Raw genomic sequence first — 144179 nt, 5'->3', positions numbered from 1 at the left:
ATGACTTGGATAACTACACTTTCAAGTAGGCTGGCAAGCAGACAAGGGGCCATAAATCAAGGTTAATGATCATGGCAATGTACCAATTTGGAAGGGAAGATGAACATAAGGAGTATTGCAAGAATTGGTGCTAGGCCCAGCTTTACTAAAAGCCATTATTTATTATGTTGATGGAAACTAAAGACACTGAAGTCAAAGCAGCTGCCAAAATCTACGGAAGATGGAGAAGACATCTTGCCTAGCTTCAGCTATCTGAGCATTACTTGCTTAGAACATTTTAGTTTTCTAAATTCTCCTGGAAAAAAAATGAAGAGAAAAAGGTACCTCAAAAAGAAGTGACAAGGCTAAGAGGAAGGATGTACTGTCTAGAAGCACCTTTCTACAGATTTAGAAAAAGCCCAGATGAGTGTAGTAGTTAGATGACTGAAGTACTTTCAGGATGAATAAATACGATTAAATCTGGAAAAAGGTTAAATTATGTTCCCCATTGGATTAGCTTTGGACTGAGATATACAGCTGGAGAAAGTTGTTTTGAAATCTTAGTGTCAATAAAGAAGTTTTAACAGAGATCAAGGAGTAAAAATCAGCTTTTAACATTAAATAGTTCCAGAGTCAAGTGTTTTAGTGCTTCGTATGTAAAGCTCAGATAGGTATTAAATAATTTAATTGCAACAATAATAAAGAAATGTATGTTGAATTTGAAGAGTAACAGTATTGAATGAGAAGTCAAAGGCTTAGTTCAACAAATCATATATCGAAAGTTCAAAAAAGAGAATCAAGTTTGGCCAAATAGTGACTAAGAGGGAAAAGAAAACCTGCTAAAAGTACTTATTTAAAGATGAAAACAGCAAGGGGAGCGATAGCCAAAGGGGCATGAGTAAGGAGGATGAACTCAGTGTAACTATAAGCTGAATATTAAAATTATTGCTTAATAGTAAATTTCTTCAGACTCTGAAATATTTTGCAATAAAGAAGATGGAAGCCCAACAACATCAGAGCTGTGCTTTTTTTGTTGTTGGTTTGATTATTTTTAACTAGTTTTATAAAACAATGAGAGCACACTGTGCAGGGTGTTCCTATGCCGATTATGGCCTGGGCCAGTTAGAAGTGAAGTGAAATGTGAATGTGGCCCTCTAAAGACAGAAGAAAAGAATGTCTATCAATGGTACTGTAGTAAGTTTTGATCATACTTTTAAGGCTTGCCCAAGGAAAAATGAATGAGACAGAAGAAGTAATAAAATCAACACTCTAATCTAGTGGCTGGGTCCTTTCCCTGAAAGATGGGAACACGCTCTTCCAGTTTTACTGTGCATCCTATTTCTACAGTATCCATAGTAATTGGACAAGATATTTAAACAGGTCTTACAGCAAGGACTGGAACCCAAGTCCACTCTCGCAATGGAATTCTTTAAACTGAAAAAAGAAGGATTATCTCTTGGCCTAGTGAATCTTTTATAACTCCAGGGAAAGTTGGCTGTCTAGAAGGGTGTATGAAGTCATCCTCCAACAGTTCAATGTTTAGATCCCATTCCTGGGACACATGTATTTGATATTCCTTAGGCTAAGAAAACAATTGGAAATAGGTGTTTCACAGGCTGCGTGAGTGCTCTGCCCACTGCATTAATGGATGACAAACCAACACTGCAACCACCAAAACCTTTGCTGGCATTTCCATGAAGAACCTTGCTCAGCAGACATGCTGCAAAATCTTGAATATATAAGAGAGATAGAAGGATATTCGTTGTCTTCTGATGTAACTGATGTGGTGGACTTTTCTGCATTGTCAGTGCTAGAGCATACATGGCTGGTGTTGAATGGGTACATAAGTTACTGGTGAAAATGGAGACATCAAAGGGTCACCATTTTGCAGTTAAGCAGCCTGAGTCACACATCTGACTTTATATTGCTGATTCTGAAAAATATAGTGTGCTGACAGCAGCATCCACCTGGAAATTCACCGGAAAGAATAGTCACACAGTCAATAAAAGCTCCAGAGCTGACTTTCAGGAAGCAGGAGTGGAGGATTGGTATCTCTGAAGGCTACCTACTTGCACTACATCACCTGTTTTATTAATCCTGAAAACCTTATCATTGTCTGGAAACAATTTGCTTTGAATATATTCGGGTGTTCTGGACCCTGTTTCCACCCGCCCCAAAGCAATTCCCTGCACTGCAGGTAGTCCATTAAACAACACAGAATTCCTGTTTAGGGTTTTAAAAAAAAGGCTTTTGCTTTTTGCAGCTCCGTTTGGATTTTTATTGACTAAATGTAGTAGACTATTATGTCACTTGCCCTGTAAAAATACACAAGCTGTGAATAACATCAGTGTCAGAGATAAAAAGGAAAGGCCAAGGTCTGCAAAGGAGCTTAAGGTACTGAAATCCAAAACATAGATCCCTGGAACTTTTTCATAGCTTTCGAAGAAACTGAATTCCCATCAGTGCAGATTTCTAGATGTCTACATTTCTGGTGTTGGAAATATGGATTTCTTTCAAAATCCTGATAGCAGAGCAGTATCTAAGTCCTTTCAGGGTTCCTAGGCTCCACATGTTTTGTCAGTCTTCCTCGTGATGTCCCTGTCCTCTGGGGCATGCTCTCAGGACACGTTCCAGTTCTGCCTGGAGGAAAGCTTGGAGGAGGAGGTGAAATCTCTCTTTAATCTTTGACAGACCAGTGATTAAGACACTCCATGGATGAAAATTCTTCCAGTGTCTGGTCTGGCCCAGATGTTTTTGCTGAGATCTGTATATTCTCTCGTAGGTCAACGAAGCCTCTCCTGTCTGTAGCTCCCCTCTGTCTTTGGTGAACGCCTTCTATAGAAGAGCAAGTGCATGTCTCAGTGTCCGCCAGTCTGTCAGGAGAGGATTCAAACCATTGGGCTCTTGGTGGACAGACTGACTTGGGTGCTCTTGAGGTTTCTTGATGGATTGTTTCACTGTGCATAAGCTGTTGAATAATCACTGGGTTGTGGAGGAAAGTGGTGAAAAGTCTCTCCGTTATCATTGGTAAGGCACTATTCCCAGTGTGCAGGCAACACAGACCTAGCTCCCCTGCCTAGATGAGTGCCCTGATCGTGTGGATATTTGGCAGTGAGAGGGATCTGCATCTTCGTTTAAGGTGCTTTGTGAGAAAAGTGCTGGGCTAAGCTGGGGCCTAATTCTAGGCAAAAGTTATCCTGGATCCTAAGAAAGGGGATCAAAACCCTACATTTTCAGGAACGTGGCAAGCAATCCATAGGCCAATGATGGAGTAGAAAGCAGAAGATGTGATCTATGTTCTCTAAAGTTGGGGAAGTTTTAGATCCATGGGACTGAGCAGGAGTTCCTAACCACCAGTCTAGGGGCTATGCTAGACTGAGTTAAAGCACTCACGCAATAGGTTGTAATGCAGAAAAAAATTGAGTCTCTGAGCAGGCACAAGCAGGCCATGGCTTTTAATGATCAGGGAAAATGGATGCCTGGGTGGCAATTGCAGGAAAACCATCGGGAGCATCACAGAAACAGTTTTCTTGTTTCTTAACTAGGTACACCATTGCCCGTATCATAGGTCAACCCAGGATGGATGTTTAGAAAGCTCTTACGCAGGCTTGGATAGCACTTCATAGCTTCAAAATGCTGCAAGCAGCCCTTCCAGCGTCTGCAGAGCGTGTTGAAAGGGAGGCTGAAGAAGTGGGAATTGAAACAGCATTCTTTGGGTGGGTGGATCTACTTGTCACCAGCTATTGGCAAGGTAGGTGCTGTGTCAGGGCTGTGCCTGCCTTCAAGTTTGCATTTTTAGACAGTGTGTTCTTGTCTCAGATCTTCAGATATCCCTAATGTTTCATGTCATTACTAATGATAAAAATGTCTCTGTCTTTTTTTTCTATTAAAGACCTGCTGTCTAGCTCAAACCAGATCTTTGCTTTTCTGAACACTCACTAATATCTACCTGGACTACCGTTAAAGTAAAAATCCATTTGCTTCTCTTTAAGTAATGCCGTTCAAATATGGTCTCTGCAAAATGTAATTTCCATCTAATGCTTGAACTAGACCTCATGAAATAAGATGCTGAGAAAGATTTACGAGTCACCAAGGCTCGAACTAATGTGCTGATAGTTGTGGAATTTCAGATGTTCAAATAGTACTCACAGCTGCAGCAGGAATTTCCTAATTTGCCATAAGCCCTTAGAAAATAACCCTCCAAACAATGGTAACTAAAGGTTTAAACTATATGTGCTCAATTTTTTTACAATTTTAAATAGTTCTTACAACCAGTAAAAAATAATTTTGGAACATCTTCATACGTAAAGATACTTCTGAGGATGGAGCAACAAAGGAAGAGTGAGACAGACCTTTCTGACTGCTCTGCCCCTGGGAAGTCTCCTCGGTGCATACACCTGATGGCACCTGCCCTGCAGAATAGCTGCCAACGCATCCAAAGCCCTCTGGGAAATCTCATACTGACTTACATTTGATTGAGACTTTCCTCAGCTTCTAAGCACAACATATATAGCGTAACAGACCAGCTCCTGCCTTGAATACTCATTTGAAATATTCAGTGATATTAATTGAATGTTTTACTTAGGTAAAGGCTGCAACATCAATTTCATTATTAAAAATAATGGAGGATTTCATGCAACGGAAAGCTGATTTACGAATATGTCACAAGCCAAACCCAACTTTCAGGTTTTTTTGTTCACTTAATGTTATTTCAAGACATTAAATGGACCTTAGCCTATGTTGTTTTCTGCAGGAAAGATAGAGTGCAATCCACTTTTATATGTTTCATCCTTAAAGTAAATGTTCAGAAGAGGGATAAAAAGCTGTTTGAGGAGACAGGCGGTGCTTATAGTCATGTAGCTGGGATTGCTTAAGAGTGTTATTATTTTTCCAGTGTATATATGCTGGCATAATGCTGGTTTGGACACAGTTATGACTGTATAGTAATAAAAAGGTTTTTACCAGTATAATTCCTTCCCTGGCCAAAATCAGCTTTACAAGTGTAAGCATATGTATGTAAGCGCAACTATGTTTATACCATTACTAGGCGCAGTTGAAGCAGGATAGCCTTTTGTCTAGGCGAACCCAAGCCCTTCATCTCTTCAGAATACACTAAAATGGCACCAGCTTTAATGTTTAGAGCACTGACCATTTTTTGTGAACAAATTAGAAATCACTTTACTCTCCTCTGCATGTGGGGAATAGTCCTTAGCGAACATGTTTAAAGAGATCTCTTGCTTCCAATAGAGGCATTGGAAACATTAGATTTTTTTGCGGTGTCTTTCAAAAGCTCATTGTGTCAAGCATGCCAAGTGTTTGATGTTGGTAGTCTGACACGAGCACTTAGAAATGTGTTGTTTGTAATCTGATTTTTGGATAACACAAGCATCGCTGTGCTTTGATGAATCCTTGATGGTTTAGTTCTTTAGGGGAAAGACGACAACAACATCAAACTTCAGCCAAGAAACCTCTATTCTATTTCAGTTGCAGCCAGATATCCAGCTTCAGGGTAGTGAAAGCCTAGGACATTCAGATAAAAAAAAAAGCCAACCTGGATATGGACATGTGGACCGGCTAGCTCACACTTGGACTGTTGGTGAGCACCGTCCTATGAAAGCATTATAAACTCGGTAGTACTTCTGTACTAATACATGGAGTTAATTTAGGACCAGAAGCAACAGTTTCATGTCCAAACTAGTAAAGATGCACAGTGGAGAGATGCGGCACAGAGACATCTCAGAAGTATCTGTGTTGATCGACCTGGTTGCCTGTCCCTCCATGGCATTATTTGCAACTCAGATGATCCACTAATGGTTAAGGGAAGTTGACTACGAATGCATTTATTGGTGAAGAAATACATCTTCTAAAGCAGTGGGAATTTTACTCTTAATATAGCAAATGATCTTACTTCTGTGCTCAGAAGTGAACATAAGTTAGATGTAAACCCAACTAACTTCTTTTTAATTTGTGGGTCGTTGGAGAAGAAAAAAGGCAGTACTTTTCAAGGTCTGACCCAAAGTTCATTGAAGCCTGTGGATGCTTCAATGTTGTTTTTCATGGTCTTTTCTCCAGCCTCTTAGTAAGTCTGTATATGCAATGCCTGGGCTTCCATGATTCATTATATTGCTCAGATTTCACACTGAGATGGAATGAATGCGTGATACCAGTTTCAGGGGAATAAAAATCATTAGAGAATTGTTCCAAAGCCATTTGGGACAACCTATCATAAAATGAGGTTATATATTTTCAGTCCTTCTTAATATAGCCGGTCAGTACGTGTCATTCCAAGAAGAAGCAGTTGAGTTAGGATGATTTCCAGTTCACTGTATGTTTTCAGGAATTTGCTGCAACAAATGAAAAATCAGTCTGTCTTAGGAGGAGAAGGAGCCTACTAGACGTCACTGGGTGTGTGGACTTGGACGAGCTCTACAAAACAAGTATCTGCCAAGGGATCAGCAACATCAGATGCTATTTGAACACTGATAAAACAAATGTGCTAGGCACAGGCAGTTCGGAACAGGCTAGAGTAAATTTTATACTTTGCAAAACAAATGTCTTCGCAAGTGCAAATTCAGCATTTAGTCAAAGCTTGTGGTCACAAGGAAGTCATCAGTTTTGTTTTCCCTCATTGCTTTTTTTTTCTTGTTAGTTGCTTTTATTAAAAAGGTCTTTCATATTTCCTAGAAGATTCTTCTCATTTTCTTGCTAGTTTTAAGAGGTATGTCGCTGCAAAACTACTGCTGTGCAAAATGATCTCCTACAGTATCAAACGTCTCTTCATTTTCAATTTGTTTTAAAAATAGTTCTATATTTAAATATTGTGTAGTATAGAAGCACTGAACCATTTTAGTTATCATGGCCTGTATGTGACATAGTGGTATAGAGGGCTTTATATTTTAATCATTAATTTTTTTTGAGATAGTAACTGTTTGATGTGTACCTATTTCAAGCCAATTCTACTTTCTAAAATCCTTCTAATCAAATTGGATAACCTTCTGATATAAATTTTTTTTTTAAAGAATGTTCAAACTTGTGATCATTTTTACTGTGTATTGTAAGTTTCAAACTATCCTTACATGCATGAAGAAACTGCTGTTACTCTCATATAAACACTAAGACATTAACATTTATCTTCTACCTCCTAGACAGCTTGTGTATACATGCTCTGGTACAGTTAAGTAGTTTAACGTTTAGGACTGAGTTTGGATATATGACAACGCCATGTCTGCTCCTGTCTGTAGCTCTCATAGGAGATTTAAGCCCATATTTAATAGAGTAGCTAAATTAAGGCTGAAATTGCAGACTTCCTAATGAATTTATCAAACTTTGGCCATAGCAAAGAGAGAAATGTGGCATTGCCTGTCCCTTAGGAGCTGGTGCCCAGCCTCTGGGCATCCCACCTGCGCAGGCATCACCGTGTTAGTTAAACGCCTTTGCGTCCAGGACAGGGCTGGAGATGGCGAGCGTTGGGCTGGCACCGCAGAGTGGGGCTCGCAGTGGGTGAAATGTGCCCGGTGCCACAGCCAGGCACTGGGAACCGCTGAGCACTGGAGCCCTCACACGTGGCCTTGGGACCCGCACTGGGGCCACCGAGATGTGCCGTCATCCTGTTAGCATGCATCATCTGGACTTCTGTCCTGAGCACAGACACTCACCCTTTCAAAAACTCAACTCGGAGATGGCTTTTAAAGAATAGTTGGAGGTAGAGAAGGTTGAGCCAACACTAACCTTTTAGGTCATATTCTAATGACTACAAATTGGGCTAGGAAATGAGAAAAGTGGGCTGATTTGCTCTTTTTTTATTTGTTTGAGGTTTTCCAACTATTCCCGCAGCCTCAGAGGGCTCCTGGCTGGGCTTTGCCTCTGGGCTGTTGTGGTGAGGCAAGCATGGATGTGCATGTGGGAGACTACAGAGAAAAGTGAGCTACCAGTAAAATTTAGCTGTTTCCAGGATTAACAGCAGCTGAATGAGAGTTTTCCACATCACACTTATGAATTTAGATTATTAGTCAATTATAGCTGACACTTTTGGAGCTAGCCTTTAACCTCTCTGCCTGCCTTTTTCTCTGTACTGGGGATATATACCTCCCTCCTTGTACCTCAAAGAGGGGTTTGATATCTATCTTCTATTACCTCATCCCTTTTCGTCTTCCCACCAGTGGATGATTGCTCCTGGGAGAAGTACTTAGGACTTTGTGTGGTCCAGCTTTGAAAGACTTTGGACACAAGAATCAGCCCCTTTCCTTATGGGACTGCTTCACATCCCACTTTTTTTTAGTGGTAGAAATTGTATTCCAGTTTAAATTTTCCTTTTTCCTAACTTCATCCTATAAAAGCCCATCTAATTATGCCAGGCAACTAAGCCAAATCTGGTTCAGCCAAATTGACGCTGGCTGAGTTCAAGTTTGATGAGTCTAACTTCCTTTGAGCTTGGAAAAGCACCATGCACGTGACAGAGTGGTAAAGCAAAGACATTCCCCTAATAGTGTTGAATGGGGTTTCTGAGACCTGAACACCTTCACACCTTGGCATGAGCCTGAGTGGAAGCTGACAGCCTGGGCCCACATCTCCACTGTCCATCCAGATTTCCCATCAATTTGATTTCTCTTTGTACAAACTGCTAAAAAATTGATTTTTCTACTTACAGAGATAAAATAAAATAAAAAACCTGTTTTTCAGCCCACTGCTATTTACCACAACCGGGACTGAATCTTATTTCTGTGTTTCCCCTCCCTGTTTCACTTCCTGAGTCCAGGCTACAGGTAAATTTGAAATCCTCTGTGGCAGACGGCAGGCCACATGCAACATATGCCGAGCATTTTGAAGGGATTCTGGAGAGAAGTGCAGAGTTTATTAGAAGATGGAAACACTTTTGTTCCTAATGTGCAATTAGGGAATTGCAAATCTTTCATGAAAATCCAAATAGTTGGGATAAAAAATTCCAACAGCCTAATACCCCTTGTAACATCTGGGCCTGGCATTTAAATTAAACATCTCTCTCTTTCAAGGTGTGACCCTCTTCACTCTCCCCTTCACGGCCACAAAGCAGCATTTAATGTCAGGTGCCTACTAAGAAAATCTGCTGCTTCTGCTCTACCGCGGATTCGTGCACCCTTTTCTCCTACCCTTCCCAAAAGCAAGGAAAGGGTTGCTTAAGATCTGACACCTACCTTTGTAAGAGAAATTGTTTGACCGGAGTTGGGCCAGGTTTGGATTGCTTCCAGAGCAATTCCTAGAGCAGCAACTGCGAAGGTCCTGTAAAAATACCAGCCTGAATCATTTACTTGCTGTCCTTTGCCATTCCCTTATCTGTGAGCAAACTAAAAATAGAGATGAATTGTGGGGCTCCAAGCAACTATGTCGACTGGAGCATTTGAGATGATGGTGTGTATTTAACAAGGAATGTTTTATAATTGAAACAGAAATAGTAGGAGGTAAATATAGACTTTTTAATTCATTTGGAATCTGGAGTTGGCGGTTTTGTCTTTATGGTATTTGTACTGATTTCCTTATTTGAACCAATATGAAGTGCTTTTTTTTTTTCCCCAGACTCCAAGCATTTCAGTGATCCAACATTTTTGGTACACATCAGCATGGAATATCTGATAATTACAAGTCAAAATTTAAAATCAAGTTTTTTCCCCCTAGACAAAGTTCCTGTGAAGAAAAGGTCAAACTAGGCATTAGCGAACCCTCAAAGGGTGACAGAGGGTCACCTCAACAAATCTATTGGTTTTGTTTAACTTTGATAAACAAGCCCAGGGTGGTGTTACTTTCACTCTGGTTGTAGAGATAAACAAGTTGCTTCCTCCCACGCTCATCCCGAGCCAGAAGTGCTCAGAGACACCTGAGTCTGGTGTGCACTGTTTATTGCTGCCAAGCCAAGCTAGAAAGTCCTCCTGTGTGATTTCCCTCTTGAAAAGCTCCTGCAGAAATCTCTGCACCACACTTCCCCGCACGTTGTAGATGTTCTCTAGGTTTTCCTGGGAACATGGGAAGCAGTCTCCTTTTCTGCAGGACAGATGTTGCATAGCCAACAAAAAGCAAAAGCACGTTGGGTGAGGCATTGCCCATGGATAGCTGGCTATTACTGGGCAATACAATGTGTGGCAGAAAAGCAACCAGTGGAATACAAAGCGAAATACCAAGGTTTCTTAGTCCTTAAATTGCCCAGTAAATGGGCAGTAAGCCACCATGAGTAGTTCTCTCACCTAACTGTAGCTGTCTAAAAGTTAGGAGTCTGGTCTCAGCTACTTGTCTACCTCTATGACTGGGGAGAAAGAGGATTAATCCCATCTTAACACATGATCAGCGCTGCCCCTTGTAAGTGTGCCACTCTACTGACTACTGACAAAGCCCGGATGCCAGTTCAGAGTCAAAGAATCCTATCCTAATAACAGAATTACCCACAAAAACTCAAAGATCAATGTGGGCCAATAATTAACTTGAAGGCATCCCTTTAGGAGAGATTTTATACAACTTTTTTCTCCCCAAAACAAATCACTTGGCTAAAAATACCAGCGCTGCTTCAGTTCAATCTCAACAGAAATACACAAGCAAACAAAAAAAGTTTCTCGTTAAGGATTGCAATTATTGAATAACAGGATATGACTTTCTACCACATCCTATTTCTAGCTGCAGGCTTTCTGAAAACGCACCAGCAGCCCAGTTGCAGAAGTTGCATTGTTGACTGAGCTCGCTGGTGACGGAGCTTCTCAATGACAGCAAGTTTCGTCTTCACCTCTCCATCAGGTCTGCCAGTGGGTGAGTTCAGAATTAAGTCAGGAGTGGCAAAGACATCACCACATCATCTTTCAGCCCTTTGAAAAAAACAAAGAGCACATACTTGGCAGCACTTTAATTTCTATGGTTACTGATGAATAACAGCACAGCTGGGGAACTGTTGCTACAACCCACTAGCAGAGATAATTTAAGAGGTCACACTTAAGCAGATCCATTACAAAAGCGCTGTTTTTTTCAGGGATAAAAAACCTGAGGACCATAGCTTGTACTCTTTGGATTAGTATCAAGTGGACTACCCTGCTAGTCATAAATTTGCCCTCATTACTGTCATTGTTTAGAAAGCAGTAAGAGAAAGGATGGCTCTTTATTTAAGACACCAAACCAGGGCTGGTGGTTTCGGGACAAAATCTTGACCAGGAACACAATCTGCTTGGATTTTGTCACAGTCTCAGATGTTGATGTCTCCTGTGCTAATGCAGGCAAATGCTCCATGCAGCTTGGGGAGCCTTTTTGGCCAGGGAGACCTGTATAAAGGCTTCGCTTGCTACCACGGGGACAGTGACACAATTTTCCAGCAATGTCTGGAAAAAATAATTGAGTAACCCTGAATCAGAATGGTTTGGGAGCTCTGACACAGACTTCTTGCATGACCTGGATGAAATGGCTGGTTTGTGCTTTCAGTTTCAATCTCTGTTCCCTTTCTTATCTATTAGGGTACCAGTCATGGAGCCCTGGTAACTTCACTGCAATACAATATATCTTTAAATTATTTACGGAAGGGATGTTAATGGTCTTTTGGGCAGGAAAAGCCTATTGCTTTATTTTACACGGTGCCCCATTCAGGAGGGATGTGAAGGCAAAATTCACCCTTCTTTTTGCCTGCCACGCAGTAGCTGTGGGCTCCTCTGAAGCAAATCCATTCCTAAAAGAGCCACGGATAACAAAGACTTTCAGAATTTTTTTTACTTTTGCAAATTCAAAAATTGAAGGAATGGAACAACTATTATTTTATATGCCTGTGGGTAGAATTGTAAAGGACACTGTTAAAAATATAAAATAATTATTAATGGGCTGAACCTGTGAGTCGGTCCACAGAAATGCACTGTTGCGGTCAATGCAAACGTTGCAATTTTACATTTTATTCAGTGTAATGCAGGATTATTATCAGAGAAGACACATGAAATCCATGTAAGTCCTTTTGCAAGACTCTTCTTTCTACATATTGTCTCTACACACACTGGAACAAACACATCATCGAGAATAAAACCATTGACATCAGTAGAGTTTCACCTGGGACGGATTTGGCCTACTTTTGCTAATTGCATCATTACCCTCAAGCTACGCTGAACAATTCATTAGTGGCAGAGAGTTGAATTTCTAAAAGTGTGTGTAACCTAACTCTAACCACCAGCACAGTAGAAACTACTCTCAGTAGCTCCTCTGGGCAACCAAGGACACCATGAGATTGAATAAATAAATATAAACAAAGAATGTTTTTCAATTTGCTCTCCATCTGGAGTACTGGATATTTTTCCAGCTCTGAAATTGAGGCACGTTTGCACACTATTGAAGACAGTCCTCTTTATCTTCTGCCATCTCTGATGATCCCAGTGAATTTAAGAGCGTTTCTATAGATTAGAGATTTTCCTTACTTTTCACCGCTTTCAAAGAATATGCCAATATGCCATGGGTTGCTTAATTTTTGAAAATTCCTGCTTAAATCTTTTTTTTTGTAGTCTAAGGCAAAGGTGAAAGTGTGATTTTTATTTTTATTTCTTTCTTCCTAAATGCCTATTTTCACCTACCGGTTACATTCCTACAAATAACTAGGCAATGCCAGGCACTGCTCCCGGCCGCCGGAGCCGAGGTGGCTGTTTGTGGCGTTGAGCTGCCGGGGCATTGGCGGGGCTGGGGTGGCCGGGGACAGCCAGCTCTCCCCAGCAGTTCCCGGGGCCATTCCCCACGGTTGGTGGCCGCATGCAGCTGCCCTGTCTCGGAGGAGAGGCGAGCTCGCTAGCAGACAGGGCTTGCTCTGTGCCAGCTGGCTTGCGTGCCTGACAGCCTTTCTGAACTTGCTTAATTAACCAGCAGAGGTTTAACCCCGGGGTCTGCAGAGGTACCTTTCACTGGCAGGTACAGTTTGGGTTCCTGGGCTTTTTTACTTTTGTCTATAACACCGCTTAAAGAGGGATGGTATTGATTCATCCCCCTTGTGTTAGACACTGGATAAACAGGTTGTTTCCTACAAAACTTGCAGTTTAACTGACGCATCTAATATCCAGTGTAGGACTTAAGTAAATAAATACCCCCACCCAAACAATCTTAGCTGTCGCCTAAAGTTTCTTTTCTTGAGACACAAAAAACTGAACTAATCTGAAATGTTGTTATTGCTCTCATCTTCTTTCTCTCTCTCCGGCTCCTGTTCATATTTTTGCTCAGTAGCAGCTCTTCAGGAGCGAAGGGACCATCGCTCCATCAGTGGGATATGCTCCTCCTTCCCCCCATGACAGCTGAAAAGGGCAGAGGCTGTAGGTGGATATTCACAGGCTTGTTTCTGGATCTCACTGGAGCTGGTTGGGTGCAAGTACAGCAGATGTGGGGACATGCAGATGTAGACTTACAGGTATCTCCCCTAACAGTCCAATTATCTCCCCATTCCAGTCTGGAACTAATATTTGTTAGTGTCTTGGATCTCCTCATGCACAACATAGAATGCTGCTCATCTCACCCCACCATAGACCTCTGAAACAGCTGTTACGAACCATACCCTGTAACTGCCTGTTTCTATTCAGTGATTATAAAGGGATTCGAGATGATCATCTCAGCTGCACCATTCGGTCGATATCTAAGGCCAGGAGAGGCTGGTGCAGACATCAAACCTCTGTGCTAAATGTAGGTCTAGATGGAGGATTGCTGAGCTCGTAGCTTGATGAAGCATCACAAACTGTAAGTGATTTCCTCATTCGGGCACTATCCACAGAGTAAAAATCTGAGAGTAAACCTCCCATGTTTCTCCTACATGTCCCTCCACACCCCAGTGTGTTCAGGGCCCTTTGGCCAATGTCCAGCTTGCAGACAGAGTCCAAGTTTTCCTCCCACCCTGCCTGACTTGTATTTGAGGAAGACCTGCTTTTTTGTTTCACAGAATTGGTGGTTTCGACATTTTTTGGGAGCTGGGGTTGTGCCCAGTGAAGCACACTGGGGCTTGCATTCGTGAATATTCCTGGTAGATGCTGACTAACGTGCACCTGCTGCTCAAACAGGTCCCAGTCAACACACTGGTTATGGTCTAGGTTTGCTGTTTTCTCAGATGTGCTGATTCATCAGAGCCTCTCCCCTTGCATGCTGGTGTTGTCTTCCCCTTTCTCCTGGAACTGAGTCCAGGCCCTATCATCTCTAATAGCACAGGGTTCCGAGGAAAACAAATCACCCTTCATGAATCACCTCATAAGGCAGGCATTTAATAGTCCTCCACCTCTGGTGATCTACAGAGGTTCTGTGTAAATAAAGGAGCTGAATCATCATCTTCACAAATGTTTAACTCTACCTAGTCTGTAAAAAAGAATAAGAATAAAGAATAAAAAAAGATTTTTATAATTATACTGTCCATGGCCATTTTTTGTCCTCACCTTCACCATGCTGTCCTAAACCTCCCTCCTGTCCATTTGAACCGGCTGCTGCAAGTCCATCTATTTTAATGCTTCTCTGCATTTAATACTCCTTTGTTAATTTTTAAGCTCTCAAGCAACTTTACAGGTGATGAATGAAATGCACAAACCAATATCAGACTGAGACTGTTCTAAATTTTCTTGTAAACACAACAAATACCCAGCCTGGTGACTATAAACTGATAGCTCTTTGAATTGCAGTAGCTGGTGGAGACCCTGGTCAGAAGCGTTGCCTCATTGAAGGTGTGATGCAATTATGCAGTTGACCACATGCCTCCTGCTCAGCTTCAGACAAGCAAATCAAGAAAGGTTGTGTGCTGGGGGCTTTGCTGAGCACAGAAGGAGCTGGGACCCATGGACCAAGTCTAACTTTCTACTGTTGAGCTGTAGCTCTGCTTCTGACACCTTGGGATGCACATGGGCCTAGTAGCAACAGGAGGGACTCCAAAACCATTCAGAAGCAAATAGTAAAGACACTTCTCTGGGAAGTGCATTTCAGACATCTCAACCGAAGGAGGGAGCTGGACGTGGTCCTTCCCTTCCCTGAGTTGGTACTTAAAAGGAGAGTGCCACCTCCTTGCTGGCAGCATTGTTTTAAAGACTCAACCTTACCCACAGAGGAGGGCTCTGAGCTCTGCAGCCTCCTGGATGTCATGTGCTGTCCTGAAACAGGCTCTGTAGCTGCAGAGGAGAGCACGGGTTTGGATGCATCTGTCTGCAGGGTGCCTCCTATTAGCAAGTCCTGCACCTCTCCTGTTCATAATATATACAACTTCGTATGCTTGTGTTCTTGCATGTGATACCTTTATCACCCATAGTTGTGCCATGCAGTTTTGAGTAATGTTATTACAGTGAGTTAGTTTAGCACTTCAAAAATAAAGTCAGGATGAATATTGGCATATTTAAAAAGTGTATTGGACAGTATAGATTGAGACAGCAAACAGTTGTCCCATTTAAAGCAGATTTCTTGCTATAACTATTTCAAGGAAATATGTTTGTCTTATTCTGTGAAATGGCTAAAAGATTTTAGGGACCATTTAATAATTATATGCAGTCCAAGGAGATAAATAGGACAACAGAAAATGAGCTTTTCAAAATTCAAGGAAATGTAGCATGCAGCAATGGCAATTTGGCACAGAGCTTACACAATAGATTTCATTTTTTTCTTAACAGAACAATAATTGAAAACCGACTTAGCCTCTTAAATAAACCAGTGACAGCTGGGAAAATCAGCAGATTGGCCCTTTGTGCCTGTTTATAGTAGATTTTGGCAGCGAGATAGTTGATGTAGTCTCTATAGGATGCAGCTATTATGTCTTCCAGATGTGCTTGACCTTTATCTTGGATAAAAAAATGTCTTGCCATAGAAACTATCGATTTATACCCTCTTAGCCCAAGTCATCAACTTCTTTAAGATGCTGAAAAAACCCTCTTGTGATGGTTATGCTTCCACTGCCATTCAGTATAGATGTCTAACTTGCGAGTGCTTAGATTTTCAAACATGAGTACATAATTTCAGCTCAGTGTGCCTGTAGAGCTCCTATATGAGGAAGATCTGTAATATGATAAGGGTTGCTCAGTACTTGCAGAGGGACATTTAGAATGTCCATCCTTGGTTAGCTACTCACGGTGGGTGGAAGTAGAAAGAAATGGCAATAGCTTTTTCATGTGTTGCCTTTTATTATTTACTTGTGTGTACAGGATGATGCTACTGTTCTCTCTGTCTCTTTGGGGGAACTATATCAAACACAGTTCCCAGCAAAGAGTTAAGCTACAGACAGCTTAAAGCTAACATGCCAAGTAGTTGAGAAGAGCATGGGCCACCTCGTACCCACTGACTCTAGGGGACATGAGCAGGAGGCCTAGCAATGCTAAGCCTGCGTCAATATAAATTGTCCCACTGGCAAAACCCCAGAGCCAGGAAAGAAGGAAAAGGAGCCTCTGGCTATAAACGCACTTGAGTCAAAGGAGAATTTCCAGTATGTTAACTTGACTGTGTCAAAAACCATAGTGACACTCAGATAAAGTGGCACAAGAATAGAGTGAATTACATACATCAATATTTATGGGGAGGAGAATTAGGACGTAGTGGAGTAGAGGAGAATGGGGGAAATGGCTAGAGCAATGTGGGATGAGAGGGGAGCTGTGGGAATCCTGGGCTTGGCTTGGCAGCAGAGTGGGAGAGGTTGAGAGAGTCACATCAGGCTGAATAGAGGACTTGTTTTGATGGGAAATGGAAAAAGCAAGGCAAGATGTTGAGTGGTTCATGCTTGCTGTCACATGCTCACGTCTCTGGGCTGGTAGCTGGAGAACTGTGGCTCCCTGCTCCCAATAGTTTTGTGGCATCTGTGTAGCTCGGTTAATCCTATCGTGACTGAATTTATTGCTTTTCCTTTTCATATAGGCCAGATGTGAGGTCTCCTGAGACAGAATACAAGTGCAAGTACAGGAAACCAGGGTGACACACTAGCTCAGAGAGCCACGCATCCTGGTGAGTGCATCTCAGACACCCTCAGTGCAGCACTGCAAATCTACCACCCCCATGCACTCCTTCCACTATCACATGAGCCCGTATGTCTTGGACTCCTGTGACCAGACAGGCTCATAGATGTGTATCTGTCACCTGATCTGAGGCATAAGGTTCCCACAGGGCTACCTCATTACGTGACTTTGTATACAGATGCCTTGTATTGGGAATTTAAAGGGTTGGAGGCGGATGTGACAGCGTGGACTAAGGTTATGGCAGTAGAAACCTGGCTGAAAGAAAGACTAAAGCCAAGCTGTGTGAGCTGGTGGCCCACCAGCATGGTCCACTGACAACAACGAGGGATGCAACTCTGCCCTCCACATTGCTGTGGGACAGGAAGGTAAGCTTATAGAAAGGTGGGGGTACACAGATGATGAAGGGAAGAGACAAGAGAGGGGCTGAACAATGTTCTCTCGTGTCTACATTTTAGCCAGAGGTAAAGCTTTTGAGATCTTGTGACAAAACAGTAGGCCAGTTTCAAAGGAGTAGGAGGATTCTGGAACATAGTTTCTGGAAGACCACGTAGCAGCATTTCTGCAACTGATTTTCTGAGGAGTTGTTTGTGGAAAATTAAAAAAGAAACAAACCCATGGTAACTGTTCAAATTAGACCAAAATTGCACACAAATCAGAAATCTTGCTTTTGAGCCTTCGTGGCTGTCTTCTGGCTTTTCTACTGAGACACAAATGCCAGCTGGCAGCAGATGGACGGTGGTTTCTGAGATCTTGTTTCCTGGAGATAGGAATATTTTTAGGAGAGGTGATAAGCAAGGCAGAACTTTGCTTCATCATACTGAGCCGCTGGTGTAATGTCACTGGGGGGCATTGCTTAGCTTTGCAAAGTGACATCTCTAAACAGAGCTGTCTTCCTGTGTTTAGCAGAGCCCCCTGAAAGGGATGAATTCTGTCTAGAAATCCCTGTTTCTTTCACTGTTGAGGAAGATGTAATGGTATACACTCCCAATTTGTCCATATTTGGGACTTTAACCATTTCACAGTATCTTTAAATCATGAGGCAAATCAGAGAAGGCAGTAAAGCAATATGGTAAAATGTATTTCATCAAAATAACCAAAATGTCAAAATAGCTGAAAATAAAATGGAATTTGACAAGTGGGAGGAGAAAACAGCTGTGTCAGCTGTTACATTGCTGCATAAACAATTTATAAATTTATAAATTGCAGCTGTTACATTGCTGCAATTATAAATTTGCTTCTGATCACACGGTAGCATAGTTATAAAGATTTTTCACATATACTCTTCCTCTGCTTTCATCGGAAGTCCTCCTCTTGAATCACAGGCTGCTTCAGTAATTTGCTAACATATGGTAAGCTGTGTTTATGGAGTGACGTGCAGATGTTTCAGCCCAAACCTCCGCAGATGCTCTTCTTGTCTGGACCACTGGGGATGGGCAGGTGGCATCAAACCACATGGCCCGAGGCACTGGGTTCAGGCCGTGCCTTATGCTTTACGCTTGCTGCGACGAGGAAAACAACAGCTTGTCTTCTTAGTACCCCCCTTGTGACTCTTCCAAAACACACACCGTTGCTGCTCAGATTTGACCCATACCTGTGATCTTTGCCAGACTTAACCAGTTTTACACCCCATCACTCACATGCTTCATGAAGTTTGAGGACAAAGAAAGACGACATTCCCCAAACTGCTAGACCAGCCGTATTAGACAGCAGGTGATATGTGAATGCGGCCTGTCCGTATGCTCTGGCTCAGCTAGAGGATAACAAAGTACTGCTTTTAGGGAGCTGTTGTCCTGGGTCTTCTGCCCCCAGGTTCCCGTGCGCGCAGGGTCGGCCAGTGCACACCCCTGGTGCTGAGGAGGCAGCTTCCTACGTGCCAGGGGGCTGCTCGCTTCTTCTTAAGGTCCCTGGACCCTTCATAAGCTGAAAACCTTTGGCTCAGGGGCCACTGCTTGCTATTGACTGTTCAGTGGTGGGGTTTCTTTGTGTGGTTTAAACGTTGACTTGCTTGCTTTGCCACACACCCGCACTGTAACCTGCATGAGACATGGCAGAGTTTGTATAGGTGCACTGCGTAGGGAAATTCGTAAGGAAGGGCTTTAGACAGAGTCTGCCTTTGAAGTGTGGAAATAATACAATGTAATCCTTTAAAACACATTGCTTAAGTAATTAGAGAGGGTGTATGCATCAAAATGCAGTTTGCATTAAACCTTCAAGCTTTTCAAAGCATTTATAAGTTTACATAGCTATATGTTAATCCACAGACAATCTATAGTTCTGAATATTCTCATAGCAACCACAGATCAACAAATGATTTCCCTGGGCTATTTAGGCATACCACTGCTATTAGGTCCTCTGATTTTTAATTAAAAGGAAATAGCTCTAAACATCTTGAGGTAATTAAAACGATAATATCTTCTGTACGATGCATTTGTTAGAGTAACAGTAATTCCCCTACGTGACTTTATTACTCAAAAATATAACTGCAACTTCATTAGACAAATGAGATTATCCAATTTTTTTCATAAACTTAAAATGTAAAATATACTCGCAGTTCTGCTGCAATTCTTGAATGTAACAAGAGAATTCCCTCTCCCACGTTTTACAGTGCAACTCTTGAGATAATGATCTTATTAACCTTCATTATAATTCTAATTAATATACCATATCACAAATAGTTCCTTATTATCTCTTTGCCATTCAGAATGCTTTCATAAGGAATTGATTACTGTGGTAATGTTATGACTCCGTGTTAAAAAAATACACACCCCCTCCCCTAGCTTTACCCATTGATTTCTGACTGAATTCTGACAAAAAGAAGTAACGACCAGAGGGAAAACTATTTGACTAAGCCTGCTTAAAATTGTTTATTTTTGCACCTGAACACACATGCATGGATTGAGTTTTGTAAATAAGTGTGTGTCTGTGTGTCTGTGTGTGTGTATGAAATCTGTATCTTTAAAATGGAAAAGTTGCAACATTTTGCAATGGACCACTGGATTTTGGAAGTTTTTAGAGAATAATATTATTCCAGGTGTTGCCTAGATACATATGGAAGCAAAAAATAACTGAACAAAAGTTACAACAGATGTAATTACTTAAAGTAGCGGTTTAAGGAGAGACTTCCACTGTGGATGAAAACTTACTGTCAGTCAGTCTGGTCCTTATGTCCAAGCTATCTCTAAAATTTAAAACTCCTTTGAGTTTTCTGCAAAAGCTATTGACTTCCCTCTCTCTCATACAGTAAAACTTACTCATAAAAGTATGTACCCATGATTTCCTTTTCTCTGTCCTTGGCAAATGTACCTCTGTCCTTATCATTTCCGTGCCAAATACAAGAGATGATTATTTGCACTTTCTCTTAGCACAAGACCTTGGCACTGTCCCTTGCTTTCTGTGTCTTTCCACTGTCTTCTATGTTAGACTAAGTATAAGCTCTTGGTCTTTACTCTCAAGACTCATCATAGCCCAACACCAATTTTGAAATCTTTCATTCACTGATAGGATATTTACTCCAGCCTCCATGATGCCATCCTCGATGCCAAGTGCTGGCTACCTGTTTTCTCATAAGCTCCCTTTCCAAATTAGGAAGCTCTCAGAAAATTTCCAGATAGGTTTCCCATTAGCTTCTTTTACATCTCACAGTAAAACTCCCCTGACACCATGTTTATAAAAAATTTGGCTAAAAATGGCAACTGGAACTTTGAGATTGCTGCACATAGTGCTATCCAGTACTGATATTAATTTGTTCATAGTGCATTATTTCTTGTCTTCTATTTAAATTGCAAGGTTTTGGAGATATATTTGCAAGAGCTTTGTACAGCACTTAAGATGGTGGGACCCTGGGCTGTGATTTCATCTCTTGTGCATTACAGTAAGCTCTCCTCCTCTCTCCACCAAGAATCTACAAAAACATGTGATGAAAAAATACTCAATTTCTAGAATAACAGCCATGCCTGCCTGTTCCAGTATGTTAATTACAATTTAACATTGAATCTGTATTCAAGAAAATGTCAGATTTAAGGACTAACACAGATATAGTTAATCTTGAAGAACAGCGTTTGACCAGATGACATCTTGAGTCACCTCAACTCTTATGATGTAGGAACGCCTAAGAGTGAGTCTGTGTGGGACCTTTTAATTGTTTTTCTTGAACTACTGTTGCATCCTTGAATGGGAATTTGAATACATATGAGAGAATCATTCTGGTAATTCAGAGGTAACATGATGGCTCTGTGTCATGGTTTAGCCCCAGTCAGCAACCAAGCACCACACAGCCACTTGCTCACCCTCCCCCCGCCCTGTCGCATGGGGGAGAGAATCAGAAGACCGAAAGTAAGAAAACTCGTGGGTTGAGATAAGAACAGTTTAATAATTGAAATAAAATATAATAATAGTAATAATAATAATAAATTGTAATGAAAAGGAAAACAACAAAAGAGAGAGAGAGGAACAAAACTCAGGAAAAACAAGTGATGCAACTGCTCACCCCACGCCAGTTGCTGCCCCCCCAGCCAACTCCCCCCAGCTTCTATACTGAGCATGACGTCACACGGTATGGAATATCCCTTTGGCCAGTTTGGGTCAGCTGTCCTGGCTGTGCCCCCTCCCAGCTTCTCGTGCACCTCCTCGCTGGCAGAGTATGGGAAGCTGAAAAGTCCTTGACTTAGTATAAACACTGCTTAGCCACAACTAAAACATCGGTGTGTTATCACATTATTCTCATGCTAAATCCAAAACACTGCACAATGCCAGCTACTAGGAAGGAAATTAACTCTATCCCAGCTGAAACCAGGGCATTCTGAGAAGTGGCAAGACACACCTCACTACTAATTGATGATGCTACCATGTTCCTCCCAAATAAAACAAACCATAATCGATCATGTTGCAAATTGAACATTTAAGGGATGTACCTTTCTGTAGAAGTTTTTGCTCTCTAACCTCAGTTGAAGCAAAGTACAGCATGACTCTTTCAACTCTGAGCTTTCTTAGGTCAAAATGAAAAAAACAAGAAAAGATTTTTTTTTTTTCTTTAAACATCTAAAATCTTGCCTTGTGAGATTAGCTGGTGAATCAAGCTTTGGATAATATTATTATGGGAGAAGTCAAGCAAACAGAAAGATGACTCAAACAGTTTAGTGCCAGGACTATTTCTTAACACAGAGGAAAATCATCCTCTGGTTGCATATGGAATCCTCCCAGAATGAACAGGGAGCCTGGCAACAGAAATAAAACTGCAAATGCTCCAACTTTTTCTGTGGAACTGGCCTCACAGCTGAAGTATTATGAGGAGACACGAGAAAAACGGACACTGAGGAGGAGAAACCATAACATGGCTAAGTAATGCTGTGCCTACTTCCTTGCTTGTTAGAACAGACAACCTGGTAGATAGAAAGGTAAAATTTTCTTTAATCCTCCCTCCCCGTCAAAAAAACCCAAATGAAACCCAAAACAAAAAATGAGCCAAAAACATAGAGGGAAATCCCCTGAACACGTGCTCTCACTATAAGCACAATGGACTACGCAGGCTAAGAGTGGGTTTCTCCAGCTCAAGTAGAGTACAGAGTGACAGCACTACACCACCTCCAAAGTATCATCTGGTGACGGTCGTGGGGCCACCCTGGAACAGAGCCCACCAGTAAGACCAAAGAGTGGCTCTGACTGGCTCTGTGCCCATGGGTTGTGCCTTGGATGAACAACGCTCGGTGCAACTGGCTGCTGTGAAAAAAATACATGGTTTTCATCTGCCATAGAGCATAGCTCAACCATGCAAATATTCGTGTGTTGAGCGAGGAACTGGGCTGCCGCTTGCTCAGTGTCTTAGGCACTTGTGTGTTTCTTCCTTTTTATGATCTTGTCAAAGATCGGATGGTGGTACCCTTCCTCCGGTGGCAAAGGTAGTTTTTCTACAGAAATACTTTGTGAAAATTGTGCTCCCACTGCCCTGCGCTTCTGGCTGTGGGTTTTATCCACAGCTTTGGACTGGAACAGGATATGCAGTTTCTGTGGAGCTGGAAGACATTCTTTTAATAAGAATTTGTAGAGAGATCAAAGCAAGCACAGAAACCCAATTCCACACTATATGTGTCAAAAATAAATTTACAACTGGGAATACTTCCCAGGAGATATGTTTTTCCTGGCTCCTCCATCACACTAGTGAAATACAGCCAGTGCTCAGTTCTGGACTTTGCAAACACTCGTCATTGATAAACCAGATAGAAAAAGCCAAGTGTTTGTGTGGGCTTAAAAAAAAAATCATTATTTAATGACACTCAGAGAAGTACTTTTATGGAGGGCAGTTCAAATAGCACCAGCCGTTCTGAAAAGGAGATTTAAAGGATCTTGGTAGAGCATATAACAAAACCATAGACCGTTGTTTGGGCGTCCCAAATAATGTGTGTATATGCACACACTTTCCTTCAAAGTACACCATTTCCTTAAATCTCTCCCGAGTGATTGGACACAAATTAGATTTGTTTTGACATTCAACATTTTGTTCCACTTTCGGACAAGCCGATAATACTGTAATCGCATCATATTTTAAGCTCCTCTTTGACATGCTAAACATTGAGTTTGTCCAGTTTCCTGTTGTACCACACTTTTCTCCAGCTTTGAAGTCAAGACTGTTGCTCTTTTTTGTAGCTTTTGCTGGTTTGTGCTGTGAGGAAGCAGCAGCCTGGCACCCGGTTTCTGTGAGCAGAGACAGAATTACTCGTAGAAATTTTCACTTTCCACAACACAGTTTCCATCTTCCAGGCAGGCTGGCATTTTTATGGGTCTAACTTCGGATGTGGCTTTTTTAAAACTGGGGCTGGACAACAAACAATTCTCTGATCATGTCAAGGTTGTAAGGATCACACGTTTTTGTACTCTTCCTGTGACACTCGTGTAACCTTTGAAAGAAATTGTAAAACACATCCTTCTCTCCCAAATACATCAATGCAGGTCAGTTGTCGATGAGAGCAATCAGCCAGTGCAGAGAGGAAAGCATTCACCTCATCTCGGCTCTGTCTGACCCAGAATGACAAAATCTCTCTTTATCCCTATATTTTTGAAGAAGCTGTTGCATACTTGGATCAGCAAAAACAGGCTGGTTTAAACTTATTAAGCATTTCAGACTATGCTGTATGTCAAGTCTGTTTTCACCTTTATTTACCAGTCCACCAATTCTGCACATTTTAGTAAAAGAGATTTTAGAATTACTTCCAGCTCGCTGAGGAAAATAATAAGCAGTGGCAGGTCTAGGATTATCCTTAATAACACCCCTAAAGCACACGCAATGATTTCTTCACTGATGGCTTTCTGAGATCTTGTCAGTCAGGAAGTTCCTAATCCAATTAAAGTGTGTATTACTGATAGATAGAATGCTGATTTTTTAATCACAGTGTCATGTGACACTAACTATGGCATCTTAGAGGTAAATATGTACATTGCATGTCACATATATTCAAAAAACAGAGTTTAAGAATACCTGGGAACTCCTTCAAGAATGAAATCAGGTTTGTCTGACAAAGTCTATTTTCTATAAACTTTCTGATTGATATTTATTGTATTACTATATGCTAATTATTTTATTAGTTGAATCCTCCTTCAGATTTTCCATTATTTTGCTTGTGATAGAATCATGTTCACCACTTCTTTGTCCTTTTAAAATTTTGGTATAATATCCAGCAAACTCTAACCTGGTGGAAGTTCTTTGGTACTCTTAAATATAACAGAAATGAGTATGAGCAGGCCGATGACCTTCCTAATCAAGTCTTCACAATCTTCTGTTGCCAGTTATATGGGTCTGCTGATTTTAAAGTGTTTACCATAGTATGTGATGCTTAACATCCTCTGGGGTTACTGAGGGACTGGAAAGCATTTCATCACATCCCAGTGACAAAAGCACGTAAATAGAGTGCAGAACTACTTGTTGGGTACTTTTTTTGCTTCATTATAAACAATTTTATCATCACAGCTTGTATTTTTGCTATAGGGAATGATGTCTGTCTGTAGAGTCTTGATTTGATTCTTACATTTTACAAAAATAACCTATTGCACTGTTAGAAGAGGTTTCATTCTCAGGCAGTGGTTTTCCATCGCTAATGTACAGGCTGCCCCAAAAGACCTCGTGGAGGTGGTAGGGCCAGTGTGCGGTGTGTGCTCTACGGCATATTGGCAATAGAGTTGCTTTTCTCCGGATGCTTTAGAAGGTGTCCTGGCCCACGGATCACTCGTTGAAATCACAAGGCACATCTCTATCACAGTCACAGATCTGACCAAACTAGAGCCCCATGTTGGTCCTCCCACGGGCTGTTTTCCAGTTCCTGGTTGTCTCTCCGTGGCACGTACACTGCAAGCAATTGCCCTTCTAAACGAAATTATCATTATGAATTGAGGCGTTTTCTCTATCAAAGAACTTACAACTTAAAAATATTCTTTGCATAAAAGGAGGAATAACAATGGATATTTTATGATTTGGCAAAAATGAGTTTTTAGCAAAGCTATGAGTACAGAGAAGATGACAAGTAAGTGAAATGAGTTGGGGAGGGCGCTCTGCAGGAGGATGGAAGAACATGGGCAGGTGAAGGGGGCTATTGCCCACTGACACTGGGTACTTGGAGTCTTCTGCAAATCTCAGCAGATGCCGGATGCTGAAGCTGACCATAGTTCCCAAACAAAAATGTAAAAAAATGTGTAAATTTGCTTCAGGAAATCCACTGGGAATTGTTCTAGCCACACACTTGCCGATCTATTCTTTGACAAACACAGTGAAGAAAATCCTGATGGAAACTGCATTTATTCAAGAGAGGTTCATGCTGTGGGAATGCTGAACAAATGCAACCAGACTGCAAAAATTTGGGAAAGAAAAAGGCAAGGTAGCCAGCAGAACTGTTGCTCTTAGCAAAAACTGCATTCATCTCTCTTTCTGCTTCTGAAAAGAAATGATGTGAAATGCTCTGCTTGTATTTGATAAACCTGTGACTTGACTTGCTTGGAGAAGAGTGAAGCTTTATGCTTCTGTTCCCACTGGCAGTGTTGTGGGCAGCCTGCTGTGATCACAGCTGACCTTCCCGTGGCTGGATCTGTCTGTCTCAGATTATACTATCACATGGATGTCTCATGCAGCGAGCTCCCCTTTGCTTATGGTGCTCCTTAGGCCAGTGAACCGAGCCAAAATGATCTGGAGCCCTACTCTGATCTCAGGCTAATGAGAATTGGGAATAACAAAACATTGCTAAGGCCCGTGGAGGTACAGTGCTACAAGAGGAAACAGGCCTCCGTGATGTCCGTGTGGGTGCATCTGAGAGAGAGACCGGTCATGCTGATAGCATGTGCTAGTGTTAAATCACCACTCAGGTTTGAAAACACATTAAGTCAGTAAAGAAAATACATGAATAAAGGCAAACAGAAGAGAAACTTGCCACCCTGCAGAACGCATGATAAATCATTTATTACAGTGGGAAAGAGGCTTTCAGACAGAAATGGCAGCATCTGAGTCTACTTATCTTTGCAGAAAACAAGCACCTCTGGGAAACCTGTATCCACAGAACTGCAGCTGTAAAGATGGTAGGGCTTCCTTCCATCTGGCTCCCTAAGCCTTTCTCCCGACACCATCGCTCCTACGAAAGATGATGTTAAATGTTCACGTATTTATCTAGCCACATCAGCAAGAAAGATGTGTGCATTCAGCGCACATGAACAATTTGGTTTTTTTCTGGTAGAAAACACAGAGGAAACCAGTTTGGAATACCCTTGGCAGGTAGGTGGCTTGACAAAGTCACAAAGAAGAAGAATGCCACTATCTGGAAGAGAAGCCATCATGGGCACAGGGGAAGCAGTAGGCTAGGGCTCTTTCAGGCCTACTTGGATTCAACTTTCTGGTGACAGATTTAGGTGCCTTCATGTGGCAGCTTGAAAGGACAGATTCCCATGGCCAGATTGTTTTGGACTGAAGCTATTAGACAGCCTTTGACTCAGCTCCCCAACCAAGCTAAAATGACACATCCAAATCTATTTGGCGTTTGAACTGGGAGGGAAATGACTTTTCTGTTCTGCCAGAGGCCTCTTTTATTTGATGTCCCGTGAAGAGGAACAAACTGCATATAATAATGACATCTTGTGGTAGCTGTTGAATTATTGCCCTATGATTTAGTAGAGAATTGGATGCCAAATTTCATGACATCTTTCTCCCTCCATGCTGCAACTCTGCAAGTTCACACTTACAATTTCTGCTGCTCTGAGAAGCTGGATGTCGAAGACCTCTAGAACCTCTGGCTTCTTGTTGACTTCAGAGGAAATGGATGCTTTGCTCATTTGATTATGCAGGTCTGGCTTAACATACAGGTTATGTTAATTCATAGTGATAACTGATTAAAGAATGGTTACCCACCTGTTCATACAGAAAATATTAGAGTTTTGATAATTACTGAGTGCAGAGTGGCTCTGGCCCATAGAATGAGCTTGCCTTTGTTGCGCCATGGCTTTGTGCTGGTTGTGAGAGTAAATGGAGATAGCCTTTGCGGGCAGCATATAAAGGCCAACAGCTGCTGAACACCTGGCACTGAGCTTGCAAACAGTCTTGGTGAGCAGCCACCATCACCCCACGGCTGGGGTACAGAGATGTGGGGTGTTACAAAGAGTAAATCCCCAAGGCCTCATGGTACCCCTGCTTTGATTTTACTTATTTCAGCTTTAGTGCTTGGGTGTCTAACTCCTGCCATTAACTGTGTGGGTATCCAAGGATCCCGTGAAGCTCTAAGCTTAGTGCAAGCTGTGTGACCGTGCGTATTAGTGTCCGTAACTGTGACATTTTACCGAGTATCCCATTTTGCCTGCCCACAATCACGTTCTTGATGATGCACTCTCTGCAGTGCTTTCTCTAGTCGAAGTTAGAAGCTTTTCAGAACAAACAGCACACTTTCCTGCCAGTTTGTACAGTCCTTATCAGCACAGAGGGACTCAGCTTTTATCAGGGAGTTTGGATGTTGACTAAATAGTCATAATAAATAAGATTAGCAGGAACAGCTTAGGGATATATTTCTACAGAGGTGTCTGGTTTTCTTGTCATGTGTTTGGCGGGTATCTTTGGGGCTCATTGGGTCTTCAGGTCTGTTCTACTGTGACACAGCTGATTTCTCAGGGGTTTTTTTGGATGAAGGTGGCTTAAGCTACATGCCAAACACCTTTGGTTTTTCTTCTGGGCTACAAAGGCCTCATAAATAGACATAGTCTATATGAAGATTTATATACAGCTCTGCTTCCCAGCTGTGAGGAAGGAGGCAGGAAAAGACTGTATCACTTATGAAGAGCTCAGAGGTGATGGTGAAATCGCATGAGTGTAAGACAGTGAAATAATGCTACTGATCAATTGATAGCACAGAATGTAGAGTGACAGATCAATGCTACTGGTCTCTGCATTTTATGGAGCAGGGCGTCTCTTCCCCGTGTGCCCCTTTCACTGTCAGCGATCGTGGTGTTCACACTGGATATTGGGCATAACGTGCTCTGCCTACTTCCTTCAGGTCTGCACAAATGAAAGCAACACAGACTTGCTGGATTTGCTAGAGGTACAGAAAACAGATGAAGATAATCATGAGACTCCATGACTCCATAATATCTAATGATAGGAATTTAGCTGTATTGATCTATTTTTTTTCCATGGGATGATGCCACCTATTGGACATTATTAGAAGAGGCAAAAGAGTTCAAAGAAAATAAATACTTTATACTGGGTTTTTTTTCAGCAAAGAAGGCTAAATTTTTGATCGTTCCCTACAGTTCAACAGCTAGACAAAGAGCTTCTATTGGGACATCCTGAATTATGGTACCTCATTAGAAAAGCAGAAAGAATAGAGGCAGAAAAAACACAGGCAACACTGACTATCTCTGGCAAAGAAAATGAAGTGCAGAAAAAAATATACAGGTAAGGTTTAACAAGATAGGTTTTATCCATTTTTCCAGCAGGACTATACACAACAGTTTTGGCATTTTGGGGTTTTTGTTTGTTTGCTTGTTGTTTGTTTTTTTTTACTGAAGTGTGTTGACGGTGATCATCTTTAATTGACCTTGACCTTGACCTTGTGGTGGTAAAATTATTAATATGTAAGACTGAGAGGTCTGGCTAAGAAGTTATCTTTACTAAAAGGACATTCCTTTCGACTAAAAGCTAACAGTCTGTGACTGTTTCCAACTTCCCACTTCTGAGCTAAGGTAACACAGGTTGTGCCACTACTACAGGTTCCACCAAGAGCCATCTCTTCATATAGTCATATTATTTACTGCTTGATTGCTTAGAATTGTGGCAGTTAGCAAGCTACCTAAGGAGTCCATGCCTCCAGGGCTGGATACCTGGCTTTGTTAACGTTGGAATGATTGCTTTTCCTCACCTCTTTCTTTCTTTTTTCTGAAATGGTATATAGGTTGGGTCTCTGCAATCAGTTGGCCGAGAACAGGGGAGCCGAGGGGGAGATGCTTTCCGAATGTTCTCTCACTATGATCATAGTTAATAAAGCTTCCGTCTGGCCTGTCCTAAATTGTACTTGTGTTATTACGCACTTGGAGTCCCTAGATTCTTTGACAAACTGCTCTCAAAAATACAAACTAAAACTTAAAAAAAAAAAGTCTGTTTAGTAAATAAATGTACCTTGAGGTACTCTGAGAAATCTTTTTAACACCGGCCTTTCAATGCATTCTCCAGCCATGAAAAGTTTCCTGAGCTGTGTCAGATTTAGATGGAATCAAAGAAGCCTCTACAGAACTACTTGGTCACATTGTGGCAGTCTGCAAAGACTTACAAACTTTCATATATTGACACTGCAACAACAGATGAAATTATAAAACCCCACAAGGACAAGGGTCTGATTCTGCTCAAGTAGAATTCAACACTTAAGTATTGAAATCACATTTATTTAATAGCCCAAACCATAATTCACCCCTGATCAGCCATAAATAATACTCAATTTTTTAACTCATAAAATAATCTCTTTGGCTTGATAGGATTGCTCACAACAGTAAGGGCAACAGGAGTTAGGTTTTAACAGTACTTCAGCTCATAGATACAATGAAGGAAAAAATGAATTTGTTTTTCACAGCATATCTAAACCATAAAATATTCTGCAAAGCCTTGTTAGTCTCTTCCATTTGTGAATAAAAGTATTTGATAGTTAATATAGCTGAAAGAAAAATATCCTAATATGTTCAATAATGCCTATCACTGTTGTATGTTCTTATAAGACCATATTTATAATAGTTCATTTGAATATATTCTGTCCTAAAACACAGATGCAGTTTCTACGTGTCAGTGTATCCCAGCCTTGATACTTATTTTGCAGTACTGAAAACCTTATAACCAACCAAGAACGTATATGAGACTTACAAGTTTGCATTACCATACATTTTTTTAAAAAGATGTATAAATGAGTCGTTTTCAATTAATTTCATCTAGAGTTATACACAACTCAGAGACAGATTATCTAAAATCCCAATCCCCTCCTGCATTGAAAGAGCAATAAAACAGTTTAACACAGAGACATATGAAGTAAATCAGAATAGCTTCACAGACTTCAAAGAGGCTGTCAGAAATGATTCCCATCCCTTAATACAGGTTTATCACTGTTGGTGTTCTTGATGTCTTTTTTCTTTTTTCTTCAAATTCTCTTTTATTTTGCTTTTGTTCAGCTTATTCATAATCCCTGGTGGGAAATGTTTTTTCATTATTTAACTTCTGTAATACAACAGTAAAGTCAAGAGACTGATCGGAACATTTCTTTTATAGAAACTTTGCAAAGCAGTAATCACAATGAATCTTCATTTTTTTGTATTTAATTGTGTAAATATGAATAGTGTGCAGACATGTTGCTCTTGCTCCTGTCATTATTATGTTAACAGTCCCTGAGACCAAGTTGGACTTGATTTCAAAGTTATTTTAAAACTTGGCACTTCTCTATGAAAATCTCTTTCATTTTCAGTGTTTGACATATGGTCTCATTTCCTCCTGATGTTTGAAATACGGTATCCATCTCAGGCCCATCCAACCTCTCACAAGTTGTTTGGTTTACAAATTTGACCTCAGCCTGCCTGTAACAGGTTTATTAATGCAAAATTCTGCCCACCATGAAGGTCTGTTCAGTGCTTTGCTGCCTTGAAGGATCTCCACCCACATATTTTTATATAACTGCAAAATAATAAAAAAGGGTTAATTCACACAGAAAACAAAGAAAACTTCTGCAAGATAAATTATCTAACTTATTGGTTGAAATGAGATTGTGGTTGAATTTCTAGATAACAAATGCGAATAATTATGTGCAGGCAAGAATAAATACAAAGATAAAGCACAAAATTTCAAAGTACTGTAAACATCAGATATCTGTGCAAATCATTTAGACCATCTTTGGCATAAGAGCAGGAAACCAGTAACCTTTATAATTTCTTGTTTTCAACTTGACATGAGTTGTGTTATCAAAGGTAGAAATTTGGAAACAAGGTTATATTAAGCTAATCTTTGTGCTGTCTAAACCTGAAGACTGTGTCTGAAAGCACGCGTGCATGTCTGTTTTTACCTTTATTTCAACACATTTCTGGAAAGTAACATAACTTCTCTCCCAGATGTGAACTGTTCGATCTAAGCATAAGAAGTTCCTCTCTCATAAGCAGAATGTTAATTCATCATCTTCATCAATTTGCAATTTATGTGGAACGGTTAAAAAAAAGTACATGGGAAGTAAATTCTGCAGAAGTATAATTTTAGCAATATTCGGCAGTTCATAATTAACTGAAGCTTGAAACTTTAAATAATATTATAGAAAAATGAGGAAAGGAAGGCCATACTTTCAGCAGTAAGTAGGAGTACAGTACAATACAATATTAACATAGTCAGTGATGTAAAGTGAAAAGCCTTTCTTCTCAATCAGAAGATGGCTTGGCCCTATATATTTGTGATGATTTAAATAAATACCGAAATATAATATATTTAATATTACATACATTTTTACCTTGATTACGTGGGCTAGTCTTAACTATTTCTTCAATTCCAAGTTTGATTTAATATTGTCTAACAATTTTTAATTAATCTTGAAATAAATGTAGCGAAAACTTCGCATACCTAAGCTGAGATTGTCAAAGCTTCTATGGGCAAATGACATCCACACCATTGAAGTTTCTTTTAAAGAGAATCTAAATTCTTATTCAGTGCTTAAAGCTGCCCGTAACAAATTTGGAAACTTTTCTTCTGCTCTGATTATGATCTGTGGCTCATGGTGCAAGGCACTCCACTGCAGTACAACACAGGCTATCCTGAATTAAATTCATTTTCCTGCTATGCTTGGATAATCTATTCTTTACCATACTGTAATTTTTACTGAAATATTTGCATTGGTTTTTAGAAGTTGCAAAGATAGGAATGAATAGCGAATTAGACAGCCAGGAGACAAGGAGCTTTATTAAGTGTTTTTTTTGAGTGAGGGATTTGCAACCGTTTTCAAATTTCAGTTGAAAATACTTACACAAGTTGAAAACCACAGACTTAAGAGGCAGTTCAGAAAAGCTTCCTGAATTCTACAGGGTTGGATATCACTGCTTGAAATTATTTTCTCAATACAACTCAATGAATTTACAAAAACCTTACCAAATATTTAGTACACGAGGAAGTCAGTAGTGTTTAGAGTCCTATCTGCATGTCTCACATATTATATTCCTAATATTAAGCTCTAATATTAATAAGCCTCTGTGGCTTCTATATTTGTGTGAGCTAAGTGCTAGAGGAGCTAGCCAAATCCATCACATGACAGCTTTATCAGCTGCTGATAAGAAATTTCCAGCTGACTGCTAGAAAGGGGGTAGTATTGTGGCACTGTGTACTTGCACCATATTTTACATTCCTGCCTATGGCATCTGCTCACAGCTTCTGTTAGAGACAGAATAATGGGTGAAAATGGGCTTTTGGCCAATACAGATATTCTTAGCATTCTTACAGATGATGTTCCTTCTCTTAGAGTTACCTTTGGAGCTTTCCTCCCATAACCTCTTTCATTAATGTAATCCTCAAAATGTACAGAAATGGAAACAAAGTTTCCACTGATGATTATAGTCCTCTTGTTGAGATGGCTGGATATGTAGAGCTAGCCTTTCCTCCTTTATTTGTAGAGACTGTTACCAAAGTCATCATTCTGTTAGGTCAGTGTCTCGTTAGAAACATCTGGGCTGCCTTCTGTATTGCTTGATCACCATGGGAACGATGGACAACTTTAGACATGAAGACACAGAGAATACTGAAAAGCATCTAGTACACTTGACTCAGCAATCCTGTCAAACTTCCTGGCAGCCTCCCCAGGCTCTAGTGATTCTCTACAGGGTCTATCCACACTAAACCAAACTACCGTACTGTGACACGAGTCTCTACATAATAGTTATCCCACAGCTTGGCCCTGCTGCGTAGGGTTGGCCAGTAAGCAAGAATTTTGGTTTGCTGAGACTTTGGAACGAAATACAGCTCTTTAAGTGTGTCAAGGAAAAAAAAGCAGAGGGGGACCGTGACCTAGTATAGCCAAATCCATGCTGCACCCACATCCTGAATCCTGCTTGTAGGTCTGGTTATGACACCTCAGAAAGGATATGGCAGAACCAGGAAAGATACAGAGAAGGAAAACAAGGCCTGTCAGAGGAACGAAAAGGCCCCCACAGATAGTAAATGTATATGGACTGCGACTAGGAAGTATCTTTTCACAATACTCATAATTAAATTATAGAAATTAAGGTGTCATGGAAGCCAAAGGACAGCTGAATTTGAAAATGGATGGGAAAAATGAATGGAGGGTAAATACAACTCTGGCTATTAAACAGAATGATACAAATACAACCTATGGCATGAGATATCTCTTAAACCACCGACTGCCAACAGTTGAGACACCAGGGAAAGAACACCTTGATATTTCATCTGTTTCATACAGTGTTCTCCTTGGCAACTGTCAGTTACGGAGTATTCTGTGAACTGGATCCAGTATGGCCATCCTTATGCTCTTGATTCAGCTCTTGCTTTGTGTAATTTAGACTATACAAAAAAATATCTCTCAGCCTTAACAAGGATAGATTATATATTCATAAAGCAAGGAGAGGTGCTAACAAAACTGCATCCTTCAAGTCTGTATTAAGATTACTGAGATCCCTTGGGTAATGCTGTACCTTGCACTGGTTAGTACAAGATACTCTGTCATATCCTAGAATTCCCACTGGATAAACAGAATTCTCAAAGAATTGTGCAATTTCTGATATAATTTTAAACTGGAACAAGTTTTAAGTTTTCCTTTCTCCTATTAAAATAAAAATTTTATGAAGAATTAAAAGAAAGGTATAATTTCTACACCACTTCTATGAACGTCGCACAAATTGGGTGCAATATGAATAGCAATAAAGGCAGCAAAAGTCCTAGGCAGAGAAGAAATACACCTTACTACCTCTCCAAGGTATTAAGCTATATACTAAAGACATGTTACTCCTTAAGGAATCTTAGAGGATGGTATAATTTTTTTTTTTTTGTTCAGCAGCACAGATGCCCACAAGAGCAAACTAGAGCAATACTGTATGAGTTTCTCATTGAAGGCTAACTCCAGCATATGCAAAATGTCATTTTCTGCTGACATCAACTTAACTCTGGTACTTTCCACTGAAAAAGTGTCTTCCTTTTCCTTTGTAGCTGTGAAGTGTCTTGAATATGTTATGGCTATTTACAGGCAATATCCTTCTTAATGATTAAATTTACAAATTTTAAAATGGGTTTTCTTACCTCTCCACTAGCTTTACCAATGGGAGAGTTGAGAATGAAGTCAGGAGGAGCAAAGACATCAACCAGGGCAACTGCATCATCTTTCAACTGTTTAAAAACAAAAGACATGCATTTGGCAACTTCTGTAGTTGTCTATGGCTACCTGTGAACTACAGAGCAGCGTAAGGATTATTTTCATATGGTACCAGCTATTGGTAACTTAAGATAAATCCACAATAAGGAGTCTAGATTCATTTTGCTTTTTTTCCTCCCAGGGTAATTGCCAAAAGAGATTGTATTTTAAATGTTTTCCTCCTTTGCTTATGGGTTTTAAAACAAATTTTAACCAAGGTGGTACTGTTTACACACATAAAACCATGTATTTTTGAACTTTAAAAACATAACATCCAGATTCTTCTTTGAAATTTTGCTTACCTGCGAAGAATATAATCCAGTTTGAAAAGCTTTTGTGTTGAGAAAAAAAATTCACGAGCTAACACAATAATTAAATAAATAAAACTGGACTGCAGTATTTCACTGGCTTTCCAATGAAGATTGCAAGGCCACAAATCACAGAGTATTATTTTGTAAGATATATTGTTTTTCATTTTTTGGTAAATAAACTAGGACTAGATTCAGGGTCAATGAGTTACTAAACCTTACAGAAAGTTATTCAGAAACTATTAATGTAATATCCTGCTAATTTACACCTTGAAATACAGAATAACTGATGTATCTCTTTTTTAGTATTTGTATACTATATTTTTATTTAATCACAACAAACAATATTGAAGGCTTACCCTGTAGCATAGCTCCAGAATAGCATTCTGAATAAATCTACCAGCTTCTTCACCAGAAGCATAGCCACCTGCAAATACATTCACAAAGAAGATTATACCAGTTAAGATTACACTGATACAATCTTTTTTTCAAAGGAGTTTATCAGTTCAGTATTCAAGAGACTAAATAGATGCTCCTGTGTAATTGGATTGACTGTCTTTCATTAATGAGTTGACTGCAAAACCATTAATCTAAGACATTTGGAGCCTTTTGCATTAACAAGCTACACTACAGCATCTTGCTGCCTATCCCCCATCCTCTCCCCCAAGCACTGGACCACAGCAAAACTTGTGAGCCTTCCATCATCTCTGAGCTAAGAGAGTCTTTCAGGTTTATTTGTCGGTCCAGATTCCTGCTCCTGAAAATTTTGTCCAGAATGATTATTTTATATTACATAGGCAATAAGATCCTAATCCTAATTAGGATTCCCTCCCCCTGCCAAGTTAGGACTTTTATAAAGTGACATGCACAGTGTATTCAGGGAGCTGATCTCACCTTGGTAGAGCACAGCCAGATGTTTACTCAAAGACCAGAGTCCATACAGAGCACTGAGATTCTTAAGCACTGGCTGCAGAGTAGATGGTATGTGGGGATCATGAATGTAGTCATGATATCTTTGTAAGACTGTTTGTTCAATAAAAGCAATGGCTAATGATCGACAGTAGTACACCTTAGGAAACAGAAAAGAAGGACACTGAGTAACAAAATACAGGGAACCAATCCTCAGCTGGTACTAAATGGCATTGCTCTGGTGAAGTTAGTGGAGATTTGTTGATTTAGATCTGCTGATCTAGCTTGAGATTAAAGAAAGTCTAAGAAGAAACTCTAGAAGAAAACTCTTTCTACAATGTCTTTGCAAAGGTTAGTCATGAAATGCCTCATGAAATGCCTCTTAGAAATAAGATCCTAATTTTCCACTGTGTTCCAGTTTGGGTACTCTCTTATACCAATGCAAAGGGAGCGCAGATTGTATGTCTGTTACCAGTGTAATTTGGCAGTTGCACCCAGACTGTATGGGATCAAGTAGCTACATCAGAGAGAAGACCATGCAAAATCAGGTTTGCTGACTTTAGGATCATTAATAAATCCATATAACTCCAAGAAGATAAAGGTAGGTTTACATTTATTTAATATTATGCAGAGTTTTATAAAGAGGATAAAATCTTCAAAGTGGTTCAGTAGCCTATTGAAAACTTACTACAGTCCCTTCAAATAATAAGTAAAAAATCTGATCATGTTAGCATGAGTGGATTCTGTTTATGGATTGCAAAAGATTGCAGTATGTTTTGAAAGAACTATCCAACTAATGCTTGCCAACTATCTGATCAGAAAGGCAAGTCACCAGTTACTGTTAATACGGAGTATAAAACCTTAAGTGGTTGTACTCACATAGGAACACTTGTCTACTTTTATATACTTCACCTTTGCTGTATCGTGGCATATGTCCTACCATGAAATAGACTACTGACTGAAAACATACTAGTTGGTGAACAGAAGGGGAATATGAAACCACTGCTCTTGTGGCTGATTTGTTGCAATGCTGTAAACTGGTCTTTGTTTTTAGCCCATTTGTTCAGGTTTTTTTTTCCATTTAGAATTAGTTGATTAGTTTTTCTTTTTTCTTTTAAATACTTACATCGTCCTTGCATTTAAATCCACTGTGGCATTTAAAAAAGGCATATTCCAAAGATTACTGTCTCTCTCTTGATAGCTGTTCAGTGGCATACTTACGTCCAAGCTCAGATATAAGTACTAACTGCAAAATACACATCTATTCTCTGCAGGTTTAGGGAGGACTTCCCCCTTACTAGATGGACTTTTTTAGATATGAATATCAATTCCCTAGTCAGAATGAAATAAGTCTTAATATTGCAAATGAAGCATTAAGAATTAATTCCGTATTCTTCTCCCCTATAATTCTATTTCCTCCTTTACCTTTGCTTGCACTTCTGTATTGTTTCTATCAAGCTATCTCCAAACCAAAATAACCTAGGGATAGGCTAGGAATCTCTTCCAGATCTCCCATAGCAAGAACAAATATTATATATTAGTCAGCCACTGGGCTGACAGAAAAGTGTTTCTTCATGCCCAGAAAGTTTTAAATCAAATATGTACATGTCTTTAAAGCACAGCTTGTAAATAATTTTCAGATGTTTTTCAGGCATGCCATTTAAAATAAAAAATCCCGCTGTCCTGAAGATGAATTGTAGGGAGAAAAGAAAACCTAATGACCTAAGGTGTATCAATGCCTCTCTCAAAAGCAATTGTGTGCCTAGTTATCTTTAAATTTTAGCACATTTGAACGTAAAAGAGAAGAGAACCTTCATACTTCTGAGCAAACCATTCTCTCTAACACACTGGCCCCAGAACCAGCCTCCCAAGAGCTGGCCAACTGACAGGCAATCAGATTTGAATTTCTGGCAATTCCCGTTCTGAATTTGACCCTGAAGAGTTCCTCTAATAAGTTGCTTCTAGGGTAAAAACAGGAAAGATTTCCTCCACTCTATCAGTGGTTTCACACAGACCATCCCCTGTTGAAGCTAGGCTGGCTCTTTCTAGGTGCAGAGTTGAATATTCCTTTCTGATGTTTTTTAATGAGCTTTGCAGATAAGGTGAATGACACTGGCCATCTTCAGGGAACAGATCTCTCTCCTCAGTGACAAATGACAAGTGTTCTTTCCTTGGATGCGAGCCAGTTTTTCTCATGGAGGTAACGGAAGAATTTGGGGAGCTTGGGGATATACACTGAAATTTGGAGTTAAGCCATTCCTAGCTGTTAAAACTCTCTGGTGAGAGAGTGGATCTGCTATATGTAGATTGTCAATGTTTCCTTTTCAGGTTCCAATGCTGTCAGTCTGGTATCTTTCATGAGTACTTTGCACTATAGAAATTAGAGATGGAAAAGACCTATTAGGTCATCTAGTTTACCTACATGCCAGAGCCAGATTCTTTCCTACAGTATGTATTTGGCCACAAGAGCAGATGGAGATGTAATAATCAGATGCTGCAGTAGATTTAATAGTAGTAGATTTAGTCTTCAGAAGTTGTGCTGTCAAAATTACAGACAACACCCAGCACTTTTCTGCAACTTTTCTGAAGTGAAATATATCCTGGAAGACTTCTGCTGATGGTAACTGTCCTCCTGCTATCATGTTCAATACAATGCACATGGACAGGTATTATATTTTACTAGTTATTTGACTTGCTGCTTTATGCTTGAGGAAATTGTACTTCATGACACAAGAAGATAAAACTAACAGGATCCGACAAACTTGGATGAAAATAAGTAAATAAAACAAGAAAGCTAAGTATTACCTGACAGTTGTTTTTTGCCTCAAAATCACTTCGCCCAGACTGCTTCTCCTTGCTCAGCTTTAGGTCACTTTCTCGGAGCAGGTAGCAAACTAGCCATTTATATGCTGCTAAAGGAACTGTGAAAAAGAGAAAACCAAAATTCCTAACATTCACATTTACAATGCAAGAAGTCACATGCAGATTCTACTGCAGTCTCAGTTTTTGTTACCCAAGATGAAAAGTGAAAGTGTTAATTAATCAATCCATTAACATGACACTTTGCCCATTACTGTAGATGCAATAAATAACATCTGGGTAAGATAGATTGTAACTGTACAGTGAAGACATACCATGCCTGACCGTACACTAGTTCAAACTGACCCCAAGCTAAAAGACAAGGTATATCCACAGCTCAATTTAGACTTCTGACTCGATCACATTGTTTTAGCTTGTTATTTTCTTCCCATATTAAGACTTAGGTCTGCAAGGTACTCAGTCTCTTCTGAGAATACAAGAACAGAAGACAGTCCACATTTTGTGGAAGCACATGACTTCTAACATGTAATCGCATTTGAATGACCTGGTTTGTACCTAAGTGTGTTATATTTTTAGAGCGGCCTGGAACTATTAACTAAAAAAGTACTTCAGCATAAAGTCCTTGTATGAATCCTGCTTGCTTGTGTCTTAGCTTAAGACTGAATGTAGAATATTATTTGGGCAATTGTGAGTGTTCACATGGTGCCTAAATTTAGGCACCTAAATTAACAGTCCAGTTTCTAACAGAATGGGACAAGAAACATATTCAGGTATTTTTAAAACTATAGTCTGGTTCAGTAGGTATTACAAGAGAGGAAAGAACACGTGCTTAGGTATTAGTTTGTGCTCTGCTGGATTTCACAAGTTGGAGACATACTACAAAGAAAGCACACAGTTGATTTGAACTAGTTTTTTCTTATAAGCCTTTGTATTTTGAAGTTATTCAGATTTTACCCCATAGCTATTATGATACTATCTCACTTGGTACTATGCATCACTATCCAAAGTTCAGCTTTTCTGCAATTATTTGAGCACTGATAGTGGTTACTGAATTCTAGGAATCAACTCGATTGCCCCTTATATATTGACTGGAGTCTCTTCCCCCAGTATGTTCTCAGTTTCACAGATCCACTTCTGCTCAATGCCCTGTCACCATCTCATTATCTCCTCATTTCTTTGTTACTTTTTGCCTCCAAGGGCCAATCTGGACTCTCAGTGATACAAAAGTGGGAATGGCATCTAATGTCATATTTGATTTGATTATAGCAGAGTAAGCCAGGAAAACTGCAGGGAATTTTCTTTCACCATTACTCATTTTTCTCTATGTGACCAAAAGCAACTGTCAAAAGCAGACACAATTAAAGCCTTTTCAATGTATTTCTAAATCACTTGTATGGTTTTCTAAAATAAGGTATTTTAGTGATATAAGGTAGTGGCAAACAAAGCCCCTTACAAGAGTTTCACTTGAAAACAACAATACAGTGGCAAAAAAACTGGATCACAAATGCTATCTTAGAGGAACAAAAATGGAAGAAAAATATCTGATGCTATCCTCCATTCCAGAATTGAGGCGGGGAATAACAGGACGTATTTTGAAATGCAAACTATGTTCTTAGTAAATTGAAATGCATATAATACAAAGAAAGTCAGCAAATAGTAATATGACAAATACCTAATAAGTAGCAGAGGTTGAATCTCAAATCTCTGGATCCTTTCCTCTGGAAAGGAATTTAGAGATTCTAGAATCAGTTTAACAACAGCAGAAGGCTACCTGAGGAGTCCATGCATTCTTCAACACTAACGGCTGTGAATTTCCAGCCAAGGATATGATGGTAGTCTTGCAAAACGTTTATTGTTCCAAAAGGGGATTCCAAAGGAGCTTTATCTGAAACACCAAAGAAAATAAAAATGATTTATGAGAAAAGAAATCAGGCTCTTGGGAACTAAAAGCCTATTACAAAGCCATGCATACACTTGATAGGCCAGATGCAATTAGGCCATAATATTTATTTTATTATGGCCTAGTCCAGCCAAATGAGGACTGGTGGACAAGTTCTGAAAAACCTGACATCACTGCCTATAAGCCCCATAAGATTCAACTCCTATTGCTGAGTTTTCCAGTTCTGTGAGATGCTGGTGAAACTCACTGCTAGAAAATTGAAACAAAATCTAGAGAACTACAAAACGTACTGATGGATATTGCTACCAAGTTAGGCGATATGAACTATTTTAAGTACAATGAGCAGAGGGTACCCAGACTTACGACGACTTTAGGAGTAGTTCCATTGAACTAAACTGCACTTCTCAGGGAGTAAGATACTACTTAACCTGGTTAGGGATGGCAAAACATCTAGCTAGCTTCTGCAAGACTTAGGAGAAAGAATATTTCTTGCAGCAAATTTCTGTCTATTGTGAATGTATGATATGATGGAGTCTGTAGCACATTATTTATGCTCTACTAAATGATTAAATGATTGTCAATTGCTTTCAGTATGAAATTACCTCCTAATTCCATTAGCTATGCACTGTTGGGTCCAGCATAGGATTCCACAATGAAAACTTACCTCTTATGCAATTCATCCAGCTCATTAAGTAGTTGCTGGTTTGCTGAAGCAGGACATTGTTATCTCCCTCATATGTGCAGTTTGGATCATTGTCATTTCGGATTTCACCCAGACGATTCACTAAATAAGAAAAAGTGCACAATTTAATATATTGCAATGTATTAATGGAAGCTAAGAGGGATTAAATAATTATTCTGTGCAAAATGCAAGAGTTGTCTGTTCCTGTATGTATAACTATTTTACCAACAGATGAGCTTGAAAGTTCACTGTTTAGCTTGTGAAAATGAATATACTGGAAAGATTTTAGAAAAGTGTAGCATTCATTTTACAAGGGGAATTTTCATCTATAAAGTCTGCATCTTTATTTTTGGAATTGAGACTGAATCACATGTACAGTCTGTCCAAATGCTGGTGCAGATGCTGCACGGGTTTAGGTTTTTTTTGTGGTATCAGTGTCCTGGTTTCAGCTGGGATAGAGTTAATTTTCTTCCTAGTAGCTGGTATAGTGCTGTGTTTTGGATTTAGTATGAGAACAATGTTGATAACACACTGATGTTTTAGTTAGTTTAGTTTTAAGTAGTGCTTATAATAGTCAAGGACTTTTCAGCTTCTCATGCCCTGCCAGCGAGAAGCTGGGGGGGGGCACAGTCAGGACAGCTGACCCAAACTGGCCAAAGGGATATTCCATACCATGTGACATCATGCTCAGTATATAAACTGGGGGGAGTTGGCCGGGGGGCGTCGACCACTGCTTGGGACCTGGCTGGGCATCAGTCGGCAGGTGCATTTGTGCAATTGCATTGTGCATCACTTGCTTTGTATATTCTTTTATTATTATATTATCATTATCATCATTATTATTATTATTAATTATTTTCCCTTCCTTTTCTGTCCTATTAAACTGTCTTTATCTCAACCCATGAATTTTATGTTTTTTTCCCGATTCTCTCCCCCATCCCACTGCGGGGGGAGTGAGCGAACGGCTGTGTGGTGCTTAGCTGCCTGCCAGGTTAAACCACAACAATCTGGTATGAAATGAACTTTAAAAATATGGATATGAGGAAAAAAACATTTCTAAACATATTGCTAAAATTCAGACACCATTGACACAACAACAGTCAAAGAACACATCAACATAACCATTCTCTTTCTGATCAGTGTATGCAGTAGTCTGTAACTTACTGGCAAGATAACCATGTCCTCCACAAGCCTCTCGGCACTCCTGGGCTGCCTGCTGAGCAGTCCAAGAAGACAGTGGTTTGCTGGCAGCACATACGGCATGAATCTCACGTCCCATATCAGCCTTTGTGAAAAACAAGTTACAAGTGAGTAATAACTTTTAGACAAAGTAAGTTTGTGACCAGTTAAAGCCATAGCTACATGTACTGCTTTATAATCAAGGAAAGAGTAACTGGCATACATACATAAAATTTTCTGAGATCTATGTAAGGGCAGAGCATATTTTTGCTGCCACAGAAAAACCCTGCCACAACTGAAAAACCTTCAGCACTAACTTTCTTATATGGGACAGCAATAATTTGGGCCAGGTAATGGACACATGGGTACATCTTAGCTCAGATGTGCCAGCTGCCATGGCATTGCATGGGATAGTTCACTGCTTGCAACCTTTTCCTCCCAAAGATGGAGACGCAGGTGGTTGAAGGTGGCATGTCCAGAGAAAGCTGCTATCCCCTCTGTGACATAAGCAATCCCTCTCTCCCCAGTCAGCAAGGGGATACTTATAATCTTTACTGCCTTACATGGTTTTCACTGATCTTTCAAGCATCAATTTTGCAAAGAGTAGGAAAACTTAAAGGGGTGGCTTCCAATGGTCTGATTGTGCATGAGAAATTCAGTATTAAGACTCAAAAGTCTTTAACTTTTTTCTCCAAAAATATTTATCCTAAGGCATGAATATGAATGGCAAACTCAAGCCAGACTCACAGAGTCTGTGCAGGAATTAAGAATAGTCTCATTTCAGAAAGTCTTTGATATATGCCTCCTGTAGTATCATTTACAACAGTTATAAGCTGAATATGCATTATCATCATATATTTATGATAAACAATTCTGCAAGGAAACATAACGTTAAATCCCACAGAAATCAATAAAACTTTAACCACGCCATCAAAACTAATTTGGATGCTTTTCTGAATGCAACTTTAATCATTACTTTGTATGTCCCGTATTTCTGAGACATTGCTCTAGCATTCTTCATCGTAAGATGGCCTAAGACTTCTAAGTAGGTCCTTCAGTTAACAATTTCCAGATTATTATAGTAAGAACTCAGTGAAGAAGAAATGTGTAAATATCTCACCTGTCTCTGACTCCTTTGCTTTGTCAATAAGCCTGCATAAAATTCTATGAAGTTCTCAAACAGGGATTTGGAGAAATAATCTAAGGCATATGCAGCAGCCAGATAAGGAAGAAGACGCCATTGCTAGAATAAAAATTAAATAGATTTGATCTCAAATTGATTTTTTTTATAGTTATATATATGTAATTATCTTATAGTATTGAACTAACCCATTCGTTTTTACTTTGTTCAAATTGGAAAACTGTTTTATGGAGAACTTAACAATAACCCTCTCTAAACATAATTAAGTGTAACTACTCTATACACAAATTACAGTTATGTTATTCTAGTTCATGCACTTTATGACTTTGTCATAAACATTCTTTTAAACCAGTGCAAAAGTTCACTGAAGCTTTGGGGACCGACGACATATTTTTTGCCCTGTGTTTATACAATGTCTGGCATGCTGGGGCCAGTCATGATTCATGTGTTTCTTCAGTACCAACATGACAGAGGTTGTAACTGTTTCACTTGCTTGTTCATTGCTGAATGTATGTTAGCGCTGGTTGCATTCTGTGAATAAAAAACAGGGCTGGGAAGCAGAGAAAAAGGCATCTTTGCTGCTCCATGCAACTCAGAGCCCATAAAGAAAAAAAGAAACTACTTGAGGAAGCTTTTGTGGTAGAGCAAGAAGGGAATGAGAGGTTCAGCAAGCAGAGCCCACAGAACAAGCCAAAACTGAGAAAAACTGAGAGACTCGAAGAATAGTGGGAAGCAGACCCCGTCTTATTCAGAAGAGGTGGAAAGAAGGCATCTTTTGCCAGTTTGTAGAAACCCATGAAATCTTTCAAAGTTGCAAGACTAAGTGCAAACCTGGAAAAAAGCACCCACTTTGCAAGGACAAACTAGGTAGGTTTGTTTTCAGCACTTCTTATATATTAACCTTTCTCATTCAGCAGATCTGAATTTTCTCTATTTCCCAGCTACCTTACATACTCTTGCTCTATTTTTTCAGAGCAAAAGGTGTTTTTCATCTGCATAATCTGCAGAAAAACATTGGTTATATTCCTCTCAAAATTAGTGCTAGCTTGAGACTTCAACACAATGAATGTCATTGATTTCTATACTTTTAAAGCATAAAGGCTAAAAAAGAGAAAATTAGCATAGCAGCAAAAGAGGCACTGACATTTTTAAACAAATACTAGTTTCTACATCTGCAGTACTTTCACGTGTGCATAGAAGACAGTCTTTCTCTGAAAAGGTTACTATTTTAGAAGAAAAATGTTTCTAGGTACTTCAGAGAAACATGAATATTTTGGGTTTTGCTATTCCAAGAACTTATGTCAAAAGCCTGATCATGCCAGGAGAAGGTCTTGAGTTGGAATGAACCCCCACAGCTGCACTAGAATGACACTTCAGATGACATAGACAACTTCAATTTCACTAACTTCAGTGTCGCTATTTTGATCTGCAGTAGCTCTGAATCTGAGTTTCATTATATAGAAGTCTGTAGATGTGAATTCCAAAGTATCTACCTGTGTTTGGTATTCAAGAACCGGTATTTCTTCATCATCAGTTGGTCCAAACTGACGGCGAGCTGCTGAGAAGCGAATGGCTATTGATAAGGCAAGCTTTAAATTGGTCGTGGAAACTGCCGTGATCAGAATTCTGCCAGTGGACAAGGGTCCCAGAGCTGCACTAAAACTCTCTTTAACATCCTGTATGAATAAAAGGCAAAGACTGAATGGTGAGGCTAACATTTCATCTACATTCTCCCTAAAGATACAACTCTGGTAGCATGATCAGAAGCCCAGAGGATTGGCCAATTTTGTTTCTTGGCACATTCAGATAAGGCATTCAGGTAAGACTCAAAGTAGTTTCTCTAAACTACTTTGGGATCAGTGGGATTGCGCAAAGAGCAAGAAGTCAGTAAAATCAGTAAGGTGAGTTGAGACATCTCTGAAAGGCAATTAAAAAAGCAGCATTCTGACTATCTCATGTGAAATTGTCAACAGCCTTATGTAAGTCCAGGTATCTAGTACTTCCCAACATGAGAGGCCCATGCTCTGTCTCTTAATCTACTTATACCTTTGTATATTTAATGAACTGTACTAATGAAACAAAACCTTGATTCATACCTTGACTGAACTTGAGTACTTCCCCTCAGCTGTGACATCTCCAGCTATATTCAGTATGTTTTCTTTAGGTATCCTGACATTGTGGAACATGGCAAATCTGTTTAAACAAATACACAAGCAATGTAAAATCTACCTCGACACAGTCTGAGGTATCTACATTACAGAAAAAAGGTCACAACAGACACGATTGCACAATGATCTCAGGCATATCAGTGAGCTGAAAACAGTGTCCATCAAGCCAGGTAGGTAATTTTAGGAGAATATGCCTGGGAGAATAAATGCATTCAGACTCAGGGCAGAAGAGGAGATTCAAGATGGGAAATTATTTGTTATAACTCTTCAGTTCATTTTTTTTAAAAAAAGATGATGCTTACAAAAACAAAAAAAACCCCACCTTACTGACTCTAGGAGACCATTTCAGCAGCTTCGTAAGTAAAGAAGTAAACAACTAATGGAAGGATGAGCAACGTATTCTGTTTGAGGGGAGGGACAGGTAAAGTTACTTATTAGAGACCTTATACAGAGGCAGTTTGACAGACACTTTCACCAACAGCCCAGAAGCCTGAACTGAATTCTCAGACTGCATGAGTTTAGGTAAGTTACTTGGCTTGATATCTCAGCTATTGAAAAGCTTGCGAAGATGAACTTCCTTCTCCTGCTTAGAACCTGACTGGGCCATTCTGACTCCTAACAATTCCCTGCCACAAACAATTCTGCTGAACCATGTGCTTTGTGTTGTTCAGTCCAGTCAGGAGACTGCTTTGAAAGAGAGACACTATATATTTTTATGAGTCTAAAATATAGAACTGTGAGGATCATTCATATTATTGCAATACAAATGAGGACATAGCTGAAATAGTGCCCTGAGAAGGAACTGAATGGAGAATTTTCCTTTGTTTAAACTCAAACTAGGATTTCTGTTCCCTGGAATGTGGCATCTTAAAAAGGAAGATAACCTTTTCTAAATGGTGGCACCCTAGCAGCAATAAAGAAGGAAGTTGTTAGAATAGGTAGAATGTCCTGAGTATTCATATTCTTCAGGAAGAAAGTGTATGAACTGTTTCACCCATACGGGCAATACAACTTGGCACAATATCAGTAACATCAGCTCCACTCACGAATATCTCAGTATCTAATAGCATTTGAAAAGCTGTATTTGTAATCAAAGCAAATTCCTTTTTCCTGCCAATACAGGCTGATCTATTTAATAAGGCTCACGAAAACCAGGTCTTTCACATTAATAAATTACATAAGGGCTGCATGCTGCATGTGCTTTAAAATTACGAGTTGTTTCCACGGAAATGTATCTGCATACTGAATTTATTTAGCCTTAGAGATACACAGTATTTTCGGACTTAGTCACAGAGAAAAGCATGCTATCCTAACTAAGAACCAGCTGCTTACTGGCCTTAATGATGCTAAAAAGTGCTTTGTTAAGTGTCAGTTTCAGTGAGACAACACTACTTTGTAACAGAAGCAAATTCAGAATTTCCAAAAATCTGATTTCCATCTTTGTTAATATTTTTTTTCATATCACTGAAAATAAAAAATCTCATTCAGAAAAGATCTTTTGGTTAAATTCACATTCTCTGCTCCCTATATCCCAAATAAAATCCACCACAACTAAAACTGTATAGCAACTCCAATGTTTTTAAGCAATAGCATGCATGTTAGACAGAACTTGAGCTTTTTAATTATGATTACTCATTACTTTAATTACAGGAGAGGGTGTGTGGCAAGGTTTAGGTCCTTAGTATAGCACTCTCTTTTCCTAGTTACCGTATATCCATAGAACTACAAGAAGGTGCTTCCTCCTAGGAGCTTACAATCCAAGCATAAGGCAAGAAGCTAGAAATGTGTTCAAACAAACAGTGAGGCAGACACTAACTACTGAAGAATACTTTCTTGATATGATACCTGCCAGTCACAGCACGCTGGCAGCTAAGCATTGGCATTTTTTTATAAGCCATTAGAGCAAATGAGAATTTTAAGGAGGAATCGGAGCGATGAAAGTAAGGGAGCTTCATGGATCTTTATAAAGGATCCCTCCCAAGTAGGAAAAAATGCATGGAAGAAAGCAATGAAATATTATTTTTAAAAGCTATTGAATGGGTGATAAAAACTGGAATCATAAGCCAGACTAAAGGAAGAGCTGACCTAACAGAGAGATGATACAATCTTCGGGGCACAGATTAGGAAGAAATTTTGAAGGGCTCCATCTCTCGGGCCCTCTCTTTGCAAATACATACTTGGAGCGTGTTTAGTCCTGTGTGTGACGAACCGTAAGATTCATGGTAGTAATGACAATGAACAAGATGGCAAATTGTCCTTTTGTGTTTTACACTGTAGTGATTAGTTTAATTCATTCAGCAAAGCTGTGCAGTTGTAAAAAATTATTTACATTGACAAGTGCTTGAAACTCTAGACTTCTTAAAAAGCAAATTCAAAGCTACTAATATATAAATCTATATACTAATAACGTACTTTTAGGAAATTCAAGCCTACTAATATTGAACATGTGGCAGATGTGTGCCAAACAAAACAGCTCCCAAAGTGACCTAAACAGTTTTACCCACTTTCACCTGTTGTGATACAATCCCAAATAGTTTAATCTAGAGGAAGTCTTTTGTTGGAAAGAGAGAAAAATCTTGTAGAAAGTTTTATTATAATCTGTCCAACATAAATATAATGTAGCTAATTCTGTACCACATAAAAGATTATCTAGAATTATTTTGATTAAAACCCATATGTATACCCTTCTTATAATAACTTTTTTCACAGCTAGTGAACCAGAATACATTTCCAATCATTATATAACAATCTATTTTCTTAAAATCAAAATTAGCTCAAATAACAATTTTTGAAAGTTTAGATTTTTCCCTTGATATTGTCCATTACAGAGACATTATTTCCTTCTTTTTCTGTAAGCTGCTATGAAAATAAACGCATATAAGATGGCAAAAACTTTGAGAAGCAAAAGAGAGAGACAGAACTAGCAATTAAAAATCACACAGAAAATTCCCATGCGTAAAGAAATAAGATATATTGCCTATGAGCACCAGCGTTGAAAATAAAAGCAGTACCTTACAGGACCTGGGAGTTAGGCAACCTTGTGAGATCACTGCCAACTTCTGTTATGCTCCTTCTCCAAGAACTTTGCTATTTGAAATTGTTAGACATACTGGCCAATTTGAACTTGATATCGGAACATATTAAAAATAAGTAGTAAGATTTAATGAAGTCAACGATCACATTTCTAATGGTTATTAGCCTAGAAAGCACAGTGAATAGAAAGCATAGTGAATAGACATGGACCACATCTGTCAACGCATTTAGGGGGAAAAATCTCTTTAAAGAATTGAAGAAATATCTTACAATAATGGAACTGTATACACAGTCATGGGGATATCATGTACCAGCAAGTTTGGAAAATGGCTAAATTTCACATGGTGATGACAAGACCATAGGTTTGAAAGCTACCCTACTTAGGGCCTCTTCTGCATAGCAAATAGTGTGACTGAGATTAAGACTTCTCAGCAAGAAAGACAGATAGCTGTCACTTTAAATATATGTCATGGGGCTCTACAGCAATGTGCAATTTTGCATCATGTAGCCCACAGGTAAAAAAAACTGTATCGTATAGATTTCTACCTAGATTAGCTGAGCAGAGTGAAGCGCTATTCCAATAGTAGCATTCTTGTTTGGGTTCTTTGGCCAGTAGTTTAGGGAACATTTCAAGCAAAGTTAATCTTACTGACTTTAAATCATGCAATAGTAATGCATCTGGTGTGCAGTAATGCTGATAAAAAAGGAGCAGCTGGAAAAGCTAGGAGCTCGTTTTGCCAGTACTAAATTAATAAGCTGTTGCCTATAGAACAAATAGCTCAAGCACGCTTTGGTGAATTTCAGACTCACTAAAATGCCTTTCCTGCCAGCTTTTGTTATTGACTACGTTAGAGATGGCGCAGTGACAGTTCCCTCAATCCTTCCAGCCAGAAACAGAAAGCAGGTGAATGGTATTGGAAGGCTGTGATTCAAGTGATCTCACGGCTCTTTATGGGATACAGTAAACCTTGGGAAGAATAACACTTCAGAGGTTTGGTGAAAAACTTGCAGAAGGAAAGAAAACAGCCACATATTCCAGACTGAAACTCACAGAAAGGTTAGAGTTGAGAAGAATTACAGAGAAGCTGGGGAAAACTGCAAGGCAATATTTTAGCTCTAGTTTCTACAATCAAGGCTCTAATCTAAGAATGCAGCTCTGTAACAGTAATGCTCAATAGCAATGATAAAACAATATAGCACTTTATAGGCCTCCTAATCCTATCTTAATGGACTTCATGGATGCACAATGACCCACGCACCCTAAAGTTCTCAAAGTCTAAGTGCCAGTCTTGCAAGGAGTTCTGGATGTGCAGACTCTGCAACTGTCGAGAGCTGACAGAGCTCTGCTAACGAAGAAAAAAGACTTTTGAAGTTCACTGCAGATGCGAGGCTCTATTTCTGTGGGTGATAAAACAAATGTTTGACCGGATCTGAACCTATCTTTCCCCATTAGCACCATCAAACGCCTGTCAGTGTGACAGGCATTGCAACGAACTGGCTATGGCTACACAGTTTTGAGGTACTTGTGAATGACAAAAATGAGGGGATAAGGCAGCACTCCTTAGCAATGTGACTACATCTTCTCAATGTGCACAGCACTGTAGGTACCCATATAGTGTCTAACCTTGACTGTAGAAGCTAAGCGGAGAGGGCAAAACAGGGAAATATCAATGATTCCACTGCAAAATCACTGTTTTGACTTAAATTGCAAATATGCAAGATGTGTCTTGCAAAATATTTGGTTTAAATGTGAAAGTGGCACTGTTCACAGGGATTGAAGGATTGATGGTACTGTATTCAGATAATTTAAGTACAGGTACAGGCATTTTTAACATTTATTTTTAATTTATAGCTGCTTCATTACTATCGCAATTGTTTGTGACTCTGTCCAGAGGCTGCTGGACAATAAAAACATTAACCAAGCATAAGCTTGTTTATTTGAGAAGCAGGACTGATTTCTACACTTGCTTTCTTATTCACATCCCTGTACTGTCCCTTTCCCTGTACTGGAACAGCCTCTTCTGTGGCCTTGCAGTGAACCAGACCTGACAAATGATCTGGTTGAAGACAGCCAAATTTTGGGGTTTTTTTTGTCAGATTAGTTTTCAGACAGTTCCACTTCCCTAGCTGAATCCCCTACACAGCTACACGAATGTTTGTCTCAGCATGAAGAAAAAGGCAGTGTGGGAGTAGAAGCAAACAACCAAAGAAGCCGAGGATGGAAATTATCTTCATGGAACTACTGCTTCAGATTGTAAGATGAAGCTCTGAAGGCTATTTAGGCTTCAACCATGTACTTCAGCTCCTATCTTCCTAGTGAAACAACTGCAACCATTGCAAAGCACAGCAAGCTCACTAGCCTGGAGTTCAGGAGAGCAGACTTTGGCCTCTTCAGGGATCTGCTTAAGCGGTAGAGTGCCATGGGACAAAGCCCTGGAGGGAAGAGGGGCCCAAGAAAGATGGGTAATATTCAAGGATCACCTCCTCCAAGCTCAGGAGCAATGCATCCCAACAAAGAGGAAGTCAGGCAAGAACGCCAGGAGGCCTGCATGGATGAACAAGGAGCTCCTGGACAAACTCAAACACAAGAAGGAAGCCTACAGAGGGTGGAAGCAAGGACAGGCAGCCTGAGAGGAATACAGAGAAATTGTCCGAGCAGCCAAGGATCAGGTTAGGAAAGCTAAAGCCCTGAGAGAATTAAATCTGGCCAGGGACATCAAGGGCAACAAGAAAAGATTCTATAGGTATTTCAGGGATAAAAGGAAGACGAGGGAAAATGTGGGCCCTCTCTGGAACGAAACGAGAGACCTGGCTACCTGGGACATGGAGAAGGCGGAGGTACTCAATGACTTTTTTGCCTCGGTCTTCACCGGCAAGTGCTCGAGCCTCACCGCCCAAGGCGCAGAAGGCAAAGGCGGGGACTGGGAGAACGAAGAGCTGCCCACTGTGGGAGAACATCAGGTTCAAGACCATCTAAGGCACCTGAAGGTGCACAAGTCCATGGGACCCGATGAGATCCATCCACAGGTCCTGAAGGAACTGGCAGATGAAGTTGCTAAGCTGCTATCCATTGTATTTGAGAAGTTGTGGCAGTCCGGTGAAGTTCCCACTGACTGGAAAAGGGGAAACACAACCCCCATTTTTAAAAAGGAAAAAAAGGAAGACCCGGGGAACTACAGGCCAGTCAGTCTCACCTCTGTGCCTGGGAATATCATGGAACAGATCCTCCTGGAAGCCATGCTAAGGCACATGGAGGACAGGGAGGTGATTCGAGACAGCCAGCATGGCTTCACCAAGGGCAAGTCCTGCCTGACTAACCTAGTGGCCTTCTATGATGGAGTGACTACATCAGTGGACACGGGAAGGGCTACAGATGTTGTCTCTCTGGACCCCTGTAAGGCCTTTGACACGGTCCCCCACAACATCCTTCTCTCTAAACGGGAGAGGTATGGATTTGATGTGTGGACTGTCCGGGGGGTGAGGAATTGGTGAGATGGTCGCACCCAGAGGGTAGTGGTCAATGGCTCAATGTCCAGATGGAGACTGGTGACAAGTGGCATCCCGCAGGGGTCCGTATTGGGACCCGTACTGTTTAATATCTTCATCAATGACCTAGACAGTGGGATCCAGTGCACCCTCAGCAAGTTTGCAGATGACACTAAGCTGAGTGGTTGGTTGACACACCTGAGGGACGAGATGCCATCCAGAGGGACCCGGACAAGCTCGAGAAGTGGGCCCGTGAGAACCTCATGAGGTTTAACAAGGCCAAGTGCAAGGTCCTGCACCTGGGTCAGGGCAACCCCCGGTGTCAATCCAGGCTGGGGGATGAAGGGATTGAGAGCAGCCCTGCCAAGAAGGACTTGGGGGGACTGGTGGATGAAAAGCTGGACATGAGCCAGCAATGCGCGCTCGCAGCCCAGAAGGCCAATCGTATCCTGGGCTGCATCAAAAGCAGCGTGGCCAGCAGGTCGAGGGAGGTGATTCTGCCCTTCTACTCTGCTCTGGTGAGACCCCACCTGCAGTACTGCGTCCAGCTCTGGAGCCCTCAGCATAAGAAAGACACGGACCTGTTGGAGCGGGTCCAGAAGAGGGCCACGAAAATGATCAGGGGGGTGGAACACCTCTCCTGTGAAGAAAGGCTGAGAGAGTTGGGGTTGTTCAGCCTGGAGAAGAGAAGGCTTTGGGGAGACCTGATTGCAGCCTATCAGTACTTAAAGGGGGCTTATAAGAAAGATGGCGGCAAACTTTTTAGCAGGGCCTGTTGTGACAGGACAAGGGGGAATGGCTTGAAACTAAAGGGGGGTAGATTTAGACTAGATATAAAGAAGACATTTTTTGCACTGAGGGTGGTGAAACACTGGAAGAGGTTGCCCAGAGAGGTGGTGGATGCCGCATCCCTGGAAACATTCCAGGTCAGGTTGGACGGGGCTCTGAGCGACCTGGTCTAGTGGAAGATGTCCCTGCCCATGGCAGGGGGGTTGGACTAGATGACCTTTAGAGGTCCCTTCCAACTCAAACTATTTTATGATTCTATGAAAATCTAAATAAGAGTTAAGAGGATAAATACCAGGAGACAATATCCCTTTGAAGGACTAGACTTTCATTTTTTCTACCCTTAAACTAGCAGTAGCAGAATCTTAATGTATTATTGGCACTGATACTGAAATACGAACAAAGAAAAAAAATACAAATTAACCATTTAAAAGTCATCTCTAAATGCTTGGAGGTTGTGTGATGTATGCCATCTTCGCCAATACACAAGGAATTGTAGCTTTCAGAACCTGCAATCTCTTTCCAGGAGGGATTCTTTTACACCATTTATTGCTTTTCTGCCCCAAAAATCCCCATTTCCTCTTGGGTGTTTTGTTTTGTTTTCAGTATCAAGAAAACTGAATCTGGCCTCAGTGATTGCTAAAAAACATGCTGATTGTCTTAGCATGTTGTATGTGTGGAGAGATTGATAACATTTTAATTGTACATGAAAGTTTGTTAAACAGGTAATAAAAAACTTCAGTTTTCCAAAGTCCATCATTATAATTAGATACAGCTAACAATTCTTCCCCTAGAAAGATCCTTTACTGCCCTACAAACAATTCAGTTAAAAGAGCTTTCTGTCTGGCAGTGGTTTGCTGTATCTTTGATAGCTGCTTTTCACTAGTTCTTCCCTTACAGGTTTTGTCTGCTCAACAAACTGCTTACACGTTATCAGTGGATATAGCTGAACGAGCTCAGAGCATGTTTTACAAAGACGGGCATGTTAAGCACCACTCCAGAAACATAATTATAACTGATTTTCAAACTCTTCCCCATGCAGATTCAGTTGGGTATCATTTCTATTTTTGGAGTGGGGAAAGCAGCAGTTTGCTGCTAGTTACAACTGGACATGAAATTGGTTCACCACTGATTCAATGGCAATCATTTACTGATGTGCACTGCAGTAATGGGTAATTTTGGAAACGTTACATTAGCCAGGGTAGACAAAAAAAACCCCCACAAAACGGTAGAAACAGAAATGCACATCAGCACTTACCCCAAGCTCTTGCTTTATGTCCCTCCTCTAATGCCTGCCACGCATTTTATCGAAAAGCCCCCGGATCCCAAATACACAGAGTTTTTTTCAGTGGTTGTTATTTTTATCTTAGCTACTTCCATTTTGGGACCTCAGTGAACAGCACATTTCAAAGACTGCCAGAGCACTAGCAACAGGTGGACATTCTTATATTATAAAAATAAAGACTGAAGCACTTGCATCCCCTGGTGGCAGTCTGATTTATTTTTCGGTAACAAAACACAAAACCAGTCTAAAGTCTCCATAAGAAAAATTGGAGTTCTATTTTTAACCATTTATGTATTGTTTACACAAATTGTTGTAAATGACAGAGAGAAAAAAAAATATTTTAAAATATTTTAAAGTGATTTTGTCTTTTTTGTCAGGGTAGCTGAAGCTATAAAGCCTTGCAAAACCCATGTGATTTTTGGACATTCCAATTATGAAGCTGTGAGAATTATTTGGAAAGACAGACTTAGAAGGAGCAGGCTAGTCAACTGGATTTACACTGCAAAAATTCCCACATTACTTCTGAAATTCTTTCTCTTACTGAAAACATTACACTCTGTGTTAGCAGGAAACCAGCCTTCAGCCAAACGACCCAAGAGATTAATTGTTTTCCAAAGCCAGAAGGGACAACTACAATCACCTATTCTGTTCTCTTACATAGCATAAATCAGTGGCATTTTCCAAGGAAGCTCTGAAATTTCTTCCCCATGTCCTACATAAGTGTTCAGGAGCTTAACTCTCTGTACCCATATTGAAAATGCGTAGCATAAACTTCTTGAAGTGCAGGAACAAAATCTGATATCTCTGCCAGAGATGTCAGACTCTGATCTTCGCTCTGACCATTTATCCTAAGTGTAACTACATGGAAATATATCTGATTTACTAAGTGTCTATGGGAGTTGAACCAGACTTCACACATACATTCAAAAAACTGGCAAAGCATGCAGTAGAGACTAACACTTGTAGTCACAGCGTAATGGAATCTTTTCTCATCACCACATACAACAGGCTTCTATAGTGCACAAGAACTGCAGGCTGTGCTTTCTCTGGGATAAGCTAGGATATAAGATTACTAAACTGCTTAGGAGAACACCTTGACAAGGCAGTGACTGGTGGACCAGGATGAAATATCTCCCTGTGAATCTTGGCATTTTGCAGATCATACAACCAACGGTCCATCTTCTAGAGTGGCACAGCTTGTCCTCTCTGCAAATAAATGCAGAGCTATGAAGCTACTACCTCTCCAGTCCCCATCCAGGCCTTCATGCACCTGTGAGAAGCAATGTGTACAAGTCCTGACATTTTTGACAGCTCAGTGTGAGCAGGAAGGTTGCAAAGCAAAAACTAGTTCTCTAGTTCTTGTGAACAACGTTGGCATCTAGCCTCAGACCCCTCCAAAGAAAATAGCTGAGATAGATCAGGAACACAGGCTCCTACAGTTTTCAGCTGAATGAAGGATATCTGTTGGTAACCTTGGGCTCCCTTGTCCCTCTCTCTTAATCTGCAGGTGCTGTCTTAGACTTAAGCTCTCTAGTGCAGGGACTGTCTTAATCCATACTTAAGAGATCTAGATCAATGACTGGGGCTCCTCAGGCACTGCTGTTAGCAGAAAATAATAATTTTTTTTAAAGAAGCATATGCAAAGTAAACAGAAAGATTAGAATGCCCTATGACTGCTTTAAATGACGTGATGTCATAACTAAGATAAGGGATTCCATCTGACATTAAGATAGGAAGTTATTGGTATCTTATTTACAGTGTATTATGTGGATTATCATTTCAGATTATTCAGTTATTACTGATATTTTAAGAAATGTTCTATTTTTTCCCAGTAGATCAAAGCATAAATGGATTTTAAAATTATGTGTATTTGATGTTATGTGACAAACACACTCTTCTTCCTCGTGTTGCACATAAAACTATGCTGCAAATTAAGAATGAACTGCAGAATTTGACCATTTCTACAGAAATATGAAGCTGAATTACATTTCGATTACTCAGGCCCACGTTGCTGTGCCATCTGGTGGCTACTAGTTTGTAACGCAGATGCAGGCAAAAATACCCACCAAAACCCAAACCCCCTTCTTTTCCAGGCCTTTTCTCACTTTTTTACTCTATAAAACTTAATTTTCTATACGTTTTTTTTTCCTTTATTTCATCTGTGTCTTCAGGCAACAGAGCATCAATGAGAATGATCTTCATAAATATAAAAGTCAGTGCTATTTTTGCCACTACAGGCTATCTGGGACATCAGGAGGAGGCTGGTACAGACAACAAACTACAGAAGACCTATGACCTTCTGGAAAGCCAGTCAAAGCCATTACATTTGAAAGCAGGATGTCTATACTTTGTTTACTGCAATGGCATGTTACGAAGGACAATACATATATCTGTAATGAACTGAATCAACAGAACGAGGTAAATTTGAGGCATAAAGAAGTGACGCCCCTCCTGCCCCCTTACTATTTTAGGTCTCTGTCTTTACACAGAGCTATGTAACTAATACAGGGGTTTAAATCATAATTTTTACATAATGGCTGTTTTAATGCAGAAATCTACTTCAATTTCCTTACTGTTTCTCCTCCCCATCAGACGCTTCTGGTTAGCAGAGACACAGTAAGGCCACTGAAGTCCTTGACTCAGAAATGGAGCCCAGGTGCTTTTTTATTTCAACTGTACACAGAGAATACAGAAAAAAATAACTAAAATTCTCCTTCTCTTCTGCAGTGAACGGGATTAGTCCAGAAATCCCATGGTTTAAACAAGATACCTAGTTTCTCTACTGAGTCTCATTAATCTTACATCTTTACTAACAATAAACCTTGTCTGTGGACCTCCATTAGCCTTCCTGTGGGCTGGAAATCAAGAGACAAAATAATTATGGGCTTACACCCAGATGGGTGAAGAGGCTGATTAAATTCTTTACGCAGAACTTAATGGATTTTGGGGTTTTTTCATTATTATTGTTGCAGAGTCTATGACTGCAAGAATGCTTGGGGATATTCACAGAGTATCAGTGGCACTTCATATTCTAAAAAGTGAGAGAAGCAGAAAGACTACGGTTATTCAGATAGAAAATACTGAAATTCAAGATTTTTCAATCTGGGTTTTTTTAGAAATACCAACAACTTAAAACCACTAGTGAATACCTCAGAAGTAAAGACAGAACTGACACAGGAGGATATTTGCACCACTACAGTGTGATATAATCTAGAATGTGTCCTCCTTCAAATGGATTGACTTACCCATTATCCAACCCGTTCTGCCCAATTTTCTTTCCTACATCACCTACCATCACACCTGGCATTGGTAGGAGAGTTTTTGTGTCTCGAATCTGCATAGAAGTGGGACAAAACATCAGTTCAGTTGAGGAACAATGAAAGTTATTGGTTGAACTTTTCAAACAGTGAAAATATTCCCAACTTGTATTCTGTTATTAACGCTAACGAAAGCTCTGTTTTTTTCAAGCACATAATCCTGGATATAACTTGTACTTATGTATCCTTTTATTCAGGACATAGATCCCTTAATGAAAATTACTTGGGCAATATGACACTAATTACATCACTGTGTTAAATATGCCTTAACACTGATGACTGCTCTCATCAGACTAGCATTGAAACGTTCTTCAGGTGTACATAGACATAGTAGGAATCAATGGAACTTTTATGTAACAATCAGCTTTGAGATATTCCCTGATTTTTTAATAAATTCTGCTGAGTCTGCAACTAGTTCATTTTGCTACGTACAACTTCTCTACTGCATTGCCATATTTTCTGATGCCTTTAATCTTATAAACTGATCTCTGTGGTAGAAGCTTGCAGATTTCATGCAGATCAACCTGCAGCGCTGGCAGACATAAATCATCTTAAGTCTCATCCAAGACTTTCAGGGCTTCATATAGCATAGGTTTGTTCTAACTATACAGGTAGTGTGATAATCTGGAAGCTTTTCAGCTCTTTTGTATTTTTCAGAATTTATTGCAGAAAACTGACAGTATAAAACTGGCTGTAAAACCATCACAAAATCAGCGAACATTTAAAAACAGTACACTTGTTACAATTCCAATAAACGTTGAATGCATTAATTAAAGAAATCTGCTGGTCAGATATAAATAACAGCATAACAGAAAGCCTTTAATTTGAACCTACTCCCCCAAAAAAGAAAAAAAGATTAGCAATATTTCTACCCTACCTGTACAATAAAGGAATGTAATCCTTGGCGCTGTCCATCAGGAGTATAGAGCTGGGCATACACAACTGCATGAGTGGCATGTTTCCCCATATTACCAACCCAGAACTTTGCAGCTTCAAAGTCAGGAGTATTGATAATAAATTCCTGTAGCCAGGAAAGAAAGGAGCAAATGATATAAATCATAAAAATCAACACATGGCTTTTTTTTTTTTTCCCATGACCATGGTAATGTTTTGAAAACATCCATTAACTGCCAGAGTTTCATTCTGTACTCCACTCCAACAGCTGAGATCTCTCTTACTGTGTTCAACTTGGGAGACAATACACATAGCTAGGAAAAATTTAGAGCTGAAAAAGTTCATCACTTCATTGTAAAGCCTGAAATTCAGCCTTTCAATTGCTCATTTAAGCAGTTAAAAAAAGTAAAGCAAAGTGATGGACTCAGAAGCATTTCCTAGATCTTAGGTTAAGCTGAGCTATGAGTCCACGTGAGGGACTTTGAGGGCTGTTTCAGCTGTGAGGGCTGAAACCTATGCAGGGACCACCTCCTTCTTACGCGGTTTTGTATGGAAAGGAAGCCTGGTTGACAGTGTGAAAGGCAGCACACTTCCCAGTTTGGACAACTGGGGGACCATGAGTAGTGGGAATTCTGAAGAATACATGAATCCTGAAATTTAGACATAGCTTCAGCATTCAGATTTTTAGATTCCAAATAGTGTGCTTTCTGGATGTAAAGAAATCTGAACTCAGAACTTTGTGATCTTAACAAAGATTTAGTCATTTCAGTCACTTTTACTGCAGTGCACTCATCACTAGCCTAAAACTCAATTTATTTAAATGGAACTTTTCATGCTGCCAATCTCACAAGTTTTGGTTGTTTTCGTTCTGAAAAGGGATCTGATCGTCCATGTTGCATAAATGCTCACTGAATTGCTTGTATATGAAAAAATGCAGACTGGAATGTTGTCCTACTGAAGAATATAAAATCTTCTGTTTCAAATCTATGATTCTCATTTCTCATTCTTTTGAAGCCACTTCATAATGTGACATTGTTTGTTGACAGTAATAGCACCCAGTTCTGTATATTACAGTGCAATAAAATGCCAGTCTCTGGGGGAGATGATGACCCTTCTTGGGACTAAATTCAACTTGGCATAAACCAAGCATGTAGATGACAAAGAGAGAGAGAAAGTTCTATCAGCCTCCCTTCTTAACTTCTATTTTCTTCTCCCTTAATGTAAACCTATGATGAGTTCTATTAATTTACTGAAAAAATGTTAGTACAATGAATTTATTTCTGCAGTAGTGCTGATTTCAGAAAACAAATTATTAATAGTAAGCACTATCCTAATGGAAATAGCAGTTTATTGTTTTCTTCTTTGGGTCTCTTTGATAGTCTTGTTATCTTTTTTTTTAATTTCTTTTTCTCAGGAAATAATCCTGATCTTTGTACATAAAGCCTTCATATTTAAAGACAAAAGACAATTTAATCTGCACGTCCAACTACTCCTTAAAAGACACAACAAAGGAGAAGGATGCTATCCTTATTTTATATCACAAGCAGAAGAGAAAGCAAGAAAACAGGAATTGCTGGGTTTATTGTAAATGTTTATAATAATGTAAATATTTGACTTTTTTTTTTACATTTGGAATTGAACTTGACTCTTTCTTGTTAACCAAAGACATGCCTGAATCATTCTGTCCTGTTAGTGAATAACAGAGCTTAACAGTGTCAAACATTATTCCCGTGCATTAAGGACTAACCTGAGTGCTACGATCAAATGTGGCAGTAGTCCGTATGCCTTTGGTATTAGTTCCATGACTGAGTTCAGTCAGAGCAAAACATCCAAAAATCTAAATAAGGAGATATAAGGCACAGTTCAAGACCACTTTATTGCAGCAATGAGAACTGTAAGATTTTCAATTGATTGCAAATTCAGCTGTTGGAAAGTAACTTGCAATTGCAAGAAACCAATCAAATGTAACCCTAAGGCTAGGACATCATGCCTGCAGTAGAGTAACAGGCATATTTTTCCTTTGCTGATGGCTGACTCATTCAGGCAGGTACAGATTATTACATCCACTGACTAAGTTTTCAGCCATCTGGGTTGAAAGCACTGTTGTGTGGTGAAAACTGGCAAGTCTGCTTGCATTACAAGCAGTTCTGAGAACTCCCAAAGTTAGAGGAAAAACAGAATGAGAATTATTTTTAAAATTGCAAATAGCCTACATTATTGAAGGGGATAAATTTATATCAGATCAATGTATGGATACACTTGGTTCTCAGCAGCGTTTAGGAACACTGCCTGCTTGAAGCCACACTGAAATGTGCATGCTGCAACCCCTCCCCCCAGACTGGTTTGGCCTGTAGTACATACTCTTCAGTAACAAACCTTTGAAAAGCAAGTAAGAATAAAACAAAAACAAACAAAAAAACCCCAAAACCTGAAGCCTCGCGCAAAATTATTCTGACAAATACATATCCTAAGGCTGTTGCTTAGACAGAGAGTCACTAAAAGAATTCATCCTGATCTTCAGCATGGGGTATCCAATCCGATAAACACACAATTTCAGAAAATTAAATAAGCGAGGAAGGTGAATGGTTGGCAAAAAAAAAAAAAGATAAGAAGTGATAAAGTATAACAAAAGAAGCATGAAGCTTAGTTTGGGTGCGCTCAGCATATATATCTTGCAAAATCAAAGAGGGTCAGGCCAGACAGCGAATGCTGCCCACATGGCCAAATGGCATAGACAGGAGAAACTGTTTAGGATTGGTTCCTTCTATACCAGATAGGCTGCACTTATTCTGCGGCGTACTTGATCCTGAGTCTCCATTGGACTCCATGTGGTGTTTCTGTGGCATTAAGACATTATTATTTTCCATTTTATAGCATCATGGCAAGGGTATGTGCTGCACAGTGTATGATGTAGATGTGGGAGACGGGAGTGTTTGAGTGTGCAAAACTTGCTAGGGTACTCTTAAATGACTGTGGATGGAGACTAAACTGGTGTAGTGTCATCTATATTGCTTTTTGGGAGAAGTCCCCAAACTTTGCCTGCATGTTAGCTTGGACAGTCTAAAACAGAACCAGGAAGTGGCATAATAGCTAGCAGTGAGGATAGTCAGGGCTCAGTGCTTGAATCTGCTCCTTGGTCTTTTCTTTGCTATTCAGAAGTACCTAGGTATGTAAAGAGATCAGAAATAACACAAAGGTGCAGGTGGTGCCACAGTTCTGACAGTGCCCATTTCTCACAAGTTATAATAAAAAAAAAAAATTACCTCCATGCTATAAACTTGTTTCACAAAGTCTGCAAACCTCTTAGAAGCACTCAAAATTGTACCTGCAAATACCTGTAAAAAGAGAGAATTATGAATTAAATCAGTGACCTCGTGATGGGAAGCACAAATTGCACATGTGTAATAATCTGTAATAGTGATTTCCATTAAAGAGACCAGGGAAAGGAGGCTGCACAGTAAAGTACTACTTAGACTATAGCTGGAGGAGGTAAGTCAGGATTTGGAGGAGGTAAGCCGCAATTCGATCTTGTCAAGGCCCCTTTACAGAGGACTGAACTTTTCACAGCTCTAACCTGTTCAAGCCTTCGTTGCAAACTCTTAAAAATGCTTAATGAGCTCACTTTCCACTTGTCCTTGATGTCCCCTTGAGTAAAGTCAAACTTTAAGACTATTCTAGTTCGTGTTACTGCAAATGGATTGGGAACTGAAGGTAGCTGCTTCAAGATCAGACAAGAACACTGTTTTTAAAGCTACCTTCAGTTTTGCTAGATGGATATTCACATAACAAAACTATAATTCCCAGACCCTCCAAGCCACGTGAACAGTAATAATTAATTAATTCAACTAATATTATTTGACCAGCTATGTCAAGTATTCCTTCTGAGAGACTCATCTAGGGAGTCACCGATGAACAGAATCCCAGCCACTGATGTCAGTGAGAAACTTTACACTGGTTTCCATTCCTTCTGGATTCTGCCCTGAATCAAGACGCTGGGGGTTAGGCAAGGAAGTTTCTGATACCTGTTATCTGTAGCAAAGACATAGTCACCAAATAGGGCCCAACAACCAAGTTCTTTGGCTGCTACTGCCCTAGAGAGGAGGCAGAGGAGGGGACAAAAGAAGGTGGAACTGTAGGCATCAAAATATCTTTCTGTAGCTCTGTCTATACTGCTCCACCTTTACCTTCCAGGTGGGATTCCAGTGGAGACAGGGCTTAATGACAAAGATCTACTAACTTCATCCCACAGCTCTCTGATTCTGCTAAATAGTTAAACTGAATTCCATTTTTGAAAACAAAGGACTGGGAAAAGATATAACTTTAATAAAATAGGCAGAAAGCAATGGAATTATGGTATTACAAGATACTTAAATTGAAATATACACCACTATACCCTTTGAACTGTACTTACACCACAATGTAGGGAATACTGGAGACATGGAGACCAATCGTACATTCCTATACAGACGATCATATTCAGTATCTTTAATGGGTTCTCTATGATCTCTTGCTGAGTAAGAAAATCATACTCAAAGAGCCTTTTACAGCGCAGGAATGTCAGCTCCTGATATTTCTCACGGCACAAATCTTCTCCAGGATGATGTGCAAAGAGAGGATCACTTTCCAGAGCAGAGAAGATTCTGTTCTTGAGGAGGAAAAAAAATGACATGAGAATGTTACTCTAAAAGCATTAACAAAACAAGTCAATGTTCTTTTAGGATAATACTAGGCCTCAAACTACAACTGTTTGATAGAAGATGTAAATTTATAAAGCCAAAACTCCAGAGAATTAAAAAATATATTTAAATGGTCTGTCATTATATACACTGTTCATGCAGTTAAATTTTATGAAAGCTCCTTTGTCATGAAATAGTAAGCGTGGGACTGATTCACTCTGAATGTAAGAGAACAGTATGGTAAAACTTACTTGCTTTTTATAGCAGCTTCATTATTTCACTATATGAAGCTGCTGGCAGGATGTAAAGGGCAATGGCCCTCAATCTGAGGATAAAGGTAAAACTCCAGGGGTTACATTCAGTTAGAAATATGCCATAATGGTAAAGTCATTAAGCTATCACAACTGCTCTGTTCCCAGATGAAAGCAGAAATGTACTCCATTTAATGGAACCATCATATGCAGCCATTCAATATGGGGATGTGCATCTTTTAATGTTTTAATTTGGATTTTTTTTGGGTTAGATGATATACTATGGCATTTTTTACCTCAGATCTCTGTGTCTTCAAGATACCAACATCTTCTTAATTGTCTTTCACATAATTTAGAAAAAAAATGCAGTGCCTTAGGCAAAATCTTTTTTAAAAGGTTTTTAAAGCCCTTTCCTCCTCTCTGAAGATTATGACACAGTAAGAAGGAAGAAAATCAGATTTCCTGTGCTTTTCTTTGAAAGGTAGGGTCATTCCCTCTCTCTGGGTGAACAACACTATTTGCCCATACAGCTTTGAAACTCCCTCAGACACAGAGCACTTGTGTTTTTTCTATGCTCTTAAGCATATCAGTCAGATGCAGAACAAGGCATTTTTGATTTCTCTGATCCACCTTCTAAGATTTTAATAATTATGGTGAATGTTCAAGATGAGCTTAAATCCATGTAAATCTATACCACCTTCAAAAAAGCCAGTTCTTTCTCCTCCTACATCTCCAAGTCACGCATTCCCACACCATCTCTTGGGCTGCAATTAATCTCTTTTTTGGTAGGGTTAGCTTTCAGCTAGGTAGGCATGCTAATCTGTCCAACTGCAATGCCATATAAGCGTTAATGCAAGCACAGAAGATTGTAGGAAATTATGTCAGGTCAAAGGAAGACAGAAATACTATGTTTGACAGTGGCATGAACTTAGCTCAGCTCAAGTGCATCGTAAAACCATGGGATATATGATTTAATGCAAACAGTACAGTAAAGAAATATGGTAGAATATAGTTCTTTCTCAGTTTGAAATGAACACTGAAGTTCTGTAATGTAGCACCTGCTGGTCCCCCTGTACTGATGTTCAGTAATGAAATAAGCCTTATGAGACAGCAAAGTAGGTTGCTTAAAAGTTCAGTTCTGTTCTGAAAATTGGATGTGCAAAATCAATTTCTTCATGCTCCATATCTACAGAGTATTATTAAAGTAAATAGTCTCCCTTTGAAAATCGCATACTTGCTTCTACTGATATCTCCAAAATTAAAACATGCTTACAATTCTTGCAAAGTTTACCTTAAGCTGGATGGTATCTTCGCCATCTAGAAACACTGCCATTTCCTTCCAGTTGAAGGAAGCTTTCTTACGGTATTTGCAAAGCGGTCCTTTAGGGAAATCTGGTAGCAAAGTATCCCAGGAACTTTGGTTGCCAGTGGCTTCTTTCCGATTCAGTGTGGATGTCATTGTTAACTAAACTGCACCAAACAAGAAAAGATACATCACGAACTGAAGCACCGCAGATGTCTAATTTTTAATAATAAAAAGAAATCAAAAGGGTTAATTAAATCCATAGACTTGTTCAAATGTATGAGTACAGCAGTGCAGAGCCAACTGAAAGCTTGCCCTTCCATTTTTCTAATTAAATTGGTTTTATATGTTTTTTTCTAATTGCTTTTATATAAGTACAAGCTAAGAAAAAAAAATGCCTTTGATCAAATGTAAATGAATTACATGGTCTTTGTTATTAAAATATGAGATACACCTTTTAAAATAAGCAAAATATGAAACAGGGACACTATTGGTTAATATTGCATAATAAAAAAGGGGGGATGAGATAAAAGATCCAGGCAAGAAAATAACATCTTAAATAACATAATGTGAATAATTGTTACCTCGCTTCTAACTTAAATGCAAAATAATAAAATATTAAAGCACCCAAATATGCATACAAAGTCCTGTTCAAATGCAGGAGATGCCTGTATTATTTCCACATTGCTAGTTAACATTTAAACAACTTTTAACTAAATGGCATGTTGGTTATATGATAAGGTTTGCTTTTATATAACTGAAGTGATAAGCCATTGTTTGTGCATAAACATGAGACAGAAGACAACAGGGAAACAGCAGGAACTCTGCCCTTATCTTCCACTGGCTGAATATATGAAAGAGTTAAGTGGGTAATAAAACCTTTATTTCACGTACACCAAGTGCAAGAAACAAATTTCTGTAAAATTCTGCACATTTGCATCTCCTTCACCTAATTTAATCTTGTCCAGAACTGGGTTAGCTCCCACAGAACCACTTGGCTCTGTGGGCACTATGCTACATGGGTGTATCTGCCCAGGCCATCAGGAGTATGGCGCAGAAACAAAAAGGTGGCTTTACATGGGGGAAACATAAACACTTCCAGCCCTGTATACTATTCCATTGCTTTGATATGGTGAACATTTCGAATTGTGAAACTAGAACAGTATCAACATGTTGTCCATCACTAACATTGGCTTGACTAGAACAGGCGAATGGGACAAGCAGGAGGCCCTGTTTGCAATGGGTCTGTAAAAGGTACAGATTAAACCTGCATAAATGAAATCAAATAAAACTATGACAGTTGTGACTTCTACAAAACACATAAAACCATAGGGCTTTTCTTCTACATGGATGATGCAGTTCTGGAAAATTGTAAGCATGCAGGTATGCACTTCACTTAAGTGTCATATTGCCATACTCAAGAATAAATTTAAAATAATACAAAGTATCAACTTTGCAACCACATTTAAACTTCACTTTTCCTTCTTTCTTCCCTAAAGTTTAAATTTTCCTTTCTGTTATGTGGTGGCTTATAACATTTTTTGTCTGTCTTCCCACTAAACATTTCTTTCTGAATACATTTTTTCTGTGCTGAGTAGACCTCAGACTCTTGTGTATGTGATCAAAAGCAATAAGGCCCCATGAAGTCTGATGACATTTTCCTCTGTATATCTATGGGTTGTACAAGCGCATTACAAAACTTCACAGAACCAGCAGGATTTCATTATCAGTAGGTACAAACGCACTGGTTTGGGAGAGAAGGGGAATCATAGAATCGTAGAACAGTTTGGGTTGGAAGGGACCTCTAAAGGTCATCTAGTCCAACCCCCCTGCCATGGGCAGGGACATCTTCAACTAGATCAGGTTGCTCAGAGCCCCGTCCAGCCTGACCCTGAATGTTTCCAGGGATGCGGCATCCACCACCTCTTGGGGCAACCTCTTCCAGTGCTTCACCACCCTCAGCGCAAAAAATGTCTTCCTTCTATCTGGTCTAAATCTACCCCCCTTTAGTTTCAAGCCATTCCCCCTTGTCCTGTCACAACAGGCCCTGCTAAAAAGTTTGCCGCCATCTTTCTTATAAGCACCCTTTAAGTACTGATAGGCTGCAATCAGGTCTCCCCAAAGCCTTCTCTTCTCCAGGCTGAACAACCCCAACTCTCTCAGCCTTTCTTCACAGGAGAGGTGTTCCACCCCCCTGATCATTTTCGTGGCCCTCTTCTGGACCCGCTCCAACAGGTCCGTGTCTTTCTTATGCTGAGGGCTCCAGAGCTGGACGCAGTACTGCAGGTGGGGTCTCACCAGAGCAGAGTAGAGGGGCAGAATCACCTCCCTCGACCTGCTGGCCACGCTGCTTTTGATGCAGCCCAGGATACGATTGGCCTTCTGGGCTGCGAGCGCGCATTGCTGGCTCATGTCCAGCTTTTCATCCACCAGTACCCCCAAGTCCTTCTCGGCAGGGCTGCTCTCAATCCCTTCATCCCCCAGCCTGGATTGATACTGGGGGTTGCCCTGACCCAGGTGCAGGACCTTGCACTTGGCCTTGTTAAACCTCATGAGGTTCACACAGGCCCACTTCTCGAGCTTGTCCAGGTCCCTCTGAATGGCATCCCGTTCCTCTGGCATGTCAACCACACCACACAGCTTGGTGCCATCTGCAAACTTGCTGAGGGTGCACTGGATCCCACTGTCTAGGTCATTGATGAAGATATTAAACAGTACGGGTCCCAATACGGACCCCTGCGGGATGCCACTTGTCACCAGTCTCCATCTGGACATTGAGCCGTTGACCACTACCCTCTGGATGCGACCATCTAACCAATTCCTCACCCACCGGACAGTCCACCCATCAAATCCATACCTCTCCCGTTTAGAGAGAAGGATGTTGTGGGGGACCGTGTCAAAGGCCTTACAGGGGTCCAGAGAGACAACATCTGTAGCCCTTCCTGTGTCCACTGATGTAGTCACTCCATCACAGAAGGCCACTAGGTTAGTCAGGCAGGACTTGCCCTTGGTGAAGCCATGCTGGCTGTCTCGAATCACCTCCCTGTCCTCCATGTGCCTTAGCATGGCTTCCAGGAGGATCTGTTCCATGATATTCCCAGGCACAGAGGTGAGACTGACTGGCCTGTAGTTCCCCAGGTCTTCCTTTTTTTCCTTTTTAAAAATGGGGGTTGTGTTTCCCCTTTTCCAGTCAGTGGGAACTTCACTGGACTGCCACGACTTCTCAAATACGATGGATAGTGGCTTAGCAACTTCATCCACCAGTTCCTTCAGGACCTGTGGATGGATCTCATCGGGTCCCATGGACTTGTGCACCTTCAGGTGCCTTAGATGGTCTTGAACCTGATGTTCTCCCACGGTGGGCAGCTCTTCGTTCTCCCAGTCCCCACCTTTGCCTTCTGCGCCTTGGGCGGTGAGGCTCGAGCACTTGCCGGTGAAAACCGAGGCAAAAAAGTCATTGAGTACCTCCACCTTCTCCATGTCCCAGGTAGCCAGGTCTCCCGTTTCGTTCCAGAGAGGGCCCACATTTTCCCTCGTCTTCCTTTTATCCCTGAAATACCTATAGAATCTTTTCTTGTTGCCCTTGATGTCCCTGGCCAGATTTAATTCTCTCAGGGCTTTAGCTTTCCTAACCTGATCCTTGGCTGCTCGGACAATTTCTCTGTATTCCTCTCAGGCTGCCTGTCCTTGCTTCCACCCTCTGTAGGCTTCCTTCTTGTGTTTGAGTTTGTCCAGGAGCTCCTTGTTCATCCATGCAGGCCTCCTGGCGTTCTTGCCTGACTTCCTCTTTGTTGGGATGCATTGCTCCTGAGCTTGGAGGAGGTGATCCTTGAATATTACCCATCTTTCTTGGGCCCCTCTTCCCTCCAGGGCTTTGTCCCATGGCACTCTACCGCTTAAGCAGATCCCTGAAGAGGCCAAAGTCTGCTCTCCTGAACTCCAGGCTAGTGAGCTTGCTGTGCGCCCTCCTCGGTGCCCTCAGGATCTTGAACTCCACCATTTCGTGGTCACTGCAGCCCAGGCTGCCCTTGAGCTTCACGTTCCCCACCAGCCCCTCCTTCTTGGTGAGAACAAGGTCCAGCGTAGCACCTGTTCTGGTTGGCTCCCCTACCACTTGGAGAAGGAGGTTATCATCGACGCATTCCAGGAACCTCCTGGATTGCTTATGCCCTGTCATGTTGTCCCTCCAACAGATGTCGGGGTGGTTGGACCAGGGCTTGTGAGTGTGAGGCTGCTCCGACCTGTCTGTAGAGGGCCTCATCCGCTCAGTCTTCCTGGTCAGGTGGCCTGTAGCAGACCTCCACCGTAATGTCACCTGTCCCTGCCTTCCCTTTAATTCTGACCCATACACTCTTGGTCAGCTCCTCATCCATCCCCAGGCAGAGCTCCATGCACTCCTGCTGGTCATTGACATAGAGGGCGATACCCCCTCCTCGTCTCCCCTGCCTGTCCTTCCTAAAGAGCCTGTATCCCTCCATCCCAACACTCCAATCATAGGAGCCATCCCACCACGTCTCCGTGATGCCAATAAGGTCATAGCCCTGAAGGCGTGCGCATGTCTCTAACTCCTCTTGTTTATTCCCCATGCTACGTGCGTTGCACCACCAGCTTGGCAAGCCTATGACTGAAGATGCTCTTCCCCTTCTCTGACAGATGGACCCCATCAGTCCCCAGTAGACCAGGTTTCTCAAAGCGAGTCCCATGGTCTAAGCAGCCAAACCCCTGGCTGTGGCACCAGTCCCGTAACCATTTGTTGACTCGCCAGATTTGACTGGCCCTTTCAAACCCCTTCCCTTTGACTGGCAGGATTGATGAAAAAACTACCTGCGCTCCTGAGTCCCTTACCGCTGCTCCCAGGGCGCTGTAGTCCTTCTTGATAGTCCTCAGACTGCTCTTGGCTGTGTCACTGGTGCCCACGTGAAACAGCAGCAACGGATAATAGTCAGTGGACTGCACGAGGCTTGGTAGCCTCTCGGTGACATCCCTGATATGAGCCCCTGGTAAGCAGCACACCTCTCTAGAGAGTGCGTCCGGTTGGCAAATGGGTGCCTCCACACCTCTCAGAAGAGAGTTGCCTACTACTATCACCCGTCACCTGTTCTTAGTGGCGCTGGTTGTCAAACGGGGGGCAGATGGGGCTGCATTACTCAGCTCCAGCGTCCCTCCTGATGTGACGGGTCTTTCCTCTTCAATCTGCCGAGTGGTGAAGCGGTTCTGCAAGGGCACCTCAGGCTTCGGGGGAAGTCTCTTCCTCCTGCTGGTCCTTGCCGTTGCAACCGTCCATTCTTCTGCATTACTGGCCCCGCTCCCTTCTGTCTGTTCCGGTGGGGGAGTTTTGGGCTGTTCGGTTGTGGGCTGTGGGTCCACTGCAGACTGCACTTGGAACCAGCTACCTCACTCCTTCTCCACCTCCCTGATGTTACTCAGTCTTCTCACCGCTTCCTGCAGCTCAGCCACCTGCTGCAGGAGGTCCTTGACCTGGGCACACCTTCTGCAGGCAGGTCTGCTGTCTGTCCCTGGCCCAGGAGAGAGGTCCAGGCACTCCCTGCAGCCTGAGGTCTGCACTGCAGCCTCTCCCTTCAGCAGTTCCGTCTGCGTGGAGGCATCGGCTGCCGCTGGGGTAGATGGTGCAGACCCCCCGGCTGGAGCTGCGGCCTTTACCCTCAGACGAGTTCCCGCCATTCTGCCTTGAGGGTCGGGTAGGATGAGTGCCCTTAGCCTGTGCCCAGTTGCTGGGTATGCGCACGCCGAGTCCCCCACTCGGCCCGTGGAACACCTCTCCTTTGAAGAGGCGCCCTCCCTCGCAAACTGCCGCACCACGCCCTGTTTGCCCGTCCTGTTGGCAGAGCTTCTGGTGGCAGCGCTCCCTGGGGCTGCCTTGAGTGGCAGTGGGGGGTGGCAGCCGTTGCCCCTGGCCCCACCCACGCCTCGTCAGCCGCCCTGGTGAGAGCTGCCGGCTCCCGGCGGGTCTCTGCGCCCCCCTGTGAGTTCCCCGGCTCAGGAAACCTCCCGTACGCCGCGATCCGCCGCTTCGCTGCGGGGCACGCCTGCACCGGAGCTGATCGCCTCTGCGAGTCCAATCTCGCTTTGTGTTAGAACCTGCCGCCAAGAGTAAAGGCTTACGTCTCTGCTGCTCCCAGAAGCAGATGTCGGAGCGCCCTCTTGCTGCTACCTGCTCGCATGACAACCAGCAATTTCACTTCACGCAGATGGCAGAGATCCGTGTTACGCTTGTAAGATGCAAAGATGATCGAGCAGGGGAACAGAAGCTGGCCGCATTATAACATGGGGACTGGCTGGAAGAAGCAATTCTCAAAGGTACTGGGAGGACATCCAGGCCCAGGGCTGGCCAAGGGCTCAGTATGGACTATGAGCATAATAAAGTACAGAAACTACTAGTTTGGCATTCTACTTTTTCTGTCACTTTTTTTCCCCCTCATCATCTCGATGTATCTCCTTGCTGCCTTTCTTTTCTTTCAACCTAATCCTCTTATGGCAGTCATTTTCTAGTTCTGGACAGTACAGACATAGTAGAAGAGGACTGCAGGATAGTATTTCTGCATGTGACTTCCAAATCAGTTCTAGGAAGCTGCAGTTCCACTATCGAGCAGCAGGTTTGGAAAGAAAAAGGTGGGGGGGGGGGGGGGGGGGGAAGGCATTGAGAAAGAGCATTTCAACCTGAAGCCAAATAAACAGACATTACTCTTCTAACTGGAAAACTGGTCAATCACCTAGAAGTTCAAGGCTTCTGGCTCAGAACAGAGAAAAATTTACATCAAAATACTGCAGTTATTGCATCTAACTTTATTTACATTGCAAATCAATGAGATTGCTCAAATGAGAAAACCTAAGCGTTCATAAAAAAGGATCCTATACTTCAAAAAAATTACAATTTCTCTCTCTGTCTTCACCTAACGTTTTAATATAATTTGGTTCCAAGCAAACAGTTTCAAAACTAATTAGGAAACCAAAACAGGCAGTTACAGTAGGAAAGTAACAAAGGACTGCCCTAAGGAGTAACCTCAGTGTTAATTTCAGCCTTGTGCTGACATTTTGAAATCTGCGTGTGGATGTGGCAGTAAAAAATAACGCATGTTATTTTCAACTTGCTGAGAACTGCTACAGTTTCACTGAGAAATGCTGAGTTGAAAGCCTTTTTATGTGGAAGGTGCTCCTGCTAGTAATTCAAATTCATGACTGGACAACAACGGTATGCAAATCACGAGGGAATATTTCAGTTTGCAGTGTATTACCGTCAATTATCTTGCATAACGATGATACAGCTCAGACACTTGGTAGCCGTCAAGAATAACGATATTGTACCCTTATCCTGTCAGAAACACCATTACTCGCAAATGCAGAGCCGCTAGAAAATAAAATAAAAAACTGGTGATGACAGTTGCCCAGAGAAAGACAACACCGGAGGTTAAAGGCAGGGAAGTAAACCACTTCTTTAAGAGTCCTTTAAGGTTTCGTTGCACAACCGCTATTTGAACTGCTTAAATTCAGTGCGGGGTCTCGTTTTCTGCTCAGAGAAAAAAAAAAAACAAACCAAAAAACTACGTAATGTACTGGGGTTTACTACAAAAAACGTACTGAGTTTTTTTCCTTGAAGAGTCGGGCTGCTGGGGGCCTGTCAAGTTGCCAGTCAGCGTTCCCAGTTTTGAGTCCGCTTTCAGAAAGGCGTTTCTACGCTGAGGTAGCGTAGCCGCTGTCACAACAATACACACCTTCCTCAAACAAAAGCTATAAATACGTTAAAAATCCTCCAGCCTACATTTGCTTCTGGGAGCAGACGGTACCCCGGATTTTTCAGCTGCAGTACAGCATCGCAGCAGTTTCTCACCGCGCCCCACACGGCGGCGGATGCGGCTCCCCGGGGAGGGCTGACAGGAGGCGCTTCCCGCCCGCCCTGGCCGCGGCCGTTGCGCCGCGAGGCGAACAGCCCGCGGCCGCCTCGCTTAGGGCTTCAAAGCCCCGACCTGGGATGAAGGGACGCGGTCCCTACCTGCGGCCGTTGCCGTCCCCGCCTCAGGAACTGACGGAAGCAGCCTGCGACGCGCCCCGCCTCCTCCCCCTGCGCGGCGGTAGCTGTGGCGGGGCGGCTATGGGGCTGGTGGGGACGGCGGCTGTGCGGGATGGCGGCGCCGCGCTGCCCCACGGCTTCTGGGCGGCGGTGCGCGTCTGGCTGGAGAAGCCTCAGGTGGCCAACAGGCGGCTGTGCGGCGCCGCCATCGAGGCGGAGGGGACGGTGTCGCTCGGGGAGGACGGGGAGGCATCTCACCCCCTCGCCGCCGTGTGGGGAGGCGGGAGCGGCGGGGGGCAGGAGGGGCGGGCGGCGTCTGCCGGGGCTGCGGAGCTGGGCTGGCTCTGGAGGGAGGTGCGCGGCCAGCTGTCGGCGGGGCACGGGCACCTGCCGCCGCCCCTCACGCCATGGGGCGGGCCAGGCCGCCGCTCCGAGCTCCGCGCCGTGCTGAGGACGCTGCTGCCTCGGGGGCGGCCCGTCGGCCCGCCCGCCCCGCCGACGAAGGAGCTGGCGGTCGAAGGTGAGCGGGAGCCCGGCCCCGAGGCGGTGAGAGAGGGCGGGATGCCGGGCGCCGCGCCCCAGCGGGGGGTGGCGGGAGCGCCCGCCGGTGCCGGAGCGCAGCGTTTGAGGGGAGCTGCGTCTGTTGCAGACCTGTCCCATCCGAGACTGCCCCGCAAACCACTATAATGGTGCCACTTTTTTCCTGCTTGTGGGAGTGCTGATGGATTTTTGTCTTTATCGTGTGCTTAGATTTTTATCTTTTTTTGTTGTTCTTGTGCTAGGAAGTGTCGGCAGTTAAAATATATATTACAGAGGTCAAACACCTGTAGGACTATGGTTTAAGTGACCCCGGCTTCAGCCTTAGGAAAGCATAGTAGGGGAAGAGCTCGTGTGTTAGGTGTGAGGTGCTGCTGAGATGGGAAAGCACTTAGGGAAGCCAGGCACACCGCTCCTGAGGAAGAGGTATAGAAAATGTCTCATCTTTTTGTCTTCCTTAAAAAGAAGAGGCAAAAAGTCAATCGTGCAAGCTCCTGTCATGAGTAAGCTGCCCACACAAAAACGCTGCTTCTAGTGCAAACCTAATTACAGGCTTTTAAGGGATGACGGTAGCCTTTGAAAATGCAGTTAATGAAGAAAAGTTGGCAGCTGTGGCACTTGCCTGGCCAAGTTGAACTGTATGTGTCGACTTTCTTATTGTTTAGTGTTGCTTAAAAATGAAGCTCAATTTGTTTGGGTTTATTTACACTGTATGATGGTAATATGCTGCAGTAAATCCTACTAATACAAAGAAACTTATATAGGGTATAGGTTGACACCTTTTTAAGATAAATTTTGGAAAAAATTTAAAAAGCCTAGGAGAATAATTTTATTAATTAATATGTTTAAAATAAAAAAAATGTTAGAGAGGGGATTGGCTAAAGATGGGCCGAGATAGCAACAGAGCAAACATCAATTCTTGCTAATTATTCTTTTCTGTCTCATTCAGAAAATTTTGGAGTCAATTGAAATTTGATTACTTGGCCAGCATAGCATTCTTAGTTTGAAGATTTGCAGTTGTCAGAATGTTTGTTTTGATGGTAATTGAAAAACCATTTTAAAAAATGAGAAGTTATTCTGAAGAAATCACCCTGGATAAACAATGGCTAAAAAGATTTTTGTAACTGTTTTATAAAGTAATAATGCATACATATCATATGCCATAAGGAATATAGTAAATGCTTTTAGAGTCACTTTATAGGAAGGATATAGGGAATAAATTAAGATATTAAGATTTAGAAAAAAATTCAGTAGCATGTGAGTACTAGGCTTTATCGTGCCATTCCCTTTTTGCTGCAGTCGCCTTTCTTTTTGTTTGTAAGTTATTTTGAAAGGACGCACTCCTTCTCTCTGTTTTCACTTATGTAGGAGTTAATTATGGTACATGCATGATTGATATTAGAGAATGACATGTGACAAAAGTTGCAGAGTATCTTCTTGAAATATGGTAGAGGCACTCGAGTGCGTTGCCAGCTGTTTGTCAGCCCTGGACATAAATGTTTTATTCCACAGGTGATAGATACTGTTAAGATCAGTAGTGTGGTTGCTGAACATAATATAATACACGCGCCTTCACCTAAAAACAGGTATTCTCAGGTAGTTTCCCTTCAGAGTTATGAGATACTAATTTAGGGGTAGATAATGTGTTTTTTCACAGTGCTTAGTCCAGGAACTCTAATTGGGAAAGCTGCATGATGCTAAAACGGAAGCGTAGCTATAATTAATTATAATCACACAATAAATCCTGTGTTTGAACATGGAAAATTTGATAGATACTAATAATATTGAATATTTTTTAATATTGCACTGATTGTTTATCTAATACTGGGGTGATATGTAAGTCTCTGTTAACTTGGAATGTGCTTCCCAGGACTGGATTTATTGTGGGCTAGGGGAAAGCGGCAGTTTTGTGCTAGAAAAATCTCATTGTCTAGCTTTTACTTTATTAAAATAGTTAGGTTTAAAGAAAATGAATAGTCTTACTGGTCAGCCTTAGATATTTTGGAAACATCATGCAGCAGAATGCTGTATTTTGAGAATTCAAACAGTTCAGTAGTTTCAGCTGTCAGGCACGCCGAGAAACGGGTCTATTCTTAGCATTGTGGTTCTTCCTGTGTTGTCGTAGATCTTGCCTCAGTAGTTTGCACTTAACATAGTAAGGAGACAAAAGTTTATTTTGGTGCTAACCAGGATAGTTTGCACTGTGGAATAATACATCACTATTTACATATCTTTTCAGATGTTGACACTGGGACTGTGACCTTTCTGCCTTTGGAGGAAAACAGTGAAGGAAAATACCAGATTAAAAAGTGCAATATTTATCAAATTCAGCTTACACACATAAAAGATGAGGAATGGTAAGTGCCAGGAGTGAGAGATGAAGCAAACCCTGCCTGAGTTATTGCAAGGATCACAGCATGTTTTAGTATTGGTATCTAGGCGATTTGATTTGTGTAACTTCCTGCTTGATTAGTAAATGACAGTAGTGATGTGATCTTAGTGCGTAGTGTTCAGTTAAAAATGAATAATGTACAATACCCAAATCAACACAAATCTGACATTTGTATACATTTGAATGTATACATTGACTGTACATGTGTGTGGTCTAGAAAAGTATGTGTATTCTGATCGCGAGGAACTAGCCATGCCTGTGAGAGAGGTCAGGTTCTGTGGGTGTTAGTGAGGTTGAGGGTCAAATTGGAATTGCTGTTTGGAACCTACTGAGCTTCAGTCATTGAAACGTAGACCATTGCAGCTTGGTCCTGAGCATCTGAGGGCATAGCTCTAATGAAATCTAAATAAAGTTAGAGACGATGAAATAATGAAATGTGCCAACTGGTATATTTTCCTCCTAAATTTTTCTGTTGTTTTCATGAATTTCATGAATTCACTTTTACTAGTTAGTCTCTGGATGTATTGCTAAATCAGGTTGCTCATCATATGCGAGTCCTCAGTCATTGTGTTAAATGTAGCGTGGACTCTCATATACAGTGTTTGAATTGGCAGATAATGAGCTGTCTAACAAAATTCAGGGGAGACTGTTCCATTATTCAGTAACTTCACTTTTATTTTCCTTTTGTTTTTGTGTATTACGTATTTCCTTATTCTCCAGTCTATTTTTACACCTCTGATCTGCTGATTTTTTTCCACTTAATCATTCTTTTCTCTTTTTGAGGTAGCTGAGATAATGAAATACACTGTATTTATACAAAATTTTTATTTTATTTTTAAAGGTCTGTGTCTATTGTAGCTCCATTTCCAGAAGATTGGTTTTCAGATGGAATTGCATACCCCAAACTAGCATGGCTTGGAAATGAACTCTTGTCCAGACTGGCTAAATGGTCTGTAGAGCAAAAGCCCAGTGAGTTTAAAAGTACACTCTCGCTCATTTCTGTAGCAAAATACAGCAAAGTTTATCAAGACCTTAAAGAAAAATACAGAGAGATGGTAAAGGTAAGTTTGGCAATAAATGCAGTAATGATATGTTTTCCTATAATTGTTTCTGTTGTTTGTTTAGTGAGACTGCTGCTTTCGCTAAATTTTTTTTTTTTTTTTAATAAAAGACGCAATTTAAATTTAGATGCAGTATTAATATGTCTTTCTGAGTTAGAGGAGCAATGTTGTAGTATTGTTTTATCCTGGGAATCCTGAAAAATGACATTTATCATCTTAAGTGCTGTATGAAGTAACCTATATCCTTATACATCTGGCTCAAGCTACAAGCAAAAAAATTGGTAAATGCTTTTGTAAAACATATTGTGAAAATGTTGAAAGGTTGTTGATGTTTCTGTACTAACAGGAAGATATATATGAGAGGAAAATTGGACTTGTGGGTAAGGTTCAGTCTAGCTCTGCAGTAGACAGTGTAGTGTTTAGCATTTTAATCTTTGTTTCAACTCCTCATTTACAAAATAGAGATAATACTTCCACTTTCTGTCTTCCTACTTCAAATTTTGACTCCTTGTGTTCTGTTGTGCCAGGATAATTCTACGCCTGTTATGTTGTGAAAATAAATTTACAAATGCTCATGTTATTCCTGTTATGTGCAACATTGATAATATAAGTATCTTTCTCCTGAGGGAGTTAAGCAAAAGGATGCATGCTCTGTCACAGAACAGATGCAGCAGTTTACTTGTTAGGAGCTGCACATATGGAGCCATAATGTTCTTGGAAACCTTATTGATTGGATGACAGCAGACGTTCTTTACGCCATTGTTCTTTTGTGTGACTCTCAAAATCAAACAGTCTTTATTTACATTCTTTATGTATATTTTTAATGAGGTTAAAATGCAAAACTTGTGAAGTGCAGAAACCTGTTGAAGTATTGAGTATGCAGATCATTCTGACCACTTTTTGAAGCAATTTCAGATGGTGCAGAAAATATTTTTTCTCTTTTTTTTTCCCTAAAGGTGTGGCCTGAAGTGACAGATCCTGAGAAATTTGTTTATGAAGATGTTGCCATTGCCGCTTACTTGCTGGTACGGAACTGCTTTACCTAATAATATTCTATAAGGTTCTATTTCCTAATAATAGAACCTCTTTAAAGAAAATCAGTATTTTCATTTTATACTTGTTGCGTTCCTTAAAATAGAATGATCTGAAGTTATTACAGGCATACAAGGCAAAAGGAAGGGGGTAGGAGAAAGGGTTTGGATTTTTGTGTTTTGGGTTTTTTGTTTGTTTGTTTTGTTTTTTATTTTTTGCTTTTGCTCTCATTAAAGCAGAGATACAAAGTTCTTATTACAATGTTTTCAAGCGTTACTTAAACTGAAAGTGGAATTCATGTCTATAACTATTCAAGTTGTGTTTGTATTCTGATCTTCTTTGGTAGTACTCTCAACAGCGTTTCAGGGATTTGCATATAATAAGTGGTTATAGAAGGTAAGTGTTTTGTAACAGAATTGGAAAAAAAATTTAAGGTGACAAAGCAAAGGGAAAACCAGTTGATTTGTTTTTTATACTGCCCTGTGTTACAAAAATCAGCACAATAACAATGAAAATTAAGTTTAGAGGGATCCTAAAACTTCTTTGTGAAAATATGATAAAGATTTGCAGTTCTCTGTCACAGGCAGTTTATGACCTACACAGACAAGATTATTTATTTTTTTTTAAGTGATAAAGTGAAAAGCACTGATGTAGCAGAAAAATAGCAATTAGACAGACCGGTTTGGAGATCAGAAGCTATTGTTTTATACATATTTCTATGACTGGTTAATTTTATGCTAAAGGTTTTTCACTGCTTTGCCTTTCCCTGATAGAAGTTCAGCTCAAATTCCATCTTCAAATGCAATAACGCTAACTGTAGATGCTAGGAAGGCAGATCAATGCTTAGTGCAGTTTTCTAAGGCACCTACCTATTTAAGAGTGTATGAAAACTCTGCCACCTGCAGTCACTAGAAACTTCAGGTTTTTAAACAGCATCAAAATTTGTCACTATGTAGGTGCATCAATGTTTTTTTGACTGCCATCCAGAGTGCAGTTAAGAGCATGTCTACCTTGAAGTATAATGTAGATACCTGTTGCATCGTCTCTAAATCAGTATTTGTAAATAAGTTAGCTCATGTAAAGAACTCGTTGAGGACTAATTTATTTTGATAATTGACTGTTTAAACTTAGAACCCCAATTTCTTTTCCCATAAAGATTTTTAAAATTGTCTGAGGAAGCCTGACTTACCTAGGCTACTCTCAAAATCTTGATTGTCACATTGGTGTGATAGAACTTTTTATGTCAGAGAAATGATCATGATGAAGTGGTCAGATAGTTGGATCGTTGTAGGTTCCTTGCAACTGAACTATTCTATTCTATGATACTGGCTTGTGGAAAGAGCTATATAACAGACTTCTCTTTTACCGTTTTTACCACCATGATAATATTTTATCTTGAAAATTAGTTCCTATATGTTAGGAATTGTAATAGTTGTAGCCATAGGAAAATTCTGTAATGACACTCTTGAAAATGTTTTGCAAATTTTTTATGCACGAGTGTTAGTTTACCGTGATAATGTGTTTTAGCTGACATAGCAGTAATTTTCAAAAAGTTATTACAGTCATCTAACAACTGGCTTATATAAATGAAAGCTTAAAGTATGGTATTAATAACCTAACCTCCTTGCAAAATTTTCAGATATCTATATGATGGTATATAATAACTCATTATTTAGAAGTATGTTAAACAGGTGGTTAAGAGAAGGTAGGTCCAGTGTTAAATTTTTATGGATTTACAGCATCTAGAATGATACGATGGGAGGAGGGGGCATTTAACCTCATTTTACTCTGGAGTCATATTAAGGTCACCTACTGTCTGGGCACATGCCCAAAGAAGTAATTATTCAGTTTGCATCATGAGAAACTCAGCAGGGGATGGAGGATAGGTGTGATCTGTGTAGGAGGTGATTAGGGATTTATGGGATACAGCCTGGAGTGCAAAAGTGCGATGATTGATGATACAATTAAATTTAATGTATTTTTAATGATACAATTAAAAATGTAAACACAGCCTGATAATCTCATGGATTATCTGCAGCTTCTTTCCCTCTAGCAAAACTGACAAATTAACAAGCAGCAATGTTACAAATACTAATTATTGTGGTTAAATGCTCTTGATGATTTTTGTTAGTCATGGTAAAAAATAAGCGTGCAGGTTGATGAATGTGTGCTCTGTAGCTTCTCATTGAAGGAAAAAGAGTTTGATGGTGATAGAAAGAGACTAATCCATGCCCTGCAGACAAACATCCAGTTATTAACTAATGATGAATTATGTAACTATGTAAAGTAACTACTTGTGTACAGAGCAGGGACTAGAATTGGGCTAGAAGGTTTGGGGTCCCTTTAGCTGATGTAGAATTTGGGGCAGCTGACTGTTGCTAGGTAAGTTACACTTTGTTCAGTAGAAAGTGGTGGCATGTACCAATATATAGCCAACTGATTACAAAGAACATTTTGGTTTTTATTTTTAGCTCTGCCACCAATTCTTTCTTTCATACAGTGGATATAAATGCTTCCATGGTGTTACTTGCAGAGACACTGTTGAAGTTTACTTGCTACTTCCCTTGCTTCCTCTGTTCATCTCTTGCACCCTTTGTTTTAGCAGCTTATTTTACATTTATGCTCACTCTAGCCCAGGGTTATATAGCCTTGATTAATTTCAACTTCCAGTGACTCAGAAGGGAGTGGAGGACATGAAAATTAGAAAATGATTGATATTTTTGCAACATAATTCCTGCCCCTCTCCATAAACAGTTTTAGTGTTTTCTGAGTTGTTTTTTTTCCTTCTCTAAAGTTATTTTCTCTGTGAGTACAGGGGATGTCTTCTGTCACATCTGCATTCTCTTCCAGCTTTCTCCTTTCATTTCCAATAACCTTTGGTGCTTTCTTACAGGGAAAATTGAGAGCAGAAGTCTAAAATGTTTTCTTTTTTTGTCTTAGATTCTTTGGGAAGAAGAGAGAAAGGAAAAAGGGTTGACCAAGAAACAGTCATTTGTAGATCTTGGATGTGGAAATGGTCTACTGGTTCATATTCTAAACCATGAAGGGGTAAATAAGTGCTTTTTAAAATAATAATTAAAAAATAGAGGTAGTCAATATTCTTGTTATGCTTTCCTTTTATCTGGCATGCGAATAGCCAAAATTCAGTTAATTCACGTCACTAAAATAGGATTTTGTCACTCTAGTTACCAGGAAAAAATCCTAGCAGAGCTTTAGAAAACTTTCACTTATTTATCTGTTTATATTAGTGCAATTCATTTCAATTCAAGGCTATTTTTCTGAGATAAGAAACTAAAAGGGAAAAGAAAAAGTAATGGTGTAATTTAGTTATGCTGCAGACAAAGCAGAAAGGAGTAGGGAATCTTAACATAGAGATTCACTCTTACAAGAGCCTTTAAATGAGATGTTTTTCATGAACTTAATTTTATCGAAGTTGAATTCTACTTGTCATGTCCTGACAATGTTTTTCTGTATCTTTAAAAACAATCCTGGGATTTGTTGTTAGGCATTTTCACAATTAACATAGTGTGCTTTTGGGAGTGAAAATGTGGCAACAGCAAAATTCAGTTTCTTGAGGCATGGTTTCTGAAACAACAACAAAGACAGACCAGTGAGATTGAACAAAACCCAGTGAAGTTGGGTCTGTCTGTTTCAGAAAATTGTATTTTACACTTTTGGGAGAACATGGTAAAATTTGTAGAGGAAATTAATATCTCCTATTAGATCAATAGATGTCACTGGGGGGGGGTGGGGGGGAAGTCCCAAGTTCTCTTAACACAAGCTCTCTATCTTTGTGTGGCCAGAAAAATTTGATCTAATACAAGATGCTATTTTCCCTGTAGATGTTTCTTTTTGTACATCATTAGGTCATTGTTGACTGTCAAAAACTCATGTGTGTGAGTTTTATGAGACTTTTTTTAGTAATTGATTTTGGTTAGTTCTGCACTGTGTTCTTGAAGTTCAAATACTGTTACTTATGCATTCTTTATTTCTTGCTTTAGTTTCCAGTCCTATTTCCTCTTTTCATCAGTTCACACGGGGAGAAGTGTGTTTGGACTCCAACAATCTAATTGACTTCAGTAGTTGAAATGTGGTTCTCCTAGCAAGGACTGTTTAGAATAGCACTCTTCTCTGAGCCCTGTGGGTGCTACAGTAATACTCACCTTGTGAAAGGTTTTGATATTTTAAAAATAGACAAACAAAAAACAATATTCGGCTTTTACTTCTGTAGAGATCCACATTTTCAAGAGCAGTCTCAATAGGTGTGCCCAGGTAAAATTTCAAACCAGAGATACTCTTGATGTTTCCTAGTCTTTCCCTTTATATTTAGAAGGGAAAGAAGGGATTGAAAGTATTCAGCTTCTGAATGGTGAAGCTGTGTTTCATGATGAGTCTAAATTTTAATATGAAAGAAATAATTGGTGTTAATGTGTGCATTTAGTGAGCCTGTTTGACAACTTCTGCTGAAAGTAGCACTTGAAAATGATACTTGTTCAAATATTTCAGCATTCAGGTAGAGGAATTGATGTGAGGAGAAGAAAAATATGGGACATGTATGGACAAGAAACTCATTTAGAGGTATTATGCAAATGTATGTCAATCTTACTGTTTCATAACTTTATTTTTTCATTGCTTCAGGTTGTGTTGATGCAAATGTAATCAAACATAACGGGTTACAGACATGTGTAAAGTGATCTGTGGGTTTGGTATGATGCCACCCATATGTCTTGCGGGACTAAAAAGTAAGTTGTAAAGGGGATTATTAGAGCAATGCTGTATCATACCCTTGCATATTTGCAACTCACTTATTTGTCAGCTGAGAAGACTAGTATGATTTTTCTACTGCATGCACAGACATGCACGCCGTGAAACAATCTGATTTTACTGGAAGATCAATATTAAGCAGCTTTGTTTGCACCACTGCGCTCATAAAAGATATTAGTATCCAAAGTTGTGAGTAGTTTGTTCTTGAAAGTGATTCTGACCTAGTGCTGTGTGCTGTTTTGGGGACAAAATTGTTGTTGAACCTCAGAGGACCAAATCATCTGCTGTACTGACCTTGTGGTAAGTAATTGCCATAATAGCCTTCAAAAAAATGAACAGGAAAATGAGTCTGAAAGACGGATTATATTTCAAGTTCCACATTAACATTTTTATGAGAACAGGAACAATTCAAGCACAGGAACATTCACTTTAAGTCCAGCTGTTCTTGGTCTGATACTTGTTAAAGTGTGGTACTGATGAACAGTTGCCCTTTGGAGGTGAGGTGTTGCTGGTTTCTTGTTCTCTAGACTCCTAAAATTTCTCACTCCGTTCTCTCAAAAATTGTCAGCTTCCAATATATTAAAAGAATTTTCTGCCTGTAGTTATTTTCTAGTAGTTTTGTTTAAAAGTTAATTCAACATATCTTTGAATGCTAACGACTCGCATTAAATCAACAAAAGAGCAGCAGTTTTCACAGATGGGAGGTGGAGCTTTCACAGTCTTGTGCAGCCTTCTCTTTGCCACCCTGCCATTTTGGGTACAGATTGCCAAAAGTGCCAGATTCCTTTGCTGCAGTCTGCAACCAGATCTTACTGAAAAGCTTCAAGGAACAATCCAAAGCATCAAGCTGTGGTGCTCCTTCATTCCTGTTGTACTATATTCATCACTTCTGATCATACCAAACAGCATCTTCTCTTTTCCTTCATGTTATATATTCCTTTTTCTTCCCCTGTTTCTGTATTGTGGAAATCTTTGAATTTTGTACATTCATTTCATACTAAGGTCTGGCTGTTTACAGTTCCTCAGATTTCTTGACTCAGAGAGAAACTTCTGAGTATCAGCTGTTCCTCTCTGCAGCATGAAGGAACAAAATAGAAAAGAATGGGTTTTATTTGTCTTTTTTAAAAGAAAAAAAAAAAATTCACAGAACACTTGAAATAGCCAGACAGAAACAATAAAAATAACCAAAATATGCATATAAGGAAAGTACTAATTTATGTGGGAAGGAGTTGTATAACGAACAGGAAGGGTGAAATGATTTTGTAAGGCTCCTGTAGCCACAGAAGGAGAAAGCACCTGCTCACAGCCTTTTGTTACCCTTGAAGCTAATTTTGTTTTGATCTTTACTTAAAGCATGAGTTGCAGGATGAATATTGCCATCTGTGACATTCAGTGCCAATACTAGCAATATAAATGAATGTAACAGGTGGCACTGTCAGACATGGTGAATGCAAATTTGATTATGAGTGACTGTCAAAATGTGGAGTATGGCACTGATAACTCATGCTATGTCTAAATTGAACAATCAAAACTGAAATGTAACGTAGGAGTAACTTGTTTAATCAACCATAAGAAAACACTTATCAGACACTTGGTTTAACATCTACTAACCTGCCAAAAAGAAATTTGTTACATATATTATCTAGAAATGTATATACATAACTGAAAATGGTCAGAGATACAGTGTTTATAGTGAACAATAATACACCATACTGCTACTTAAAACACCTAACACAGTGCTTTCAGAAGAGGGGAACTGGGATGTAATAGAGGTAGTCTGAGACTTCTGAAATTCCCTATTAAGTGTTCTTTTTTTTAATTCCTATAGAGGTACTATTTTGCATATACATGTGAATTTTGACCTCATAAAACATGCATTTTGTATATAAAATGAGAGTATGTGCATCATTTTCACAGCTTTTCCTAAAGGTCTGTGGAGATTCAAATTTAACTTTTCTTCAAATCTGCCCAATAATTATTTTGAGATTCATGCACGTTTTTAGAGAAGAGTATGTATATGTACTTCCATAGTACCAATATCTTTTAAGTACTTTCTTTGCTGAACTTGGTTCTAAGTAAGAAAAAGTGTGTATGAGAGAGGCAAACTTTAAAGGCACTCTAGAACTTTAAAAATTTAACCTGTGTGAAGAATTCATCCCATTTGGTTGGTTTTGTTTGTTTGGGGGGGGAGTTTGTGTGTGTGTGTGTGTTTTTGTGGGTTTTGTTTTTGTTTTTTTTAAGGATATCAGAATAGGGTGGTATTGAGACTAATAACTATTCTGTGAGTCAATATTATGGTGGGAGGAATTCTGTGCTGATGTGTCCTCAATCCATATATATTGGATTTCCACAAGGCAAAATGCCGTTCTAAAGGCCAACGAAGAAGCCTTCTTTCTGTAGCCTGTTGTTTCCTATTTTTGCTCCTGATTTTGCATGTATCATAAGGTCATCTTGACACAACTTGGAAGGGGATGGAATGGCAACATAGACAAGAGGGAAAGTGTTAGGCTGGATTAGGTTTATTATACGTGAATGATAGCGTGTAAGAGTGGTGTTCTGTATATTAGGATTTCATTTGGGAAGAGTCTGTGAAAGAAGAGAAGATAGTAGTGAAGCTGTGTTCTGATTAATTGCTGTGTGAGTCCTAGGACTGTAAGGCATAGCAAATTAAGTGATTTTCTGAAAAATTGAGTCCAGACATATATGCGACAGAAGGAGAATGGCAAGAAATCATAATCCAATGTATGATATCTGTTTACAAATATTTAGGGTGCCAGATATTTTAATCAGAATTGTTATTCCACTCTTTGACCAATATTTTGTGGGTAGCTGTTGCTAAATTACTTCTCTGTAGCTATAAAAAAATTACTGGCTGGCAAAAAGTGCAGATTGAGGAAAACATTGTTGGTGTCTGTGGTTCTCATTCACCTTGTATTTGTCAGCTTGTATGATTTTCTTATTGTTGCTTAGTACTTTAAATGCCTTTTATTTGTTAATAAAGAAACCTGTGATAAAATTCACTTAATGTATTATTTGTTTTTTTTAGGAATCTACAATCATGCCAGGTGACAGTCATCTCTTTCCAGATACTGACTGGCTCATAGGAAACCATTCAGATGAATTAACACCATGGATACCTGTAATTGCAGCTAGGTATTTGTGGATGGAGGGGAGTGGGAGGGAAGGAATTAAAAACCATAATTACCTGCGTGTGCTTGGTGAAAACTGTCACTTTTGCAGCCACACCTGCTTTCCTTGCAGGACTTGCTGCTTTTGATGCCAATTGATTATTTTTACAAAATGTTTCTCTTCCTGTGGAGAAGCACGGATGTAGTATTTACTTTCTCATACAATTCAGTACAGCATTTTGCTTTTGAATTTCAAAAAACACAGCTGATTTTTATTCTTTAGATGTGAATGTTTGGTTTTTTTTTAAATAAAATTGCTGTTGGTTCTGCCTTTCCTTGAACAGTTGTGCTTTTCACAACCAGCTGCAATAGTTTAATATCTAGAGATTTAGTCTTGCAAACCAAGTTGGCACAGTAATTTGCTATAGGAAATACTTTGTGAAACAGTATTTTTGATTATACTAATAGATATACTGAAAGAGGAACATATAACATGAAGCTCTGTCACTTAATAAAAATTTCCATTATTGCTTGTATCTGGTGGGTTATTTGTTAAATTTGTGTGCTCTCTGAAATAACTACATTCACCAGTTTGTTACCCTTTTTGTAGGTCTTCCTACTCGTGTTGCTACTTTGTGCTGCCATGTTGCTTCTTTGATTTCCATGGAAAATACAGCCGAAGACAAAGCAAGAAAACTCAGTACAGAGAATATCTCGATTTTGTTGCCCAAGTGGGATTTGTATGCGGCTTTCATGTGGAAGAAGATTGCCTTAGAATTCCATCAACAAAAAGGGTAATTTTGGACTGTATGGGACTTTTGTCTTTTTTTTTTTAAGCTGCTAGCTCTCTGAGGCATATGGATGTTTATTCATTATTATTGTTTGTTCATTATTATTGTTGTAAGATCAGACTATAGTCAGTTGCATTACTTGAGACAATATGCTCTGAAGAGAGATTAAAAGTACTCATTGTTTTCTTGGGTAATCTGCTCTTAAAGTCATAGGTGCAATCCTAAAGACAAGAAAGATTGGAAGGTTTTATGGTTATTTCTTATGCCACCCTATGGGATGGAAAACTTATAAAACTCATTTTTTGCCTTAATTTTTCCAGCTGCCTATGTTGCTTATTTGTACTTAATTTTGCTGTTTTTCCTGTCCTGTGAAATTCGAAGTGAAATGTTCTCAGAGTAGGAAGAGGTGTCCAGTTTTAATTTTGCAAATAATCTGAGGGTCAGGAACAATCTTTTTGTTCTGTGCTTGTATGGCATGATGGATTATGGTTTGATTACTGGATTTCTTCTGTGGCACCAGTATTTGAAAACTAAAATGAAAAAACCCTCAGGTGTTAATGAGCATTGAGTTTGAATGGATATCTCCTGTAGGTAGGTTTAGAAGCCTGCATAAGACGTGTACAGGTTGGGGGGCCGTGTGTAAGTATGGGACTCTGTATAAATAGTGATTTACCTGTTTCTACTAAAATAGGTGTGCCTTATTGGAAAAAATAGGACCTATCCACCTACAGAATGTGCTCTGATTGACAAGCAGATAACACAGTATATTAATAATCGTCAGACCTGTGCTGTGGTCACGTGTGACAGAAGAGTTGGATTTAATCATAAGGATCACTCTGATGGTGTATGCAAAGAAGCAGACTCGGAACTTCCTGAAAATGAGATTGATACTGCTGGTACAATTTGGATGCCTGGATTTCAACCCAGAGAAAAAGTAGAACAAATCAGAAATTGTGCTTCCCTCCCTCAGGATTTTGTAGATGATGTGGTTCTCAACGTGGCAAACTTGCTGTTAAATGCAACCCCCCAAAAATCATGCTCTAATATTCATGGTGGAAATACGAATACCTGGAATCAAGGAGGTGAAACTGTCTTTCCTTTATATTTTCTTTTGCTGGTAGAGGATATCTTTTCCAATGAATTTACATGTTTGTAAATTTAGTAAGTGAAATAGATTTCAGGAAATACCAGGAACAGTACAGTAGCAATCAAAGGTCTTTTTTTTTTTTTTTTTTTTTTCCCCCCACTATGCTTAATAAAACATATGTGCAGTAACACACTGGGATGCAAATAAGGCATATAAGAATATTTTGAAATTGGTGTGGGGTTTTTTCCCTCTACACTTAAATACTAGGACAGAATCAATTTTTATTAAAAAAAACAAACCAAACCCCGAACTCCTTCCCATTTACCAAAGCAGAACACTCTACATGCATTTGTGGAGAATATTATGTAACTATCCAAGAAGAAACTTAATAATTAGCCATAATTCTGTAAGAATTCTGTAAGAAGTGCTTTGAAGTGCCGTTTGGTTACAACACGATTAGGAATTTTTAGTTTAGTCTTAGGAAGAAAAAGAATAGAAGTTGCTGTTAATTTTATAAGCGTTCAGTTAATTCTCACTGCTACCATCTTTCCATCTTCCTCTGTCCATTTTTATTGGACTGTACTCACAGTCAAACTACTGTTTGACTACTAGTCAAACTACTCACTGTGGTTTGTCATGTTGCTGTTACAGGAGGTCCTTTGAGACATTCTCTCTTCTAACTACGTGCATGTAGACAGTGCTTATTGCAATAAGGGTTATATGCTACTGTAAAAAAAGCAGGAAAAATAAAAAAATGTGTCTTACTGTGGAAATTCTGACTTGAGTCCTGTAGAAAGCAAGCTGCTATTTTACAGGCAATATACGTGTAAAATATATATCATGCATGATATTGGGAGTACAAAGTTGCTGCTGTACTGGTAGATAATTCATAGAGTCTGCTCATAATCATTAATCTATATAAAAGTTAAATTTTCTTAGCATTTTATATATATACATTTTTTAATAGCTACACCATTATTTATTGCAGAAAGCCTTTCCTTGAAAGAAGTAGCAGAACACTTAAATAAGGAGACTTTGAAAAGGTTAAAGAGTGAATATGGAGGCCTGCAGACACTACTCAAGAACAATCATCAAGTATTTGAAGGTAAAGGAGTTTTGGGTTTTTGTTCTGTTTTTCTTTAATCATCTATTTTATCTCCTCAGTTAAACTCAACTGAAAAATTAGTACGGTGGTGGGTTTTTTTAACTGCTTTCCATACCTTTGTGGAAAACTGAATATTCTTTATGTGCCCATTGCTCCAAGATACTGTTAGTAAAACTCTTTTGAATGAGATTGGTAAGGCATCTATCAGCAAAGAGTTGTTCTAGACCGACTGTATCTGAAAAGACAACCCTTTAGTTAAAGTGGCTAATTTAATGCTATTGTTTGACTTAGAGAATTTTTATTTTTCTGTAAAGTATTGATGATTTTGGAGCCGTCAAATGCAGAGCAAGTTCACTAAAGCATTTAACTGAGACTTACTCTGGCCTTACCAAGCCTCACAGTGTAAATACCAACACAAAATAAAACTAGTCTCCATAAGAACCTGTAACTGTGAGGCTTGATGAGTTTATATACCTTGTGGTAGCATGGCAGAAAGAACTCAGTAGCAAGTTTCTGTGGTTGGCTGAGTTTGTTGATAGTTATTTTTTGTTTTTTTCCTGTTGTAATGTGCGTGTAGTGGTGTGTTTTGTTTGGTTGGTTTTTTGTTGTTTTCTTTTGTCAGTATGGAGTTTTGCAAAAGGTCTAGCTTTGCAGTAATGCAAGATCTTCAAGGTTTTATCAGTATTTAAGGCTACTTCAGATCTGGAAGTATGTTAACTTCTTGTGTCCCAGCAATTCACATCAGCTGTAAAATGTTGATCAACTAGTCCATGGCAAATCATCCTGAGTATGCAACCTAGGGGCTGCCAGTGGTTAACTTAGCCAAGTTCAGCATCCACTAAGGCTTTCTGCACACTCGGCAATTATGAAATGTGAAGCCATACTGAAATCCTTTTGAATTACCATCCATTGAAAAGAGTTGGTCACGTTGCATTCATTATGTGTCTGAGTTTGATATCCTGTCATTAAGGATAGGTGGAATAGATTTACAACCTGTTACATGGAATGAACATTTTAATTTGGCATGGATGCTGTCTGCACATAACCTCTGAAGAAAGGCTAGGATTAAGGCCAAATCTTTCTCAGTAATTTACATCACATGGGAAGTCCCTAGAGCTTCAGTAGAGACCATTTGATTCTTTCCTTCAGTAGCATGTCACCATAACAAGGGACTCTTACCAGCAGGTGGTCTGGAAGGACATTGCTCATGCCAAAGAGGACAGAGAAGAACATGGCTACAGCTTTTTTGTCATCTTTACTCAAGTGTTTTTCTTTTAAAGACATGGCAAATGGATGGATGTGCACACACACACACACAAGAAGGGGCTTAGAGTAACTGATCTGTGGCAGTTTTTTTGATCAGGCATCTTGTCCAATACAGGACTGATTTTCTAGAAAAAAATATGCTTGATCATAAATAGCACTATATCTGCTCATTTTTCTTCATCTTTTGAGAGAGATTTTAAAGCTCTGCTGAACCCCCTTCTGGATTGGCTTTGTATGAGTTCAGATCTATTTGTGTATCACAAGGAAACCTGGAGGGATGAATTCATCCAGGCCTGAATGTGTGATATTAAGCTTTCACTGGAGTCATTACCTTCTGAATAGTGATTATCAGAGTGCAGAATGCTATCAGTTAACTATGCCAAGCTACAAGTGTGTGATACGGAAGGTATGATTGAAACGGAATATGAAAATAGAGCATGGCAACTTAGAAGTGGCAGCTTCTTCCCTTCTCATTTTCACTGTTGTTTTTCATCTACATTTTTTTCTTTCTCTCTTACTAACTTCCTTTTATTCTGTTTTGTTTACATATTTAAGGAGTTGACAGAGGTTCACAAATATGCGTGTGCAGTTTATAGTCCTAACACAACAAATGAATTTTAAAAAAAATGTCGAATCTTTATTAACCAGTGATAGTTCACTGTTGATTCATATGAAGGATTAGACTTGTCATCTCTTTGGTGCAGTGTATTTTTGGGTCAGTGAACCATTGTCTTTGCAAGAGCATTTCTGTGTAGTGAAAGTAGTAGAAGACTCTTACTAGATTTTTGCTGATAATCTCATTTTAAATGTGGAGTAATAAAGTTTTGAACATGGGAAGGATTACAGTTCTTGAAACTGAAACTTCTTTGTCAGGACTTGCGATCTAAATTCAGAGGATTTTAGTCTAAATGATCCTAACTGCTATATTTAAACCAAACAAACCTCTACAAAGATGATACAAAGGTGCCTCAAACTATATTCAGCATCACAGTAAAACATCTCACAGGGACATCAATCAATTCTTCTTTAGACTGTGTCTATACTATCTCAGTTTGTTCTGCACTTCTTTCTATTTCTGTACAAATGGCATATTTGGCTTTGCCTGAGTAATCCATTTGTAGAATGTATATTTTATTCACAGAATGACACTATGCATTTTTTCCAGTACAATTCCCATGGCTGTCTATTAACAGCTGCATTTTTGTTTGTTTTTAAATCTTAGTTCTAAATGGGAGAGTTCATATTCGTGACTGGAGAAAAGAGAAACCGTCAACGAAAACTAAGCCTGAAGTGAAACGACGCCTTTCAGCTGAAGCATTTAAAACGCGTCTCTGTTGGTTTTTCATTCATCATCCTGATGGTTGTTCTTTGCCTTCTGAATCTTGCCCATATGCTCATGGGACTGAGGAGCTAAGGCAGTCTCAGATTATTAAAAAGAAAAAATATATACAGTAATAAAATGCTGCCACTTACGTTTAAGCTTGTGTACATAACTGAATCTATGATTGACTTTGGGACTGCCTGGTGCATGAAGATCTGTACAATATGGAGGGGTTTTCCCCATTCCTATGCATCTTATTTTCCGGTTGGTTTACAAGTTCTCCTGTATTTTTAATTCTTTATTTTTTTTGTTAACATGGAAAAGGTATAGTAAAGTATACTTTTGGGTTTTCTCATGGCTTGTCTAACATGCATTTGTATAAGTAGAAAAGTTCAAAAACTTAATTTCCTAGGACACTCTTCATGATTCTCGATCAGATCAAATGTACATGATGCAGCATTTTCAAACCCTGAAAATTACCTGTTTTGTTCTAAATTTTCCAGGAGGATTTATGGTTTCTTATGACTCACAGTGGCTGTTGGGAGTCAGAAATTGGAGAGATTTCACTCTTTTCTCACCTGACAGCTTCCTCTCCACGTTACTGTGGAGTAATACTACATATTACCCTTCCTTTCTTGGTCAGACCCTAGTCCTCCTTTCCTTCGTTTTTGTACTCATTCAAAATGAGTGTTGGTTTGAAGAATAACTTTCTGGGAAATTATTGTGGAAGCCTTCACATGTAGGTGTAGGTTTTTAGGGCTCTGTAGACCATACCATCCTTTCCCTCTTTTTTAAAGTAAGGAGTAACAATAGAAAATGTATTTAATAATATTGGAAGGGTAGGGTTTCTGCTTATCAGATAACAAAGGAATGTCTTAGCACCTTGAGCAGGTTATGATTTTTCTTTGGTAGACTATTTTCTTTAAAAGGTTTAACTTTTAAAGTTAAATGTGCATCCAAAGAAGGGCAACGAAGCTGGTGAAGGGTCTAGAGTGCAAGCCTTATGAGGAGCGGCTGAGGGAACGGGGATTGTTTAGCCTGGAGAAAAGGAGGCTGAGGGGAGACCTTACTGCTCTCTACAACTAACTGAAAGGAGGTTGTAGCCAGGTGGGTGTCGGTCTCTTCTCCCAAGTCACAAGTGATAGAACAAGAAGAAACGGCTTCAAGTTGTGCCAGGGGAGGTTTAGATTGGATGTTGGGAAAAATTTCTTCAACAAAAGGGTTGTCAAGCATTGGAACAGGCTGCCCAGGGAAGTGGTTGAGTCACCATCCCTGGAGGTATTTAAAAGACATGTAGATGTGACGCTTAGGGGCATGGTTTAGTGGTGGACTTGGCAGTGCTAGGTTAATGGTTGGACTTGATGATCTTAAAGGTCTTTTCCAACCTAAACGATTCTATGAACTTAGCAGAAATCCTAATTATTACTGACAGTCATTGAACTAGTGTCAACTGCTAAGTACTTGTAAAGTTCAGTATCTGCTGTACAAGCTCTGAGACAAGGAATTGTGTTGGTTCTGGCCTAGCTTGTATACTGATAGTGTGGAAATTCTGCTCTGATCTACTGAGACAAGACTTTGATTCCAAATCCTACTGAAGAAAGGGCAAGATTTAAAAAAAAAAAAGTTACTAAAGAAGAAATGTGGACATAAGAGCAATGACATAGAAACTGATTGCAGGACAAAGAGGTCTAGGGGTAAGAGTGAATAAGCCATGTGAGAGCTCTGTAAGAGCTCAGGGAATCTGAAGAACAAAGGAAGGAAATAATTGAAGACAAAGCAGAGGAAAAATGAAAGATGACACTGGAACTACTTTTCAAAACAGTTCCAAAGCCACTTTTCTCACACCCTAACTTTAAGCCAACAGGTTGCAGTCCATTGCATGCAGAAGAAGCAGGGTCTAAATCTACTGACAGGCTGGGAGCAAAGAGCTGACTGAAGTGTTGTATGTTCCCCCTTCTCCCTTCACATTTCTCTTCTGATCCTGGAAGAAGCAGCTCTTGCTAGATAACAATGACTCTGATAATTGCAGCAGCACCTTACTCGTGGATCACATACCACGTTATCCAATATGCCATGTAGTACAGCTACCTGGTCTACCTCTAACAGGAGCTCTGGTAGGCTCTGAGCCTTCCCTCGTGGCTCTGGTCTGCAGTTTTGTATACCATGTCTTGAATTTAGCGCTAATCGGTGCTGTGTTACAGTTATTACAGAATTTACACATTTTCAAAAGAAGAGATACCGTCAGACGAATCACATTCTAAGGGGCAAATTGGATGTAGTTCAGTTAAGGTTATTGGACTAAGGGAAAGAATAGTATAAGCCAGGTAAACTGCAACTCCTATGAAGCAGGGCAGCACAGTAAGGGAACACAGGTGATAGTGCAGTTACTGTTGTAAGAATCTCAGAAAAATATTTAGCTTATTGAGGGGATGAGTTGAGAAAAGCCATGGAATTGTATAAACTTGCATGTAATCAAGTGATGATGTTGCCTTAGTTAGCCTTTGTTTGGCTATGTGCAGAGTAAGAAGAGTTCCCCAAGATGCTTATTTACTGTGGTAAACATACTGATATGTTTGAGGAGGAGGCCCCTGTAAAATTAAGTTCATGCTATCTCCAGATGGAGATTGTTTCCATATGGTGCAAAGAGCAAAAACAGACTTTCAATTCTTTTCCAGTCATTGGTGTCTTACCTAATGATTCACCTTGGGGTAGGATGTGTTTGACTTGAAAAAGGTGATTTCCTAAGTTAGAGTTCACCTGTGGAGCCCCTCAGATGGGCTTGCAGGAAGTCAGGGTTAAGAAGCTGGAATAAGGTTGGTTGTATTTTGGTTTGGGTGGGTTATTTTCTGTTTTTCCAAGAAATGGGGAATGAAATATCTGCTTGACTTATTGAAGTCAGAAATATACACATGATAAGACTAGTGAATTAGTTTTAAAACTACCTTTTTTATTATTTGTTCAATGCTATGATAACTAGCATAGCATACTATATTACTGTAGTAAACAGCTTCCTTTGTATAGGCTTTGTTTCTGAACTCGCCAGCATGCAGATCTGTCACAGATGCATGATGGCTGTTCCCCTTCCTGTTTGGCATCACTGCAGGTGGCAAGCCAGCCAACAAATCTCCTGTAATTACAGAAACTTCCCTGTTGTTTGGAGAAGTGGTAAGAGAACATTTTTGCATCCAAATGCCAGCCTTATATAATTCCACATTTAAATGTGAAGGTAACTGCTGAAGTCGTAAAATAGCTCTACTTTATCTAAATTCTGTATCTTGTTGCTTTCTTTGTGATCCAGTCTTAAAATGGTATTAATACAATATTCAGCTTTGGCAATGGATGAAGTACTATACAGGGTAAGAATCAGTTTCGCTCATGATAAAAAAGCTCTTGCTCCACAAGGGATTCAAGCATAAAGTCTCAGTCGTTCAGATGACACTGTCATTTTACTCCTTAGTTTACTAGCATCACTACCCATTAGTTAATTTGGCTTTATTTGAAGCCTATTTTATTGAAGGAAAATACTTGCTGCTGTAGAAACCTCACAAGAGTGAGAATATAAAGAGAAGTTAGATGTCAGATTGCAATCAGAAATGCTGGGAACTAGAGATTTTGTATTTCCATCTGTAGATGAGTTACAGTTTCATTAAGTCTACAGAAATATCCTAAATCAAATAAGAACAAAAAAAATCTGTGTTTATGTTCTCCCTTAAACGTCAATAAAGGACTGAATTTTACTTTTTCATCAGATCCCTAAAACTGAAAAAAAATCACAAGATAGTATTTTTACTTATGGAATATCTCTATATCGCTTCAGTACAGTCTATTTTCTGGAACATTTCAAACGAGGAAAATTTTCTGTGTATGTATCATTTGGATTGTCTGTTTATGATATTGCTGTCACTACTTCATGTTATAAATTATTAGCCCAGATTTAGAGCAATTCCTAGAGGAAGTCTTAGAGCTTGTCTGACAGCAAATATAGGCCTCTAGGTATGCTTTGTAATAAAATCAGGCTGCTTGTTACGGGTTTTGGGGCTTGTTTGTTCAGATTCAAAGTTTTAAATGATAATTAACTCTTTATCTTTGGTGATCTTAGTGTGTTTTTATGAGCTGGAATCTAGCCTTAGCTATATAAAGTAGGCAAGAGTGAGCAATCAGTAGCTTTGCTTAGGGCATCATAATGGCAAATATGTCAGAATCAACAGAGATGAAATATAAAATCTGTAACAGTCCTACCAAGTGACAGCTAAAACAAATACTGAGACAGGTGTCCACTAAAGTGTCTAAACACTTGGCATCACCTGAAGTCAGACATTATGTTCTGTTGTTGCTGGTAACTTCTGTTTATATAAGAGTATTTTCATACAAAAATTGCAATTAATTGGGAATTCACCCAGAGTGTAATGCTGACATGTTACCACAAGGAATACCTTTCACAGTCACCTTTTTCTGCTGTTGTATCGTGCTGGACCTGTGAGTAGCATCTTAAGATTTTCCTCCGGCATGTTGGCACATTTCCTCTTGTGGAAGCCCGTTGCAACAGCACTGTATATTCGTGGCAATGGTTTCATGACCGGGCTTTGCGTGTTGTGAGTAGTTTTTAGTGAACACTGTTATTTGGACCTGCTGAGTTTATGCATTTCATTTGTATCATAACTTAATGTTCATATTTATCAGGTAGAAATACCTAACTGCTTTAGTGCTCATTTACCATCTTCTTATAAGCGCTGCTTTAAGCTACTTCTAACTGGGTGCTACTACAATACTGCCAGATGAAATCTGCTTAGCAGTTGCAACCCAGCTCCTCTCCTCCCTCTACAATTTTACTGTAGCAGGTTTCAACAGCTCTAAATGGGTGAGTGTAGCTTTGGATTCCTTTGTGACAGGAGCATCATGGCAAATTTTTGTTCAGAGATCAGTGGATCCATCTGCATTAGTTTCTCGGTGAGCCACCCTGGGCTTCGCACAAAGCTGTGTATCCAGCCCTTCCCAGGTACGTGGTGCTGTGCACCCTCAAGGGGCAGGCGTTGGCTGCTGAAGCTGAGTGCACCTGCCACGGTTTGAAAACACCGTCATTCAAGCTGCCAGTCAGTCATCTTGTCTGACAGCTAGCAGCTAGCCAGACACTGTATACAAAATCAAAACAGTCTTCTCCCAGAAAGCCTGCCCTGAATTCTGAATACTTTGGTGATTGCTTCGCTGCAGTAGCAATAAGGAAACTGTCCTCACTGCTAATTGATATTATGAGGGCGGTGTACGCAGAGATACAACAGCTGTGAAATGAGAGTCTTTTTGCTTTGGATTGTAGGCTTCGTGTTAGTTTTTAATCCAGTGAATAAACACAGAACTGAGAGAGGAAGGGAAAAAAGTGTTTGCCCTTTTCTCAGGCACAAAATAGCAAGAGAGCAGGGAGTTTTCAAGTTGCCTGTCTTTTGCCAGTACATAATGCTTTTTTTGTTTTCTTTGAATGTGTAGCCTTCCCAGGGGCAATGCTTTTACTCTGCAGCACCATGGTACCTCTGCTGGCCTTTGGTGCACCGCGAGGTAATCCGTCCAGTACAGGCATTTCTATCCTTATCTCTGTTATACTGTGGAACAGTACAGGCATAATAATTTTGGTCTTTTTTTTTTGTCTTCTATTTTATTTAATGTTTGTTTTGTCAGATTGTTTCAGAGACTTTAAATCCCATAGTGAACACATCACCTGTTAGCAATGATCTGATAATGCTGTGAACATAAATATTGACCCTTTCCATTGAGTTTGGACCAGAAGTCATATTCTTTCTTGTATTTGGAATTTAAGCAGATGGAGAATGTTTTCAGGTGAGAGAAGTCTTCTGTTTTTTGGAAAGCTTTAACGATCAGGTATTTTTGCCCTTTCTATCGTTGTTTTACTGGGATGTCTCATCATAGATGCTGATCTTGCTTTTAACAGTAAAAAAAACGCAGAGAAACTTCATTAATGATCTGTGGAAGTACCTTGGTGTGAAGGCAGAATAACTTGAGTTGGATATTTTCATATTATGGAATATATTGGTGCTGTGCTGCTTTCCAGCATGGCCAGCAGGTGGGGAAAGTGAAAAAGCTGCAGAGAAGCAACTCCAGCAGCAGCTGCATATCCCCGGGTTCAGCGAGTCCTGGGGCTGCTTCTCCAGCACTGGGGAAGGTGGGCTGGTGGCTGTGTTGCATTTTGTTAGACGTTGTAGGCAGTTTGTTCTTGCATTATTCCTCTAGGGTATTCCTGTATTTTTCCCTTGAAAAGATAACCTGCATTTACTTCTCTCTAGGATCTTCCTTTTGTATAAATATAACTGCCTAAGTGAAGTAACTGAAGTATATTACAAGTAAGTGGTGTTATTTTGATAATTGCCCTGATTAGATGAAAGAAACTAGATTATTTCAAGTCATTTCTTGGCAATCTGAAATGCAAATTATTACTAAGAAGCTGGATATTTAAGTAATGTTGCACCTTTGTTGGTTTTTCTTTCCTCTGACATGTTGCTTTCTTTTCTAAAAATGCCTGTGGTGTTCTGGGTCTTGCAGTGGATGGGAAAAGAAGGGCAGTTTTTGCCAACTCTCCTCTTCTGGTAAGTTAGAAGGTCTTGAATTGTCCTGATACCTCCCGATAAATAGAGAGAGACGTCACAATCTTTCCTTTTCAAAGGCTTCTTGGAATCTCTGTACCTGTAGTGGCCAAAACAACAAACCAGAAAAATGCTGGACATTGGTACAAATTAGTGTCTCCTACGAGTCCTTATGTGAAGATGTGTATTTATGGAACAGTTAAGTGCCTTTGTGAACTCATTCTTTTTTTTCTCGCTCAGTCAACTTTTGGAGGTAAAATGACCATTGCAATAGGAGAAGGTGTTTAAAGATATTTATGAACTTCATGCCCTCAAAAGAGTAGTATAAAACTAAACGAGTAGCTAACTACTAAACTCCAGGTGTCTCAGTAAAAATAATAGACTTGCCGGTTTGCTTACAGATATTCAGCCAGAAAGGGTGATCAGCAAGATGCTGGCTGAGCACAGCCCAAGTTACCTTGTTAAAGCGTGTCTCAGGCACGTAATTACTGGTAGCTCAACTTACTGCATAAGAGAGCTTGTCATCTTTCTTGCTCTTTGCCACCAGATATTTAACATCAATTTGCATCTGAGACAGAGCTTGCAAAGCTGACTTGCGTGGTGTCTCAGTCACTGAAACACTCCCTCTGTTTAAATAGTAATGCTTTCCTCAGAAAATATTTATTCTTTGCATTTATTTGGAGTTCCTTCAGGTTGTACTCCCATGGTTTGTTTCTTTCTTTGATGATACTTTGTCATGTTGTATTGCTGCTAAGGCTCATAGAGAGATTAGGAAGCAGTAATGTCATGATGAGAGTGAAAGAAAATGGGTGACATTGATGTTGGCTACCATAAGAACAGCCAACCAAGCAGTAGCAGTCCTTCTCCCGGGCAATCAGAGAAGGAACTTCCACAGACAGCAATTTAGCAAAACTCCGGAGAAAGAGTGACTTCTGAGTAGAGAGATTCTAACTTTAATAGTAATAAAAAATCCTTTAAGCCAGTATAAATGACACTTGATGGTCATTAAAGAAAGTTCCAGTGCTGATCTATCACTGCCAACCTGGAGACAGGTTCATGGAGCCATACTTCAGCGCATCATGATTGGAATCTGCTCCTTGGTCATTGCTTTGACCTCAGGGCGGAGGTACCTTCACAGCTGGACAGGAAGCCCCACCGCTCCCGTGCCTCACTTATTTACAGCCAGCTTCTGGTATTATGGAAAAAGGGCAAATCACCTCTTTTCTCCTCTGGGTCCAGAAAAGGACCCTTTATTAAGGCCCTGCAAAGGCAATGAGCTATTTTCTGTTAACTTCTTTGAGATCAAGCCTTGATGCAGGTTCAGGTTCCTTTGAACATCTTTGCTGCCATTACTCATCTATCACAGCACTCCACCTCTACACTTCAGTAGATTATGGGCTTAATTTTGTAAAATCCAGACATGTTTTGTAATTTTGTCAACAGGTAATCAGCTTTGGCTGGAAATACTATTCTTAAATGTGTGCACTTAGTGGGAAATTGCTTTTTATGTGTGTTTCCTCCACAAATGATGACTGTCAATGTTTAATCAGCGACGGAACAGAATCTGGCAGCTTCACACCATTTTGATGAATAGGGGACTGATGTTTCTGATTAAAGAAACAGGGTATGCCCCAGCTAGTTCTTTGAAGTACTTTCCTCTGTAGATCATTGTTAGACCTTCCATAGGGTCAGGATAAGTTTGCTGCTCTTTGCACAGGGACTAATTTCTGCCAAGCATTGTGACATTTTACAGATAGCAATGTCTACATCTGTGGAGAGTAAAACAGGGAATCAGCTGTATGTTCTTGGCAGCAAAACCTATAGGTTGCATTTCCTCCAAGTGGGTGTTGAAGAGAAAGGGAGGTAAGATAGATCCCAGTAGGAGAGCACAACCAAAGGTGTTTTGAAGAGGATGAAAAGCAGGATTGCACTTGTATTCCTTGGATCTTTCTGAAAGAAATAATTACTGCCTACATTGCACAGTATAGGTCCACAGGAGTAGTTCTGGTTGCTGGCTGGATGACACTGAACATAGATTGCACTTTTTGTTACTGTATATGTCAACCATCTCAGCATTTTCCCCTAGCAAGTGGAAGGTGTGCAGGCAGGGATGAGATCTGTGTGTGCTCGGTTCTTTTTAAGACTTTCTTTAGCATAAGTCAAGCAGCTTTGAACAATTCTTTGACTCATTAACTGTCAAAAGCAAATGTAGACAGGAGGCGTAAAACTGTTTCTTTCAGAAAAGACTATAGCGGCAATGTAGTCCTCCTCCATATGGAAGCATTCTCCACATGAATCCAGGCTTATACCTAAGCAAGCACTGACACATTACACAACATATTTATATGGCAGGGAAATAGATAAAAAACAACTCAGTTGCCTAAACACAAAGTGCCATCTGAGATGCTGTTGCCTCATCTCATCTCCTGGTATTTCACCAGGTCTCCAGCTACTGGCCCAGGGGAATATAGGGCCTCCGTTAGGTCCTTTATTATGATATCAGCCTTGTGTGAATATATCATCTGTCCTAGGATATCTCAAGTGGCACAAGATACTTATGTTTAGACTAATGAATTAAGCCCGCGTAGATGAAAATAGCATTAAGTTTGTTCCTAGCTGGCTGAAATACAACCTCTAGAGACGCGTTAAACCTGAAGGATGCATTAAGAATCCTTACGCACAAGTTGCTAGTCTTAGGAATCCTAATCTGTAATTTTTTTATAAAATGTGGGTGATGGAATAAAGTTTATGCTTAGTACGTTTTCAGACTATGCCACATGGAAGATACTGTGAGCTCTTATGGAGTGGATGGTGGTAAATGAGTGCTTAAAATGGAGAAGGTAAGAGTTCTTAATGCAAATTTTGACAACTGTATTAATAACAAGAATGAATAATTAAAGGTGGGGATGAGCAAAAATGGGTGAATGACTTCAGTTAAATGTGCAGTTTTTCATGAGATGGTTAGAATCACTACGTGTGTGAATACTTCAGGTCAGAAGCAGGATTAGTTCAGTACTAAAACATGTTATGTAGGTAGGTTTTAAATGCATAGTGCAGTGGTATGTATATTATGAAAGAGGAAACTGGATCTTACAATCTTTGATTTTTGAGCTTTGGTATAGCGAGTCCCAAGGTGGCTGTATAGCCAGGAGTATGCCAACGTTGTGCTAGGTCTTACATTCCTTGAATAAAATTATTCTGATGAGAACTGAGTTTTAGCTAGAAAGGACAGTCCCTGGCTGGCAGGAGGCAGTTTCTGCAGGAAGAATGAAAGGGAGAGAGACAATTATAATTCAAAATGATCTTGATTAATTGCATAAGTGATTTGAAATCAGTGAGATGAAATCCAGTAAGTTCAAGTGCTAAAAACATGGGGAGAGATGTGTGTTTGTAGGCAGGGAGGGGGCATTATTAATATGACATGGGGAGTTACTGACTGGGTGATGGTATTATAATGGATCACAAACTGAATAGGGGTCAATAGTGTTTACTGCAAAAGAGGGGTAAATCTAATTCTGGGATTTATGAACGGGAAGATGATGCATAGGAAGCAGGAGGTGAGACCACAGGTGAAGTAGAAGGTCCAGTTCTGTACACCGTGACTTGTACATACATTAAAAGAAGGCCACAGGAGATCCATAAAAAATACTAGCTATTTAAAGATCAAAGGGCATGATCTTCGGGTGATATAAATCACTTCAGGCTCAATAACTCCCAAAGAACTAAGCTGATTCACACCAGCTGAGGAGCTGATTAAAAGAGTTATTTTTTAAATTTTCTTTCTAATCTAACCTTAACAGTGGCAATTTACATTAACTTCTCGGTGCCATCAAGTTTTCCCCAAGGCTTACAGGAAAGAATTATTTGCATGTCATAATTTTAACTCTCTCTCTCTTTTCTTTCATTTTTATTTTAAACTGAGCTATAGATTTTTTTCAGTTTCTATTTTAGCATTATTTAAAAATGAACACAGTTAAAATGGAAAAAAGGAAGTACTTTTTAAATACAAGGCACAATTAACCTCTGAACCCTACTGTCTCTTGATATCATTGCTGCCAGAAGCTTAATAGGATCAAAAAAGGGTAATAGATAATGCGAAAATCTCCTGACATATTAGAGGAGATTAAAATGAAAAAGACTTTAGGAATAAAAAAGGACATAAAGCTACATGCTTCAGGACATAAGATAGTCTTTATATATCTGAATGGAGGAAGCTGGTTTCTCAAAGAGCATGTTGTCCTATAGTTGCTCTTAATGGGCTTGTCTTACTTTGAAACATCTCCTGTTACCCCTTGTCAGATGGAGGATACTGAAGCAGATGGACACAGGTCTCAACGAGTCTGGCAATCATACTTTTTCCTAATTCGAATTCTGTGCAGAATTCTGTGCAAAATTCTGTGCTCGTGCAGCTAACCTCTTAGTGACGTGTAAAGGGGACTTGAAAGGCTATTTAAAAAACCAGCAAAGGCAAGCTTCTTTTTTTTGTCTGTGTATTCATGTCTGTCTGCATATTCATATCATATTCATCCTCACCACCATGTTGTTTCAACATCCTTTATGTACCTATGTGTTTAATTATCGGAGGCTGGATCAGTGGGATGAAGAAAGGTTTCTCCAAGAGTTGATCTAGGAAAAGGTGAAGCAATGAAGAAGAGCAACAAAGGAAGAATGTAAAAGCATTGATTGGGTACTTAGGGACAAAATTATAGATGACAAAGCCCAGCTGCAGCTAAAACTAGCAGGGAACATTAAAGACTGTAAGAATGGATTCCAAAAACATGCTAGCTACCAAAGGAAGTTTAGGAAAAAAATGTGTTGGTGAATGAGAGCCTAGTGATAGACAATGGGGAGAAAACCAAAATTCTCAAGACCTTTTTTCCCTCACTGTTCATAGGCAAGCTTGCTCCCCAACTTCTGCAGTTTGGGAAGGAGATGGCAACCAACAGGGGGGAGCAACAGGTTAGAGACTACTCAGAAAGTATGGATTTCTTAAAGTCTGTGGGGGTGGTTGGGAGTCACCTGAGGGTGCTGGTGTGGTGACTATGAGGCTGCTGTCTGTCCTTTATCAAAACTCAGTCAAAGAAGCAAGATTGGGTACCCCCACCCTGCGTTTGTAATGGATGACTTTCTCGGCAAAGGTTTGCACTAGTCTGCTTGCGTGGATCCTGAACTGAGTTGATTTAATACCATGATTAATTTTTCGTAGTTCTTTTCTTCCCCCAAGCCTACGTACTGCTCTTTGGATTTGTCAGTGACTCATTCCTAATAGCCTAACGCTGTTGGAGCTATATTCTAGTGACAAGATATGTGAGCTTTGGTTGATTTCTAACATTGGGTAGATCTAGGAAATGTTATCTTTTGAAGGGAGAAACTGGATTTTCACTCTTACTGGCTTTTTATGGTCATCCTCCTTAGATCCTTCCTTAGAATTAACAGATTACTATAACAGTTGAATAGCCCAAAATGGGATGCTGAGGAGAGATTTTACTCCTGCACTTTTTAACATGCAAGCTAAACATCAGATGGGGGGTGTTTCTGATGTAATCTGGGCCTTACGGAAACAAGAAGCGGTTAACTGAGTTGGACTATTTGGTTGAATTAATAGAGCCTATAGGCATTTAAAACCTTTTCATAGCTCCTTTCATACTTTCCTGGAAAGCCTTTTCCAAGCCACTTGAACAGCATCACAAAATCTTTTTGCAGCATCTTGCAACTATTTGAGGAATATGTTCAGGCTTCTTCTAGGTTGTGTGAAAATCATGTCTGACAAAACCTTGATTTTGGGAATTGCATCTTTTCCCGTGAGACTGAGCCAAAACAATGTGCCTACAATGATTTATATTAATAGAGGATCTGGCCTAATATGTCTATTTCTGGCATACACAGAGTAGAGGCTGTTTGTCCTTTATGCTGTAGTCTGACTGTTGTCTTTGCTTAACACTCTCTGCAAATAAATGCCCCAAACCAGAGAAAAGAATGGGCTGAGCTGAAGAAAGCGAACCTTCTGTTTCCATTTCAAGTGTTAGTTTAAAGGTTTAAAAATTTTGTAAATGTCACAGTTTTTCTTTTTGTGATCCTTAGCTCAATGGGAAGAGTCTTCAGATAGCAATGAGCTTCAAGCTGGATCCCTATTACCTTTGATTGCTTGTTCATTAAGCTACAATAGATTGATAGAACTAAGGGCTGTAAAAGGTCTGTGACTTTCTTCCAAAGATGTACTCTGTCTTGATTTGAAGATCTCGATGCTTAATCACTCTTGCAGTTGAAACTTAGTCTTGTTTCCAATTTGAATTTGTTCAACTTGACCTGTCTACCACTGCTGCTTGGTTTGCCTCTGCTTGATTACAAATCCTGCTCTGACTCAGCATCCTTGTAGGTCTCCTCTTGAGAAGGTAGGCAATATAAGCTTTTAATTCTTTCATGTTTGTGTCTCTTCAGTTTTGTGCCATGATTTTCCAAATGTGGACACCAGAATTGGAAGCAGTATTTCTGTTTCAGTGCTATCAATAAACTCACTGAAGTCAAATCTTACTTTTCCCAGGTTCATCTACTGAAGGAACATATTAATGTTTCCTGTGTCTTCATAGCACTCAGAGACTAATGATAAAATAATTCCATTTATAATTTGTTTGTCCATTTTAACCCTAGATTAATTTTAAGTCACCGCTTTGCCAATATACCCTCCATTCTGTAGGTATGATTTGCACTTTTCTTTCTAGATGTATAAAGTGAATGTGATTTTTATTAAAATATTTTGTGGGCTTAATTGTTTCATATGCTGAATTACTTCAGATCATCCTCTATAACTGTTCTGTCTTTGCTCTTTATCATTCTGTCTGTTTTTGTCATCTGTAATTGTTGTAAGATTGCATTAGCCTTATTTCAAAATCATTTATGAAAATGTTATGTATTCCGAAGTCCAGTGCTAACCCTGAGGAATCATATTAAAATTACTTGGGTTCCGTGGTGTTTTCCCTTTTCTGACTATTTCTAGAGATACGTGCGCCATTTTTTAATTCACTTAATGTGTGCTTTATTAATAATGTATAGTGTTAATTTTTAGATCAGATTATCATATGCTTATGCATGTCAAATGCCTTATAAAAGTCTAAATATAGCCTCACAATTACCATTTTTTAAAGAAAATTGTGTCCTCATAATTAAATAAGATTTGGTCAATAAGATCTGCTTTCTGTAAAATCATCATCGCTGGCTGTAATTATATTCCAGCACTTATTTTTTAATTGATAAACTGATAAAAGATTTAATTGAGAATTTGCCCATGTTACATTAATTGGCTTGTAGTCATGCTGACTGTCCTACTTACCTTTCTTGAAGGTATGTGCACCAATTAGCAATCTTCTGAATTTGTTAAAAATATACAGCAGAGGCAGATATCTCCTCAGGTAGCTGTAGCACGTCACTGACATGTAAGAAAAATTTTGAACATGTCATCAAAATATTTTATCATTGAAAAAGGCTAATCTGGAGAAATTATTTTTGTCATAGGAGACCTTTTTTATTTTAATACTGTTTTCAATGGAAGAAAAAAAAAAAGAACCAAAATACTATTAGTAGTTAACGTGTTGCTTAATACCAGCTTAACCAAAGCATCTCCTCCTCTAAATGAAATCCTTTGTCCTGTGTAAATAAAGAACATTAAATATAGTTTACAGCAAATCACTGGTGAAAGCAAGATGACAAAACATGGAGCAGGAGGATGATATAATTATTATTTTTGTCTGTATTTTCATGCCCCTTCGAAGTCAAATCAACCTGCATGTAATTGAAATTCCGAGCGTGTGTCCTTGATTCAAGGGTAGATTGAGCATCTGGTAAGAATGGCAACCTCAGTCTTTGTATTGGCAGAAAATAAAGCTGAATCTACTTTAACCAGAAAGGGGCAGTGAAAATCAACAGGTTACGACTGAGAACTAAAGTGAAAGCAGGGAGAAATTCAAATCTGAGTCTTTCTGAGGTATTGTCAGAGACAGGTGAGAGGCAGCCTGGAACTGAGGGGATACGGGCAGTCCCCAGAGACGACCAGATTCGAGCTGCAGCTGTCACGCAGGTGGCAAGCCAAGAGATTTGGTGCCTTATCAAGGAAAAAAGAGGACTGAAGGGAAATCCTTAAAATAAACAAAATACTAGAAAAGGCAAAGGAACATGTCGTGGTTTAACCCCAGTCAGCAACACAGCCACTCACTCACCCTCCTCCCCCTGGGGAGAGAATCAGAAGAGCGAAGGTAAGAAAACTCATGGGTTGAGATAAGAACAGTTTAATACTTGAAATAAAATAATAATAAAAATTGTAACAGAAAGTAAAACAACGAGAGAGAGAGAGAGAGAGAGAGAGAACCTGGGGGTGGGAGGGGAGAAACAAGTGATGCAGCTGCTCACCACCCACTGACCGATGCGCAGTCAGTCCCCAAGCAGTGATCGCTGCCCCCTGGCCAGCTTCCCCCAGCTTATATACTGAGCATGATGTCATATGGTATGGAATGTCCCTTTGGCCAGTTTGGGTCAGCTGTCCTGGCTGTGCCCCCTCCCAGCTTCTTGTGCACCTCCTCGCTGGCAGAGTATGGGAAGCTGAAAAGTCCTTGACTTAGTATAAACACTGCGTAGCAAGAACTAAAACATCGGTGTGTTATCACAATATTCTCATGCTAAATCCAAAACACAGCACTATGCCAGCTACTAGGAAGGAAAATTAACTCTATCCTAGCCAAAACCAGGACAGAACAGCATGGCAGAAGCATGCGTTGGCAAGATGAACCCAGAGCTCTCGCAGATCTGGGAAGGGAAAATGAAACTATGGATAGAATATGAAACCACAGACTTCATTTGACGTTAACACAAAATTAATCTGGCTAAAACTCTTGATGGAGGCTTCCCGGCAGGAAGAGGACCAACCACAAGCAGGTCACCTGTGTCCACCAGAACAAGAAGAAAGCTCTGATGGTGGTGGGCTGTGTACTTTGAATGCCAGGATATGGGCACGTGTATGAAGCTGTCATGCTGGCATCAGGAAATGGTGGTGTCCAAGACAAACAACCCGCAGCAGCCCAACCTGAAGAAGAACCCACAGCAGAGAAGGAGGAATGGTTAAAGTCAGTGCTATGCAAGAGCACTGTACATTTTACTTACTTCCTTAAAAGTAATTTTACTTTACTTTACACATCTTTTGTGTTGCTATATGATCTGCAGAAACAGGCAGCCATATTTCTGTATGCCAGTAATTATGATGTTTGTTTTCTCATTAGTGATGCAGGACCAAAGTTTCTGAAGTATGTTGACACTTAATTCTCTTGCAAATTGAGGGGCTTATGAAGGGGTTTGGCTATCTAGATACCTTTAAAAATCTGTTCTTTCAGCTAAGATTTATTGAAGTAGACAAGCCTGTTTCTGTTTACTTCAGCAAACTTTGAACTGGGCCTAAGTTCATCTGCTTGGTTATCTATTTTAGCATGCAGGACTTTTTTTTTAAGTCAAATTGCAAAAACAGTATTTTATTCTATTCAGTGCTGAAGGTAATTTGATGACAGATAACACCACTGTTTCAGAACTGACATGTACCTACTCCTCCTTCAAAGAGAAGAATCTATGTCAACGCTGCAAAGTTGCTAGGACAACATAAAGGAACTTATGAATTCTTCTTCTTGAGCAGCACTTTTCTTGCTGCTGCATTAATTACATTACTCTATATTTATCACAGTTCAGGAGAAAAGTGACAATTAAGCTATGACACTTCTCTGGAGAATTGCCATTTTATTTAGAAACAGCATGAAGTTGGGGGCGCATAATCAAAATGAAATGGAGACCCTTGCCACACTGTGCTATCAGTTATATTTTAGATAAAGAGGTTTTTCCATCAGTGCCCAATTTAGGAATTAACGTAGTTTTTGCTTTAGAAGTGATAGGAGAACTTTTGGCAACACTGTTTGGTTTTTAACAGCGCAAGAATCAGAAGTAGAGAGTTACCTAAATTGCATGCTTGTGCAGGGGAATGTAGGATAAGATCCTACTACCAGGGATACTTGAAAATGTTCTTTGAACTTCTTGTTCTCCCATCATAAAGTGTCAGTTCATCAAAACTGTGGGAAATTCTTCAAGAACAACCTTTTCCAACTTGAAAAATACATACACCTTTTCATGATTTATCAAAATATCCTGTTTCACTTGATTTCTGAAATGAGCTCCTTGATTTATTTTACCTTTTTTGCAAAAGAATGATTTATTTCACCTCAGACATCTTTGTGATAATGTTTTGGATAGACCAAATATGAAATATTCTGAATGTCTGAAAAGAGGTTTCAGGTGATTAGTTGGAGGAAATGTGTAGATTCTCAACTTTCTGCCCAATATGGAAACGAGGAAAAAGTCCTAAGGGTGGGTAAACCCACTTCTCTGACAGCCTTGCCCCTCTAAGTCTATAAGCAGCCCTGTCTGAGCTAAGGAATCGTGCTGTCTGATTGCTGAACATCATCCCTAAGGTATGCCCAGGTGGTGCTCTATAATACACTTAATTGAAGGTTATATATGCACCTGCTTACCCTCTTTCTGGAGCAGCGTGGCAAGGAAGCAATCTTCAGAACTTGTGGCAGTAGGGGGGGTACCTTAATTTATTGCTGGGCTAGGATGGCAGATAACTCCCTCTTCACAGGGAGCAAGGAGAAAGCAGGGAAGGATGTGCATTTAGATGCTTCCAGAGCTAATCTTCTAAAACTTGAAGCATTAAAGCAATTAAATGCAGTTCTATCCTGTTTGATCATAATTTAAATAGCTGTGAAAATAAGTAAAAGTAACATTTTTTTAACCTGAAGCATTGATAATCCAGTACTTACAAAAAGAAAGGGCATCAAGTAGAGGACATGAGCAACAGTATCGGAGTCAGAACAAGCTATTTTTTCTCAGAATCTTGCTCTATTTTCTCTGCACTGCTTATTAGACAGCACTGAATATGTTGTAAGGGCTCTTATGGTATCCATGTGCACTATTAATTTTTGAATGTTTGATCTTATTTAATTGCTGTCATATGATATCGTATCTAGAATTGCTTCAGTCCTAATTGTGTAGAGGGAGATGATAGGATGTCACAAATATCTAGAAAGGTCAAATACACCCACGATCCATGAAGATCAGTGCAGCTTTGCGAACAGATTCTAGTTTACATTTTTGGACTATTTCATTGCAAAATGAGCCCAGTTACTATATTACGTTCACCCAGTTAACAACAGGAGAAAAAAATCAGCACTATGCAAATATACTTCTGCAACTAGGGTAGTCCTGTGGAAATAGAAGTAAAATGATCTTTGTCTCTAATTTACTTTGAGACAAAATTGATTTTGTTTCCTTATGTCTTCAACTTGCTTTATGAAGTCAGATGACAACACAAATTATACATGAATAATAAACTTCATGAATCAGAAATCTAAAATAATATTTTGGGGTCATATGTAAAGTTTCATACAGACATTTGAAACTAGTTTTGTTTTGTGCTCTTAGTTTTTCCTTACCGATTTGTGACACAAGACAGAGGCATTTCAAAGTCCACTTCAAAATAAATAAGATCTGCGCTGCTTAGTTTGGCATCTGAGAATCATAGGCTTTGAAAGAAGACCCAGCTATAATATATGACATTGGATTCACTAAGTAAATGTGCTTTCAATATTTACAAAGTTTCTGGCCTTAAATTCTTTGAACAAATGTGCTGATAAAGTTAATGTATTACTCCTTAGAAGCTTTGGATATTCTTATGTCATGAAATCATTTCAACAGATGGTTAATGTATGTTTCGGTGGATGTCAGCAAAGATGTGCTAGATTAGGTTTGTCCTTGGCTTAAACCCACTGAATCAGATCTTGCCAGGTAAGAAATGGGCCTGTGTAATCTACCCAATTGTGGTGTTCCTATCAACAATTTATGTACATCCAGTATTCCTATGCAATACCACAAATAATTTTGGTCAGTGGTATATTGCAAATAGCTTTCAGTGAAAAAATTGCATCTGTTATTTTACATGTTCCTCTTCAAAGACACGTGCTTCTATCCTGCATTTTTTACAAATAAAAAGGAAACCTGCAATATTAATGATATTTGTGGATAACATGGAATTTGAGAGAGTTTTGAAAGAGACAGAGAAATAAGTCAAACGGGAAAATGAGAGCAATTCAGATACCTGCAGAAGACAGCCAAGAGTTGATTCCACATGGTCGAATGCAAGAGGAAATAGCCCAAACAGTGCAAAACTCAGTGGTAGGGAGAAATTTTACAGTAAACACTGAATGGCAAAGTAACCGTTTAGTTATTTTATTATTAGATTTCTGTAATGATTTTCATATCAGTACTCATGCAGCTCCAAAGCCGTAGAGAACTTATCCTCACAATACATTGCATTATAACACCATGGCATTATTTTATAGATTTTACAGCTGAGAAGCTGGCACACATCTAGATGTGTTCTTCAGAGAGCAGAGCATTCTCAAGAGAAGCTATTTTCTGGCTTAAACCAGACAAGCTGTTCCAAGAGGCATTTATCAAGTGAAGCCATGGTACTTCTTCCAGACTGAAGCACATAAAGGTCCTCTCTGGCACATCAGGAAAAGAAGTCGTGTTACTTTAGTCCTGATATGAATTTTAACCATAAAACTGTTCAGCCTTTCAAAAAAAAAATGGAGTGGGCAGTGAATTATAGGAAGAAAGATCTTTTTATGTGTCTTCAGTAGTAAGTTATGAGGATATTTAACCTTGGATTGAGAAGATATGCCTCCTTTTTCTGTGACTTTTTGGGACCAGAGGAATTCTGTTTTCAATTCTGGACATCACAATACCAAAAATAGGCAGAGCATTTTGCAGTAATTAAAGGAAAAAAAAGTCAGGAATTAGCAGAAGAGATGAAAAATAATTATGCTAAGAAAATTTTGTGCTACTTAACACCTAAATAAAAGGTACAATTTTTGAAGTTGTTGAACACCCAAACCCTCCTATTCATAAGCCTAATGTAATAGTTGTTTATATATGTCTAATAACACTATCATTATTGTTATTCAGTTTCAGTAAAAGGACTGCCACAGACTTCAAGGTAGCCAAGATTTCAGCTGCATAGCTAGCACGAAAAGGCATTTACCCAAGGAAGAGGCACCGGCTTTCTGGCTAGAGCACTTTTTAGGCACGTGGGTGACCTGACCTGGTATGTCCAGTTTGGAGCAGAAACTTGAACTGAAATCTGCTTTGTTCTGGGAGTGGGGTGACTGAGCCATCTTTCTACAGGTATTCTTTCAGTCTTTCTTCTTGGTGTTTTTCTACTTCGTATTAAAAACGTACAGTTACTTTTCAATGTGTTTTACCTCTGAGGAATTAGAAAGGAAATCATCTGCTGTTCTTTTTTCCCCTACAAAAGCTAAATTTGATTTGCTGTATTTTAGACCTCCTTGTAAGAAGGCTGACAAAAGAATGTTTAAAACAAAAAAAACCCCAACCCCAAACCTCCAAACAAACCCAAAACCAAAGGTGCCTCACTGCTGATTAATTTTCATTCCCACTTTCATCTTGCTGGGACCATTTCGTCACTGCAGAGGACAGGATCTACTACTATACCCTAGACATGCAGTGCCCTCCCTTGCTCCCTCCCCTTTCCCTGCAGCGTTTACTTAAAGAGGGACAAGGGCGTTGAGCTAAACTTCAGCTCATGGTTTAGGACTAAACAATCAGAAGAAACGCTTTACAATGATATGCAGAACAACTTGTGAAACAAGGGCTGTTTTGCGCCCTCAGGCACCGCTCAGGAATACAAACTGCACTATCCTAGAAATAGCCCAGAGCTGCCCCGGAGCGTATCTCCCTTCCCCAGAAGCTGGTCCCTCACCATCATAAACCTCCCTCAGCAGGGAGAGTCCTGGGCAATGCTTCTGCAAGCACTGCTTGCGTTTTTGCAAGGAGGATGATTATTGTCTGTTTGCTTTTTCAGTCAGCATTTCAAAATCTTTTGTTGCTTTAAAGAAAGGCAAAGGAACAGGATAAAAAATTTCCCCAGATGGCAACCTCACAGATGAGAAGGTGCTGCCTTTTCTCACTTTGTGATTTGTTGAAAGCTTCCTAGTCTTTTGCTGCTTTAATTTCATCTGTTGGCATGTTCCCAGTGAATCTGTTTTCCCCATATGTGAATATTCTTTTTTCTAAACCAAGGTAACACCGTTGGCAAACATCCCTGGATGTAAAGGGCTCATTTCTTTTTCTGTCGTGATCAATAGTACTTGTTTTATCTATCAAACTTATTTTTATGTGCAGTCCCTCAAAAGGCCAACATAAAAGCATCATGTTATTTGACCGCTTTGTTCTTGTGCATAAATAGTTGCTCATCAAGGATCTTTCCTTGCATCTAGGGCAAATGGTAAGTGTAGTTCACATCTCTTGTCTTTCCAAGGCTTCAAGATAATAGATGTATCTCCAGATTCCTGAGATTTTTCACCTGTTTTTGTGCATAACTGGGCTATTGCCAGATGATGGGTATGCATCACAGTGTACGGTCAGCTTATTTATATGAATAAAGGGAAAAAGAATTAAAGTTTATCCCATTGTACATAGAATGAAGGAAGACACAGAAAGACTGTTTAGCCACAGATATTTACCTTTTGCAGGACTGAACTTCTAGATCACCTGTTGCCTAGTAAAGAGGGTCTGGCACAGTGTAAAATACCCAAGGAAAGACAGGCTGGCTATGCCTATTCTAGTAAACAAGTGTGCCAAAGCCTGGGTTGTGGCTTAGATGGCAAATGACATGGCGCTGTTTGCATCAGGCTTTTTCCCCTCCCTCGAGTGGCCTCATCTAGTTCCCAACCTGAACATTGTCTGGGAGATTAGTAGTTAGCATAAGACAAAGCTGTACTAGAGAAACCAACAATTTAGCAATATGGGCAATCATGGCAACCTTGATCTGTCTTTAAATTATATTTTATTGTTATAGGTGTAGCCTCAAAACCAGCTGAATTAACTTAGACCAGATGGAGTGCTGTTTAAAAGCACTTAAGACGTCCAGACAGAAACCAATAGATTCATTCACATTTTAGCTTGGCCAAAGTCCTGCTTAAGTTCTCCTGATTAAGTCTTGGTTTTCCTTCCATGAGGAGAAAAGGAAAGGTCTCTTAGAATAGTTATTAACCCTCCGCTTGGAGAGCTTCCCAGAAGTATAGTAAGCCTGGGGTCCAGCTTCTTCCTGGACTGACTGATTTGAAAGTAAAATTTCAACCCACATCTGCTTCCACTTTGGAGGAAGGAGATGAAGAGTTCTTTGTCTGAAGGTCATGTTTTGGAGCTATTCTACTTTGTATTAAACAATTATCCACTGAGACAGAGAAGGTGAGAGAGTAAGAGAACAGTCGGATATGTTCATGTATTCAGAAACAGAGTGGTGAGCCTACTTAGTTGGATCTGCAGCTGAGACATGATGACTGATCCTGTGTATCTTTGTAGTCATTTGTGATACATAGCAAATCAATAATAAAGCTGATTTATGCTCCTTCTTCTGCTGAAGTACCTTCCTAAAAGATGTGAATTTGACAGCTTACAGTTAGGTGATTGTGTAACTGATTGTCAACATGAATATTTGTCTCTTCTTCAATAGAAATGGATGTGGGAAACGGAACCGTTGCTGAAGCCACGTCCTCGTTGATACTGATGACTTGTGATTTGGAGTTTATTTTGATGGGTCACTGTGCACATTTGTCTCAATTCTCATCCAGAGAAATATATATGTTTGTTATTATATATAAATAATCATGGAATAGATTTTCTGACTTCACTTCAGACCTCTGCGTATTAACCAACGCTTCTAAGAAGATTCTGTCTTTGATTTCATTTAAACAACTTTTGTAGATGTTTAGCGTACAGAAAATAAAGAGGTTGAGAGATGTATTTTATTTTTCTCTCATTATTTCTGTTATACACATAAAGACTGTAGAGTAATTAACATTGATTTAGAGTAAATATAAATTAACCTCATAATTTCTTAGGTGAAAGTTTGGGGAATAACAGCTTGATAATAGTGCTAGAAAAATGTTCCAATTTCCCATGGATATAAATTTTATGGTCAAGGAATGGGAGTGAGAAGGACTGTTATACATCAAACACTGACATTCTCTTTCATCTAACAGGTTTCATCTTTCTAGCTTTCAACATCAAGAGCTAAAGACAGACTCTAATGACTGCGATTAAGATATGCCCTCTTACATCAGGGCTGAAAGTTGTGCCTGGTTATTTGAAAGGGAATAATAAAAACCACATAACTGTATTTTATTTGGCTAGAGCTCTCCTTACATTAACTAACATACTGCAGAAAAGTTATGGGGTAATGAAATTTTATATGAGGGCTTTTAAACAGAAAACGAGTGTATATTACTGAAAATGTATGGGTCATTTATTCAACTACTGTGGTGTTATTCTGGCCAGATCAAACATTTGGCTAGTGGACTAGGACTTACATTTATTTTTTTTTTTAGAGGACAAAAGAAATCAATAAGAAACAGTGTTGTTCTCAGAGCTGTAGTCAGCATGACCTCCGTCTGTTGTAGATTCTTCTGTTCAGCTGTAAAAGAATCGTGGGGCTAGGTTCTGAGCCTACAGAAAATCTATTTGCTTCAGTGGAATAAAGAAGGAGCAGTAACTATTTTTACCAGTGTATTCAAGCACCTCTTGTTAATTAAAATGAGTCTTAAAGGGGCCTATACCTGGACAATTAGGCCATAAAGTCTAGTCTCTAAATACTTAAGTATTTAAAACATCTTACTCACAGCTGCAGTTAGGATGGGGTTCACTTGGGAAAGAAATGCTCAGCTTTGCTCGTTGGTGATTTCCAGGATCTAAGTGTATCTTTCCAAGATGTAAGTCTGAGAACATAACAGTATTAATTAGTAGATCTTTTGATCAGAATTTGAGGGACAAACTGAGTATCAGACTAAAGAACTGTCTAGCTCAGACTGTGGTCCTAAGGGGTGCTTGGGCAATAAACAAGGCAGGTATTTCCCTGTTCTATCTTGCATCTTCCACACATCCTGATCTGTCCCAAAGCCATGGATTTCTAACAGTTAGTAGATTTATCCACTAACTATAGTGGATACGGAGCTTATGGAGATTACAGACCCCTTTATGTGGATTTAAAGCAAAAAGCATCACAGTGTTCGTTTCCATTTCTCTTCCTTCAAGGACAGTTACTGTATTTTCTTTTCTTGCTTCACTCTCTCAGCACCTGCCACCTTCCTCATTAGATATGCAGGTGAAGTGATGGGAATGGCTTTGGCTTAGACGTTCCTGCTTCCTTCTGCTGGGAAGAAGTTCACTGTTCACTGAATCACATCCCAGATGAGGTTGAATTTGAATATCACCCATAACAGACAGATGCACGAAGCATTATCACAATACATACTCCTGTCTGTAGTGGTGATGAGATGGTGGGACTATGACAGTGATTCTTCTGGGACTGCATTGTCCAGGTGCAGAACATCCATGTATCCTAAGCGCTGAGGTGTGATGGAAAGAAAACTCGACAGGGAATTTGTATTGCAGGTTGTGTAAATTGGCAATTCTGAGGCCACAAAAAACAAAATTATCTATGGTACAGCACTCGGAGTCTTAAAGTCTAGGGTACAGCTTGTGCCTATCCACTCTGAAACCTGTCACGTACCTCAGAGAGTCAACAAAGTGAACATGCTCAAGTGCATGCAGCCACATAAATCTCTGCCCTCACACACAAAACTGTGGTCCTGCAGGCCAAGCTGAAGCCATATATCTAAAATAAGGGGAGGTGCTCTTCCTGTCCTAGTTCTTTGCCTGATACACTTCAGTGAAGTTAAATACAGCTCCTTAGCCAAACAAAAAAAATTTTGGCGAGCGTGAATAAGGATATATGGAGAGAAAAATATTTTGATTTGTCTATTCAAGTCGCGTATAAACTCTTCTGAAAATTGAATTTGCTTAAATGTCAAAGCCAATTCATATGGGATCAAGAGCTCTACATTTTGAAGGAAGTTCATGTGAGGACAAACCTACTTTCCAAATATTGTTACAAACCTAATACAAGGGTTCAAGTTGCTTCCCCTTCTCCTGGACTCACGCCGGCTTGACTGGATGGACCTGGTGACTGCTCTCTAACTACTCCCAGTCTTTCCTAGTAGGGGGGCACTTTGAAAATGTCGCAGATAGTCATGATATTTGAAATTGCTGACACTATTAAACATGTGGCGTTTATTAAGGAACATTAAAGAACACCAATAAATGGCTTCTGTGCAGTTTGAGACCTGGCTGTACCAGAGACAAATATTTAGCACAACATCAAGAGTTTTTAATGGCTGAATGTAGAAGTAAACATGCCTTTAGGCAAATAATTTGTTGGTCAAGTGTGTACTGGGGCTAACCTTTGGTCTGTTCCCTGTTGGAGATTAGTGGCTTTCCACGCTGCTTTGCCTTTTCCTCCCCGCTCAGACGCTAATCCAAACCGTTTTCACAAGGTCTGACAGAGTAGCCCTCATCTGTGTGCTTGTAAAAGGCCTTTTGTGCATCTTTTCTGCTGGATTCATCCCCAGACGCTAATGCAATGAAAATATTGTTAATGCCGTGTTGTGTAACAGTGGCTTTCAAAGCGCGTCCTGTGGAGTGTGTGGAGGAGCTCAGTGGCGAGCTGGCTGCCCAGATGGCGCTGGCTCCTTCTCTGTCCTACTCACTACCGAGATGCTGAAAAGCAGCTTAGAGTATGTTGCTAAGAGTAGTTTTCTATTGCTTCACAAGAACTTAATGAAAATGGGTAACCAGGTTCATTTGCTTAGGGACATGGTTTAGTGGGCATGGTGGTGTTGGGTTGATGGTTGGACTCAATGATCTTAGAGGTCTTTTCCAACCTTAATGATTCTATGATTCTATGATTAAACTGGACAGAGGTGCTAGGGATTGATCATGCTTAATTGTTGTTTATAATGATTAACATATGAGCTAGCTCCCCTAAATTCCTTTTGCACTGAATGGGGAGCAGTAAACACTTTAAAGTGGGGTTTCTGCAATCTGGTTTAGCTGTCTACTATGGGATGAAAGGAAATGTATGCCAGAAGCGTGTGTAACTCGCTTAACTCTAAAAGAAGCATATAGTGCCTGGCTCAGGTGTAGCTGTCCATACCACAGGGGATATCAGCCCCTGTCTTTATAGCTTCTTTGGAGAAACAACTTACATATTTCTTCCCTGTAGGTACTCTTCAGGAATAGGAAAAGAAGCTAAAAATCACTGTCCTGGTTTTGGCTGGGATAGAGTTAATTTTCTTCCTAGTAGCTGGTACAGTGCTGTGTTTTGGATTTAGTATGAGAACAATGTTGATAACACACCGATGTTTTAGTTGTTGCTAAAGCACATCCAGGACAGCTGACCCCAACTAGCCAAAGGGACATTCCATACCATATGACGTCATGCTCAGTATATAAACTGCGGGGAGTTGGCTGGGGGAAGGGGTGACCGCTGCTGGGGACTGGCTGGGCATCGGTCGGTGGGTGGTGAGCAATTGCATTGTGCATCACTTGCTTTGTATATTCTATTATTATTATTATTATTATTATTATTATTATTATTATTATTTTATTTCAATTATTAAACTGTTCTTATCTCAACCCACGAGTTTTCTCACTTTTACTCTTCCGATTCTCTCCCCCATCCCACTGGCGGAGGGGAGAGTGAGTGAGTGGCTGTGTGGTGCTTAGTTGCTGGCTGGGGTTACGCCACGACAGTCGGCTGTCCTGGCTGTGCCCCCTCCCGGCTTCTTGTGCACCTCCAGCCTTCTCAGCCGGTAGAGCATGGGAAGCTGAAAAGTCCTTGCTTAGTGTAAGCACTACTTAGCAACAACTAAAACATCGGTGTGTTATCAACATTGTTCTCATCCTAAATCCAAACCACAGCACTGTACCAGCTACTAGGAAGGAAATTAACTCTATCCCAGCTGAAACCAGGACAATCACTTAGGACAAAAGTGATTGAAGTTCTCATGCAATGAAAATGCTTGCAAAGCCTTGCTGTAGAATGTCCTCTACAAGCTCACTAATATCCATAGTACATCTTTTCAGGTTAAGTTGTGTAAACAAAAAGACTGAGTCTAACAAAAAAATTAGTTGTAGCACTGTTTTGTTTCTTGGTGCGAATGCTATAAAAGTTACAGCAGCTTTAGAATCCAGACACTGTTTTCATTAGAATACAATTTCAAACCCACTGGTGCATCGTTTATTCCTACACAGAGTAAGCATTTCATCATGAGACGTTGTAGAAAAAGGATTGCTAATTTTTGCGAGTTAAAGCAAGCTTCCCAGGAATGTGATCTGTGACTAGACCAGAATTCGTTCTGGATTAGGAGATAATACTGGGATCTATTTTCAGGAGATATCTGTATTTTTCCATGCAGCAGGAAACACGGCTTTTTGAATGTCTGTTTTCCTTAAAGCAACGCACAGTACATTAAGGAACTATCAAGCTTGTGAGAAGTGCTTCATTTTTTCTTTTCACTAGCATAAATATTTGCAGAACATTTTGTTCCCTGTTTATTATAAATACTGATCAAGAAATCAGTGTTTATAAGTCTGAATATTCTACAAAGAAAAGTCTCAAAGGAACGTAGTACAGGCATTACGCACTTACTGATTATTATCTCTGTGATTTTTCCTATTAAACTAGGAAAACAGGTTAGTTTGTTACACAGACTGTGACTAATGCATAGTTTTCTTGGCATTTTATATATATGTGTGTGAATATATATATATATGTAGGTATAGGTAGGTTACTTAGAAATGCATTGTAAATGAGTTATTCTTAACTTCCCTGTAGCTACCTGGCTGACTTTCAAGCAATCACAGGACAATCCATCATAATTCTTGATTTATATTCTGATTATAGGAGCATCTATGCCATTTAAATACATTTGCTGTATGCATTATGTATACAGATGTATGCATATTATGTATACAGAGATATACATTAAACAAATGTGTTCCCTTTAAATACATTTATCTATTTTCTCTGCTTGTGGTATTTTTGCATACTGGTCCAGGTTTCTAAAAGCAGCTTTTCAAGGGGAAATTTTGAGCAGCCAAATGATATGGATGAGCTGAATGCGATCTCAGCTTTTTATTTGTGCTAAGCAGAGGCCAAGGCATTTGCTGTGTTGCCTGGTCAGATGTCTTTTTAAGCAGACGAAAGGTTGGCCAGTGTTAGACTATAATAGCTGTCTAGGAACAAAGTCACGTTATTAACAGAAGCCCATCATCTGCTGCACCAGAAGTAAAGCTATTTGGAAAGCTATTGCATTTCAGCAGCGGGGCCGTTCTGCCGCAGGCGGTGTGAGGTTTGTGAGTAGGCTGCTCACACGGAACAGGGAGCCCCTCGCCCTCTCAGGGTTTTGCTCAGGCACGGAGAAACCAATAATGGGTATTGAAATTAGAGTAGTCCTCTCTTCCCTTCCACCCACCCTGGCAAGAAAACAACATGAAACACAAAGAGTTTGAACATACTGTGCTCTGCACCTCTTACAGTCAGTTTACACAAGCACAAAGTTGCTGTAAAATTCTTTCTTCTGCAGCGGAAGGGTTTGGAACGTATTTACTCTGTTTCGCTGGCGTGTGATGATGGGCCATGAACCATCAGGGTCAAAAATGTACTTAGGCAGCATGAACCACCTACAGCCTCACATAGTAGAAAACACTGTACACAGACAGAAACTAGGAACACCGTGTCTGTGCTGTTAAAGCAGTCTGAACAGAAGAAAACCAGTTGAAAATACAGCTGCAGGCTGTTGTCGTGAGTGACAAAAGCAAATATGCCTAGCTGCCTTGTCTGGCTGGTAGCGAACAACACCGCTGCCCGACAGAAGCATTAAGAATTGCTGTTTCCCTCAGCATGGGTAGGATGTGGCGGGTATTGATGTGAACTGGTAGCCATAGCCTGAATTGAAGAGCCTGAGGAGTTCCTGCAAGTTACATGCAGTGCTGGCAGCATCTCAGAGCAGGGATGTATTACAGCTATAGAGAAAATGAAAGTTTTGCACATATAGGGAGAAAACCTGTTCAGCTGCCTTCAGAAATGCACTGCAGAGGTGAGATTGAACCATAGTTATCTGCCGGTGCTGATGGAGGGAGCCCTGGCGTGCCATTTAATTTTCATCTTTTCAGTCCTATAGCACTGAGAAATGTAAGCTGACAGCACAATACAGAGGGTTCTCGGAGGCTTAATGTGTTAGTGCCAAATGAAACAAAACCTGAGATTAGCTTTTTAAAGGACTTTGTCTGCTACAGATAAGAACTGAAAGGCTTTTATAGATCAGCTCTGTTGAATACGACTTTGGGGAAGGAAACGGGCAGATGAGCATCAAGGAGGGATAGTGATGGAGCAATCAAATGGATTAATGGATGGTAACCATAAAATGATGTGTTTGCCTACATGATTAATACCTGCTTGGGTTACAGAAACTCAAGGTAATTTTCTGAGGCTGCAGATCATGCCTTAACCTGAGAAGGATAAAAAATAGATTTGTAAGGCCTAGAAAAACTTGAAATTGTGATAATAATTACTAAATTCTAGGTTTGCTGGTCCTTAGTTTCCACTTTTTGAGCTGCTTCACTTAGTATGATATAACTAAATATTCATTTAACCAGAGAAACTATATTGTCATATAGAAAAAACCTTTCAGTTAGAGTGGAGGAGAGGGACCAAGGGTTGACTGACTATGTCTATAAAGTAAAACAGTTCCTGTAAGAAAGCTTGGGAAGAAGCTCATGCAGAGCGGCCAGGTGGCTGGGGTTGCATCCTTGAACACAGGAGGTGGCAGCTCTGCTTCAGGCTGGGTTGGAGGTCTTGGGTTTTGCAAGTAACCCTCGGCTGCATGCTGCTGGTCCCTGAGGTCTCTTGCCCAAGATATTTGTGGAGTTGCTGCCTTTTAAATTTAATGAAAAAGAACATTGTTTGAATAGCAGTTTTGAGTGACCCCGTCAAACAATTGGCTCAGCTGGCAGAGATGAGCAGGCAGTTTCCTCCAGCGGCAGGGCAGCATCAGGCACGCTGGGGCAGGAACCTCCATCCAGCAATGCTGGAGCTAGGAGAAAACTCATTTCTACCACCTGTCAGTGAGGACCATGCTGCGAATCAAGGCAGAACCTCAGAAGAGCAGGGAAAAAGTTTCTCTGATCAGGTCTGAGATGGGTGTTCGTATAACAGGACTGTTCCGTGAGCCATGCTAGAGCAAAGGAAATGTCTCTTGGTAATGCCACTCTTGTTTAAATTGGCATTTATGTTTCAGTAGGTAGCTTGGCTTTTGACAAGCAGACTTCTTCCAAGCCAAATCTGTTTTGTTAGAAAATCCCCAGGCAGCGATAGTAATGACAGCACGCACCAAATTGCTTACTATGGGTATCTTCTGTACCATGCCATAGCAATCTTCTGAGGAACAGCTGGTGGTTTCACCAAGGCGCGTGTGCCCTGGCATGGGCTTAACAAGTCACCCTGTGGGGAAACTGCGATTTCATAAAGCTTTCTGTATCTTGGTGTCTGATTATACATAGTGCAAGTCTGTGCTGAGCAGATTGCTTTCCAGACATCCTTGAATTGAAGAACTGAATCTGTCTTTCTGGAGGGTGGACTCTTCAGTGGTATTTATATGGTTTCAGAAGCCACCAGGGAAAGCGTTTTCAATTATACTATTGCTTCTAAAGTACCTATGTGCTTCCAAAAATGCCAGCTGCACTGGAGACCCACACCTAAGTCCATTTCTCTGGCTGTGTGCAGATAAGGAAGGGATGCTTTTACCTAAGTTTGGGAGAACAATTTCATTTCATTTCAGCATCGCTGCATTTTTCACAGTTCTTTTGGTAAAATCAGGATATTTTGTAGAGGTTGCTATCTGGCTTAAGTAGTTAACAGATGATACCATTTACAAAATTCATAAAAGCTTAACCTGGGAAAATACCAGAATGAATAAAAATAACCTTTATTGCATTTAATTTTCATTTGATATTTGCCTTTCTTTCTTTAACTTTTATTTACCCTGAAGTCTGGAGCTTCATAGCTAGTTTACACTTAATTAAATACTTAAGCAGAAGTCAGTATGAGGGTGTCTCACAAATCTAGTTCTTACATAACTTTGTTAACTGTCAAACCAGGTAAAATGTTTTAATAGGACACCATGATTTAGCAGATAACATGAGGGAGCTAAGCTACCACACGCAACTTGCTTGTTCTTCTGAGTAATTGCATTCTGAGCACCTGATTTCTGAGGGTTTGTCTGCAGCAGACCCCCAGCCTCAACTGGCACTTAATACTGATTTCATTAAAAAGCATTTAATCCTTCTGTGAACACTTAAATTCAGAATTAAAGTGGCCTTTTGTCAGCTTACCATGAATGTTAATTATGCTAAACTGAAATAACATTTTACTCCCACTTAAAATACAGAGTTTCTGCCACAGGAATTGAATGCGTGATAGCTTTCCTGCCATAGATGTGCGCTGTATCCAGCATATGGACAGATGCACTAATTACTGCTAGGTGAGCAAGACTGAATTTGCAAAGCAGTACTAACCAGAGGGAACTGCCTGTGTGCACACCCTAACAATTAAACACCGAATAAGAGGGGTAGATTATCTTCTGTTTTCTGGGTGGCAGGAGGATGCATGAACACAGCTGCAAAGCTGTTAAAGTTAAGCTCTAAATTCACAGCCTCTCCCCCCTTTTACCTTGCCTGTCTGTTGATAGCCTTCGCTAATTTAGACTGACTTTCTTTACTGTTCCCAAATAGATGAGCTTTCAATCTTATCACTCTCATTGTCTGTTCATTTGTTTGTTTTCTTCCTAGGAAAATGTTATTTCAAATACCTCGTGTTGGTTATTTCCCCTAACAAGCAACTGTCAATCAGATAGTAGTTGAAAGGGACAGGCTGTCCCAGGAAAACACAGCTCCCCTTGAATTTCTGTGTTCATACCCCTGTCTGCACTGTCACTGAGGGAGCCTGGGATTGCTTGGGAGTTGAATTTGGGGCGAAGCAGTCCCAAAACAGAGCAGGGGAGCTGGCACCCAGCTCTACTGACAACACTTAAACTACCGGCTCCTTTTTTGGCATAGCAGAAGCCCCATCTGCTTCCAAAATTAAAGTCTATGCCTGTTTCCTTGCAGCCCTCCTATAAAATGCTGCTCTAGCAAATTTGATGTAAGGGTGGTATAGCCATGAAAATTTGGTTTGCAAATATGCATTTCTTTAGCAAAACTTACAAAAATTGTATTTTGAAATATAAGCGCTCTGCAAGTCCTTATTTTAGTACCGGAACTTAATGTTGCTGTATGTCACGATCACTTTTTATTTCATTCCCTGTATGTCTCATGGTAGCTGTGAAATGAGGAGGCATCTGATTCTTTCAAGGTTTTTCAGCTGATGCAGGAAAACCTTTCAAGCCTCTTTAGTAAATAGATTTTTGAAAGGGCATCTGTGTAAGTTATGTCTTTTATTACCAAACATCAAAGTATTTTAACTCCATGATGGCATGCAAGGGGTAACCGCAGCTGGCTTGTGATGTCACTACAAAGTGAGATCAATGGCAATGCCTTCTGTTAAAACTAGAGACGAATTCATCCCCTCCATGGTTCCTCCTCTCCCACGTAGGATAAATCAGTGCAACCTTAGTTAAAGAGAATGGAGTTCCAGCAGCAGAAAATAATGGGGGGGGGGGGGGGGGGGAAGTCAATACCAAAAAGTTGATTTCATGCTTCGTTTGAGAGATGCAATGGGGAAGGAAGATAATCCATCCAATTGCCTTGTCCATCCATAACTGAAGACTATTTCCATGAACCAGCTAATTTTGGTGTTTCCTTAAATAGTCTTTTCATGTATCAAGCTTCCCATCTTTTACTCTAGAACAGAAGGACTGTGTATAGTTTGAACTTCCCAGGTATATCTGGGGAAACAAACAAAAGTATTTTTCAGAAGATTCTTATGTTATAAAGCACCTGACTTGCACAGAACATAGTTATCCACTGGCAAATGGTCAAAAATACACAGAATATTGGGAAGCTGACAGAGAAAAAAATGGCAACAGCAACGATAAAAGTAGAATGAGCCAGCATAAACCAAGCAGTTAAAGGAACAAGAGGAACTTGAACAAACACAACTGAGGCCAAAACATCCTCCAGAAACAAAGCTGGAGAGACAGATAGGACATTAGCAAAGTTGTAAATGGCTCGAAAATCAGGATGAATTTTAGGAGATTTGTTTGTAAATAAGATTTAGCGCTCTGTTCTTGTCTTTCTTTTCTTTCTTTAGTAACACTTCTACTAGATTCACTGACTAATGCCTTGCCCTTGCCAGTTAGTATATTCATCTAGCGTGATACATAGGCATCCCATGCAAAATTTATGTCCAGGGTTTTGCAGCTGTTCAGGTCCTTCCACTGCCCATTACTGGGACTGCGCATGCAATGAGCTGGTAAGCGCTAGAGCTAACTTCCCCTCCGTTTTATTCTCTTCAGTAGACCTGCTTGTAGTGCGATTGGACTCAAACATCTTCATTCCACCTATGTCGTTTTGAGGAGCCCGGGCTGTTTTGGAGGTGGTGAGACTCCAGCCAGGGAGAGGAGCAAGCTCTGAGATTGCACTTCATCCTGGAAGAAGATAAAGGCAGACAGGCAGCACTGGGGTAATCTGGTCTTCCTGTTCAGATACGGAGGCCACTGCGCTTTAGATCAGCTCTAGACATTGGTCCCAGGAAGAGAATAATTTTTCTACTCCACGATACTACATTTCAGGTTTAATCTCCAGTAATAAATGTTTCCTTTTCTGTCTCCCCACTACTTTCTTCATTTCTTGGCAATCTCATGAAAGGTCTCTGTCTTGAGTATCTGAGTCTCACAATACAAGAAACACCAAGGACTTTGTGGGGTGTTGGAGCATAATGAAAACTATTATTATGGGCTGCTGCTGTTGTTTCTCTGTTAATAAAGAATTAGCTGTTTGAAGCAAAGGACGTTGTATGGAGTTTCACTATGCAACAAAGTTATCAAGGAGAAATAATGTAGCAGACAATGATTATTTCATAACTCATGCAGAAGGCTATGATTAAATCTCGTGATATGATATATTGAATTCTGAGAGAAAAAAGAATTGGCGAGGTACTAGAATAAGAAATACTGAATAGGCGATGATTTACAGACAATAAGAAACTGCATCTGTGCTTCTGCCTCAGGTGTCAGGCTCGGTCATCTTACAGATATGCGCTCTTCAGTATCATTAAAGAGAAAATTAAAAGTCATTTCCAGTTTCCTCAGTATAGTGGCTTTGCATTTAAAGAAGCTTATGACTCACACTGTGTTTACTTCATCAGAGAGCCTGACATTTAGAAGGATGTATTTAGTAAGAGTGGTTGTACAGAGAAAGAAAATTCATTTCTCTTAACTACACTTATCTTATATGTTAAGCACCAGCAATATGTTTAGATCAATGCTAGAGATGAGGCCTAATTTTATTCTCAGTCACACCTGTGTTAATTAGAAGTAATTCTAGTGCAGCAGCAAAGTGACTTGGTAAAGTGACAGGGAGCACGAGCTTTCCCTTCATGTGTCGTTGCTGCGATTGGCAACAGCCAAATTTTGATACATTTATTTACATTAAACAGAACCTTAACGTGTTAGACATACCAATAAAATATTTTATTTAGCATTGGAGAACTATAGCTTTTGCCTTTATTTTTCATTTATTATAAAACCAAAGTAAATGTCTGTGGAGATGCTAGCTACAAACCACAATTTCAGACATTTTTGTGGCTTGGCAATAAGCATCGTTAGTCTTAACTTTTTCAGTCACACATCAGGCTGACATTTTAGTACAACAAAGAGGACATTTCCTTCTACTTTAAAAGAATTAGGTGGTACGTTTCTCAGGACTTGTTTTCTTTATTATTACAACAGCAGCGAGGGCTGCAGGACCAATTTGGTTTAGAAGCTTAAAAATTCCCTCTTTATGCACAAGAGAGGCATATTTTCAGCAGCAGAGAAGGGAGACCAGGGCCAAAACTGGGATGGACAAGGACTGCTTTTCCAAAAGTATCGTGTTTTCTTGTTTGTCACTGCTTGCAAGAGGAGGCAAATGTTCTTCCCTTAGCTTAGCTATGTGATTTATTACACTTTCAGCTCTTGTAGCAGTTTTCTAGCTGCTCTTTTTAGTCATTCTGAGATGGTCTTTACTGCTTCAGGGGAAGGAAATCTCCAGGATGCCTTCCACAGCTTGGAAGCAAAATCAAACAGTCGATAAGAAGGGCTGTAGTTGTGGGATCTCTAAATGCGGCTGCAGGTTTTGATGCTATAGTGAGACTTGAGGCTGAGCAGTCTTCATAACAGAGCCACATGTAAAATTTGTTGTAAATGTTTGTTTTCCTTTTTTCTTCTGCTAAAATTTTCTACTTTCTGAAGAAAGTTTGATTTCTCTTTTTTCCCCATGAAGGAAAAGAAACCATATACTTTAACCAGCTTGAGTTCAATTTTCTGGTAGATCAAAGAATATCTTTCTAGCACATGAGGGAGAAACACAGGTGTTGTTGGATAGATGATGCAAAATAATAGCCATGTAAAAAGAAACAGTATGTCCTTTTGCAGCCCTTAGTTGCTTTCATTTCATACAGCTACAACTTCTAGAAACCCAACATTGAAAGGACTTCTTGGTGGTACCTACCCACACGGCCTTCGGAAACCTGCCTGCCTCTTCCAAGCTCATGTATCTTCAGGCCTCAGAAAATATCTTCGGCAAAACTACAGAGTCCTGCCCAAATTGTTGGCTCCTAATGGATTCATTGGCTCAGAAGAAAGGAGACGTCCTCTGACTCATTCGCAAGAACTATTTCGAGTGACCTAATTAAACAAAAGAAACCATGTGCTGAGCTGCTGCTCCTTTACTGGAGCCCTTGATGACCATCTCACTTTACCCCACATTTTTACTCTGTTCTGTACAAAGTGTTATTAAATCATGTAAGAACCAGTCTCTTCAGTCTTTATAAATTTCCACATGAGTCACTTTGATTTTGGACTCCCTAATGATGTTCCTTTACATTACGAGATCATAGTTTCTGCAGGCTCTGTCGTATATATGTTTGAAATTTCTTAATATGCATAGAGGTAGTGTGATCCCTCCTGTTTGGATAAATTAAAAAAATAAAAGGTTGTTTCAGATGGTCGCTACTGTACCGAGATGGCTGCTGTAGGAATGACTTGAAGCTGGGGGCAGTCTGAAGTGCAGTCCCATGTAGCCGCATTGCCTTTGTAAGCCTGAACCTGGTTGCTCTGAAACCTGCCTGCTTTCATAGCAGGCAGTGCCACTCTCCAGCCAGGAGGGACCTCGGGCTGCACTAAGAGAAGATGCTTGTGGACTCTCCCATGAGGTAAACAATAATCGTTAGGTCTACACACCAGCTCTTCTGTTCACTTTCAGCTTCCACATGTGTTAAATTTATCTTCAGTCATTCATCTAACATGCATTATGTCTGTCTGCACTACAAGTGATTTTTTTTTTCCCAGAGCTTGTAGTGATTACGTGCCTCATTAATGTTGCTGTACTACTCCAGCCAACAAGTGTCTCTGCTGAGAAACAGGAAAAAATCTGTATAGCTCTTCCACTTTTTTAGCTTTCTTAATAATTTCTAACAATGAATCCTGATGACTTTCTGCACACTCATAGAATCATGGAATCATAGAATCATAGAATCATAGAATAGTTTGGGTTGGAAGGGACCTCTAAAGGTCATCTGGTCCAACCCCCCTGCCGTGGGCAGGGACATCTTCAACTAGATCAGGTTGCTCAGAGCCTCGTCCAACCTGACCTGGAATGTTTCCAGGGATGGGGCATCCACCACCTCTCGGGGCAACCTCTTCCAGTGCTTCACCACCCTCAGCGTAAAAAATTTCTTCCTTCTATCTAGTCTAAATCTACCCCCCTTTAGCTTAAAGCCATTCCCCCTTGTCCTGTCGCAACAGGCCCTGCTAAAAAGTTTGCCGCCATCTTTCTTATAAGCCCCCTTTAAGTACTGATAGGCTGCAAGAAGGTCTCCCCAAAGCCTTCTCTTCTCTAGGCTGAACAACCCCAACTCTCTCAGCCTTTCTTCATAGGAGAGGTGTTCCATCCCCCTGATCATCTTCGTGGCCCTCTTCTGGACCCGCTCCAACAGGTCCATGTCTTTCTTATGCTGAGGGCTCCAGAGCTGGACGGAGTACTCCAGGTGGGGTCTCACCTCCCTCGACCTGCTGGCCATGCTTCTTTTGATGCATCCCCTCTTCTTTCTCCTCCCTATGTACATTACATAGTTTTCATCATGTGCTTTTTAAGATGAATGGAAACATGCATACAGGAGAGAGCTGGGAGGTTTGCTGGGTGGGCAGACCATTCCTGGTAGCCCTCAGTGGGTGGATAAGTGGGTCTAAGGACTGATCTTCCAGGGACAGATTTTGATGTGGGAAGTCTTTCCTTTTTAGGTTCTGCCTGGAATAGTTAGGGGAGAATAAAACTGTTGTCACCTGAGGTATAACAAAGAAACTGAAAAGAAATAGTCAAAGTCTGGAAAACTTCACGGGGTGGAGTTGGGTCCTTAATACAGCTGGGAGAGGTACGTGGGAGAGTGGGTGAATTAGTTTGTCGGCAAACATTTTAACACTGCCGTTATGGATGGAGGAGGATGGAGTTTTAAGCTAGCTGGAAACTGCCAAGGTACATCAGGACGTATTTTAGAAACTGAGAGCAGGCTGAGGTTTGTGTGTTTGTGACAGCTTGTGAATCTGACTGCAAGCCTGCTTTTCCTACATGGTGTAGATGAAGCCATGATGTCTGCACTAGGGGTTGTTCCAGGATAACTATTCAGAGAATAAGATCCTCTAGTGAAATACCTCCTTGTATTTATTCTGCGTGGATCAAGCTTTGGAAATATTTCTTGTTTTAACTATATTTTTCCGGATTTTTTTTGTTTTCAGTAATATGTGTTCTGCCTGCTCAGGGCTGGTAGCCTAACTTGTTTTTTGCTCTACCATATTATGGTTTCAGCAGAACTAAAAAACACTACAAAAGTTAGCAATAACAAATAGCTCAGGAATGGAATGGCAAGTATGAGAGTAATTCCCTTTTGGCTGTCAAGCACAGAACATGGATCACACAGCTAAGCATTTGCTATTTTTTATAGCTGTTTTACAGTGTAGCACAGAGAATCACTTTTGCCTGTTAAAATTCATGGCTTAATTAGAAAAGCATACCTCTTTGGTATTTTGTTTTAAATTTCAAGGAAACCTAGAGTAAAGATTTAAGTCTGATTCCGCTTTTCTGGAGCAAACAGCTAAATAAGTACAGCCTAGCCTGCCAATATTGAGGAGTTACTGTCAGAAGTGTAGGTGCTAAAAGTGGATCTGTAAGATATAGAGAAAGTAACCCAGACTGAACAGGATTTGTTGGGTAGCGGTGGGAGGACAGCTGTTGGACACTGACTTTGTGTCCAACCCTTGTGTTGGGTTTTTTTATGGGGATGCAATATCAGATCAGTCTGCAAACACACAAAATACAAATTAAAAAATACATCTCACTAAATAAAATATAACTGTTGACAGGGACCACAAAAACAGGGAAAAGTACAAAGTCATAACTCTTCTTAAATAGCTTTCACTTCTAAAGGTTTAGGGATATCTTATTTTGTCCTTGAACTCCAGGGAGAGAATTCATTCCTTTCCCCAAATCCCTTTTCTCTGGTATTGCGTAACTATAGTCCTTTCCTACTTTACTGCCTCAACATACCAGTTACCTTTTAGACAGAAATAGCTGTTGCAGTTCTGACCTGGCTGTCTTATAAATAGCCACTGCATCTTCAGTGTTACACTTAAAATCCCTTTCTATGGGTGAAGAGAAAAAAAAAAACTTATATGGAAAGAGGGTATTGCTAGTGTACTTGAAACCTGAACAGTCTAATTAAAGAGTTATTACTAGCCCAGATCTAATTGCTATAGGTCAAGTGAGAAAATAAAGAGATGAATGGTATTACAGAAAAAGCCTAATTAATAATACAGATGAAATTGTTATATTCCCACTTCCTAGTCTCTACGCCTTCTCTGCTGTTACGCTCGCCCCAAGCTCCCTCTGGGTCCGAGGTTGATGGCTTCAGCCCCAGAGGATGGTGGTGGTGTGCTGAGTTATCATGTCCCAGGTCCTATCTGGGGACAATGTGATGCTGGTGGGGGGGATTTCTTCCTCCTCTTTGCCAACAGGAGCATGATGCTGATGATTTGTTCTGTCTCACTCCAGAGCCCACATGAGACTATCTTTAAGAACATCTTTATGCATCTTCATACATCTTCTACCATGGTTAACCCCATTTTCTGTCTTCACTGGCTGCAATTTCTTATGCATGTCAATATCCTTTATGTTTAGTATCATTCAGTGTTGGATACTTGCTATTTGTTCACTTTGTTATAGCTGAAATCCATTTTGCACAGTTCCCAATCCTTCCCATCTTTAACAGACCACCGTGGATGGCTCATAACCTGCAATGTCCAGTGCTGGCCTGTGCCTGCTCTGTTGTCATCTCCTGCCTATACTCCTCTGTATCCCATCCTCAGTCCCTCTACGATCACATTGTGCCGCATTCTTCTGCACAACATCATCATGTTGGGGTCATGAATATTTCACTCTACACCAGTTAGCTACTTATTACTCCTAGCCACATAAAAGTTACGGTTATACTCAATGAATATACAAGGAGATTATTCAAACAAGTTAGCAATTAGCCACCTGGTCATTAGAAAAAAATGCTGTTACAGTTAAACAAGCTAAAACAAAGCTCCAGGCAGGCCAAGCCAAGCTCGGGCAAAGCCTGACAAGCCTCACTCCTGCGACCTTGCAAAGTGAGTGTGATGTCTGTGGCCTGTTGCTAGCAATGGCAATAGGGTATTTACTGGGCAACAAGGTTACCTCAGGTCTTTCAGTCAGTATTAATTAGCTCTTATGGTTTTCTCTTTCTTTTTCCCAGCGAAATGTCATATTGACAGGTTCATCCAAGAGCCCTTAAATAATTTAAGAATGAAGGTGACTGTTCTGTTAAAAATATACACATTCAAATTCATCTTAAAAGCAGCTGCTTGCTCTGAAGGTTGAGTTCTGTGGTCATTAAAATCCAGTTACAATTGTGTTGGATGAACGCAAGAGAAGGGTAATGTCGCTTCTGTGGAGGCAACTATAAAACCTTTCAAATTTCTTCTTGAGGGGGCTCTGTTCAGGCAATTCAGGATATTGAAAAGCCTGTTTCCCTAACACCGACCCACAGCAAGGCTCACTCAGAGCAATTCGGGTTAGAAAATATAGTGCAACTCTGCTGAAGCCGTGGCAGGTCTGGGTGAAGTGGCTCTGGCTGCCACCCACCCTCACCTATGAGGGTGCTTGTTCCAACCCTTGGCCAGAAGTCATCTTCCTCCCCTTATTTGTATGTTGGGCCAGTCTCTTTCTTTAGCTGTACTGCATACCCAAAACTCTGAAATGACTGGTATTAAACCCCCCCCCCAGCAGTTAAAGTGGCAGATCTGAGGAGGTGCTGATCTCTGGTAGGAAGGTAGGGTGAGAGCGGTGAAAGGGGCTGGGGTTGACAACTCCCTGGCCTGGATCAGCACCGGGTGGGCGCTTTGCTTAAGCAAATATTAACATGTTTTAGCTGAACCTGATGGGTTTGACTGAATCAGGTTAAGGAGCAGTCAGCTGAGCAGTTTATGGCAGGCGATTTGAAAGGGTGCCAGTTTTTCCCAGGGAGGTGGTGGTGAGAAGCTACTGCTGAACTGGGGCACGTAACCTTTTCACCCAGCCGAGCTCCAGCCAGGGCAGGGTGTAACCAGATCCTTCAGCTGAAATTAAAAAATCATGGATTAGAAGTTGGGAAGAAGGGAGGGAGAAAACCCCACAGATTTAGTAGGAAATGCTCAAATTTCGGCGTGGCAAAATTGGAAAATCAGTGTGAATTTAATAGGGCAAAGATTTTTGTACCAGTATGTCCCTGGGAATAATTGGAAAATTTATCTCTTTTTGTTCAGCATCTCAAAACAAGTGCTAGGCAGGCAGCCAGAATCCTCTTTTCTCTCCTCTCTCCTCTCTCCTCTTCATTTGGCTCATGGATGCTCCTGCCCCGCTCGGTGCTGCTTGTCAGCCACCAACGCTGGAGCCTTCCATGTTTTGTCCTTCATGCTTGTTTCACTCCTTCCTCGTGAAGAGGCTATAGCATATCAAGGGCTAAACTGCAGTCTCTATAATCCACTCAGGTGGACTGAGAGCAATATGCATCATAAACATTTAAAAGTCAGAAAGCAATCTAAAGAGCAAAAAGCCTGTTCATATAGTCTGTTCCCTTCTTTTAAGACAGTCTCCCGTTTTTTCTAGGGCTGATTTATTGCTTTTGAATCTAGTGAACCATGCTGAAACCTAAATTCAGCATGAATTTATGAGGATGGAAACATACTTGCTTCAGTTTTCAAGTTTTTAAACCTCATTACCTCAGTATTTTATAATATAAATATACTATATAATATAGTATTATATCTATTTATAATGTAGCTGTATAACATAGTTTAAATATATTCTACTTTTTAATTTAATGCTTTAAAATTATTTTTTAATTTTATATAAGAAAATTAATTCCATAAATATGTAAACTGAGGTAATTGCTTCCAATTATTAATATTAGCCTTGAAGAGGTGAATTTTTATTTCCCCTTTCATCATAATTCCATTAAAGTATCAACATGGACTACTGTGAATTAATAATTTTAGATCATTATTTTAAGTAATAATTTTTTCCTCATTTTTTAGAGAAAACTATCCCAACAAGAGGTGATATATTTTACCTCAACATGCAGCAAAAGGTGAGAAGTAAATTTCAGACGTATTTATTAGGTTAAAAAACAACAAAAAAAGCATTTTGATTTCCTCTTTTGGTTGCAAACATTCTTGATGTTACCTGGAAAAGCCACATGACAAAAATAGCACTAAAAGGAAGATGCTGTCCCATTAATGTTTGTAAAATGTTTCATGGTACTCTTGAACAACTTTGGTAGTTGCATTGAAAACGTAAAAACTGCATTTAAATGCATTTCCCTTTAAAATTAATAGAGCCATCATTTTAGTCATCTGTAATTTACCACTTCTAATTAGCAAAACCAGAAGACTTTCTCTGCTTCTCGAACAACCTTTGCTATAGTGGACTCTCGTGTTATCTTTACGACAAAGGCAATAGGCTATGACTGCCAGTATAACGTACAACTAAACCATATTTTTCAAATCCTGATGAAGGGCACGTTTGATGGGTATATGAGAAGTCAGGAAAACCAGCTCTGTCTGGCATTGCAAGCGGCGCCTGTTAGCTTTACCAGCCAGGCTAATTAATTGCATTTAGGGCATACCTGCCCTACTTCTGCCATCCCAGCCACTGCCTGCCCGGCGCTGTCATCTGCAGGAATAGGCTGGGCGTCTCGGACAGCCCACAGCGCTCGCCCCTCGCGCCGTGCGGGGCCATTCGCTCACGTGGAGAGCACCGAATTGTGTTAGCAAAAGAGCTGAGCCGGGGCTAAATTGGTGTTTCTGCTAGGAGATTTCTGACAGATTGTTAAAAGCATTTCATTTATGCATATATACTCACATGCATGCTTTAGAGAACTATGCTCGCAGTTTGGATTTTTGTAGTTGATGAATTAAGGGGCAAGAGATAATGAGAGAGTCCATATTCACAGCTTCTGGGATGCACCACTAGCATGCTCTTTTTTGCCGATATTACAGTCTGGTTGGCTTTGTGGCAGTTGTTTTTTAATTATAAGGTATCTGTTTTAGGACCACAAAATAATACAAGCTGCACCCCCAGCAATCTGAACTTCTGATACATTGTCTTGCTTTTTTTTCCCCTGAACCCATTTCTGCGGTGTATCTCAGCAGTCCAATACGTGAGTCAGGCTCCTTTTTTCTTTTTTTTAAGTGGTGCCTTTCTGATATTGTGACATGCAATCTGTGAAAAACGTAGAACTGAGAAAAGAAAAATCAACTGTTTACAAATAAGCCTGCTTCATCCTTTGCTGTTTTAGCAGAACAAACAAAATTACTTTCTGAGCTTGCGAAAGAATATAGGTTTTTTAGTTCCTGAAAAGTAGATTTAGATCAAATTAGGAACCACTGCATTAAACACAGGTTACTACAAGATAAATGAGACCTGCACTATGTTATTATAAAACTCAGCTGGTCGTTAGCACTAACTGTTAATTAATTAGTCAGAGCCAAGGAGTCTGACCAAGACCTTTTGGTGTGTTGCTAATCAGGATGGCATAACACGTGTCTGCATTGCATGGCACGGCTCCAGATTGCCTGTGCCGGTCTCTTGCCCAGGTAGCTTCACGAATCTTCCTTTTCCAGCCAAATTTAGGGAAAAAAGTTAACAAGCAGCATTCACATAATCTAACTTTTCAAATGTCCCCAATCAATCTGCTAATGCAGGATGAAGAGAGGGATCCTCTTACAGAACTAATGTGAACAGTTTAAGGAAAACTGTCCTTAGCTGCTAGTTTCTGGAGGCAATTATCTTGAGGCTGAGCCCCGTGGATGGGTCACGTAATTTTTCCTCACCTACTTCTGTGCAAAGACAGCCCAGCTAAAATAGCCCCAAAATAGTTCGGATTAGCTCAGCTGCCTGTGCACTGCAGGAGATGAAAAGCAATTAAATGATCCATTAATAGATTTGGGTTGTAATTAAAAACTCATTTGACTATGCCTATGTGGCTGTGTGTTAAAAACTAACTGGCACAGCTTAGCTTAATAGCTGAGCCCTAAGATGCTCTGGTGGTGATGTGGCTTTCTGAATCTGGTAGAGACATCAGTGTTGCTGCTGGGCACAGGAAAAGCTGTTATTTCTTGTTGAGTCGTGTCCCATACCTCATCCACCGCTGCCTGCGGGACTCTCACCTTTCTAAGGACATCTTGGACAAAAAAACCCGACTCGTTGCACCATCTTCTTGGGGCAGTGGAAGGTACAATGTATTTCTTAGGACTTGTGTCTATAGAGCATGACAGGCTTATACACAGCTGGAAGAAACTCTACCTCTAATGATACGCTGATGTGCAGTGTTTCTTTCGGCTCCGTACCATAACCTGTGACTTTCCACCACGAACATACATCATCCTGTGTTTACGAGGCAGCAGCAGCAGCACCTCCCAGGATTTCAAAGCCCATTGACTTCTTGGTTTCATTTTATCTGCTGCTTTGTACTTCTGAGGCTCTCCAGGCACTGATGTCAGTTGTTCACAGCAAAAGCCACCTTGTTTTCAGTTTTCTATTGCATGAAATGTCAGTATGGGAGAACCTGTGCCTCGCTGGTGCTGTTGTGCAATGTAGCAGGGGTCTACAGCAAGGAGCCTGCTCCAAGATGGAGCGGCTGGCCCACAGCAGGAGCTGGCAAAGGAACATCCCCAGCCATGGCTACTTTTAGGCTGACACATATTGTTTCACCCAAGACACTGTGGAACAATTATTTCTATGGCTTTTTTTTTTTTTTTTTAACTGATTTATTCTAGAAATTCCATCCATTCAAAAGAAAAAAAAATAGACAAAAAAATTCCTTTGAAGCTAACCAATGGTAGTCTAGTTTTAACAGAAAATGAGTGCTTGGTGGACTGTTGACAGCAAATAATTTATTCATTTAATTTAGCTCTTTTATGTTTCCTGGTTGCCCGTAAACAGATGATGACAATAAAATCCAGAAATGTATATGTCGCTCATATGCAAATCAGTAAAAGAGTATTTTATGTGGATAAACAACTCAGAGATTGGTCTGACCGTGAACTGTATATGGTCTGTTTACATCTTTAATATTCTCAATTATTGTGATTTTTACTAGAGACACGGGTACCTTGCATTTTTTTCATGAAGGGGTAAGTGTTAGTTTTAGGAGCAGGGCCTGATGCAGATAGATGTAGCTGGAGAATCAAATTTAGTTGCCAGAAAGATATGCTGAAACACCAGCAATTGCTAAGTTAACATTCATATGCCAAGATTGCTTTTTGAAATAAGTCTAAAATAATACACCTCATTTAAATTTCAAGTGATTTTTAAAGTATTAAATGCTTAGATTCTATCAACATGACTACAGCAGCTATTATAAATCACAAGTTTAACACTGCTGTTAATAATGAGAGAAGTGTGTTATTACTGGTGTTATGGTTGACGGGACTTCTGTTACTGAGATTTTTAAGAATTGGCTGGATAAAAGCCTGTGGGGAATGATTTAGGTATGGATGATCTGGCCTCAGCACAGAGGGATGGACTCGGGAGGTCTCTATTTTCTGGGAGTCTTTCTGCAGAGAGGAGATTTGTATACAACAGGTCAAATAATGGAAAGCCTGGATGTGATGGTCCAAGCAAACCATGTTGAAATTATTAGTAGTAAAATCAGCCTGGAGGGTCCAGCTGGGCTTAGGATCTGCAGGGTGACTGCAGACTGTATTCAGCCAGAACAAAAGCCGGGCCCCGCTCCAGTGAATTCAGTCTTATTCTCAGGCCCTTTGCAAAGCTCTTGATGAACTTTTCATCCCTTTGTAAAAATAAAATCAACTTGGCCAATGAAATAGGATGATTTTTGCATGTAAAGTAACAGCTAATACTGCCATTTGAAGGCAAGATTGTTATCAAATAAATGACTATTGCAGTTTTGATACTGTATTTCTCATAACGCTGTTATGTACATTTAATACTGATCTATCATGCTATGAAATATGCATACAGCACTAAATGTGTTGACCGGGATTTCTCAAAAGAACAATTTTCTACAGAGTACTTAAAAAATGCAGTCTGAAATCATTTTGCTGCCTCTGGCTTGGAAGAAGGGACAGACTTTTTACTTCATAGAAGATTAATGTGTAGTCAGAAGGAAGAGAGTGTTTATATTTGGATCATTCTTCACAAGCAAAAAGCTGATTTTGTTTCACGGTGATTGCTTTTGTTTGATAAATAGTTCCTGGTTGAAATGGAATAGGTAAATATTTAGGGACATAAATAACTCAGTCATGGTAATGACTTATAGACAGTGATATATCAATGCTATTATGGAAATTTGTGTTCAGCATCATAAACAAAAGCTAAACCGTATAACATGGGCGGGTATTTCTGTATAAGGATTCAAGGAAACAAAATTTTGCATGTGTATGCTGCAGATTAGCCCAAATTTCCAAAAGTGAGGTATTATGGAAAAAACCGGTTCTACAAATATGTGTACTCAATCTGTCCAGACCTGCCCTGAGGCTGCTCTGAGTATGGCTGTGAGAGGACAGAATAGGGATAAGTCTTTAATATGTAAGTAATATCAGACTGGCAAAGGACTGCCCCAGGGAGAGATGGTAATAGGTAGTATCAGCATAGTGGGAAAGGAGTCCCTTGAGCATCTGATGCTTAGAGCTGACCTGGGCTGACTTTGTGCACGTGAAGCAGAACTATGGGCAAAACGAACACAGAGGTGGACTCAGGTATCCACCAAAGAATAGGATGACTTGTCAGGCTGGGAAGGTGGGAAGGGGCTTGCGCTTCTTCGTGGAGGATGCGATGTCATGGGGATGGCAACAAGACTTCTGCAGTAATTATCCATTGGAAACAAGAAGACACAGATATATTTTTGGCTGAGGTTGATTGAGAGCTGCTGTTGTGCTGTCGCTGTGAAAAATCTAGGGTTGGCTCAACAAAAAAAGAAATCTTTCCATTAGGGACAGAGATCAGAGGTGTTGTAGGTCTTTGTGAAACCTGCATACAAATTTAATCACTCCTGCATAAGAAATTCAGAGAAGAGGGGCAGAGAGTGTTTAAAACTCTAATTTCAGTTTCCTAATTTATGGATATTCTGTGAATTGGCTACATGCTCACCCTGCATTCTCACATTTCTTAACTTCTGGTGCTTGATTTTGTAAATGTCGGAACATTTTTAGCAAAGGTTTTGTTTATTTGTTTATGTTTTGGGTGGAAATGTATACAATGTCTTTAAATGCATGTTACCATCTGGAAACAGGGATGAGAGCCAAAAAACCGCAGCCGGCTCTCTTAAAAACTCCAGCCAGGGCTTTTCAAATCACATCAAGACTTACTGATTTAGAGGATACACAATTGTTGAATGTTGTGAAGCACATGGAGCCTGAGGAATGATGATGAACTTTAGATGACATTTTATAGGTTCTCCAGGGATACTGAAATTAAAGTGGCCCCTCTACCCTGTTCAGCAAACTATGTGCACTGTGTCCAGACAAGTATTACCAACTGAGTGTGACCTCCAAAGATTACTGGTTATGCTTGGGAAGTACTTTCACATTTCCAAGAGCCACTGAGGGCTCTTTTTCTTGTCAAAAACCCTTCTCTCTCCACTTCTCAATGAAAATTAACAAAGAACCCTACTGTTATATACATCTTCCTGAAGAAAGCAGATTTTTTTCCCCTTCTTATTCTGATAATGCTATTGTCAGAATATATGAAGTGCCTTAAAAAAATCACAACTATTTTATTAAATAAAATAGCTAAAAGACAATAGGAAGAAAGCAGCACTTATTTTAGCTTATCTTAAAACTATGTCTGCACTGTTTGCCGGAAACTGTATACATTGTGTGGAAGATCCGATGGCCAAAGAAAATGTGAAGAATATATCTTACAATAGCTCACTGCTAGAACAGCACTGCTTGAAATGGGTCACTGTGATGGCTTTTGACTTACCAGATTTCAAGCGGTTTAGATAGAAGACTAGATCTCTTCAGGTTCATAGGTCTCTCTTTATGTGGAGCAAAGGAATATATCTTCCTTTTTCTATAAAAGCATTTTTTAACTTCAGCTGGTTGCTAATTTATTCATGCGTTGTGTTGCCTTTCCTATCCAGTGAAAGCAACGTGTGCTCACCTTCCAAATATGACCACGTGCTGTAGGAAACTGTGGAGGATATATGTATACAGTGTTCTTCAGGAATTTCTGGGCTTTTTCTTCATGTGTCTTTTTTTTCTTCTCCTCTGAAGGGAATGAGCAGCTTTGAGTTCAAATAGCCAATTTCATTTGCTCTGTCTGCCTACACTGTTTGCACAAAGCTTCCTTTCTTTTTTTTCCCCCCGCACTTGTGATGAACTTAATAAGGAATCCCTGCATGAGCATAGGGAACTGTGACAAAGGGGCTCCAAACAAAAATTAATTAAAATCCCAGCTAAAAAAGTCTGACTAATGTTTATTTACGGGAAACTTCCTCCCTGTAAAGGAGTACAATGACGGCGTCGGCCAGAGAAAATGCATCATGGGGATGGGGACTGGGATGGGGGATCCAGCATAGTGCCAGGCACTGCAGCTCTCAGCCCCAGGTGGTAGAAACCAGATAGATGAGGATATGTGTGAAAAGTGCCCAGCTATACATAAACCAGAACACTTTTTTTTCCCTCTCCTCCCCTTTTTCTCGCACGAGGGGGAAAGTGCATCCGGCCCAACATGATACCTCAGGCACCAAAGAGCCTCCCTGCACTTGTGACATATAGTTACAATCACTCCAGATTAATATAATGAGATGTGTCTTGCTGGAAATCTATTTTACCCAATAATTTACCATCCTTTTCTTCCCTGTCAAATGGCAGCCTCTGCTTTCCTCCAGGATTCATGCAAAAGCCTGCGCAGCAGCATAACCTGGGTTGTACCGAGTATGAACATGAACGTAAACAGTCATGGAAGAAACAGGAGGGCAAGGTCACGGCACTCCTATCACGGATGGAATCCCACACCTCAGGGTTTAGAGACAATGATTCTCAGCCAACAACAAAATCAAATATAAAGCTCTGGATTTTCAGTGTCTGCAGCTCAGTGAGGCCTGACAGCATTTTAATGCAATTTTACCAATATTAATAAAGATTATTTTTATCAATCATATTTATATTACCATAGTAATTGAGTGTATAAAAATCTTCAATGTGCCAATCCTTACAAGACCTCCAAAACATAAGAGGGCAATTTATTTCCATTGTACAGACGGAGAGTCAAAGCCAAGGAGCAGCTTGTCCTAGGTGGCAGAGGATGCCTGCATGGTCTTTCACAGTGAGCTCGCTGAGCCGGCTGGGCACGAGGCAGCTCAGATCAGAAACGCTGTGGTTATCGAGGAGGATTTAGCCTCCCAGCAAGGGGGAACCTCTCCAGCACAGCACCAAGCTGATATCTTCAGCTGAGTTAGAGCATGAGCTGTGTTGGCATGCAGACCCCTCTGTTGCCGTGGGTAAACTTCTCTGTGCCCAGACTCTGAACACCTGTGTAATCCCAGGCTCCTCCAGATCCCAGTCATGGAAATGACCTGAATCGTATGGAGTAGCTGTGACCGCATCTTTGTAACCCACCATCTGGGTCTCCTGTGGTCTAAAACATAGGTAGTGCAGAGCCGGGAGAGTCTTACACTGTGCGCTGCGAACACAAAGGGATCCAGATCTCACCAGGAGACTCTCGGAGATGCTGTGCTGCATAAACAAGACACTGATGCTGGACCTCTTGGCATGAAGTACATCTCTGAGAGGGGGAAAAAAAATCTACATTTTGCAGATTATTATTTGTTTTAGGAGTAAGCGAGATGACCCATGGTGGGCAAGGAAAGCCATCATTTTCTAGGCAAATTCCTTTTTGGTTTCAAAGGAGACTGAGGCCTAACAATCAATGGTATAGCAAGGCCTTAGGAAGGAAAGGAAGAACAGCAGAAGATCAAGAGAAAAGTGGTGAGGAGAAAACACAGTGAAGCAAACCAAATGTCATCTAAAATATTTAAGTATAAGCTCCAATATGCTACCAAGGGATGAAACACAGCAAATCACTGTGCAGAAGAACTCTATCAAAGGAAAAGATACAGCACAGCAGTTGAAAACAGACATGTGGGGTGAGGGCTGAGCAGAAATGAAAGAAGCTCGCTCTGTATTTTCTGCCCAAGATCTAGATTATTGCTGCATGTAACCATATGCAGGCAACCAAGCAACTAGGGCCACATCTTCTGCAGATGTAACTCAAGACTGTGCAAGGGACATGAAGTAATTTCTAAAAACCATCTTTCTCATTCAGCAGTGGTCTCTGCCAGTGGACGCTTTCTGGCAGGATGAAGAACAGACCTTCACTTTGTTGTCTGGGGGAGCTGCAGAGAGCCCAGCAGGGAGTTAACGTCACCGTCCCTTGCTTTGGGAGCAGCCTGGTCTGGTAGAAATTACAGTCCCATCCACCAACACTAAGCCTGTTCTTTGTCAAAAGCCTCCACACCCATGCACAGGAAGGTCCAATATAAATACTCTACATGGCTGTTCCCCTGCTTTTATTCTTCGTCCTCTTAGTATAGGTTTTCCCCTTTTGTGGGGTTATATTGCTACCGTAATTGGCGGTGAGATTTCAACACATGCAAATGCTGCAGCTAGTGCTAATTTAGGTGGTGAGGGTATTGACAGCTATGCAACCACAGCAGCATGGCTGTCAGCATGGGCTCTTCTGAGCCCGATGTAGGAGGTGATTTCAAAGAAGCCTATGGTGTTCAGGTTTCCTTTCAGTTGGCATCTGGCTGCCCTTGGTATATCTAGGGATGCCAAATTGTTACATACTCTTTCTGTACACACTCCCTTTGCTGCTTTGCGTTTTCAATCCTAAAACAATCAGCCGTTGTCTAGTGGGTCTCAGCCTAAAAGGAATCTGAGCACCAGCAGTGGAGACATAAGTTGTGCAGGGAAGGGAGGATGAAGAGCAGTACTGGAAAGAGTGAAATTTTCTCCTGTAGGATAATCCCAGGTCTTAAAGATTCCTTGTTCCCCAGAATGACAACCTCTGTATAAAAATGTGTTTGCATTGGTGTTTTTTCTAAATATGTCATGAAATTGAATTACATCCCATTTGCTCTAATAATTTATGTTGTGAAAACAACCATTGCATCTCACCTATCAAGACAAGGTGCTTAATATTACTTTCTTTAGCCAGCAGGGAGGGTTTTTTCCGTTGCCTTTGTTGCAGAGAGCTGACCATGTTTCTGATGGATTTAAACCGGTAGTTGTGTGTTTTGGTTGTTCAATTCACACTGTGGTATTTATAGTTTCTGTTAGACTAATAATGAATCTTTGAAGAAGCCCATCTGTTAAGCTGCACAGTCACAACTTTGAAGACTTTAATTTCTCTTGAATTGCAGTATTCTCAGCTGCACAATGAAAGACATCTTTTGATCAGTCCACAGCATTATAACTTCTCTGCCAGGCTTATTGTACTTACAAATGTTCTGATTCATATGCTTGTGATGCTTAGGATCTGCATTACAGAGTAACTGGTGCGGAAGCATCACAGATTTGCATGAGGCCAGCCTGGTTAAAAACAGGTGAAGGAGGGTGGGTGAAAGTCCCGTCTGATGGCTAGGCTGTTCTCGCCTCAGCCAGCTGACAAGAGTGGCACTTGATAAATTTTTGCTAACATTGAGGAAAATGTAACATGAAAATGTTTCATGAGGACATGAAAATGTGTCAAGGACAACAAAATTACAGAATGGCTGATGCTGGAATGGCGAGGATGCATTGCTGGCTCATGGTCAACTTGGTGTCCACCAGCCCCTCCCCAGGTCCTTTTCTGCAGAGCTGCTTTCCAGCTGGCTGGCCTCCAGCCCGTACTGGTGCGTGGAGTTATTTCTCCCAAGGTAGAGGATTTTACGTTTCTCTTTATTAAATTTCACGAGATTCCTGTTGGCTCATTTCTCCAACCCATTGAGGTCCCTTTGAATGGCAGCACAAACCAAATCTCCTGGACCCATCTTTCCCCCAGGACCGTACACCAAGGGGCTCTTCCAAGCAGGTCCCTGAAGGGACCAAAATGAGGGCCAGCTGCTGACCTTCCTTTTAGATGTACAAAGTCTGTGCCATGTAAAAGGTTTAGATTCAACTCTAGTTAGAAGTCCCCAAAATGCTAAATAGCAGCTCCAGGGAATATCAATCACAAACTCTCCAGGCAGAGGGCTCAAGAAGGGAATTTTGTTCCCATTGTCATTGGGTCTGCTTCTAAAGTCCTGACTATTTTTTACTGTCTTTATTCAGGCAACTGGCAAACAATTCAATTTCTCAAGAACTCATGGGGTGAAGTCTGACATTGGGCCAGGGTGAGAAACTGGGAAAGTCTTACGTGGGAGTCTGCAGGTTGCTTCCTTTTCTGGGGGAAAATTTGGGTTATTTGCACTGTGTTGTAAAAGTGGAATCATAAAAGAGGAAAATGGGCTTAGTTAAAATTGACATTGCTTTGACTAGGCAGAGGTAGGTTGCCGGAAAATATTAAACTGATCACTTTGAATAAGTCCATACATTTCCAAATGACATTTGTTTTTACATTTCCCTAAAGTAAATTAAAGGAAGAATAAGCCCCAAGTAAATGAGATGAAAACATTTTGTTTTAGTCTCCATTAGATGTTTTAGTTGACTGGTAAAGAATTTATAGTTGTTTTGCTGAAAAAAGATTCTCTTATTTTAACTTTTTTTTTGTTTAGTTAGCGATCCAAAGAATCAATTGTTATTAAACGTCTCATTTTTCTTCAAAAAACTGGGAATGGCTGAAAAAGGGAATCAGATATTTATGAAAATATCACAGTGATTTTTTTTTACTTGGAAATACTAGAAAGCTCATGATATAGATCTAATTCACTTTAGGAGGGCTTAAATTTTACTGTGATGAGCACTACAGAGATACAAGACTTGGAAAGATAAAAGATAATACAGGTTTTCACAGATAAAAAACCAAACAAACCATGGTTCTAGTACAAATGGTGTGGACAGGCAAAATGTGTGTTAGCTGTCGAATGTGATCGGTTTGCTAAAGAAAACTGGCAAGTGAAGCATAAGAACTACAGCATCAGAGCTGGAAAAGAGCTTGCTTCTCTGCTGTACCCCTTGTCGATGAAGAAATGCTCTCTTTCACTTTAATACCATTTATTGTACTGTATAGTCTAATTGTTACTGAATATTCTTTTGCTTCCTTTGGGAGACTGACAGATTGACTAATCCCCATGTCCCTTGACTTTTTTCTTAAAAGTCATCTCTATGTTTCCTTTCTTCTGTTACTTATCGGTGTATCACCAATGATTCATCTCCTTCACTTAAATAGTGTAAGTCTACCCAGCTAAATTTGCAGAGCCGT

General features: G+C 40.2%; 2 protein-coding genes across 4 annotated transcripts; one reads left to right on the top strand and one right to left on the bottom strand.

The window, feature by feature from the left end:
- Positions 1-29764: 29764 nt before the first annotated feature.
- Positions 29765-73187, bottom strand: ACOX3 (acyl-CoA oxidase 3, pristanoyl). 3 transcript variants are annotated; one of them, XM_076335867.1, is made up of 19 exons: positions 72909-73187; positions 72154-72266; positions 64889-65067; positions 63082-63315; positions 61934-62005; positions 60418-60507; positions 58654-58797; positions 57705-57793; positions 45798-45894; positions 45195-45377; positions 43681-43803; positions 42546-42666; positions 41364-41483; positions 40571-40684; positions 38785-38900; positions 35965-36139; positions 35430-35497; positions 34651-34737; positions 29765-31047 (listed from the first exon to the last, which is right to left on the bottom strand). In XM_076335867.1, exons 3-19 carry the CDS (start codon positions 65054-65056, stop codon positions 30928-30930), a joined length of 2121 nt encoding a protein of 706 aa, XP_076191982.1. In that variant the 5' UTR covers positions 65057-65067; positions 72154-72266; positions 72909-73187; the 3' UTR covers positions 29765-30927. The 3 variants fall into 3 exon arrangements, with proteins under 3 accessions (XP_076191982.1, XP_076191983.1, XP_076191984.1); XM_076335868.1 differs by lacking the exon at positions 72154-72266; XM_076335869.1 differs by lacking the exons at positions 72154-72266; positions 72909-73187 and having other exon boundaries at positions 63082-63310; positions 64889-65002.
- Positions 72993-91765, top strand: TRMT44 (tRNA methyltransferase 44 homolog). Its single transcript, XM_076335870.1, has 11 exons — positions 72993-73446; positions 75703-75820; positions 76697-76916; positions 77873-77941; positions 80889-80996; positions 82455-82526; positions 85759-85865; positions 86451-86634; positions 87323-87713; positions 88707-88823; positions 91312-91765. The coding sequence occupies exons 1-11, from the start codon at positions 73008-73010 to the stop codon at positions 91542-91544; spliced, it is 2058 nt and encodes a 685-aa protein (XP_076191985.1). The 5' UTR covers positions 72993-73007; the 3' UTR covers positions 91545-91765.
- The last annotated feature ends 52414 nt before the right edge of the window (positions 91766-144179 follow it).

The sequence above is a fragment of the Aptenodytes patagonicus genome, chromosome 4 (genome assembly GCF_965638725.1).
Source record: "Aptenodytes patagonicus chromosome 4, bAptPat1.pri.cur, whole genome shotgun sequence".
NCBI lineage: Eukaryota > Metazoa > Chordata > Aves > Sphenisciformes > Spheniscidae > Aptenodytes > Aptenodytes patagonicus.
The sequence above is the reverse complement of the archived record's forward strand: the minus strand, read 5'-3'. Positions and strand labels throughout refer to the sequence as shown.

Excerpts from the sequence above, each read along its gene's own strand:
- ACOX3 (XM_076335867.1), bottom strand. The coding sequence starts at position 65,056 with ATGACATCCACACTGAATCGGAAAGAAGCCACTGGCAACCAAAGTTCC. Across the intron at positions 43,804-45,194 it reads TTCTTGAATACCAAACACAG|CAATGGCGTCTTCTTCCTTA; the intron begins GTAGATACTTTG and ends TTTTTATTCTAG. Across the intron at positions 38,901-40,570 it reads AGAATGCATGGACTCCTCAG|TTCCTTTAGCAGCATATAAA; the intron begins GTAGCCTTCTGC and ends TCTTTTTCACAG.
- TRMT44 (XM_076335870.1), top strand. The coding sequence starts at position 73,008 with ATGGGGCTGGTGGGGACGGCGGCTGTGCGGGATGGCGGCGCCGCGCTG. Across the intron at positions 76,917-77,872 it reads AATACAGAGAGATGGTAAAG|GTGTGGCCTGAAGTGACAGA; the intron begins GTAAGTTTGGCA and ends TTTTCCCTAAAG. Across the intron at positions 82,527-85,758 it reads GACAAGAAACTCATTTAGAG|GAATCTACAATCATGCCAGG; the intron begins GTATTATGCAAA and ends TGTTTTTTTTAG.